Here is a 116,179-nt window from a genome sequence, read left to right on the forward strand (position 1 = left end):
TCCCAAAGAGCTTTTGTTTTTGTGGGCGATATTGATACTTATCATGGACATTAAAACATAAATGTTTAAAACACAATACTCAATCGCATTAGCCATGAGTGATAATGTCAGCACATGCCATGTAACCTCTGGAAAACTTCACTGTCCATTGTGAGAGACTGAAAAAGGCAAATAACATCTTACTATATATTATGAAAGTAATTTGGACCTTGGAGTCTCGGAAAACCCAGTGGTCCCTGCATCTCACTTTGAGAACCGTTGGCACAGGGGGGAAATAACGGGGGTGGGGAGGCACTACATGATAAATTATTCTCTCTCTGTGATGGGATTATAACATTTTAATTTGCTTCTTTGTGGTCTTCAGTTTAAAAAATGGAAAATATGACCACCATGGGTTGTTTCTGCAAACAAAAAAAACGAGACAATACACCTATCTCCGTAAGATTGTTGAAAAGCTCAAACAGTAATAACATATTTGGCTGTATGGAAAAAGTAAACCGAGTCCTAACCTGAAAGTAAGGGTCCGTTTTCCCGTGTCAATTTCTGGCCTGTAAATGGAGTTCCACTGTCCAGCTTTAGGGAGAGAATATATAAGTGCATACATAACTGTACTGTAATATAACAGAAAGTAAATGTCCCTGCGGGCCCCACATGCAGCAGCTGCACCCTACACAGTATTGCAAATTTCGGCGTGGAGCAATAAATACCCATCACAGCCACAAACCGCTCCAACGCTGAATCGAGCTCAGATCCTACCAAACCAGCGTGGGACTCCGCACTACGCTTGCGCTCAGCAAACGCAAACGGAGGCGGAGCTTGAAGACGACTGACACTGGGCTCGGCCTCTCAACATTATAGCTCCACCTTCCTATCCTGCATCCGTCTCTGAGTGGCTGCAAAACTGCGGAGGCTAACTTCCCATTGGCCACCAGCGGGAACACAGACACCCAGTTTGCGCGTCAGGAAGCCAGGAGCGGAGGTCGCCATGGTGCGGTTCAAGCACAGGTAAGCAGCCGATGGCTGGCCCCTCATTGCCCTCCCTGCCGGGTGCCCGCGGCCCTGGCCCCGTGCTCAAGTCCCTCTCGCCCGTCCCAGGTACCTGCTCTGCGAAGTGGTGTCTGACGACCCCCGCTGCCGCCTGAGTCTGGATGACCGAGTGCTGGGCGGCCTTGTACGGGACACAATTGCCCGCATGCACGGAACTTTCGGCGCGGCCGCCTGCTCCATCGGCTTCGCGGGTGCGAAGGTGCTGGGGAACCGGGCCGTCAGCGAGACTTTGAGGGATTGGGGACCGGGGGAGGGAGAAAGGGCACAAGCGTCCCACGGAGCTGCCAAGCCTGGTGCACCATCCACAATATGGTCCTATTTAGGCGTCTGGGATCCTGAGCCCCAGGTGTGGACTAGTCTAGGTAGGCGGAGAGGTAAAAGCGGAAGGCAGTGGGACTTTGGGCAGGAATCCCCTGTACCTATTTGACCCGTGCATATTGGGGATTGTTACTGAATTTAATAGGATGGTTAGAATTAAATGAGGGAGACGTATGGTTCCTATTAAGTGACTGCTTACATTGATATCACATGGAAAAAGTCAGAACCCTGAAAAGCCCTTAACAGGGCCTGTAAAGTACAGAACACACATTGTGTGTAGGCAAATGAGGAAGAAGAGGGCCCTCCGAACAGCCATACAAATCTAAATTCGTTCCCTTTTTCCATATGCTTGAAATGGAAGGGGAAATATATGCACATAGGCACAACTCTACATCAGGTGTGATAGAGTTGGCTGCCACAAGAACCTGCAGAACCTTTTTTTCAGTCAAGGGTTTTCTTCTGAGGAAGATGGATCTCCACCTCCCCACCCCCAATTTATTGAGTTAACCCCAGTGAATTAGAACATTTAAAATTCTAAATTCAGCACCAGCCGGTATGGCTCAGTGGTAAAAACGTTGCCTGCTGACCAAGGAGTCCCAGGTTCGATTCTAGCCAAGGGCAGGTACCTCGGTTGTGGTTCAGCCCCAGCCCTGCTAGGGGTTGTGCAGGTGGCAACCAACAGGTGTCTCTTCCTGCAGCTCTATCAGAAGATTAATGTAAAAATATCCTTAGGTGAGGATTAAAAAAAAATTAAAATTCTAAATTCATTTATCAGTTCTGAGTGGTATGCAAGGGACTGGATATTATCACCCTCCCTCCCCCCCAAATGAAAGCCTGTCCTAAATTTTTTTTTTCCCTTCAGAAATAGTTTTACTCACTGAAGCATCCCAAGTGCCACTGCCTTAAACAGTCTGTGGCACAAAATAATAGGTTCTAAGTTATCCTGAGACCTTTAACCTGCTGTTGAAAATCCAAATTTTCCCAAAATGATTTCTTCTTTCCTACTGTAGTACGATACCTCAATGCCTATACTGGAATAGTGCTACTTCGATGCCGAAAGGAATTCTACCAGCTAGTGTGGTCAGCTCTTCCCTTCATCACGTACTTAGAGAACAAAGGACACCGGTACCCGTGTTTTCTAAACACCTTGCATGTGGGAGGTAGGTGTGCATGTGGTACAGCTGATTTCCAATAGATAACAGGTTCAGAGCTCAGTCATGACTGGTGGGTAGGTCTTCCTATCCTGCACAGAACAAGATACTTTCCCCTAGTTCTGAAAGTCTTTGAGGTATACACCTTTCACAAACTGTTGACCACGAAGCTCTTTCATGTGCCAGGTACAATTAGAACATGTCAGAAGTTCCTGATTCAGTACAACAGGAGACAGCTATTGATCTTGTTGCAGAACTGCACTGATGAGGGTAAGCAACACTAACCCAGTATCCACTGAGCAGTGATTGACCTCATTCGGCTATAAAAAACATCTTTCACCCGTGCTGTCTGCCTTTCTCCAGGAGAGCGGGAAGCTATCCAGAAGTCTGTCACAAGCTGTTTACTAGAGGAGGAGCCAGGTGAGGAGGATCTTTCAGATGGTGGTGATGAGGAGGCTGCTGAAGCAATGGAGTGAACCTCAGCATACTGCACTGTGCCCAAGCCTCCGGGCTCACTTGTTGGAACAGAGCATTCTAGAAGGCACCAGGATCTTCTACATTTCTAGGATCTGCTTTCTCCATGATAAAATGATGTCACTCAAAGGCACTGACACATTTGATCTATCTGTGACTTTTGTTTCAACATGCCCTCTCATCTCAGGCTGGAACACCTTCATCCCCCAGCCCCCGAGTTCCCAACCCAGGACTTCTCTGAACACTTCCTGTTAAGAATGACATGTTAGCTTGGCCAGTGTGGCTCAGTGGACTGAGCATCGTCCCATGGACTGAGAGGTCCTGGTTCAATTCCCAGTTGGGGCACATGCCTGGGTTGCGGACTCAATTCTCCAGTGAGGGGTATGAGGGAGACAGCCGATCAATGTTTCTCTCTCCATCAATGTTCCTATCTCTCTCTTCCTTCCTCTCTCTAAAAAAATTAACAAAAAACATTTAAAATAAAACAATGACAGGTTAAAGCTAAGCCCAGCTCATGCTCATAGTAGCTGATACTTTATCCTATTTAATAAGTATGGCTAGCCCAGCCAGTGTGGCTCACTGGTTGAGCGTTGTCCCATGTACCAAGAGGTTGCCGGTTTGATTCCCTGTCAGGGCACATGCCCAGGTTATGGGCCAAATCCCCAGCGGAGGGGCAGGGGGGGCATGCAGGAGGCAGCCAATCGATGTTCTCTCTTAGATATCCACCCCCCACTTCCTCTCTCTCTAAAATCAATAAATAATAAATAAAAATAAATATGTCTAGCTGACCTGAATTGAACTTTTAAAAAAACCCAGCTATCCTGGCTGGGCAGTCAGTTGGTTAGAGCGTTGTCCTGATACACCAAGGTTGTAGGTTCGATCCCCAGTCAGGGCATATACAAGAATCAACCAATGAATGCATAAATAAGTGGAACAAAAATTGATGTTTCTCTTTCTACCTCTCTCAAATAATTTTTTAAAATAAGATAAAAAATAATAAAACAGGAAGTTCACATTGCTTGTGCAGGTAATTTATTGCAACTGTTTGCCTTCACATTCTATTACACCTAGAGGTTACTTTAAGCAGCAAAATAATTCACATCACTCAAATTTAGCTCAAACCAAGGCATAAGACTACTCTAGACAATAGGGAGGCCATGGGCAACCCCACTGCTTTCAACCCTGTCTGGCTCTGCCTCCAGGTGTGCTGGACTCTGCTCCTACAACTCAGGCCACTGCCACTTGAAACAAGTTTGTGTAAAAGGTTGGCAGGTCCCAAGGCTTCCTTAGTGACAGTTACAGCTTTTCTTGCCAAACAGAAGCCATGTGCAAGAGGCAAAACTCCATCACACATGCAAGTGCAACCCTAGGTCTGGCCCAAGAGCCTGGCCATGTCAGACGAAAAACTGCAATTCAAGCTGGGTATCCTAAATCCATTTTATTCCCATCCCTCTGTTTCTTTAAGAGAACTGAACAGATAGAAAAGATTCAACTGTTTTTAAGACTTATTGATAGGTGTGCTGAAACCATGATGCCCTGACACATGATGTCAGAGCAGTGCTATTTAACATTCTGGTTTGGGCTGCTTGTCCAAGGGATGTTGAAGGGACTCAAACTTATTAGGGGTTGAGGAAAAACTAGTTACACATGGGTCAAAAACACTAACCTGGCAACAAACTAAAAATCTTGGCAGGAAGAGATCTCTTGTGAGTGTCAATACTTTATTTTGGTGTAAAGACGGGAAGCTGGAAAATACACTGTATTTAAAATCATCTTGGTTCCCCCTCACGTTGTGGAAACCCCCCCCTCCCCCCGGAGCTAATCTGTTCAAACTCAAATACTTAAAAATTACAGCAGCAAAACAAAAGCACAGAAAAAAAAGAAAACCAGATGGAGAAGGTAGCGTGGGCCAGTAGTGTCACTTGGTGTGGACAACTGAGGTGCTGAACAGGAGCTTCTGTTTCTGTTTTTTTCTCTTCTTTCCTCCTTTCTCTTCTAAATGGAAACAGAGAGAGCTTAGCTTAGAATGCCATCCCCCTTGTCCCCGCCAGTGTTCTTTACTGAGAGAGAGAACAGCAGTGAAGAGTGCAGGCTCTGGAATCGGAATACCTGTGTTCAAATACCAGTCCTTACACACAGGTGTTTGTCTTTGGACAAGTCACTTTATCTCCCTAGACCTCTGTTTCCTCAACTGTAATGTGAGAGTTCTACCCATTTAGTATGGTTAATGGGAGAATTCCTCAGAACTTCACACCCAGGCCTCGAGAATTAATCTGAGGTGGCAAAAAGGTCCTATATGACATACCAAATGGAATGTTCACTGACACCAGAAGGTGAGCCTAAGGCTCGGGGGAAGTGCCCGACCGATTAGTGCTATCTGCCACTGAGTCCAGATGGGAAGCCCAGCCCCGTGCAGTTCTTTGCCTTTACCAGAGAGGGCATCTGAAGCAGCTGGCGTGTCCAGTTTCAGGAAGGCTGCTTCAATAGCTTGGCTGAAGGAATTTTGGAAACTGGGCACAGGAACACGGTCCGAGTTATCACTCTCCCCATCACTGTCCATGGTGGCAGGAGGGACTAAGCTGTTTTCATCTGAAAAACAAGTGTTACCATTCTAGAAACAACTCTAGAGACTTATATCTTCCGAAAGGGGCCAAACTCCTCCCACCCCCCACCCCCTTCACCAGAAGGGCCATCCTCACCTTTCTTTGGAGCAGTTTTGGGCCACACTTCTGCTTTTGCTTTTCCAACTCTCAGCATCTGCCAAAGTGGTGGTGGTGGTGGTGGGAGGGAGAGATCCAATGATTTGTTAAATAATGAGAACTCTGATTCTACTCAACAGTAATATCTGAGACTAAATCTATGAGCTTCCCTCTTAAGAAAGCCTCTGTGCCTGGCCGGTGTGGCTCAGTGGTTGAGCATCGACCCATGTACCAAGAGGTTGTGGGTTCGATTCCCAGTCAGGGCACATGCCTGGGTTGCAGGCTCCATTCCCAGCAGGAGGTGTGTAAAAGGCAGTTGACTGATGATGTCTCTCTTTCATCAATGTTTCTCTCCCTTTCCCTTCCTCTCTCTAAAATTACTTTTTTTTGTAATCCTCAACCAAGGACATTTTTCCATTTTTTGTTCAGATACAGTGGGAGGGAGAGAAAGAGAATCATCGACGTGAAAGGGACACATTGAGTGGCTGCCACCCGCACGACCAACCAGGGCGCCCTTGCAACCAAGTACGCGCCCTTAGCGGGAACTGAACCCAGGCCTCTCTGGACCACAGATGCTCTAACCGCTGAGCCAAACCGGCCAGGGCTAAAATCAATTTTTAAAAAAGAAAGAAAGCTTTCTGTGATTATTAGAAAGTGCAACATTAATTAGCCTATAAGCCTCCCATTCTCCAACGGATTTCCAGAAAGAACAAGCAGTAGAGTTTGTGTTAATACCCTTGGGCAGCTTCAAAAGCAAAGGACTTACCTGGGCAAAAGAAGGAAAGGGAGAATCTTCTTCCAGACTCCCAATGCAGAATGAAGGACTTCCCTGACTCATAGTGGGTGACACAGGAGTCTGCAGAAAGTCTAAAAGTGAACCAGAGATTATGAGTCAAGTTCCAAAGAGCTAGTTTCCTCTTAACAAGAGTAAACCCTGATGAACCCTGAATCAGATGTGGATAATTATAAATCTCACCTAAAAAAGTAAACCTTGACCCAAATTCAACTTCGCCATGTTCTCAAAAAGCCAAGAACATGGACTATTATTCATACCATGATCACTATATAGAGAAAAGTTTAGTGTTTACAATAACACTAAAAGCTATGGCAGAATCTGTTCCCACAGTAAGTAAGAAAAGCACTTTCCATATCAGCCAGCTCTCATGGCCTAGGTTTCGACTGTCATGAACTGGTTTTATATAGATGAAAAAGCTCCAAGCAATAGACAAAAATTTAATCTGGTCAACCTATATATTATTCCAGCAAGCAGATATCTATGACTTGGGAATATTCGGTTAAAATCCAAAACACATACATCAACAAAATCCAAAATGAAGATGCAAGCATCTTCCTGATTCTCTCTAGGGAACAGTCTTCTCAATTCTTTCTGACCTTATGTTGAACATTTCCCACAGATCTACCCGTTGTCCTGGTCACTATTGGGAGGAGGAAGCCTATTCACTCTCCCACTAGCAGGCCCTTCCATAGCCAGCTAGGGGTGTTTAGTACTTCTATTCTTAGGACCATCCAACTACTCTTGCTTAAATACAGTAAAGCTGCCCTGGCCGGTTTGGCTCCGCGGTTAGAAGATTGGCCTGTGGACTGGAGAGACCCGGGTTCAGTTCCCTCTAAGGGCATGTACTTTGGTTGCAGTTTGTCCCCAGCCCCGGTTGGGGTCATGTGGGTGGCAGCCAGTCGATGTGTCTCTCTCACATCAATGTTTCTCTCTCTCTCCCTCCCTCTCTCTTCCACTCTATCTGAAAATAAATGTGAAAATGTCCTCAGGTGAGGATTTAAAAAAAAAGATAAATACACTAAACCCCATACCTTCAGAAAAACTAACATGTGAAAACACAATCTTTATATCATAAATAATGTAGTTGATGTTCTGCCGTATTCCTTTGTATAGCAGCTCTCTTCTTAAACATGCTCTTCAGAGCATCATGGTCATGCAGCCCTCAAGATCCATGTTCTAGTCCCAGTACCTGCCACTAACTAAGGTCCTGCCTTAGCCTCAGGCCCCAAATCAGTGATAGGCACATGATCACAAGGGTAACCAAGAGTTTTAAATATTATGATCCTGGACATTTTATTTAAAATATATGACAGAGAGCCCGGCCGGTGTGGCTCAGTGGCTGAGCATCGACCCGTGCACCAAGAGGTTGCCGGTTCAATCCCCAGTCAGAACACATGCCCAGGTTGTAGGCCTGATCCCCAGTGGGGAACATGCAGGAGGTGGTCAATACATGTTCTCTCTCCCTCTCCCTTCCCTCTCTCTCTAAAAATCAATAACGGGAAAAAAAATAAAAAACATTTTTTTAAATAATAAAATACATGACAGAGAAATAAAATTTTAAGTATCACAGTATCCATCAGGTGAACACAGACCAGAAACGATCGCTCTCTGAAATTATAGCAACTCTTTCTTAAGTGTTTAATTTCATAACACAGTCTTACATTCTCTCTATATGAGACAAAAATATTGTTTAAAAAGGCTAGCCCTGGCCAGTTTAGCTCAGCGGTTAGAATGTCGGCCTGCACTCCAAAGAGACCCAGATTTGGTTTCCACTAACAGCACGTACCTCGATTGCAGTTTATTCCCAGCCCTGGTTGGGTCGTGAGGGTGGCAGCCACTAGATGTGTCCCTTTCACGTCAATGTTTCTCTCCCTTTCTCTCTCTTCCTCCTACTCTATCTGAACAAAAAACAGAAAAATGTTCTCGGGTGAGAATAAAAAAAAAAGGCTAAAGGCCTCTTTGAACAACCTCTCAATCCTGGTCTTACTCCCTAGAGTGGAAAACCATTATCAGTTTGAAACATAACCATCGCAGCATTTTTCTATTTTCTATATGCAGTGTATTTTCTATAAGCAGCATTTAGATATACAAACTTATAATAAAATGTTTTGGCCCTGGCCGGTTTGGCTCAGCGGTTGGAGCGTCAGCCTGCGGTACAGAGAGAATCGGGTTTGGTTCCCGCTAAGAGCACGTAACTTGGTTGCAGTTTGTCCCCGGCCCTGGTTGGTGGTGCGGGTGGCAGCCACTCGATGTGTCCCTTTCACATCGATGTCTCTCTCTCTCTCTCTCTCTCCCTCCCTCCCTCCCGCTCTATCTGAACAAAAAATGGAAAAATGTCCTCGGATGAGGATAAAAAAAAAAAAAGTTTTGTTTTGTGTGGTTTTTCTTTTAAACCCACAAATGGTATAATATTTTGTTTTGCTCTACAACTTCCTTTTATCTTAAGTCTACCCATTAATTCATGAAGAAAGCTATTTCCTTCTTCAATAGGTGTAAAGTACATCAAAGTATAAACGCCATAATTTAGCCATTCACCTATCAGTAGACTTTGTAGACCATTTCTTTTCTTCTTCACCTACTATGTATTATAAGCAATGCTACAACAAGGGGACATGTACACACGTGTTTAAGGATACAGGGGGATTGTCTCAAAGGCAGAAACTAGAAATAAAGCAACAGGGTAGCAGGGAAAAATCTATATTCATCTACCCTGCCATATGAGCTGCTTCGAGGTTTTTATTTATTTATTTATTTTGGTACGTGCCCCTAGTGGGAACCAAACCCGGGACTCTCTGGTCCGCAGGCCGACGCTCCAACTGCTGAGCCAAAAAGTAGCCAATAAGAAAGGTGAATCAAATGGCAAGAATTTGATGTAACTCAGAAATATACTAACTACTCAAAGTAAGGTTAGTCACCTAAAGACCCCACTATGCCGAATAGGTCAGTATTGTAAATTCACACACTAGGGTTTTGCTTTAAGGTCTGCGGCTAGTGGTCAACTTCATTCTTTACATCCCAATTTCATTTACCTGCTTGGGAACCTGGACTTCTGCTAAGAGGAGAAATGGAGACAGCCCCATGGACCTCAGTGCTGGTGGGACCCAAAGCAGAATCAGAGGAGCAAGTATAGGAATTGAAGGCAGGAAACTGCTGTAGATTCTCTAGGGGAATGTGGACTTCTGGGTCTGCAAAGGAAAAGATGAGATGGTACGCCCATTTATGGACTTCCTCAAATCTTTTTCAATAGTTAAGGACAGTCAATACGACTCCCCCAGGAGAGGAGGATGTAGACAGAAGCTTTAATACCCAAATTTATAACTGTCACCTTAGAGACTCAAAGGTGAGGTCAATGGTCCACCCATAGAGCACATGTGACAATTATCCCTATCACTCAGCAGATCTCCAATTCTCTCCCCAACCAGGTTTTTTCACCCACTATGCCAAGGATGAATTTACTCTTATTCCTTACTATGTGCTTTGCACTTTGACCCAAATTAACTCATTTAATTCTCAAGCCTATTAAGGAGGTACTATCATGATTCATACTTAAGAACTGAAAAGAACAAGTGGCAAAGCTGGGATATGAACTCAAGCAGTCTGGCCCCTGGGCTCGGGCACTGAGCCTCTGTACAATGACGCACAACTGTACGAGTCAAAGATGAGAGTTTCTGAACTTACACTTGCCCTGTTTCTTGTTCTCTTCCATCTCAATCCTGCGCTCTCGACGGCGCTCCTCCCGAGCCTTCTTCTGGCGCTGACGCTTCCTCTTCTCAATGTCATCTGTGAGTTGATCAGGTTATGAGGAGGCAGACTCAGGACAACCTAGTCATTCCCTCCTCCTGGCTAACTAGTAACTGAGGCAAGTGGCCTCAGTTGGACTGGATGAACAGATGGAGTGTATCAGGAGGTTCTGAAACTCATGACACCGTTCCTTAACTCCTTCCACACTGGATATCTAGTCACAAGAATCCCTGAACTCCTCTATAAAAAGAAGCAAAGTCAGGGCATTCTTACCTGAGAATATCTCTAGAGTTTCCTTAGAGACCACAGGAGGCTGCAGAGCCAATTCACAGATGCTGAACTCGCAGGTGAGAGGCAAGTGAGAGAGATATCTATGACGCTGTCGAACATCCTACAGTGGAAAAGGGACCAACACTCAACTAAGACCAGGGCTTACTGTGCAGCCAGAGAATCCCACCACAGACATCCAACAGTCTGCACACACTGACAGCACGAAAGCTCCAAGAATAGTGCTCAAGTTATCACCATTTTGAAAAGTCAAACAGAAAGTGTCAATTAAGCTACAGTAAGGTAGACTAAGCAACCAGAAGCAGTTTTTTGGTTTGTGCTCCAAATGAATGAACTGAGCCTGGCAATAAATAATCTAAAGCTGATCAGCTGTTTCTGATTTTCTGGGGTCCATAACTGAGGGGAGAGAATAAAAAAAAAGAGTTACTTATCAAAAATCTGGGAACCACTGACAATTAATGATAACTGGGTAGACACATAAAACAGATTTCCCTATTGCACGAAGCTTGACCTAAAACAGTAAGAAATCAAGCCCATAAATTCAGATTTAATTTTGTTTTCTTTTTCTGCAAAAGTTTTATGGAAAGTTTGTAGTATTCAAAAAAAAAGTGTAGGCTTGTAACAAACTTCAGATCAATACAAGAATAACTCTCAAAGGGCAAAAATTCACATTGTAAATGATCAGGCAATTAAGTCATAGGTATCTAACCCAAAATTTCATTTCAAGCTTGCATAAACTAGCTTTGAAAAAGTCCTCCAATTTGCCTGGCTGGTTTGCTTCAGTGGTTAGAGCGTCGGCCCTTGGACCAATGAGTCCTAAGTTCAATTCTGGTCAAGGGCGTGTGCATACCATGGTTGTAGTTCGGTCCCAGCCCTGGTCAGGGTCTTGCGGGAGGGCAACCAATCGATGCGTCTCTCTCACATCAATGTTTCTCTCTCTTTCTCTCTCTCCCCCCTCCCTCTCACTCTATCTGAAGATAAATAGAAAAATATCCTCAGGTGAGGATTTAAAAAAACAAAGAAAACATCCTCCAAGGACTTTTCATTTTCTTGGCCATTTCTCCCAAGCAATAAGGAGAGAGAAACAAAAACATCTTGAATGAAAGCAAAAGACAACTACATTCCCAAGACACAGTAAATAACCTGGTGAAACAGAGAACAGTGGTGCCTGACTTAACAAAATCCAGCATTTAACTTTTATTATTTATTTAGTTTTATTTATTGATTTAGAGAGAGAGGAAGGGAGAGGGAAAGAGAGAGAGAAACATCGATGAGAGAGAACTTTTATTGGCTGCCACTTGCATGATCCCCACTGGGGATTTGGCCCACAACGTGGGCATGTGCCCTGACCGGGAATTGAACCAGGGACCTCTGGGTGCACGAGTCAACGCTCAACTACTGAGCCACTACTGGGCCCAGCATTTTATTTTTAAAAGATAGCACCACTGTCCTGGCTGCATAGCTCAGTTAGTTAGAGCATCAACCTGACACGCCAAGGTTGCAGGTTTGATCCCTGGTCAGGGCACATACTAGAATCAACCAATGAAGGAATAAGTAAGTGGAACAACAAATATATGTCTCTCTCTGAAGAAGAAGAAGAAAAAAAAGCACGATTTAACTTTTTAAAAAATTCATGGGTACCATCACTAACAAAAACAAACTTATAGTCCAGCCGGTGTGGCTCAGTGGTTGAGCATCAACCCATGCACCAAGAGGTCACCAGTTCAATTCCCGGTCAGGACACATGCCCAGGTTGTGGGCCAAATCCCCAGTGGGGGCATGCAGGAGGCGGCCAGTAGATGTTCTCTTTCATCGATGTTTCTCTCTCCCTCTCACTTCCTCTCTCTAAAATCAATAAAGAAAAAAAATTTTTTTTATCCTCACCCGAGGACATTTTTCTGTTTTTTGTTCAGATAGAGTGGGAGGGAGAGAGAGAAAAAGAGAGAGAAAGAAACATCGACGTGAAAGGTACACATCAAGTGGCTGCCACCCGCACGACCCAACCAGGGCCAGGGACAAACTGCAACCGAGATACGTGCCCTTAGCGGGAACTGAACCCGGGTCTCTCTGGATTGCAAGCCGACGCTCTAACCGCTGAGCCAAACCGGCCAGGGCAAAAAAAATTTTTTTTTAAAAAAGAGTAACTTAAAATAAAAAATAAAATAACTAACTAACTAAATAAATAAAAGAGTAACTTGAAACTTTATATCTCTAACTTTAAAAAAAAATAAAATAAACTTATAAAGCCCTGGCCAGTGTGGCTGTGGCTCATCATCCCATGCACTGAAAGGTTGCCGGTTCAATTCCAGGTCAGAACACATGCCCAGGTTGTGGGCTTGATCCCCAGTAGGGGGCATGCAGGAGGCGGCTGATGGTTTCTGCTCTCATATCAATGTTTCTCTCTCCCTCTTATAAAAAAATCTTTGAAAAGAAAAAAACATAAAAACTAAAGGCCTTCAAGGTTTGTGAACTTGGGATGGCTAGGCCCACCTCAAAGACATTAGGTTAATGCTGCTCCCCGACCCTCCACCTCTAAAGGAAGGCCTTACCTCAGACATGGAATACCCAGCGATCTCCACCACCATTGCTGAGATCTTCTCAGGGCTCTGCTCCAGGCTGCCATACTCCCGCACCAGGCAGCGCACATTCACAGGATGCAGGAACATGTACTGCCCGTCCTCCGCTGAAGACAAGTGGTTCTATCACACAATAGTCTTGGCCAGTCCTCAAGACAGGGCCCTCTTTATAGGTAGGCCTGCCTCTCCCTCCCCAAGATGAAAGGCACAAAAGACCTAAACACCCAGGACCTAGTAGCAATATGTTCTTCTGCTTAGAGTCAGGTCATCTCTCTCAAACACCTCTATGGCAACCCAACCCTCCTCCCTCAGGGACCCTCACCTTGGTAAAAGTAGTAACAAGGAGAGCTGCTGGGGTGTGTGAAGCCTGAACTGGTGATGGGTTCCTGCTGGCTGGACTCAGTACAAGTGGTCCCCTGTACAAGATTGTCATCTACTAACTCCGAGTCATCACAAGCCTCTGGACAATCCCTCAGGTCCGGCTCCGGTTCAGATACTGCTTCCTCTTCTTCTACCAGAGGGAGACCAAGAGGACGAGAAGAGCCCAGAGAACAAACTTCTGTGGTTTCTTCATCAAAAGCAGACAGATACTCCAGCACTCCCTGTTGGGACAAATTCTAGGTCAACAAAAAGTACACGTGGCAAAGGTAGGCATAGCTCTCTGGATGTTTTTCTTAGTTAAACACATTCACTGATGTAACACCCCTGGGGAAAGAACTAATAAGCACTCAGGAAATACTCACATCTCCTCTTCTTCCAAGAAAGTTCAGATCTCACACAGCGCCTACCAGCTCAACAGCAGTATTTGAGGAATGGCAGCCATTTAGTCTAGAACAGGAACACACTAACCTTCCTGGGTTGAAAAATGGACTCCTTTGCCAAGGGAGCCATCAGCACCAGTTGTTCCAGAGCAGCCACGACACCAGTGACCTCCCCTCTGCTTTCAGCCAATCCTGACAGAGCCTCTTCCCGAGTCTAGACCACCAGAGAGAAGACAGGAGAAAGCTCAGTTCCCATAAACACACTTAAGCGTGAAGGGCAAGGGCTTTCAATGGCCTCTCTCAACAAGAACAAAAGTTAAAAGGCATCAAGAAATGCTCTAGCCAGGTAGCTCAGCTGGTTAGAGTGCAGTCCCCATATGCCAAGGTTGCAGGTAATCCTCGGTCAGGGCACATGCAAGCAACCAATGAAAGGATAAATAAGTGGAACAACAAATCGATAAACGTTTCTCTCTCTTTCTCTCCCTCCTCTTCTCTCTAAAAACTATTGTAAAAAAATTTATTTTTGGTTAATTCTCACCTGAGAATATTTATAATTTTTTTTCTTTACTGAGTTTAGAGAGGAAGGACGTGAGAGAGAGATAGAAACATCAATGAGAGAGAACATCAACTGGCCGCCTCCTGCATGCCCCCCACTTAGGATCAGGCCCAGAACCTGGGCATGTGCCCTGACCTGGAAGTGAACTGGCAACATCTAGGTGCGTGGGGCGATGCTCAACCACTGAACCACACCAACCAGGCTTTCCATTGATTTTTATTTTATTTATCATCACCCGAGGATATCTTTGCACAGAGCAAGAGGGAGAGAGCGAGAGGGAGAGAGTGAGGAAGAGAGAGAAAGACAAACATCGATGTGAGAGAGATACATTGACTGGTTGCCACCCACACAATCCCAACCAGGGTAGGGACAAACTGCAACCAAGGTATGTGCCCTTAGCGGGAACCGAACTCAGGTCTCTCTGGTCTGCAGGCTGACTCTCTAAGAGCTGAGTCAAACTGGCCAGGGCTCCATTGATTTTTAGATAGAATGAAAGAGAGAGGAGAAAGGAAGAGCAAGAGAGAGATACATCCAGTGGATGCCTCCTGCACGACCCTGTCTGGGATGGAACCTGCAAACCCAGGTATGTGCCTTTGACTGGAAATCAAACCTGCGACCCTTTGGTCCATGAGCTGTCACTCTAACAGCTGAGCCAGACCAGCCAAGGCAATAAAAGAGTTTTTTAAAAAGGGAATAAGAACAGCCCTGGCTGGTTTGGCTCAGCAATTACAATGTTGGCCCACAGACCAATGAGTCTCAGGTTCGCCCCCGGCCTCTCTCTCTCTCTCCCCTCTCCCTCTCTCTGATGATAAAAAGAAAAAATATCTTTGGGTGAGGATTTAAAAAAAAAAACAACGAAATAAAACCCAATGGGAAGAGTTTAAGCACTTAAAATCCTCAGTTTTAAGGGAAACTAGAAGCCAAAGCATCTGGTTCTCAAATAGGATGGTATTCTGCTTAGAGTCTCTGACAATGAAAACACAACCCAAAACTTCCTAAACAGAAGTCCAAGAGCACAGTACTAGTTTTCACAAACACTGCAGCGAGAAAGAGCCCAGCACAGGAAGCAGGCGGGGTTTGGCCAATCTCTACCTCAACGTGAACAGTTCTATTTCTACGTAGTTGTTCTACTACCTGAAATACATTTGAACAAATGCTCTGCACTGTAGAAAGAAAATAAAAATTAAAGACACAGGATCCTGCCCAAGGAGGACTTAGAAGTGAGGGAGATAGAGGAATTCAAATACCAGATTCACCTCTTATTAGTCAGGTATCTTCAAATACCTAACCCATAATTCCATTTCTTCATCTGTGAAAGGGGAGAGTTTTATCTATCACACCAGGATATAAAATTTAAGTGAGATAAATTATTTTTTATCCTCACCTGAGAATATGTCCATTCATTTTGTTGAAAGAGAGAGAGAGAGAAGCATCAATCAGTTGCCTCCCGTATGCACCCTGACCAAGAATCAAACCCACAATCTAGGTATGTGCCCTGACTGGGAATCGAACCCATAACCTTTGGTGCACGGGATGAGGATCCAACCAACTGAGCCACTGGGCCACGGCTAAATGAGATACATTTAACTACAGTACCTACTGAATCAATCTCAGGGTGAAGCCCAACAACCAGTGATTCTGATGCATGTCAAAGCTTAAGAATCCCTGTTGTAGAGGATACGAGACATAAAAGAAATTCTTTATTTGGGTAATTTTCTTACTGCTCCAAAAATCCTCAGCAGATATTGGTTGGGCCTGCTGGATAGGCCATAACACTTTCTCCACAATGTCCCTCTAATAAAACATCTCTAAAAATAAATCCATATCTGGCCTGTGTGGTTCAGTGGTTGCACGTTGACCAACGCACCAAGAGGTCGCCAGTTCGATTCCCGGTTAGCGCACATGCCCAGATTATGGGGCCAATCCCCAGTGGGGGCATGCAGGAGGCGGCCAATCAATGTTTCTCTCTCTGTCTCCCTTCCTCTCTCTTTAAAAATCAATAAAGAAAAGAATTTTAAATAAATAACAATAAAAATAAATCCAAGTGTTCTCCTAGAATACAGAAAGTATGCCTTACCTTGCTTAACTAAGAACATAGGTAACCTAAGAAACTCCAGTGTCTCAGCTCCAGAAAGTACTTAAAACTCACTAGGTCAGCCCTTCCCTTCCAGAGCAAATCAGCCTTTTTTAGTCACCCCCTGGTTATTATCTTAAACGTGGGGCTGAAGTAATTTAGGCCCACCATGCCATCCCATTTCCAGGGCACATCTCACCTTGAGTTCCTGGATGGCTGCCTCAATAAAGCAGGACTCGGGACTGTGCTTCTCCTCTGCCAGCTGCTGCTCCAGTGCTACTTTTTCTTCCTGAACTACGCGGTGCAGCACCTGCTCCTTAGAGGCCAGCAGTAACTTGGAGTACTGGCTGTGCTGTTCATCTACAAGAGAGCCAGCAAGATCACAAAAATGCAACACACAAAGCTCACAACAATGTGGCTAAACAGAAACTTTCACATACAGTTTTTCTAAGGTAAAGATGAAGTACTTTGGCATAATTTCCTAAAAACAATTTAAAAATGACCTTAATATAAGGTTTACAACTCTGACCTCACCATATAAGTCTATCCTAAGAAACCAAAGATGCAATGAAAACTTTAGTCAATTGATATTCATTGAGTATACACTGTCTAGAATATCAAAAAAACTGTAATCAGCCAGTCCAATAACAAAGAAACAGTTAATGACATGATGGTTTATTCATTAAAAAGAATTTTGCATACAGCACATGGAAAAAAAGCAGATGCCAAACTAGAGCAAAACTTTTGGGGGTACCTCTGGGTAAAAGGATCACAAATGCTTTATTGTCTTTGCTTCCTTTCCCCATATTTTCAGTACTTTTTAAAAAGTTTAAAACAGCCTGGCCAGTGGTTGAACGTTGACCCATGCACCAAGAGGTCACCAGTTCGATTCCCGGCCATGGCATATGCCCAGGTTGTGGGGCATACAGGAGACGGCTAATTGATGTTCTCTCATCGATGTTTCTGCCTCTCTCTCCCTTCTTCTCTCTCTAAAAAATCAATAAGGAAAAAAAGTGTAGAACAATGTTATCTTTTTTATTTTTTGTTTTATCCTCACCTGAAGACATTCTTTCATTTTTTTGTTCAGATAGAGTGGGAGGGAGACAGAGGAGGGGAGAGAGAGAGAGAAACATCGACGTGAAAGGGACACATCGAGTGGTTGCCACCCACACCACCCAACCAGGGCCGGGGACAAACCGCAACCAAGGTACATGCCCTTAGCAGGAACTGAACCTGGGTCTCTCTGTACCACAGGCCAATGCTCTAACTGCTGAGCCAAACCAGCCAGGGCACAATGTTATCTTTTGAGAAACCCTTGAAACACACTATTTTTTTCCCCTTTCCATCTTAGTAACCCGCCCAAAGCAAACATTTACAAATTTGTATATGTATCCTTCAATTTTTTTTTTTTTATCCTCACCCGAGGACATTTTTTTGCATTTATCTTCAGATAGAGCGGGAGGGAGAGGGGGGAGAGAGAGAGAAACATCGATGAGAGCTACATGGAGATATATCGACTGGTTGCCACCGACACGACCCCAACCAGGGCCAGGGACAAACTGCAACCAAGGTATGTGCCCTTAATGGGAACTGAACCCGGAACTCTCTGGTCCGCAGGCTGACACTCTACCCCCTGGGCCAGCCATGACTATCCTTCAAATCTTTTCTTTTGTTTTATCCTCACCCGAGGATATTTTTCCATTTTTTTGTACAGATAGAGTGGGAGGGAGAGAGAGGAAGGGAGAGAGAGTGAGAAACATCGACGTGAAGGGACACATCGAGTGGCTGCCACCCGCACGACCAACCAGGGCTGGGGACAAACTGCAACCGAAGTACGTGCCCTTAGCGGGAACCGAACCCGGGTCTCTCCGGACCGCAGGCCGACGCTCTAACCACTGAACCAAACTGGCCAGGGCTCTTTTCTTTTTTTTTATCCTCACCCAAGGACATTTTTCCATTTTTTTCTGATCAGATAGAGTGGGAGGAAGAGAGAGAGAGAAACATCGATGTGAAAGGGACACATCAAGTGGCTGCCACCAGCACGACCTAACCAGGGCCAGGGACAAACTGCAACCAAGGTACATGCCCTTAGTGGGAACCGAACCTGGATCTCTCAGGACTGTAGGCCAACGCTCTAACCGCTGAGCCAAACCGGCCAGGGCTATCCTTCAAATATTTTCTACATATTTATATACTCATGTTCAGCCCTAGCCCATGTCGCTTGGTTGGTTGAGTATTGTCCCATGCACCAAGAGGTCACAGGTTGATTCCCAGTCAGGGCACAAGCCCGGGTTTCGGGCTTGATTCCAAGTAGGGGGCATGCCAGAGGCAAGCTATCAATGTTTCTCCCTCTCACTTCCTCTAAAAAAAAGAATCAATATAAACATATTTAAATATACATAAAAAACACATACATACACACACATTCATGTTCATAAAGGTTTTTATAAAAATAATAAGCTTTTAAATTAATAAACTATAAATTTTTCTCTATAGTTTATTTTTCATTGTCTTAAAGTATTTCAAAATATTCTTCCCCAAATTATTAACATAGAGATCTATACCATTTTTACTTTCTGTATAGAGTTCCACAGTATTATATACTCTAACATGTAACTTCCTTGTGGGACATTTAGGTTATTGCCAATTTCATGGTGAAAAAGAATTCTTATACATGCTCCTTGAAAAAAAAAGTTTGATATTAAAGTATAAATGCTGGATTTGCCTAGCCAGTATGGCTCAGTGGATGAGCGTCAATCCATGCACCAAGAGGTCACTGGTTTGATTCCTGGTCAGTGCACATGCCCAGGCTGTGGGCCAAATCCCCAGTGAGGGGCATGCAGGAGGCCGCCAGTCTATGTTCTCTCTCATCGATGTTTCTCTCTCTCTCTCTCTCTCTCAAATCCCTAAAAAATTTAAAAAATTAAATGCTGGATTTAAGGTTGTGCATATTTTAAATACTACTGAATCCCCATCCTCAAAGTCTATTATTAATTTATACTCCTACTGAGAACAAAAGTACCCATTTCCCCACTCCTGCCAATATAATTATTTTTCCCAATGTCTTTTTTTTTAATCAACAGGGATTTTGATTTGCATAACTCTTAGCAAAGTTAAATCTCTATATATGTAGAAGTTATTCAAATCCCCTTTTCTGGGAAAGGTTTGGTCATATGCTTATCCCATTCTTCTACTAGGTTGTTAATCTACTTCACAGAACTCCTGTCTGGTCTGGACGTTAATCTTCAGCTTTTAATGTGTAGTTTCCTCTAGTTGATTTATCACCTGTTGAGTTTGAGGTTATCTTTTTAGATTACAAATTTATCAATCTTCTTTTTTATTAACTTTATTCAGGTAACACTGGTTAATAACATATAAATTTCAGGTACACATTATAATTTGACATCTGTATACTCTATTTAGTGTGCTCACTACCTGAAATCTAGTTTCCTGTCACCATATGTGTGACCCCTTTACCCATTTCACCATCCCCCCATAACTAAATATTTTTTCTTTTTTTTTTATCCTCACCCAAAGACATTTTTGCATTTATCCTCAGATACAGCAGGAGGGAGAGAGGGAGGAAGAGAAAGAGAGAAACATCGAAGTGAGAGAGACACATCGAGTGGTTGCCACCCACACAACCCCAACCAGGGCTGGGGACAAACTGCAACTGAGGTACGTGCCCTTAGCGCAGTGGTTCTCAACCTGTGGGTCGCGACCCCTTTGGGGAGGTCGAACGACCCTCTCACAGGGGTCACCTAAGACCATCAGAAAATACATATTTCCGATGGCGCTTCATAACAGTAGCAAAATTACAGTTATGAAGTAGCAACGAAAATAATTTTATGGCTGGGGGTCACCACACCATGAAGAACTGTATTAAAGGGTCGCGGCATTAGGAAGGCTGAGAACCACTGCCTTAGTGGGAACCGAACTCGGGACTCTCTGGTCCAGGGGCTAACACTCTAACCACTGAGCCAAACCAGCCAGGGCCCTAAATCTTTTCTTTTACAGCATTTACAGTTTCAGCCTATTTCAAAAGTCCATCTATACCTGAGGATTTATAAAGATTTTGTTCTATAATACTATCAACCATAAAAATATTTTTAAAAGACCTATTGTCCTCACCCCGACCGGTCTGGCTCAGCGGTTAGAGTATCGGCCCGCGGATCAATGAGTCACAGGTTTCATTCTGGTCAAAGGCATGTACCTTAGTTGTGATTTGTCCCCGGCCCTGATTGAGGTCTTATAGGAGGCAGCCACTCCATGTGTCCCTTTCATATCAATATTTCTCTTTCTGTCTCTCTTCCTCTCTCTCCCTCCCACTCTATCTGAACAAAAATGGAAAAATGTCCTCAGGTGAGGATAAAAAAACAAAAACAGAAGATATTGTCCTAGCTCGGCTAGTGTGGCTCACTGTCTGAGCGTCGACCCACGCACCAAGAGGTCACTGGTTTGATTCCCGGTCAGGGCACATGCCCAGGTTGTGGGCCAAATTCCCAGTGAAGGGCATGCAGGAGGCTGCCAATCAATCGATGTTCTCTCTCATCGATGTTTCTATCCCTCTCTCCCTCTCCCCCTACCCTCTCTGAAATCAATAAAGTTAAAAAGGACATTGTCCTATATTTTCTTTTAAAGTTTAAAAGTTTTGGACATTTTTACATGTACTTCTTCAGTCCATCAGAAATTGATTTTTATAAATGGTATGAGATAGGGATCTACTTTTCTTTCTTTTTTTTTAATTTGGGGTTACTCTAATTAGAGGATGATTATTTATTTATTTATTTATTTAATTTATTTTTGTGATAGGGATCTACTTTTATCCTTTTTTCCAAAAGAGGAGTCAATTGTTTCAATACCATTTACTGAGAAAGTCCCTTCACCCAGAAATTGAAATGCCACTTTAATGCAATGCTCATTTCTGCAGAGCATACAACCCCTTGAACTACCCCACCATAAGCACTTACCACACTCAATATCCTAATTGCCTGGCTACCAGTCTCTCTTCTATCTGACTACTAAGTTCCTTAATGACAGGTACCATGAATGGCTGACTGGCATCCCCAAAACTGGGCACAGTGTCAGACACTATTCAACAAAGCCTCATAAAATGAAAAATTAAAACATATTGAACTGCCCTGGCTGGTTTGGCTCAGCAGTTAGAGCGTCGTCCTGTGGTCCTGAGAGACCTGGGTTCGATTCTCACTAAGGGCATGTACGTCAGTTGCAGTTTGTCCCCGGCCCTGGCTGGGTCATGCAGGTGGCAGCCACTCGATGTGTCCCTTTCACATCGATGTTTCTCTCTCTCTTCCTCTCTATCTGAACAACAACAAAAAAAGGAAAAATGTCCTCGTGTGAGGATAAAAAAACAAAAACATATAGAACTGAACCAAACTTGAAACCAAGAGTTACACCACGTTCTGCAAACTCCACCCTAATGTACTGAAATCCAATGACTAATTTGGAAATGCTAAAAATTCCATGCCCAAAGGCTAAATTTTGGACAGTAGAAAGATATTCACTAGCCCCCTTATAGGGTGTACCCAGAATTATCTACCCCCAAAATGAATAGAACTCACCTCCTAGATGAATAGGATGGTCTACATTCATCCATTTGGATTTGGGCAAGGCCACCAACACCCCTTTCTCCCTCTTCATCAGCTGCATCGTAATGGTATCACCAACAACATACTGACGAGACTCTGTGGCAACAACGCTGCAATATGGACATTTAGATGTAGCAGGGCAAGGAGTTAGCAAACTGGAGTCTAATCTAGTAAATATCTCCATCTCACCTCTTGAGATCCTTCTTATGGACAGAACTGTAACAGATGGGACATTTACTCCAGGTCTTCTCACTCAGTGAAAGATAGTGCAGGATGCATGCCCAGCAGAAGATGTGTCCACAACGGGTTATCTTGGCTGCAGTAGGTGGATATAGGCATATTGGGCAAGATGGCACTTCATGGCTACAAATACGCTGAAACAAAATGCCACAAGTTATACTGCTTTCAGAATTGACTAGAGTTTGTCACAGTTAAAGCCTCTTCTCTCCCATCCCCATACATCTCTATTCAATACACCTTCATAAAATTGTTCAAAAATGCAAGTTATATGTATGATAGCACTTTAAGCAAATCATTAAGGAAACCATAATGGTTTAATATAATAAAACAACTACATAACAGGTATTTTGAGGGCTCTATAGCAATGGGAAAAAAATAACAGAAATCAATATGATCCCATTTATGAAAAAAAGATGTATATGTACACATACATACATAGAGACATAAAAAGGGTCTAAGAGTAATGTTCCAGTAATTTTCAACAGGAGTCAATGAGATTTTCACTTTATATCAATTTCTGGTTTTTTTTCTTTTAAAGAGGGAGAGGAAGAGAGAAGGAGAGAGAGATAGAAACACTGATGAAAGAGAAACATCGATTAGCTGCCTTCTTCACATTCCCTTACTGGGGATCAAGCCCACAACCTGGAATTGAACCAGTGACCTCTTGGTGCATGGGTCACTGCTCAACCACTGAGCCACACTAGCCAGGCTGGGCTTTCTATTTTTTTTAAATCAATGCATATAAAACTTAAGTTCCACAGGCTTCATATCATTTTCATATGCTTTTATGAATTTTCACAGTAACAGGAATCCAGGCTTTGGGACGTATCATTCTGAAATGTATTTTACATCATATAACCTAGGAGCGGCAAGGGGATACCCAGAACTCATAATCTCAATCAAAAACAAGTATAGCAGTGGCCTGGACAGAAGTACATCTATGTGGCTCATTTACCAGCCACAAGGCTGAGGCCTGATTTGATACTGATTACTACAAATGACCACCAATGAAGCAATGTCCATATAATGAGTCCACTCTGGGTCAGGAGGGTAACCAGAGCCCCTCACATATTGCCTTGATCACTTCTTCCCAGGAGAAAGAAGGTAGTAGATAGGACTGCTTCAGCTCAGGGCCCTCCAACTCCCCAGTCCTGCAAGTCAACACCAATTAGCACAAAATGAACTCCAGGAGAAACCAGGGCTGATCTCTAGACAACATCCACAGTAAGGGCTTACAGAAAAGGGCAATGGCAGTAAATCCAGCCAACAGCTTCTGTGTCATCACAATCACAGTCTCTTTCTTTAGTTCTCTCTCCCACTAACAGCTTATAAACTTAGCTGAGCTACTCACCACTTGTTCCACAAAGTCCCAACTGACTAAGGTATCAGGATCAGCAAAATGAACTGTGTAGTCCTGGTCTTCAGACACCACAAATTGGCAGCTAGAAATAGGGAGGAAGACAAGGAAAAGGCCGACTGTCAGAATCCACCCACAAGCCCTCAAAAGAAATTCATCTCTTCACTTAGAAATCAAATGCAGACCATGAGCAGCTATGGTTTGTCAAGCGCTGAACTCAGTTCTGAGTCCTGGCTCTGAAGGGAACCCAAAGACTCAGCGGGTAGGAGTCTAAATCCATGAACTCTGTTTTTTTCTGCTTCTAAGCCCAGCCAAGCTGTCTATTAGCCTCCTTTGAACTAAAATTAACCCATACTGTGGCTCCCTCAACCAGCAGGAAACCCGACTTGCCCCCTCACACCCAGAAATTCTGGTACATGGCTAATCTTCAAGGCAGTAGAAATGGCTATTCTCACTCAATAATTTGAGTACCAGTTTATATAAAGTACTAAATGGTCACTTTAGTCTAGATCCAAGGTTAAATCTTACATTATAACACCACAAAAGAGAAAGGGAATCAGTATTTGAGCAAATGTATGCCAAGCACTCAAACCTGTCATTCAATTCTCCCTTATGCAATCTCTGCTCCTTTACAGAGAAGCTGAATCTCAAAGTGATTAGGTAAATTACCCAAAGATCAAAAGCCAAAACAAGATTAAAATCTGAGTTCAATTCCAAAGCAAACATTTTTACTACCTCATCATGACTCTAAAGCATTATTTAATTTTAGCATTTATTTATTTATTTACTTTACTTTTAAGCACCAAGAACATTCACTTGGAAAATGGGTGTTCAACACTAGCCAGACGAAAAAGAGAAAGCAGGAAAAAAAACAAAAATAGAAAAAAGAACCAGATCAACTCCCTTTCTGTCTCTCTCCCAGAGTAGTTTAAAAGCAATTTCTTCTCAGCACAACTGCCCAGAGGCTCAATTTCACTTTCTTCCTAAGAGAAGCCATACTCACTTGGCCTGTAAAAACAGCTCCTTATTAAAAGGCTTATGCCCCCACTTGTTCCTTCTTCCCCAGCCACCATGTCCACTGCCTTCAAAGTGACCTGCCTGGCCACGAGGTTCAAAAGTGAAATTCAGCAAGTGGTTCAGGTTGATCTTCTTTGGACCAGAGAACTGGGCAGGGCTAAACTCTGCCCGTTGAGCCTCTGCTACCTAGAGAGAATGAAAACAAATCAGAGTATTTCCATTAGGATGACACTTACTGATTTATAGAAGAAAATAGCACAACTCCTCCTTCTATGACAAAACACAGACTTAAAGTACACAATCTTTCTAAGAGGTGGTAATACAAAAGTCTACCCAAAATGTAGATGGAAGTGGAGAGGGGAAAACAAGCCTTTAACATACAATTACTTAGTTTAGTCTGCCCTGCTAAGTGGTAATTAACCATTAAATGACAAAATGAACTCCTCTATCTTGAAGCACAAACATTTACTTACTGAATTAATCTTTTGACAGGCCCATAGGACTCCTACACCTTCACTCTTGTTAGCTACTTGTTCTCTGGTTTGTTTCTGGCAAAAGCACGTCTTTGGAACTACACTCTAGAGGCGGCATGTAGGCCGCTGCTAACTGCCATAGGCTTTAGGATCCTGCCAGAGACCTCCTATCTAAGACACACACTGCTATTCGTGGTTAATTAAAACTGACAGAATTAGAACATGTAGGCAGACTAGCTGTGTCCAGAAATAAACCCAATCAGCAGACCCAGAAACAGTTTAGAAAGAGGCAACAAACATGAGAAATATCACTGCAAACAAAGATGGGAGAAATCATTTGGGGTCTTTTTCAGTCTTAATATTCCCAAATTGAAGTGGTACATATACTGCTGTAAGTCAGCTACTGCATTTTCGAATCCCACATTCAATGTAATAAGCACTTTACCATAACACTAAATATTAATATACAGTCACTTTTTTCTTTTTTTTTCATCCTCACCCGAGGACATTTTTGCATGTATCTTGAGATAGAGCGGGAGGGAGAGAGGGGGGAAGAGAGAGAGAGAGAAACATCAATGAGAGAGAGACACATCCAGTGGTTGCCACCCACACAACCCCAACAGGGGCTGGGAACAAACTGTAACCAACGTACGTGCCCTTAGCGAGAACCAAACCCAGGACTCTCCGGTCCACGGGCTGACGCTCTAACCGCTGAGCCAAACTGGCCAGGGCTAATAATACACAGTCGCTTTAAATAGCTATACATCATTATACTCTATGGGAATACTATAATCCCCTAGTGTAGGGCAGATTGTATGTAGCTTTTCCATCATGTAACACAATAATGCGATGATAAACACTTTTGGATAGATCTTTGGGCACAAATATGTGGGCACCTATAATTATTTCTTTTGATGTCTGGTAGAAATTAGTGGGTCAAAAAATGCAAATTTAAGGCTTTTTCTGCTTAATTAAATTCAGAGATTAGTAAACAGCACCTGCACATATAATTAAAAAATCTGAAGAGAATAAAAGGGCAAAAGAGACTTTCTTTTTCAGGGGCATTCTATGCATATATTCTATGTATACAGAATCATAGTATACGATCTTTATGATTAAATACAGTGAATACAGTGACATACCATATAATTACACAATTTCCTTCTATTTATTTATTTACTTTATTGATTTATTTTAGAGAGAGTGGGAGAGGGAGAGATAGGAACATCGATGAGAGAAAACATCGATTAGCCAACTCCTTTGGGCATGTTCCCTGACTGGGAATTGAACCAGCGACCTCCTGGTGCATGGGTCAACAGTCAACCACTGAGCCACACCGGCTGGGCACTTTTCCTCAAAATTGTATGGTGGGATCCCTTGCTTCATTCAGTATTCTAATCAAAATTCACCTCCTCAGCCCTGGCCAGTTTGGCTCAGCGGTTAGAGCGTCGGCCTGCGGTCCTGTGAGACAGGGTTCGGTTCCCGCTAAGGGCACGTACCTGGGTTGCAGTTTGTCCCTGGCCCTGGTTGGGTCGTGTGGGTGGCAACCACTCGATGTGTCGCTTTCACGTCGATGTTTCTCTCTCTCTCTCTGTTCCTCTCTCTCCCTCCCACTCTACCTGAACAAAAAAATGGGAAAATGTCCTCGGGTGAGGATTAAAAAAAAATTCACCTCCTCAGAGTAGTTTTCCTCAGTCACCTTCTAAACTACATTCTTTATTACTCTCTACCCCTTTACCTCTCCGTCTACTTTCATTTTTTTAATTCAATAAGCACTTACCATCAGATTTATTATACAATGGTTTATTTAATGTCTCCCCAAACTAGAATATAAGCTCCTGAAAGACAATGTTCCACTTGATGTTGTATTCCAGACTCCTAAATGGTATGTGGTGCACAGCAGGCAAGGAGTAAGTTTCTGGTGAATGAATGAATTCTTCCATGAGTGCATTCATTAAATCTGTCCTAGTCTATAACGGTTACATAGAATGGGAACATTCAAACAGCAGGATAATTTATTTAACCAGTCCCTTGGTGGTAACATTTAGGTTGTTTCCTAAATTTTGCAACTATAAAATAATGCTGCAGTGAAGTCCTTTCTACATAAGTCTTTATGCCCTTACAGAAGGATATCTAAGAAACTCCTAAAATCAGAGTACCTGTGACTAAAAATACGGCATTTTACATTTTGCTAAATACTATAGGGCAAATGTCATTAACTGTCATTTTATTATCTAAATATTCCAAAGATAACCTATAATTCAAGCATGACAATAAAACAACTATATAAATTAAGGTACTACAAATTTGCTATAATTTCTCACATTTCATGATATTTTTTTCTTTCAAGGAAATTTTCATAACCTTCAAGGGAGAAAAGGAGGCAAAGTTCCAAATCTAGTTAAACCTCAACTAGTGAAGAATATTTTGGTTATTTACAATTCCACCTCTTGCTCCACCCCCTCTCCAACTACTAACAAACTGGAGGATCAGAACTCATGCTTAGAACATTTCTGAAATCCCATACCTCATCTCGTCTTCCACCATTAAAAGAAGAGCTAAAGAGTTTGCTGCTGCCGCCACCCCTTTGAGGAGGCATCTTATTAAAAGTTTTGCTTTTCTGTGAATTGGAGCGACGGGACTGGTTGCTAAAATTTTCATTTTTGGGGCAGTAAGGTTCACGTTTGCGATTATAACGCTTGGATCCACTTGAGTTCTTTCCATCTAAAAGCAAGAAACACAAAAGAAAAAAAAAGAAACACAAAAGAATTAGTTGAGAAATGACATATACACTTGGCCAATTGCTCTCCACCTCCCAACAAAATTGTGTTTAAATAAAGGTAAATGGGAGCTACTCTGTCTGTGGAGTAACCACTCTATCGCATCGCTTCACTAATAAACTCTTTTTCACTATAAACTCCTTTAAAAAAAAAAAAAAGGTTAAATGAGCCATTCCATGACCTCCAAGAATTCTGGGTTTGGGCAAGAGCATTAGTGCACTGGGCAAGACATAATATAGTAAGATGTTTTTTTTTTGTTTTTAATGAGGAAACCTAAAGGGTCCCTCCCTCAGGACGAATACTATGCAGATCAAACCACAGTCTCAGTTTTACAGCATTAACCACTACTCGTAAAAGTCGATTCAGAAAAAACTAATAGAAAAAGGAATAGCCTATCCACATTAGGGAAAAGTACTTTATCTGGAGGCAGGATAGAAGAGATTTTCTCCTTAAATTACTACAACATCGCTAGATTCTATACTGCAACAGCTTGGCCTAGGCGCAGGCACGAGAGAGAGAGAGAGAGAGAGAGAGAGAGAGAGAGAGAGAGAGAGAGAGAGAGAGAGATAGATATTCAAGATACATAAAAGCAAAACAATATTTACATATGTTATAGAGGTCAAACTGAGAAGATATTAAATTGACAAGAGAAGTTGAGATCTAAGACCATAGTTAAACCCTTTAATAAAATATTTCTAGCTTTTTTTCTCCAATTGTAAGAATATAAGTCCAATTTTGAAATCCAGCCCTGGCCAGTTTGGCTCAGCTGTTGGAGCATTGGCCTGCGGACCAGAGAGTCCCGGGTCTGGTTCCCACTGAGGGCATATACCAAAAAAAAAAAAAAAAAAAAAAATCCAGAAGAATAATTTACATTTGCCAGTACTCACAGACTACCGACCTATAAACAGTGTTTCATTTCCTTTCACTCTCCACTTTATCTACATGCCACACATCTTCCACAAAATGACAGGTGTACAAAAATACACTGTTTTCTACCTATTACTCCATGAGCATGTTTATGCATCCATACTCTTCAAAAGCATGATTAATGGCTGCACTATCATCTACCAATTTACCTGCAGAATAATATAACCAATCCCCTATTGCAGTACATTTAGGTGGCTTCTCATTTTTTGCTAGTTTAATATAGTATTGGAGCCACTTTATACAGAGGCCTGTGTATATGGTTATGTCAAATTCTCAAAGCGGAATAAGCAGATCAAATATAATCATTAAAGCCTTTCACACATCCACAAGTTGCTTTCTAGAACCATTACACCTATTTTCTTACATTTAACGACACTGTAAGAATGTCTAACTCACTATATTCTTTTTTTTTTAATCCTCACCGGAGGATACTTTTCCATTCTTTGTTCAGATAGAGTGGGAGGGAGGGAGGGAGAGAGGGAGAGAAAAAGAGAGAGAGAGAAACATCGACATGAAAGGGACACATCGAGTGGCTGCCACTCACAACCCAACCAGGGCCGGGGACAAACTGCAACCAAGGTACATGCCCTTAGCGGGAATCAAACCCGGGTCTTTCTGGACCGCAGGCCAACACTCTAACCACTGAGCAAAACCGGCCAGGGCCTATATTCTTGATAATACTGCGTTGAATAAACTTTCTGAAACAAAATGGTTAAAATAATTTCTTGTTCTAAATTTTAATTTCTCTGCCCTGGCCGGTTTAGTTCAGTGGTTAGAGCATCGGCCTGCTGACAGAAGAGTCCCAGGTTCGATTCCTACTAGGGGCATGTACCTTGGTTGTAGTTTGTACCCGGCCCGGGTTGGGGTTATGTGGGTGGCAACCACTGGATGTGTCTCTCCAATATCGATGTTTCTCTCTCTGTTCCTCCATCTCTCCCTCCCACTCTGTCTGAATATAAATGCAAAAAAAAGTCCTCGAGTAAGGATAAAAAAACGTTTTAATTTCTCTGATGATTAGTTACAAACATTTTTTTCAGTCTGTTGGCCATTTGTATTTTGTGTAAAGAACTTGTTTGAGTTCTTTGCCCATTTTTTCCTACTAGGAAGCTGAACTGTGTAGATTATTTTGTCCCAAATTGAACAAAGAACCCTCGCCAGACATATTTAACATGTGCCAAAGTTTACCAGCTTTAAAATTTTAAAAAGCAAAATAAAACCTATCTGAAGAACCATTCACAACTAAATCAAACTGAAAGTAATAGAGGTCTCCAAATTAGTCTTTGGACAAAAAAAGACCAATTTATTAACATTCTTGTCCTTTTGCTCACTCCATGTTGTCTTATTTCAACATGGAAATCTGACCAATCAAGTCTGCACACTAGTTTGATGGCCTTAAAAGCAAAAACTTAGAGTGGAAGTTAAGGGACTTTTAATGAAGTAACCCATTAGGTTTATCCTCAAACTAATAGGGAGTGGTGGTTTACAAAGTCAAGAGGATTCTGCATGAGCCATAAAATATATAGCTTAATCCTCTTTATGTTAAAAACATGTAATTAGCCTGGTCAATGTGGCTCCGTAGATTGAGTGTCAACCCATGGACTGAGAGGTCCTGGTTCTATTCCTCATTAGGGCACATGCCTGAGTTTCAGGCTTGCTCCCCAGTGGAGGACGTGCAGGAGGCAGCTGATCGATGTTTCTCACATCAATGTTTGTAGCTCTCCCTTCCCCCTTCTATCTAAAAAATCAATAAAAACATATTTTAAAACATATATATGTAATTAACAGAAATGTCTAGAAAGGTAACACAGCAGGCTGTTAATGACAGTTAACTTTGAAAAATGGAACTATCCACTTTTACCAGTTCGCAGGAATTATCCAAATGAGCTTCTACGGGATTCCTGTGCTCAGGCCTCACCCTCGAAGAGTCTGACTTCAATATACAGAATTATTGTTCTATATACTTATAATTTGGGTAATTTTAAAAACTATTAAGTACCGCCTAGCTGGTGTGGCTCGGTGGATTGATCACTGGCCCATGGACTGAGAGGTCCTGGTTCGATTTCCAGTCAGGGCACATGCCCAGGCTGCAGTCTCGATCCCCAGTGGGGGGCCTGCAGGAGGCAGCCAATCCATGTTTCTCTCTCACCCGATGTTTCTATCTCTCTCACCCTCTAAAAAATAAAAAATCAGTAAAAACATATTAAAATAAATAAATAAAAACTAGCCTGGCCAGTGTGGCTTAGTGGTTGAGCATCGACCCATGCACCAAGAGGTCACCAGTTCAGTTCCCAGTCAGGGCACATGCCCAGGTTGTGGGTCCAATCCCCAGTTGAGGGCATGCAGGAGGCAGCCAATCAATGTTCTCTGACATCTATGTTTCTATCTCTCTCTCCCTCTCCCTTCCTCTCTCTCTAACATCAATAAAGAAAAAACAAAATGTAACAAAAATAAATAAAAAGACTAAGTACCTAGAAAAATCTATTTCTAGACAAGTAAGATGATCAACTTATTTTACAGCAGACTAAATAAATCCAAGGTAAAGCATATTTTCAGAGAAAAGGAAACGTGAGCTGGTAAACCACACTCCAAATTTTGACAGCAATCATCTCACACTCTGCCAACAACATGGGATAAATGAAGGATATATCATCTTCTCCAAACTTAACCAAGCTAAAACTTAGTAGACAAGCTAATAGTCATGTCAGGTGGTCACAATGCAAACAGAAAACAGATGGTCACAGAAACACTGCCAGGCTAAGTTCACTCCTACCAGTTACCTTTAAATCCTAGTTAGGGAAAGTGACCAGAGTTCAATCTGAAGTTAGAATTTGTGCATTCACTGGTAGATTCTTGTACGTGCCCTAACCAAGGGATTGAACCCACAACCTTGGCGTATCAGGATGATACTCTAACCAACTGAGCTACCCAGCCAGGGCTGAAGTTAGAATTACTGAAACAGACTTTTATCAATTTCTTCAGTTAGCAACAGTTATTGTCAAACATGGCATCAGTGGTAACTATTAGAAAGCCAGGCTTCAGCCAGGCTGGCGTGGCTCAGTGATTGAGCATCGACCCGTGCATCAAGAGGGCACTGGTTGGATTCCCTGTTAGGGCACAATCCCAGATTGAGGCCCAATCCACCAGTGGGGGCATGCAGGAGGCAGCCAATCCATGTCCTTTCTCATTGATGCCCTCCCCCAACATCAATAAAAATTAAAATAAAATAAAAACTCTTTTAAAAAGAGAAGGTGAGGCCCTGGCCGGTTTGGATTAGCAGTTAGAGCATCGACCTGCGGACCTGAGAGTCCCAGGTTCGGTTCCTGATAAGGGCACATACCTCGGTTGCAGTTTGTTCCTGGCCTAGGTTGGGGTGGTGTGGGTGGCAACCACTTGATGTTTCTCTCTCTCTTCCCCCCTCTCTCCCTTCCGCTCTATCTGAAGATAAATGCAAAAATGTCCTTCGGTGAGGATTAAAAAAAAGGAAAGTGAGGATTCAGATCCCATAAGAATTTTGCCTTGCCTTTAACCCATGGAATTCATTTATAAGATCTCAAATACACAGAAAATTCAGAGATACAGAACCCCAGCTAACTTCACCTTGAGAACAAATGAGGTCTTATGAAAAGAAGAGGTATATACAGAAAACACATATTGCCCAAACTTCCTCATTACCCAAGACTGTTTCAGATGATCCTGCATTTGACTCTGATACTTTCAGACAAGCACCTAATAGTTTGCACAGATTTAGGTAAAACCAGATTCTACACTTTGAGGGCTCAAGAAAGTAAGCTGGGACTCACCAAAAGAGTTGTTTTCATTTTAGTCACTTATTACCACACTGGCAAGGAAATAGTTTCATAATGCTTATAGAACTGCTCCCTGAAGGACAGAGAAGTGCTATTTCTAAAACAGCTTGCAACATTGACCACATATGAATTTATGATTTTGGTTGCTAAAATCAACTCCCTCATCTTGTCTTCCACTTACCTAGAGGTATAAAGCCAGACATCTAAAGTGAGAGAAGGGGAAACATCTGTAATACTTTCAATAATAAAGATAAAAAAATAAATTAAAAGAAAAAAAATTAAGAGAGGTTGAGCCCTGGTTGGTCTGGCTCAGTATTGAGCATTGACCCAAGGACCGAAGGGTCGCAGGTTTAATTCTCGGTCAAGGGCACATACTCGGGTTGCAGGTTCTACCCCAATTGGGGTCGTGTGGGAAGCAACCAATTGATGTGTCTCTCTCACATCGATGCTTCTTTCTCTCTCTCTTTCTCCCTCCCTTCCACTCTATCTAAAAATCAATGGAGCCCTGGCCAGTTTGGCTCAGCGGTTAGAGCGTCCGCCTGCGGTCCGGAAAGACCCGGGTTCAGTTCCCGCTAAGGGCATGTACCTCGGTTGCAGTTTGTCCCCGGCCCTGGTTGGTCGTGCGGGTGGCAGCCACTCGATGTGTCCCTTTCACATCGATGTTTCCCTCTCTCTCTCTTCCTCTCTCTCCCTCCCACTCTGTCTGTACAAAAAATGGAAAAAATGTCCTCGGGTGAGGATTAAAAATAAATAAATAAAAATCAATGGAGCCCTGGCCAGTTTGGCTCAGCGGTTAGAGCGTCGGCCTGTGGTCCGGAGAGACCCGGGTTCGGTTCCCGCTAAGGGCACGTACTTCGGTTGCAGTTTGTCCCCGGCCCTGGTTGGTCATGCGGGTGGCAGCCACTCGATGTGTCCCTTCACGTCGATGTTTCTCTCTCTCTCTCCCTTCCTCTCTCTCCCTCCCACTCTCTCTGTACAAAAAATGGAAAAATATCCTCAGGTGAGGATAAAAAAATAAAAAAATAATTAAAAAAAAAAAAATCAATGGAAAAATATCCTTTGGTGAGGATTAACAAAAAATAAAATAAGCCTGGCCAGTGTGGTTCAGTGGGTTGAGTGTTGTCCCATGGACTGAGAGGTCATAGTTCGATTCCTGGTCAGGGCACATACCCAGGTTGTGGGCTCGATACCCAGTAGGGGGCATGCAGGAGGCATTCAATTAATGTTTCTCTCTTACATCAATGTTTCTTTCTCTCTAAAAAATAAATAAAAACAGCCCTGGCAGGTTTGGCTCAGCAGTTAGAGCGTTGGCCTGCGGTCCGGAGAGACCCAGGTTCGGTTCCCGCTAAGGGCATGTACCTCAGTTGCAGTTTGTCCCCGGCCCTGGTTGGGTTATACAGGTGGCACTCACTCAATGTGTCCCTTTCACGTCAATGTTTCTCTCTCTCTCTTCCTCCCACTTTATCTGAATATAAATAAATAAATAAATAATAAAAACATATTAACAACAAAAACTTTCTATTAAAAAAAAATAAAGTGAGAGGTTGGCTCTTATCTCTACTACAAGGCAACAGGCAGCTAAAGATTAAAGGTAGAGTCAGGCCTGGAACCCAGTGATAAAATTCAGAGTACTATTTTTGAAATGTTTTATAGACAACTTGCCAGGATATACATGTGAATAACTTAGGGGTAAAAATTGTCCTCCTTTCTCTTATAGGAGATAGCAATGAAATGATCTGATTTAGATTTTGGAAAGCAGACCAAAATGTCAAGTTAAGTTCCTGGGAGAAACATTTCTCTATTGAAAATTTTAAATTTCAAAGTGGTGGTTCTAAATTCTGGTGGCACAACAGAATCACTTGAAGAGACCTTTAAAGCTGTGGATGTAAGGGCCTAACAGCCCAACCCAGAAGGAAAGAATCACTAGAGAAGGGCCCCACACATCCCTATTTTTTTTTTTTTATCCTCACCCGAGGACATTTTCACATTTATCTTCAGATAGAGCGGGAGGAAGAGAGACAGAGAGAAACAGTGATGTGAGAGAGACACATCGAGTGGTTGCCACCTACATGACCACAAATGGGGCCAGGGACAAACTGCAACCAAGGTACGTGCCCTTAGCAGGAACTGAACCCAGGTCTCTCTGGACCACGAGCTGACACTAACCATTGAGCCAAACCTGCCAGAGCAACACATCCCTATTTTTTAAAAAGGACCTCGGGAGATTCTAATGCACAGCCAGAGGTGAGAATAACTGCCCAGAACTACTGTCAAGACATATTCCAAGGGACAAGACTACTAGTTCATTGGCTCAAATCCAGAACTCAGGATCCCAGAATCAACACGAGACTTGAGAACTTAATCCAGTGTCTCAGTTATTACACATTTCCCTAACAGAAAGTTCTCTAATAACAGAAAGCATTTCTCAGTCTCTTTCTCCATTACCATATTAAAGGCACAAATTTTTCTGTTAAATAATTTGGCATCATCAACATTTCTAGCTCTAGTTCTGACAGGTGGCACAGCCTAGAGGTCAGATCAGCCAGGAAGTTTCTACTGCTGATTCATACTGTAATCACAAACAAGTTGCTTACCCATCACCCAGAGAGATTAACAAGCACCTCTGGAGGAGCAGTATGTGGCCTTACTACAGAATCCACTGACACTGAATCCAGCTGAAATTATTAACTCTAAATGAGAAAACGAGAAATGTGGTATCAGGAATGACGTATGTGCCAGGAAGTTACCTGCTTGCTACGTGGATTTGTACACTGAGGACTTCTTAAGAATTCTCTTGGACAAATCACTCTAACCCCTATAAGCCTCAGTTTTCTCGTCTGGAAAATAGGGCTAATGCTCTACTCTACCCTCCTCACAGAGTCATGATATTAAGAGAAAACCTGTGAAATGCCTACCACAGTGCTTGGCACACAGTTGCTATTATTATTTGAAGGTCTATTATTAATAAATCTAAATCATTCCAGTCAAGAACACCCACTAGACTTCCAACACTAGTAACCGGGCATCTGATACCAGAATAAGAGGAAGAGAGTGTAAGGACAGCGCTTCATATCACCAACCTCAAAATAACTGCTTCATAATACCTGACCTTCCCTTAACCTCTATGGCAGTACCATTTCCCACCCAGGGATATGAAGCAAGGGCCTGGTTCTGGGCTAGGGTCCATTGTTTGCCCATAATCAGCCTAGCTTCTCTCTTGCCTCTCTTCACTTTCTTTACTTTCTTTTTTTTAAACCCTCACCAGAGGATATTTTTCCATTTATCTTCAGGTAGATGGGAGGGAGGGAGGAGGGGAGGGGAAGAGAGAGAGAGAGAGAGAGAGAGAGAAACAAAAACATCAGTTGCCTTCCGCACAACCCCAACCGGGGCCGGGGAACTGAACAGCAACCAAGGTACAACTCAAACCCACGACTCTGGTCCATAAGCCAATGCTCTAACTGCTGAGCCAAACCAGCCAGGGCCTCTTTGCTTTTTCTAAATGACTTTCCCCAAACTATCCCCTGGGATATTCACTGTTAAGGATTCTTAGAATTGCATCTTAACCCTACCAGAAAAAAACTGTTGGGCCCTGGCCAGTTTGGCTCAGCGGTTAGAGAGTCGGCCTGCGGTTCAGAGAGACCCGGGTTCGGTTCCCGCTAAGGGCACGTACCTTGGTTGCAGTTTGTCCCCAGCCCTGGTTGGGATGTGCGGGTGGCAACCACTTGATGTGTCCCTTTCACGTCGATGTTTCTCTCTCTCTCTCCTCCCCAACTCTATCTGGACAAAAAATGGAAAAAAAGTCCTTGGGTGAGGATTAAAAAAACAAACCAAAAAAAAACTGTTGGAATATATCCAAGAAAGGGAATGTTATGTAACATGTTTGAAGCAATTAAACAACAGAAAGAAACTGTGGTATGCCACTCCAACCAGAAAGATCAAATAAATCCCAGTAGCCAAATTTACCTATTTCCTCTGTACATGAAGGGCTAACTTAAGCCAGCCACGGGAACAAAGACTCAAGTATATTAATCATGTAGCTAAAAAGCAAATGACCATTTATGACATACGTTTCAGGGAATAGAAACCTGAGGTTCTTTCTTCACATGATGTAAGGAAAGGGGAGCAGAAAAAAAAATTAAATATTGTCTCAGGTTCAATTTCAGCCAAGGGCACACACCTCTGTTGCGGTTCATCCCCAGCCATGGTCAGGGTCATGAGGGAGGCAACCAATTGATGTGTCGTCTCTCTCACATTAGTGTCTCTCTCTCTCTCTCCCTCCTTCCCTCCCTCCCTCCCTCCCTCCCATTCTATCTGGAGATAAATGGAAAAATATCCTCAGGTGAGGATTTGGGGGGGGGGGGAAGGGCAAGTTATGTCTTTTCAATTTACCCATCCAGTTTTTCAACTCAGTACTCTGAAACTCAAGAGTCCTTACAATTTCCAGCAGAATCAAGTACATCAAAAATTGAGCCAGCTTTTGGGAAACCTCTGTATGGAATTATGCTTAATTTCAGTCTACCCGTTTGTTACAGTAACCATCTAAAAGTCACTGTATAAGAAGTCCTCAATGCTCTGTGTGGCAGTACTGGTCTTAGCTTAATATTCTGAAGGCAGCATATGCTACCCACCCTTTACCAATGAGTCACAGATTCAATTCCAGTCAGGGGCACATACCTGGTTGGGGTCGTGCAGGAGGGGACCAGTCAATGTGTCTCTCTCGCATCGATGCTTCTCTCTCTCTCTCTCTCTCTTCCATCCCTCTCTCCCACTCTATCTGAAGGTAAATAGAAGAAAATATCCTCAGGTGAGGATTTAAAAAAAATAAAAGCCCAGCCAGTGTGGCCCAGTGGTTGAGCGTCAGCCCATGCACCAAGAGGTTGCTGGTTCGGTTCCCAGTCAGGGCACATGCCCAGGTTATGGGCCTGATCCCCAGTGGGAAGCATGCAAGTGGCAACCAATCGATGTTCTCTCTCATCAATGTTTATTTCTCTCTCTCTCCCCTTCTCTCCCCCCCTCTCCCTCTCCCTTTAGTCTAAATGAACCTAATGATTAATATTTATTCTATACAAGTCTGTTTGAAATGTTAACACTGACAAATATTTGCTATGGTCACACTACAACAGAATTCTATATCATCCTGTGGGGTAATCGTAGTTCTACTAATTAACATATTCAAAGTCAGGTACAATATGAGTAAAACGCCTTAAACACCTCAGTTTTGCTGTTGTTTTACTTTGCTTCGGTTGTTGCAAACTTTTACCTACTGCTTCACTAAAGAATAAACTTTAAGGTATTTATTGCTGCTGGCTCACTTATGTTAATGGCTTTAAGAGGAGCTCCAGAAAAATTAGTTGAAAATTCAGATAGCTGGAGAGTCAAAATCTTTAACTTCACATCTGGGAATAGTGTACAAAACCAGATTACTTACACTAAGAAATATTAATTCAGGCCACTCTAATTCCAACACTGGCCAGAAGGACTGGCTACCCTCTCTCTCTAAAGGGATCTGTGATAAAGCTATCTATATATGTGCAAAACCCCAAAATTCGTCTACATAATACTGCATGATGGGGCCTGAAAATCCACACTAATCCCTGCTTAGATATTTAAAGCAGTCCCTTGTTATTTTGACAACTGGTCTCCACTTGAGTTCCCTAAGCAGTCTCTAGAAGTCTTCAGCACCCCAGGTAAACAAGTTTGCTATATCCAGCAGGTAAACTCAGAACTGAAGTCAGTCTTGCAGATGGTTTTTTCTTTTTCAATCTTAAAGTTTTAAACAACTGGACTCCAAAAGTTCCCCTCTGTGACACCTTTTCCCACTGAAAACATCTTCCTAGTGCTACTAATATAATCACAATACAAAAGAGCAGAGATTACAACTCCAGTCTTGCCAACTCCTAAACTCCTGGCCTCCCAACTTTTTTTCTTCTTTAGGTGAAAATCCCACTTTGTTGGAGAGGTTAGTGACCCAAGTTATCCACAACAAAGGTAGCCCAGTACCTAGCACATGGTGAGTCCTCAATAAATGGTATCTATCATCATCATGGTCGTGATTTAATATGGAGGCATAACTACAGAAACGACAAAATCTTCCCTGTAAAAACACGAAACTGGAGCCTAACAAAGGGAAAGAGGCATGATATGTACTTGGTGTCAGGTACGCTCCTGAACCCTTAGTTCATCCGTTTTCTAAGTTAATTTACTTCTCATTGTCTCCACCTTTACAGGTAAGGACATTCAGACACTCACTCAACGTCTGGCGAACCTAAAAAGGCTGAATGAATCCTGAACCTGTGCTCTTAAACACGACTCCAGACTGAACAAAGCCATTCAAGGACGAGTCCTCTTCCAGAGTGGGATGGTTCCGAGGCCAGGTTATTAAACATAAGATTTGAGTTTGAAAAGTCTTCGGGCACCACCCTCCCCTGTTTAAACTTGAACACTATCCAAAGCTAACTCGACGTTAAAGGGTAGAACAACTTCGTGTTTTTTAAGAGCGCGAACTGATGAGTCAGACATCTAGGTATTAAGGCCTGCTGGGAGGCACCTACTGGCTAGGCGACCCTAGCTTTTCTGAACCGCCGTTTCCTCATAAACAAAATGGGAATGAAGAGCAGCAGCACCTACTCCACGAGCCGTTTCGAGGATTAAGGCAAGGATTCAGGTAACGCCCGCAGTTCAGGGCTCATTAAGAGTTCACGTAATGGGAACCACGGGCAAGGGGAGAAAGGTAGGAACTCGAGCAGAAAGCGGAGCTCGTCGCTGGGTGTGACCCCGCAGGGGAGAGCGGGAGGACCCGCCCCCCGCGTCCCGAGCCCCCAGCACCGCGGCCCGCGCTTACCGCTCTTGGGTTTAGACTCGCCGGCCGGCCCGGCTGAGGCGGAGCGGGGCGGCTGTTGCCCTTTGCTGCTGCCCGAAGAGGCAGAGTTGCTGCTGGAACCGCTGTTCTTGTCCATGTCGGAGGCGGTGGCGGCGGCGCTGGGGGAGCTCTGCGGCATCAACGGGGGCCTCGGCGGCGGCGGCGGTCGGAGCAGAGCGGGCGCGGCAGGGACCCAGGCTCATGGCGTTCGGGGCCGGCGGGGGTCGGCGGCGGCAGTGGTTCTCGGCCTTCATGGCGACATTTTTCCCTGTTTCCTTACTCGGCTTCTCAAATTAGAAGGAGAAGCGGCGGAGGGGCTGTCGAGCCCGGCGGCGGCAGTGACCGAGACGGAGGAGGAGGCCGGGGCTCGGAGGTCCGGGCCGGGCCTGGCGGGGCGGAGGCTGCGGGGGAAAAGGGAGGCGAGGGAAGGTGCGCGAGCCCCGCCGGCCGGCCGGATACGCTCTCCCGCCGCGGGGCAGGGGAGAGGGCTGGCTGTCTTGGTGCCGGGGACGGGTGTCTCCGACACAGCGACCGACACTCGCCTCTGGGCCGAGGCCGAGCTGCTCCTGGAATGGCGACGAGTCGCCAACAGCACCTCAAAGAACCCGGATGGACTATATATACAGTGGCGATGTGGAAGTGAAGCACTCTGGGAAATGTGGTTCTCGGCCCTCATCCGGGTCCAGTGATTTTTTTTTTTTTCTTCCCAACCTCCTCAGTGTTTGAGGGTGTACAGGATGATGGGACTTGTAGTCCAGATTTTAGTATTAACACGCTATTGTTGTTTGTATAATAAAAATACGCCGTCCACTCCTACTAATAACCCATCCGAACAGAGTACCTGTGGAATTTCTTTTTTGATTCATTATAGTCTTATACTAGAGTTAATATCATTTATTCATGGCTCATTTTAGCTCCTAATAATAGCAATAGTAGCAACAATAATGGTAAAACCTTACATTTAATATCACTTTACAGCACTTCTTCATACAATACTTCATTTCATTAATAATCGTCATTTAGTGCTTATTGTTAGCAGGCACTATGCTGTGCAGTTTATACAGATTATCGCAATCCTCACAATAACTCAAAAAAATTTTTTTTCCTTTATTTATTTTATTTATTTGTGTGTGTGTGTGTGTGTGTGTGAGAGAGAGAGAGAGAGAGAGAGAGAGAGAGAGAGAAGGGCAAAGCCTCTACATCAATCCCTCCTTTTTTTTAAGCTTTATTTTCTTCTTTTATTGATTTTAGAGAGGAAGGAGAGGGAGAGAGAGATAGAAACATCGATGAGAGAGAACATTGATTGGCCACCACCTGCATGCCCCACACTGGGGATCGGGCCCACAACCTGGGCATGTGTCCTGACTGGGAATCGAACCAGTAACCTCTTGGGGCATGGGTCACACTCAACTAATGAGCCACACCAACTGGACAACAATAACTTGAATTTAAAGACAAGGTACTGGGCTTAAAATGCTTAGATCACTGCCCTGGCCGGTGTGGCTCAGTTTGATTCAGGTTAGGGCACATACCCAGGTTGCTCATCCATCCCAAGGAGCACTTATGGGAGGCAACCCATGAATGTTTCTTTCTCACATCAATGTTTCTCTCTCTGTCTCCCTCTTCTTCTCTCTCTAAAATCAACAGGAAACATATCCTCGGGTAAGGATTAAAAGGGGGAAAAGGGGGGGGGAAAGCTTAGATCATTTACCCATAATCACATTATGTTGTTTTTTTTTTATCCTCACCTGAGGACGTTTTTCCATTTTTTGTTCAGATGGAGTGGGAGGGAGGGAGAGAGAGAGAAACATCGACGTGAAAGGGACACATCGAGTGGCTGCCACCCACACAACCCAACCAGGGCCGGGGACAAACTGCAACTGAGGTATGCGCCCTTAGCGGGAACCGAACCTGGGTCTCTCTGGACCACAGGCCGACGCTCCAACCGCTGAGCCAAACTGGCCAGGGCCACATATGTATTTTTGAAAGCACATCACACCCATCTGTACTTGGGAAAATTATAAATGATGTCCTCAAATCACAGCAGTTTGAGATTCAAAGAAACACATAAGAGCTCATCCTCATTAGTATAGTGGTTAGTATCCCTGCCTGTCAAAGGAGCACATAAACACACTATTAAATAAACCAACAAATAACCCAACCAGTGTGTCTCAGAGGTTGAGCGTGGACCCATGCACCAAGAGGTCACTGGTTTGATTTCTGGTCAGGGCACATGCCCAGGTTGTGGGCCTGATCACTAGTGCAGGAGGAGGCCAATCAATGTTCTCTCTCATCAGTGTTTCTTTTTTTTTTCTTTTTTCCTTTATTGATTTTAGAGAGAGGGGAAGAGAGAGGGAGAGAGAGATGGAAACATCGATGAGAGAAAGCATTGATTGGCCGCCTCCTGCATGCCCCCCACTGGGGATTGAGTACACAACCTGGACATGTGCCATGACCGGGAACTGAACTGGCAACCTCTTAGTTCATGGGTCGACACTCAACCATTGAGCTACACCGGCTGGGCCTCTCATCAATGTTTCTATCTCTCTCCCCCTTTCCTTTCCTTTCCTCTCTCTCTAAAATCAATACTGAAAAAAATAAAATAAAAAGAGATCAACAAATAATTATCCTCAGACTAAACTTAGCTAATTAGAAACCTGTTGTATGTCAGGCACTGTGCTGAGCACACAGAATGCCAAACTACATTAAAATTGAGGCATTTAATATATACCTAGTTTCCTAAGTTTGTTAAGCAAATCAACTACATTGGCTAGGCCAGCGCTCAGCAAGGAGAAAGCCATGTTCAGTTGGAGCCCAAAGATCACAAAGCCCAATGGCGAGAAGCTGGATGAGTTGGAGTCTGGCATCTCACAGGCTCTCCTTGAGCTGGAAATGAACTCCCACTTCAAGGCCCAGCTAAGGGAACTGACTATACCAGCTGCCAAAGAAACTGAAGTTGGTGGTGGTTGGAAAGCTATTATAATCTTTGTTCCCATTACTCAACTGAAATCTTTCCAGAAAATCCAAGTCAGGCTACTACATGAATCAGGAAAAGAAAAAAAAAAAAGTGGGAAACAAGTTGTATTATCTTTTTTTTTTTTAATTCTTACCTGAGGATATTTTTCTATTTATCATCAGATAGAGTGGGAAAGAGGGAGAGGGAGAGGGAGAGAAAAACATCCTGTGTCTCTTACATGGACTGGTTGCCTCCTGCACAACCCGACCAGGGCCCAGGACAATCAGCAACAGAGGTTCATGCCCTTGTCTGGGATCAACCCATGACTCATTGGTTCATGGGCTGACACTCTAACCGCAGAGCCTAATTGGCCAAGGCGCACGTTGTCTTTTTTGCTCAGAGATCCCTAAGTTAATTTGAAAAAGCCTACAGAAAATAAGCAAAAGCATCCCAGGAGCTGCATGACAATCCTGGTAAAACTGGATGGCAGCCAGCTCATAAAAGTTCACTTAAATAAAGCACTGCAGAACAATATGGAGCACGAGGTTGAAATTATTTCTGGTGTCTATAAGAAGTTCATGGGCCCTGGCCAGTTTGGCTCAGTGGTTGGAGCATCGGCCTGCGGACCAGAGAGTCCCGGGTTCGGTTCCCACTAGGGGCACACACACACACACACACACACACACACAGTTCATGGATGAGGACCTTAATTTTGAATTCCCAGAGTTGCAGTTGTAAACGAAAATGACTAAATACAGTATCATTCACAAGGGGAAAAAAAAAAAACTACAATGGAAGATTGTGATAAGGGTTATAATAAAGTTAACACAAAATGCTAACCACAGCAGAAACTCCAAGGAGAGAAGTACAAATAGTTGAGAGGAGTAAAAGAAGACTTCCCAGAGGTGGTATCACTTGAGCTGAGCATAGAAGGATGAATGGAATTTTAGCAGTCAAATATTAACAAACAAATAAATAGACAAAATCCTAGAATTTTCGTAATTGGGCTCTTTTTGGCTCCTTATCAATCATCACGTGTTAGACAAAACATTAATAAGAAATATAAGCCAATCAATTTACTGAAATGATCTGTTTTAACGGGGACAAAGGAAATTAGATACTAATCTCATATTTTTTAATTTCTTTAAAATGCCCTCCACCTATCCTCATCTTGGTTCACCTTATCCAGTCACCAGCCCTGCCCACAGGTCATATTGAAATGAGAAAATAGCTACATAATGTTGGTCTGGAAACTTAATTTGATATTTAGAAGAAACAGCCTCAAATCCTGAGGTCCATTGTCATGCATGACTAGATTTGGAAGATACACTAAAATTCTTTGATGCATTTGTATTTCCCTTAACAAAGATGTGAGAACTCTAATTACATGGATGAGTCATTCCTTCTATCACACATAAAGACAAAAGAGAGGGAAAGAGAAATTTCAGTGTAGTTCTTCCAAAACAAAGTGGTAAGTGTCCATCTGTCAGTCTACATTAAACCAGAAATAAAATTTTCATTTTCAAAATAGTTTCTTAGGGTCCTTGGCGCTTTCTCCTTGTGAAATATTTACAGGAAACATACATTTAAAAAGAGAATCAAACCACCTCCATCCTCTTGCGCAAGATGGTCAATGTTACCCTTTCCATAAAAAGCAAAGAACAGGAAAATCTGGAAACTTAGCTAGAAATGTAGCTGTGTAACAGCAGGAGGGGAAGTGTGAATGGTGATTTGTTCTGACTTGCTAAATAGATACCAGAGCTTTTGCCCATTTCTTTCCGATATTTACTTTTCAGAATAGTCTAGCATACGTTTCTTACCAATTGTCTGCGAATTCCCTGCATCAGAATTACTGGAAAAGTTTGGTCAAATAAAGATTCCCAGAAACCATATGAGATTTACTGATTCAAAATCTCTAGTATTTGAGGCCTGGTATCTTCATTTTAAAGATCAAACCAGATGATTCTTACGCGCACAAACGTTTGCGAGAATTGACCTGTAATCTTAGCCTTTTAACACCCTGTTCCTCAATTCTCCACCTTCTTTAACAGAAAACAAGACTTATTTATTGGCTATCTTGAGAGTTGGTACTGGTACTCCTGGCTGGCAAGATTCAGAGACGAGGCCACTGAGAGGTGATTGGGGGCTCCCCCTAAGGTCCGATCATTCCTGGTGAATTCTGTGTTCAATTTGGGAAGAAAAAGAAGGGACTTCGGATACTCAAAGACTAGACTCTGGATCCCAGAGATCATGCATAACTGCTTAATATCAGGTTTCAGGACGCGTTCGGCTAATATTGTCTCCGGCCGGCCGCCGTCGGCCGTCTGGTGATGCAACGTGACGTATTGTCTGGCTACTGGCACCCAACTGTCAACATGGCGGCCCCCAGGAGTTGCGCTCTATGGGACTATTACGGCCGTAGGTGGTCGCGGGTGATGCGAGGCTGCTGGCTCCCCCGGCTTCGTAGCTCCTGGCCGGGGAATCCCCTGGGTGCGCGGCTTTTGTCCCAACAGAACCAGGCAACGAAAACGCACTTCGGGTTTGAAACTGTGTCGGAAGAGGAGAAGGGAGGCAAAGGTAAAAGGGGCGAGAGGGCGGAGGGAGGGGTCTGACCGTCTGCGATCTAGTCTCTTCTGCTAAGCGTTGATTTAACGTCCTGTTACATTAGCTCCGTTGCTGTAGCTTGTGCAATCCTGACGGACAAGGAGCTCCCCCGGAGCCTGACCCTGCAGAGCTTGGGCGCCTCCTCTTTTTCAGCAGAGCAATTACCACTAAATCCCATCAATTTGGCGTGTATCGTGTGCCAGGCACCGTGCAGACATTTCCGATTTTTATTTCAGCTGTTTTCCCCATGTTACACGTTTTAAAGTATTTTGAACAATGCCTGAGATTTCGTAATTGTTCATTAAATACGAGCAGTTTCTTTGAGTCCAGCACTGTGCCACAGGCATGGGAAAAGAAGAGAACAGTTTTAAAACTTCATTTATAACGGTGAAGGTATTGTGCCCATTTTACAGATGGATAAGGTGAGGCTCTGAGAGGTTCCTTCACTCAGACTATGGTCACCCAGGAAATAAGGAAAAGAGTCCACAATGGAACTTCCCATCCTCTTAAAGACTACTACAGTGTATTACCTCTCACCTTAACTTTACTAAATGTGTAGCTCTACTGTAACTCTTTGAATATTGAATTTAAATTAACACTTATTTCAGTATGAATCCCCATAAAGCTAGGACAGTGGCCCGTTCATGTCTAAATCCTCAGTGCCTGATGCACATTAGTTTTATAACTGCTTGTGGAGTGAAATAAGTAGAGCCAACTAAAACAATAGTGAACATTTATTGAGAGCCTAAAACCTTTAAAAACACTTTACAGCCCTGGCCGGTTTGGCTCAGCGGTTAGAGCATCGGCCTGCGGTCCAGAGAGACCCGGGTTCGGTTCCCGTTAAGGGCGCGTACCGCGGTTACAGTTTGTCCCTGGCCCCAGTTGGTCGTGCAGGTGGCAGCCACTTGATGTGTCCCTTGCACGTCGATGTTTTTATCTCTCCCCTCCCCCCCACTCTATCTGAACAAAAAATGGAAAAATGTCCTCGGGTGAGGATTAAAAAAATATATACTTTACATAAATTCTTATAAATAGAACCCAAAGAGGAAGGAACTATTAGCCTGGTTTTATAGATGAAGTAACTGTTGAAACAGATATTAAGTCACTTGCCCGAGATTGGCTAGTAAGCAGCAGAGCTGGCATTTGAATCAGGTGGGTTGCTTTCAAAACATTAATAACGTCTAACCTCTGTATTTTGCTTTACAATACATAAACATTTCACTCAATGACAGGAGGGGAAGACTTACCCACTGAGCTAAATACAGCTTCCAGATTTGAGATCCAAGATTGAAATACAGGCAGTCTTCCCTTTACAGAGTATGCAGGATGGTAAAAATGACCATGCAAGTTGAAATCATGCACAATGATCTCTTTTTGTTTTTTGGTACGTGCCCCTAGCGGAAACCGAACCTGAGACTTTCTGGTCCACAGGCCGAGGCTCCAACCGCTGAGCCAAACCGGCCAGAGCAATGATCTTGATAATCAATGGGGAAAATTATAATTATTTCAGGACCTTTAAAAATTATTGAACAGCCCAGCTGGGGTGGTTCAGTGGTTGAGCATTGACCCATGCACCAAGAGGTCGCCTTATGGCAGGGAGGTAGGGCACTGGTACTGATTTTTTTATCTTATGGGCAAAGAAACTGAGGTGCAAAGAAATTAAATGTAGCCTGTGTGCCTTAAAGTGTCTTAGATAGTAAACACCTTCTCTTTCCAGCTAGCCCAGATTCCACATTCTGCCTTGATCCTATGGAGATGATTAATAGGACCCTCAATAGCGGTGGTTCTCAACCTTCCTAATGCCGTGACCCTTTAATACAGTTTCTCATGTTGTGGTGACCCCCAACCGTAAAGTTATTTTTGTTGCTACTCCATAACTGTAATTTTGCTACTGTTATGTTTTAGGCGACCCCTGCGAAAGGGTTGTTCGACCCCCAAGGGGGTCGTGACCTACAGGTTGAGAACCGCTGCTCTACAGTGTAACTTGAGCTTCATTCACATCTTGCCATCCATCTGTTCACCAAATTGTACCTGAGGTTTCTCTCAGTGATACAGGCAGAGATGACCTGAGGTTTTCCCATCCCTTAGTCATGTATCTCTCTAATGGATTTTGTTGTCTTTTATTATAATAACCAGTAGAAAAAACTCTACCACCACCCTCGTCCTTTAAGAAACAGGAACCTATTTAGTACCAAGTATGTGCATGGTATGATTACAAAGTAATGGTCTAAAGATAACTAAGACCATAGAAAAGAGGCGGTGGCTTTTTCATATGAAGTAATACGAACCTTTTTTTTCCTCATTAAACTCTGTTTTAATGTGTCTCAAAATTCTGTGACAGATTTTTGGTCAAGTTGTTTCCATTAAAAAAATACTGATTTTAAAAACTAATAACTTAAAAACTGCTACACACACACAAAACCAAATGGTCCACAAAACATTTTCCTTTCCATCTAAGGCAACAGTTCTCAACCTGTGGGTTGCGACCCCTTTGCAGGTCGAATGACCCTTTCACAGGGGTCGCCTAAGACCATCAGAAAACACCGCTCCCCTATTCGTCTCCAGGCTGGTCTGCCCGCATGCAGATATGCCCACAGACAACATGAGGAACTGTATTAAAGGGCTGCGGCATTAGAAAGGTTGAGAACCACTGATCTAAAGGTTTTACGGTGCATTGTAATCATTAACCAGTCTTTTACTATTAAACTTAAATGGCTAATTGAGACAAACAGTTCTGAGACCATTCTTCCACCACTGATTAAGACTGGGGTGGTGGTCTGGCCAGTGTGGTTCAGTGGTTGAGCGTCAACCCATGCACCAAGAAGTCACCGGTTTGATTCCTGGTCAGGGCAAATGCCCAGATTGTGGGCCTGATCCCCAGTGCGGGGCATGCAGGAGGAGGCCAATTGATGTTCTCTCTTACCCATGTTTCTCTCTCTCTCTTCTTTCCTCTCTCTCTAAAAAAAAAAAAAAATCAAAAGAATTTTAAAAAAAAGACTGGGGTGGCAGGCATTGGGGATAACATTCATTTAGCCATCTGAGCTTTCTGGGCAGACTTGGTGACTTTGCCAGCTCCAGCTGCCTTCTTGTCCACTGCTTTGATGACACCCACAGCAACTGTCTGTTTCATGTTATAAACAGCAAAGTAGCCCAGAGGAGGATTGTCAGAGAAGCTCACAACACACATGGGCTTGCCAAGAACCATATTGATGATGGCAGCATTCACAGGTTTCCAAAACTTAGGGCCATCTTCCAGCTTTTCCCCAGAACGCCAGTCAATCTTCTTCAGCTCAGCAAATTTGCAAGCAGTATGAGCTGGCTATGCGCCTGTGCTGGATTGTCACACAGCTCATACTGCTTGCAGATTTGCTGAGCTGAAGAAGAAGATTGATTGTCAGCTGCTTCCACTGGTGGGTCATTTTTGCTGTCACCAGCCACATTGCCACGACAAACATCTTTGACAGACATATTCTTGACATTGAAGCCCACATTGTCCTCAAGAAGAGCTTCACTCAAAACTTCGTGGTGCATTTCATCAGACTTTACTTCAGTTGTAACATTGGAGCAAAGGTTACCACCATGCTGAGTTTGAGAACATGAGCCTCCACTCCACCCGCAGGGACAGTACTGATGCCACCAATTTTGTAGACATCCTGGAGGGGCAGACGCAGGGGTTTGTCAGTTGGACAAGTTGGTGGCAGGATGCAATCCAGAGTTTCAAGCAGTGTGGTTCCACTGGCATTGGCATCTTTACGGGTGACTTTCCATCCCTTGAACCAAGACATATTAGTACTTGGCTCTAGCATACTGTCACCTTTCCAACCAAAAATTGGCACAAATGCTACTGTGTCAGGGTGTAGCCAATTTCTTAATGTGGGTGCTGACTTTAACGATTTCCTCATGTCTCTCCTGGCTGTAGGGCGGCTCAGTGGAATCCATTTTGTTAACACCAACAATCAGTTGTTGCATACTCAGTGTGTAAGCCAGAAGGGCATGCTCACGGTCTGCCCATTCTTGGAGATGCCTGCTTCAAATTCACCAATACCAGCAGCAACTATCGGGACAGCACAGTCAGCCTGAGATGTGCCTGTAATCATGTTTTTGATGAAGTCTCTGTCCTGGGGTATCAATGATGGTCACATAATATTTGCTGGTCTCGAATTTCCACAGGGCAATATCAATGGTGATACCTCGTTCACGGTCAGTTTTCAGTTTATCCAAGACTCAGGCATACCCGAAGGAGCCCCTCCCCATCTCGGCATCCTCCTTCTCAAATTTTTTGATGGTTCTTTTGTCGATCCCACCACATTTGTAGGTCAGATAACCAGTAGTGGTAGACTTGCCGGAATCTACATGTCTAGTTACAACGATGTTGATAGGAATCTTTTCTTTTTCCATTTTGGGTTTGATTTAGAGGTGGTTTTCATGACACCTGTGTTCTGGTGGCAAACCCATTGCAAAAAAAAACTAATATAAACCTTTTTAAAAGAGATCATGTTAGCCCTGGCCGGTTTGGCTCAGCAGTTAGAGCGTCCGCCTGCAGTCCAGAGAGACCCGGGTTCGGTTCCCGCTAAGGGCATGTACCTCGGTTGCAGTTTGTCCCCGGCCCTGGTTGGTCGTGCGGGAGGCAGCCACTCGATGTGTCCCTTTCACATCGATGTTTCCCTCTCTCTCTCTTCCTCTCTCTCCCTCCCTCCCACTCTATCTGTACAAAAAATGGAAAAAATGTCCTTGGGTGAGGATAAAAAAAAAAAAGAGATCATGTTAAGTTGTATATTTGGGCATTAAGCATTATGCCTCAGGTTCACCTTGGAAAGAGGCAATTTCAGGAAGAAAAAGCAAGCTTCCTTCCCTTTCACTTAGGATTTTTCCAAGTTAATTTTGTCAGTAACACAGTCATGTTGTGTTTCTCCCATGTCAGTCTATCAGGTGTTTGAAAGTGTGGCCAAGAATTATGATGTGATGAATGATATGATGAGTCTTGGTATCCATCGTATTTGGAAGGATCTGCTGCTCTGGAAAATGCACCCATTTCCTGGGACCCAGCTACTTGATGTTGCTGGCGGCACAGGTAATATCCATGCTGGTATCCTCAGGTACCACTGACCACCTTTTACAGAAATTAGTGTCTCTTGTTAGAATGAGCTGCCTTACCTACCATTAGCCTGAAGATGGTAGTTGAAAATCAGTATACTTCTAAGAAAGGTTTTCTCTTTTCCTTTTAACTGAATGTCAATCAAAAACATAGAACATCAGCTTTGTGCCTGTCACTTTTCTAAAATGCACAGGATTACAAAGTAAAAAGACCAGTTTTTTACTCCAGGACATTTCACCATCTAAATGACTTTTACCTTTTGTTTAACCTTTGACCCACTTTCCCTCTTTCTGGGTGGCGGGGGGATGCCTTCTCTCATAGTACATAGTTTTCCAGGCAGTCTTTTCTGCTTAATCCATTGTCACATCAGATATCAAGAGCTCAATTGTTTATGCGTGCTCCTTTGTTACTCAGTGCACACTAGACATTTGGGGAAAAAATATAGGGTTTCTAACATGCATCTTGGTGATATCATTACATGGTTAATGTACAAGTTTAATTACATCACAGTGAAATATAATATAATGCAATAATGTTATTATGTATACCAACAGAATAATGTATAGTAAATTATAGTAGAATAATTTCCACGATTGAAATCAGTGTGGCTTGCCATGATCATATAGTGGTTAGTACTCTGCATTGTGAATTCAGTGTGGCTTTATTGGTAGGGTCCTCTCCCCAAATGGAATCTTAGAAGCCAGTAAAAAAAAAAATCCTGCTCAGTGGAGGACAAACACTTTAGCAGAATCAATCAAAATCTAAAATGTTTATAGTAGGATCCCACAATTCTAGTTCTAGATCTCAAGTCTATTATTTATTTATTTTTTCATCCTCACCCGAGGACATTTTTCCATTTTTTGTTCAGATATAGCAGGAGGGAGAGAGAGGAAGAGAGAGAGAAACATCGACGTGAAAGGGACACATCGAGTGGCTGCCACCCGCACGACCCAGCCAGGGCCGGGGACAAACTGCAACCAAGGTACGTGCCCTTAGCGGGAACCGAACCCGGGTCTCTCTGGACCGCAGGCCAAACTGGCCAGGGCTAGATCTCAAGTCTAAAAAAAAAAAGAAAACAAAACTGGCAAGAAAAAGCTACAAGGAGGGGTCCAGTCACAGCTGCCTACATCTCCAGTGTACCATAACCAGTAGCATTACTTCATGCTGACAATGCCCATTTAGAAAAGGTAATGAGCTGGGCTGGTGTGACTCATTGGATTGAATGTCGTCTCATGGACTGAGAGGTCCCGGTTCTATTCCCGGTCAGGGCACATGCCCGGGTTGCGGGCTTTCTGGTTTGGGGCATGCAGGAGGCAGCTGATCGATGTTTCTCTTTCACATTGATGTTTCTACCTCTCTTTCCCTTCCTCTCTCTCTAAAAAATTAATTAAAAAAAATAATTAAAAATTATTGCCCAGCCAGTATGGCTTAGTGGTTGAGCATTGACCCATGCACCAAGAGATCACCGGTTCGATTCCCGGTCAGGGCACATGCCCAGGTTGTGGGCCAAATCCCCAGTGGGGGTCATGCAGGAGGTGGCCATTCGATGTTCTCTCTCATCAGTGTTTCTGTCTCTCTCCCTTTCCCTTTCTCTCTGTCTAAAAATCAATAAAGAAAAAAAGATTTTTTTTGAATACTTAAAAATTACTAGAAAAAGACTAGAAGGCTGTACAGTAAATTCTTTTTATTTTTTATCCTCACCCGAGGACATTTTCCCATTTTTTGTTCAGCTAGAGGGGGAGGGGGAGAGAGGAAGAGAGAGAGAGAAACATCGACGTGAAAGGGACACATCGAGTGGCTGCCACCCACACAACCAACCAGGGCCGGGGACAAACTGCAATTGAGGTACGTGCCCTTAGTGGGAACCGAACCTGGGTCCCTCTGGACCGTAGGCCAATGCTCTAACTGCTGAGCCAAACCGGCCAGGGCTATACTAAATTCTTAATACTTGTTATGTCTGGGGAAGGTATGGACAGAGAAGGCAACTTTCATGTTTTATTCTATATATTGAGATGTTGAATCTTTTATAAAGTTTTCTAAAGAATCTTAGAGGTTAAAAATAACCATTACTGTTTTTATGTTTCCATCTTTTCTCCTGTTGGCTTCCCACAGGTGACATTGCATTCCGGTTCCTTAATTATGTTCAGGGCCAGCATCAGATAAAGCAGAAGAGGCAGCTAAGGGCCCAGCAAAATTTATCCTGGGAAGAAATTGCCCAGAAGTATCAGAATGAAGAGGATTCCTTGGGCGGTTCGCAAGTCATGGTCTGTGACATCAATAAGGAAATGCTGAAGATTGGAAGGCAGAAAGCCTGTGCTCGAGGATACAAAACTGGCAAGTCTTGTAGGAAGTAGACACAGAGGAAATGTTTATATGTTTACAAAATAAGATAGAACATGGGAAATGTTGAAGTGCTTTATTTTCCTGCTTTCAAAAACTTATAGCTAGGTAGGAGTTGAAAATAATTTGTGCGGGTGAATCCAGTTTGTGTTGTTTCATGTATATTATTTCAGCAACCCAGGGAGTTAGATAATCAGCCCTATGTGACAGGGGAGATGACCAAAGCCCAAAAAGGATATGTATCTTTTTCAAGTAACACAACTTAAATGGCAGATCTCGAGTTGGAGCTGAATCTTTGGATCTCAGCTCCTGGACAGAACTTTTACTTTCAATTCCCAGTGCCTCCCTGATGACCCTAAATATCCTATTCTTGAGCCACTCCATTCTCCTGGAAGTGCTAGGATGGTTTGATTGCTGTGGAGGCCGAGAAGGTGCACTGCGCTTACAGAAGAGACTTGCCTTCAGCCACAGCAGTGTAGTTAGCTGCCAGCCTCTGCCTCTTAGCACCTGCAGGCACTGCCTCAGCTCTCCAGCCGGGCTCTTTCCTGGCAGCACCCAGCTGATGGCTGAGCAAGGGGGTGGCTGCTAGGGTCTGGACAGTTCCCACGTGGGACTCTTTTTTTTTATCCTCACCCGAGGATATTTTTTTCTATTTATCTTCAGATAGAGTGGGAAGCATAGCGAGAGGGGGAGAGAGAGAAACATTGACATGAGAGGGACACACTGACTGGTTGCCTCCTGCACGACCCTGACCAGGGCTGGGGACTGAACTGCAGTCGAGGTACGTGCCCTTGGCCAGAATCGAACCTGTGACTCAGTGGTCCATGGCGCAACCCTCTACCACTGAGCCAAACCGGCCAGGGTCCAGACAGGACTCTTAACAGGTAGTCTTTGCTCCAGTGCCCCCTGGATCTGATCTGCATCAAGGTCTAACAGGTTTCCCTACCCATTCTTGTTTCCTCTTTTAACTTTCCCAGGTGCCCTGCCCACCCCCCGAAAAAAACAAAAAACAGAACCCTTTGCAGTCCATCTCAGCATCAGTTTCTCAGAAGGCCCAACTGGTACAGTTGAAGAAACACCTGCAAACAGTACAGCAGGTCCTAGAATGACGTTATTTTCTGTTCAATGTCGTTTTGTTATAACGTGGCTGAGAAAAACATTTTTTATTCCTGGCTATGGCCGCTGTCTGTGTACAGTTGGCATGTTCTCCCTATGTCTGTGTGGGTTTTCTGCGGGTACTCCGTTCCTCCCACATCTCAAAGCTGTGCACGTGAGGTGAATAGGCCTGTATAAATTGTTCCGACCTGAGTGGGTGTGGGGGTGTGTGAGTGCGCCCTGGGACGGAAGGGTGTCCTGTCCAGGCTTAGTTTTCCCTTTCAACCTGAGCTGCTGGGGGAGGCTCCGGCCACCTGCAACCTGAATTGGAATGATTGGGTGGAAAATTATCAGATTTGTTTTTATTATCTTCCTTAAATGTATCTCTAGCTCACATTTATTTCAGTGTTTAATATTAGAAAGGTATTGAGTCTTTTTTTAGAAGTTGGGTGATGCTTTTGTGACCAGAAAGAAAGATGCTGTAGGAACTTAACTCTTGTTTATATCGATTAGCCTATGGTTAAATTGGTTTCGTTATCCATCATTTCACTTAAAGTTGTAGTTTCCTAGAACCTATTGACGATGTTAAGTGAGCACTTACTGTATTCCTAAACCACAGTACTCTCGACAACAGATAGGAGAGTGACTGCGTATCTCCAGGAAGCCACTGCAACCACCAAACAAACAATTTGTGGCCTAACTTAAAGATGTACTTTTTTTTTTTAAATCCTCACCCGAGGACATTTTTGCATTTATCTTATCTTCAGATACAGTGGGGGGGGGGGGGGGGAAGGGAGGAAGAGAGAGAGAAAAACATCAATATGAGGGAGACACACATTGACTGGTTGCCATCTGCATGAACCCAACCAGGGCCAGGGACAAACTGCAACCGAGGTATGTGCCCTTAATGGGAACTGAACCTGGGACTCTCCCGTCCGCAGGCTGACGCTCTAACCACTGACCCAAACTGGCAAGGGCAAGATGTACATTTTTTTTTTTTTGGTATGTGCCCCTAGCAGGAACTGAACCCGGGACTCTCTGGTCTGCAGGCCGATGCTCCAACCGCCGAGCCAAACTGGCCAGGGCAAGATGTACATTTTAAAAGCATCTATCTCAGTCTGTTGAGGAAAAAAAAAAAATGTACATTTTAAATTTGGTTTTCAAGTAGAAGTAATGACCCTAGCAGCCGTACCATGTTCCCCAGCCTTTCGGAGCCGCTGCTCTGCCCTCTCCCTTGCGGGCCACGCACTGCAGGCCGCCACTGTGGAAGGCAGTGGTGTACAACAAAGAAAACCAAGTCCCTCAGGTCCGCATCAGCACTTCTCTCCTTCCCTCCCCCACCAGGAGTGTCTGTGGTTATTTTAGCTCAGTTCTTCCTCCTCCTCCTCCCACCCTCAGAACAGCTGCCTATACCCAGGCAGCCCACTTGGCCCCCAAGATGAAGGGCTCTTTTGTTAACCATCAACACTGACCAGAAGGCAGACAGTCACTAGTGTTTTTAGACAAAGGCACTATGTTTCCTTACTCCTACTGAAAAACGTGTTTCCCTTCTCTCTGGTACTCAGCCATAAAGAAGGGTGAACAAATGCCTTGGCCAATTTGGCTCAGAAGTTAGAGCGTAGGCCCACGGACCAAAGAGTCGCGGGTTCAATTCTGGTGAAGGGCACGTACCTCGGTTGCGGTTCAGCCCGCAGCCCTGGTCGGGGTCGTGCAAGAGGCAGCCAATTAATGTGTCTCCCTCACATTGATGTTTCTCTCTCTCTCTCTCTATCTCTCCCTCCCACTCTGTCTGAAAATAAATGGAAAAATATCCTCGGGTGAGGATTAAAAAAAAAGAGAGAGAGAGAATGGTGAACAAAGATAGAAATGATAAGTCATGTTCCATTTCTGGAATCATCTCTTCATAGCACAGCTTACCCTTCAGGCTCTCCTCACTGCCATGACAAATCCACCTGCACAGAAATCATTAAATTGCAGGTAATACAATTTAGACAAACATAAAGACAATTGTCTTTATCTTCCTCCTCGCTTTATCAGTCTCCACTAATAATGCCTTTGCAAAATAATACCAGGCAAAAATAGTTGAAACTAAGTAGGAGGATCCTAGAAACTATTTGATAAATGTAACAGTTAATGAATAAAGGCATGTTTATGTGTGGCATGGGTTTTTTTTACGTTTCATTGTAGCACTTTCTCCCCAAAGGAAACTCGGAGGGCAGCAGCCTTAGATTATTTGTTGGATTCTAAAAGTGATATTCTTGAGAGAAATTTTGGATTTATAAATTCAAAATTATGGAAAAATATTAAGAAGAAAGTAAATGTTACCCATAATTCCAAAATCCAGAGATACTCTTCAATATTTTTTTTCTTTATTGATTTTTTAGAGAGAGAGGAAGGGAGAGGGAGAGATAGAAACATTAATGAGAGAGAACATCGATTGGCCGCCTCCTGCATGCCCCCCACTGGGGATCAGGCCCACAACCTGGGCATGTGCCCTGACCTCAAATCAAACCAACAACCTCTTGGTGCATGGGTCCACACTCAACTGCTGAGCCACGCTGGCTAGGCACTCTTCAGTATTTTAAAAATTTTCCTTCCTATCTTTTTCCTAATCATTTCCTTTTTATAAAATTGAGAACATCTTGTATTCTGCCTTAATTCATCATTATGAGATTTTTTCCATATCATTAAAATATTTTTAAAATCAGCCCGACCAGTGTGGCTCAGTGGTTGAGCATCAACCCATGCACCAAGAGGTCGCAGGTTCGATTCCTGGTCAAGGCATATGCCCAGGTTGTGGGCTCAATCCCCAGCGGGGGGCATGCAGGAGGTAGTCAATTGATGTTTCTTTCATCGATGTTTCTGTCTCTCTTTCCCTCTCCCTTCCTCTCTCTCTAAAATCAATAAAGAAAAAATTTTTTTATTTCTTTTTATTTATTTTATTATTTTTTTATCCTCACCCTAGGACATTTTTGCACTTATCTTCAGATAGAGCGAGAGAGAGAGGAGGAAGAGAGAAGAGAAACATCGATGAGAGAGACACATCAACTGGTCGCCACCCACATGGCCCCAACCAGGGCCAGGGACAAACTGCAACCAAGGTACGTGCCCTTAGCGGGAACTGAACCCGGGCCTCTCTGGACCGCGGGCCAACGTTCTCACCACTGAACAAAACCGGCCAGAGCTTTTTTTAATTTCTTAAAATCATTATTTTTATGATATTTTCCCAGATGGATGTTTCATGATTCATAAAACCAATTTACATAACCAACAGCCAATTGATCTTTCATTTTTTTCTAATGGTTTTGCAAAAAACACAAAATTACAACATTCTTTATAAAATTTTACATGCATTCATTACTTTTTTTATTGACTATGTAACCTTGGACAAGTGTTTAAACTCTCTAGATCTCAACCTATGAAAAAGAATAACCACCTCATAGTAGATGGTATGCTATAGAATAGCTGTTAGAAACACAGGCTCTGAGATAAAACTACCTGAGTTCTAAACCATCTGTGTGATCTTGGACAAGCCACTTTACCTTTCTGATACTAAACTTTGCTCACCTGATGCCTGACCAGTGTGGCTCAGTGGTTGAGCGTCGACCCATGCACCAAGAGGTCACTGGTTCGATTCCCAGTCAGGGCACATGCCCAGGTTGTGGGCCAAATCCCTAGTATGGGGCATGCAGGAAGCAGCCAGTCAATATTCTCTCTCATTGATGTTTCTGTCTCTCCCTCTTCCTTCCTCTCTATCTAAAAATCAATAAAAATATTTTTAAAAACTTAAAATTAAAAATTAACTTTGCTCACTTGAAAGACAGTAACAGCTATCTCATGGAGTTGGCATGAGGATATGATAATATATGTACACTCCTATATGTCCCCTTTTATCTGTGGGGGGATATGTACTAAGACCCTCAGTGAAAACCTCAGAAACCACCAAACCCTATATATACATACCATGTTTTTTCTATATATACGTACCTATGATAAAATTTAATTTACAATTAGGCACAGTAAGAGATTAACAATAACTGATAATAAAATAATTATAATAATATATTGTAATATATGGCCCCCTCCTCAGGTTTGACAGTTCGCTGGGTGCAGAAGAGACAGCTACCCAGACTGAGACAAGAACTAACTTTCTCTTTCAGGACTTGCTTGGATTTTAGGAGATGCTGAAGAACTACCCTTTGACGATGACAAGTTTGATGTTTACACCATTGCCTTTGGGATCCGGAATGTCACACACATTGATCAGGTACGAATGGCTGCCTCCTCAGCTTGGTACAAATGGCTGCATCTCAGGGTATCAGTTCTCCTGGAGTTGGCTCCACAGTAATGAAGAAAGGTGGAGAGATTCTGTTCTGGATTCAGCACTTGAGTGGAACGACTGTTTCAGAGTCAGGGGCCTCAATCCTTTAAGTTACCAATATACCCACTCACAAAATTGATAAGGACCAAAACCATAGAGCAGATCCCCATGGAAGCCTTTGTTGCTTGGGCTGGTATTTACATCTTTGAGACTGTCAGTCTTGCTCTGATATTTCATCTGTTTCCTCTCACTTGTGAAGCCATCTGACCCTGTGAGTTTACAGAAGCACAGAGGCATTTCTGAGTTTGATGCAGAAAAAAGCACTCAGACACTTTTGGCAGAAGGTAGCTAGTAGACTCATGGTGCCTCTATAGAGAGAAAGCAATATTCAGTTCTTAATCTGATGCAGCTCTTCTTTATTTCTACTTTAACATTCTGTCCAAAGCACTTGAAGACAATGTGTAAGACTAGTTTTCTTTCTGTAATATGGGCTCCAGTTATCTGATTCTTCTGCTCTGGTTGGGACATCCTTCATGGTGGTCTTTAGCTTGTTTTTTGTGACCTGTCCTGTGTCTGTAGCCAGTTTATTTCTTTTCATTAAAAAGAAGGAGCCCGGCTGGTATGGCCCAGTGGTTGAGTATCGACTCATGCACCAAGAGGCTGCCGGTTCAATTCCCGGTCAGGGCACATGCCCAGGTTGTGGGCCCGATCCCCAGTGGGAGGCATACCGGAGGCGGCCAGTCAATGTTCTCTCTCATTGATGTTTCTATCTCCCTCTCCCTCTCCCTAGCATTAATAAAGGGAAAAAAAAAAAAAGAAAGAAATGGAGCCCTGGCTGGTATGGCTCAGTTGGTTGGACATCACCCTGTGCACCGAAAGGTTGTCAGTTCTATTGCCAGTCAGGGCACATGCCTGGGTTGCAGGCTCGATCCCTGGGGGGGCGGAGGGGGGTGCATGAGGCAGCTAATGGATGTTTTTATCTCATGTTGATGTTTCTCTCTCTCTCTCTCTCCCTTTCCCTTGCTCACTCTCTAAAACACTATTTTAAGAATCTTAAAAAAAAAAAAAAAAGTGGAATAGATTTAAAGTTCAAAAGGTACAAAAGTGTCTATCAGTGAAAGTCTTCCTCCCAACCCTTGTATCCCAACCTTCAGTGACTCCTCGCCCTTCAATCACCATTTCTTGTGTATCTTTGCAAAGACGTTTTGTGCATATTAAATGTATTTATATATTTTTATATAAATATTAATACATAAAACTTTTTTTTTTTTAATCCTCATCCGAGGACACTTTTCCATTTTTTGTACAGAGTGGGAGGGAGAGAGAGGAAGAGAGAGAGAGGGAAACATCGATGCGAAAGGGGCACATCGAGTGGCTGCCACCCGCATGACCAACCAGGGCCGGGGACAAACTGAAACCGAGGTACATGCCCCTAGCGGGAACCGAACCCGGGTCTCTGGACCGCAGGCGGACGCTCTAACCGCTGAGCCAAACCAGCCAGGGCCATAAAACATTTTATCCATTGTTTTTTTGTTTTGTTTTGTTTTGTTTTTAATTTTTATTTATTTATTTATTTTTATCCTCACCCGAGGACATTTTTCGATATTTTGTTCAGATAGAGTGGGAGGGAGAGAGAGAGAGAGAAACATCGACGTGAAAGCGACACATCGAGTGGTTGCCACCCACACGACCCAACCAGGGCCGGGGACAAACTGCAACCAAGGTACGTGCCCTTAGCGGAACCGAACCCGGGTCTCTCCGGACCGCAGGCCAACGCTCTAACCGCTGAGCCAAACCGTCCAGGGCTCCATTGGTTTTTTTCCTCAAAAATATATCTTTGGATATTTTTCCATATCAGTAACATAAGGAACATAGCTCTTCCTTTTTTCAATAGCTGCCCAGATTCCCTTTATATAGAGAGAGGTTCCATAATGTAACCACTTTCTCATTAATGGTTAAGATACTTCTAATCTTGTGCTGCATGTCATTTCCATAGCAGAAGCATTTCTGTAAGATAGATTACTTAACATAAAATTGCTTGATCAGCCCTGGCCGGTTTGGCTCAGCGGTTAGATCGTCGGCCTGCGGTCCGGAGAGACCCGGGTTCGGTTTCCGCTAAGGGCATGTACCTCGGTTGCAGTTTATCCCCAGCCCTGGTCGGTCATGTGGGTGGCAGCCACTCGATGTGTCCCTTTCATATCGATGTTTCTCTCTCTCTCTGTTCCTCTCTCTCCCTCCCACTCTACCTGAACAAAAAAATAGAAAAATGTCCTCAGTGAGGATAAAAAAAAAAAGAAAAAAAAATTGCTTGATCAAGGAGGCTATGCATTGTGATTTTGATCATTCAAAAGCTGCCCTTCGTGGGGGTTGTACCAACCTGAGTCAGTTTAGATTATTCCAAGTAACGTCCTCTTCATGAGAGCAGAAGGCCTTTAACATTTAGGATGTTGTAGGATTATTTCTGCTGATACAGCTCCCCAACTGAAAATGAACAAAGGATCGGTGGGAAATGATAACTTTTATAATGTCCACAGTAGCTAACGCTGTGTCGGCCTCACGGAAATGAGCGAGCCTGCTGAGGAGTGTGTTCTCTTGTTCCTTTTCTCGCGCAGGCGCTCCAGGAAGCCCATCGGGTCCTGAAACCAGGAGGACGGTTTCTCTGCCTGGAATTTAGCCAAGTGAACAATCCCCTTGTATCCAGGTTGGCATCGTTAGCAGGGCTTGATTCTCATTGTTCGGCCAATGGTTTCCATCCCAAAATGGATAGAAAGTAGCCAGTAAACGCTAAGCATGAACCTCATTGGCTGACTCCCCGAGGGATAGTGCCACCCCACAGGTCAGACACTCCAATGACAACATCTAGACCAGAAGAGTCTCAAACCAGCAACCAGAGGCTTCAGTCTTTCCACAGATTTTGTTTGAGTCCTGGCATTTGGAGAAGTTGACTTAGATGTCCATATTTAAAAATCAGAAAAGTTGCCCTAGCCAGTTTGGCTCAGCGGTTAGAGTGTCGGCCTGCGGTCCAGAGAGACCTGGGTTCGGTTCCCGCTAAGGGCACGTACCTCAGTTGCAGTTTGTCCCCAGCCCTAGCTGGGTCATGTGGGTGGCAACCACTCGATGTGTCCCTTTCATGTCGATGTTTCTCTCTTTCTCTCCCTCCCACTCTATGTTAACAAAAAATGGAAAAAATAAATAAAATAAAATCAGAAAAGTTTACATAAAAGTCTGGATTTCCAGCTTCACTTGAGAAATCAGATAATACGGCAACCCTGGGTAAGCTGTATTCCCACAGGGCTATAGTCAGAACTGAGTAGTAACTACCCCTTCTCCACTTCTATGGTACTTCCTACCTACCTGTCACCACATCCTCACTACTCCCTACTGACCTCGCACCTGGCCCTCTTCCCTGAGATGCTTGCTTGAGCCCTATAGGCATTTGAGTTTATGACACCAGGCTTAGAACCTCCTTGCTTCTTACCAAGGGGTGTGTGCTAACCTTAATCTTTTGCCTTTTCGTTTAGGCTCTATGATCTCTATAGCTTCCAGGTCATTCCTGTCCTAGGAGAGGTCATTGCAGGAGACTGGAAGTCCTACCAATACCTTGTAGAGAGTATTCGCCAGTTCCCATCTCAGGTACAAAATTTCTGTTGCTTATGACAAAGGCCCAAAAGGTGACATCCAGGGGATCCTTGCCATATCTCCCCTTTGTGTTGCAGGAGGAGTTCAAGGAGATGATAGAAGATGCAGGCTTTCAGAAAGTGACTTATGAAAATCTAACATCAGGCATTGTGGCCATTCACTCTGGCTTCAAACTATAACTCCTTCACCATCCTGGAGCACGAACCTCTCACATCCTGTCAAGGGCCTGCAACTGAAGGCTGTCAGGCCAGTGAGACCAGCAACAGAACATCTCTTAAGGATGTGTGCCTCAGACTCATGTCTGATCCGACCAATCGCTAAGTGGAAGGAACAAGTTCCTGTCACATTATTTCAACTTTCACTGGGAACTGCTTCAGGCCTTCTCCCTGAGGTATTATGTCTGTATTTTTTGCTCAATTCCTGCTCTTTTTTCCTCAGTTGTACAGTGTGTGGTTAAGGTAAAACCAGCACAAAAGCTTGGTTTTGAAGCATGTTTGTAGTTTCTCTGCTGGTGCTGACTTCCCAGAGACAATGAATCATTTGAATCTGGTGATGATTTGAACCAGAAAATTTCCTAACTGTACCTGAGTCAACCTGTCAGCCTAGGACTGGGTGAGGGCCAGAAGCCAAGGCCCATCAGAGGGCTAACAATCACAACTAGAATTGTGTACTGAACCAGTAAATGAGTTTACAATTTGTATGGTATTTGTGATTATTTTTCTTGAGGGTAATGCATTTGTTATCATTCAGTGCTCTTCTTCCAAAAGCCACTGCTGCCCTCCGTGCCTGTCCTGAAAACAACACATCTTGGAAAGAATAAATGTACCAGCAAACTCCTCCTTTTATGTCTTCTGTAGAGAGCTTCTTTGTCAGAATATATTTTGGGAAAGGGTTTTATAGCAAATACAGTTTGAAAACTATTTATCTAGCCTAACCATCTCCAATTCTCGGGGACAGAGTCGGGCAGAGCTCTTGTATCCTTAATATAGTAATTGATGTTAAAATGAGGCCGTAGCCCGGCAAGTGTGCTCAGTGGATTGGATGTCGTCCCATGGACTGAGAGGTCCCAGTTAGATTCCCAGTCAGGCCACATGCCCAGGTTTCAGGCTCAGTCCCCAGTTGGGGGCATGCAAGAGGCAGCCGATTGATGTTTCTCTCTCTCTCTCTGCCTTCCTCTCTCTCTAAAAAAATCAATAAAAACATATTTAAAAATAAAAATGAGGCCCTATTTTTTATGTGGATAAAGCTTAAGGTGTTTGTGGGGCCTTGCTAAGAAACTACAGAAACCAACCTGGGAGTTGGTTGGCAATTTTGTTCATTGTGGGTAACTTGGTTCAGGGCTATTTGAAAAGGCTTCAGATGTGCTGCCTCTTCTTGTGCCAGCACAGTAGGGATCATTTGTGTCCCTTCACTCATAAGACCTTGCCATGTCACTGAAAAGCTTCCAGATACAGCTGTCTATATGCAACTATTTCAAAGACAGCAACTAAGAGCACTTAATAAAATGCTAAACCTTAGAAAAACTTTAGCTTACATTTTTCCCCCCAGCCAGCTGGAGCCTATGGGCCTTTGAAATTAATAAGGAGCAGGTACTGAAGGGAATTTCATAAACCATCATCCCAGTCCTATCTCCACAGCAATGTGGTTTCCTCACATCTGAATAAAAGAAGTAAGTTAAGCCCTGGGTCTCCGGTTTAATTCCCAGACAAGGGCACATGCTTTGGTTTCAGGCTCCATCCCCCAGCCCTGGTTGGGGTGTGTGTGGGAGGCAACCCATCAATGTGAGAGACATATGGATGTTTCTCTCTCTTCCTTGCCATTCTCTCTAAAACCCAATGGGGAAAAATATCCTCAGGTGAGGATTAACGAAAAAAATAAAATAGGTGAGGATTAATGAAAAAAATAAAATAAAAAATACAAATAAGCAGCCCAGCCAGTATGGCGTAGTAGATTGTGCACTGTCCCATGCACCAAGAGGTTGCTGGTTTGATTCCCGGTCAGGGAACATGCTTAGGTTGCAGGCTCAATCCCCAGTATGGGGTGTGCAGGAGGCAGCTGATTGATGTTTCTCTCTCATTGATGTTTCTCTCTTCTCCCTCTTCCTTCCTATTTAAAAAAAAAAAAAAAAAATCGAATAAATAAGTTAAAAACATCCATTCCCTGGCAGTAAGTAAGGGCCTAATCAAGCCAGAACCCCTGATGTCCAGCTGCTTGTATTTGTATGAACAGACTGAAAATGTTCCCAGTCCTAACACAGCTCAACTTCACTAGGACTCCTAAAACAGCAAGTTCTGGTAAAGAAAAACAATCTTCCACAGATGTTACAGACCTAATGCTGCTCCTAAGATGAAGTCATCACCTACCAATTAAAATCACTCTTCTGTGTAGCCATAGCCTGGCTGTTCAGAAATCGTACTTGTATCTCACAGACACAAGATTTAAAACTAAAAGCCTTACCTCATGTGAACACTGAGCATAGGGTAACTAAAAAGCCAGGACCTTCCTTGCAACCCCAAGATGGGTGTCAATTGTTTCAGCTTCTGGAGTATGTCCTTTCTTTTTTTTATCCTCACCTGAAGACATTTTTTTTTGGCATTTATCTTCAGATAGATTGGGAAGGAGAGAGGGAGAGAGAAACATCGATGTGAGAGACACCAAGTGGTTGCCACCCACACGACCCCAATGGGGTGAGGGACAAACTGCAACCAAGGTATGTGCCCTTAGCGGAAATTGAACCTGGGACTCTGGTCTTCGGGCTGACGCTCTAACCGCTGAGCCAAACCGGCCAGGGCTGGAGTATTTTCTTTCTACCTACAAGATAAATCTGCCATATTTGCTTAAAAACTTAAGTCTTCCTAAAATTGGTAGCAGGAAAACTTTAATGAAGGCTTATTCAGCTTTTTTTTTTTTAATGAAAAACAAATTCACATTTGTCAATTGAGTTTCTGACCACAGCTAAAGCACAGCACAACAGGCTTACACATTTTCTTTTGAATCCTCACCCGAGGACATTTTTTTCCATTTTTTGTTCAGATAGAGTGGGAGGGAAGGAGAGGGAGAGAGAGAAACATCGAGCAAAAAGGACACAAGTGGCTGCCACCCACACGACCAACCAGGGCCAGGGACAAACTGTAAGCGAAGCACACACCCTTAGCAGGAACTGAGCCTGGGTCTCTATGGACTGCAGGCTGACGCTCCAACTGCTGAGCCAAACTGGCCAGGGCGGCTTACACCTTTCAATTCCTGAAAAGACTTGTAAGAATCACATGGAGGGCTGCTGCTCAAAAAACTTTTTCCTTTTAAAATCATCATTAATCTTTACAGTATCCTTTTGGGGCCTGGCAGAGAGGGAATAGCCCAGAGAACAAATTTCTCATTAGCACATTTAGTTACCATCTTGTTTCTATTTTATAACCACAGAAAGCTTATATAAAGTTCTACTACACATTCATCACCTCCACCTAGGCCAAAGGCCCATAACATTTTTTTCTTTGATTTTAGAGACAGAAACATTGATGAGAGAGTACATCAATTGGCTGCCTCCTGCATGCCCCTCACCGGGGATCGGGCCCATAACCTGGGCATGTGCCCTGACCAGGAATTGGGGACTTGAACCAGCGACCTCTTGGTGCATGGGTCAACACTCAACCACTGAGCCACACTGGCCAGGCAAGGCCCAAAACATTCTATAGCAACATCTTTCAACAAAATGAGCACTTACTAAAAACAGTATTTATCAGGTTAGGAATAGAAACAAAAGTTTCTCTGACATGCACTTCTGAGTATTCTTCCAACATGCATAACAGTCGTAGATGTCTGAGAATTATACTCCAAGTAAGTACCGAATAGGCTAGTCTACTATATCCCACAGAACCTTACTTCAGGGACTCACCCCCACTAACCTAGATGGTTATGGGCCATCTTTATCCCTAGATTAATTAAACAAATTGTAACTAACACAGAGTTCTCCAACAAATTTTATTTCGGAAGGAAAGGAATGGATTTTGAGGAGGAAAAACATAGGGCAGAGAGGTATGGAATAGAAAATAAATACAAATGTTAAGCTGTTTGCTAATTGTTTTATAACCACAACAAATGAGTACAGAGAATGCCCTGTACAAAACAACACAATAAAGGTTCAAGATCAAGGTGTTCCTTTAGGCAAGGCTGAAGATTTCAGTCTCTGGTATTTGGAATTTAGGCTGCAATCCTTATTTTTGGATGGATCACTGGGTGTGTGGTACAGTCCATGCTTTTAACCAGATTTGAACAGAAGAATGGCCACTTGGCCCAGGTAGAAGTAGATGAAGTGTTTGGTTTCATGTGTCACGTAACTACCGAAGTTCCTCCCCACGATGCAGTGCCAGGTGGGGTTGTACTTCTTGTCAAACTCCTGGGGGGATGGAGGAGAGAGAAAAAGAACACTTGAATTTTAGTTCTAAACCAGAGGTCAGAGCCTGCCCAGGCAGAAAGGAGGAACGTTAGCATCTGCAAATTCTTAGAATGAAAGAATGTTCCCCAGTTCCAAGTCGCCTACATGGTGCATTAATGCAAACATACTTGCAGTCTGAGCTAAGCTGGGAAAGGGGGCTGGGATGTAAAAAGCAGAAAGGGCAGCCTCAAAGACACTGCACTTTGTTATGGTAATTCCACCTTCATAACTTTTATAATAGCAGGTGACATCAACAGATCTAGTTTATCTTGCTCTTATGTATAAACAGGACTAAACAATCCTCCTACTCTATGTCATGTACCCCCAAATCCAAGAAAACGGTAAATATTTAGTCCTAAATACCCCACTCATTCCTTAACTGCACTCCAGCATCATTGATAACTAACGACTTCCAAAAGGACAAAATCTCAATTAGCATCTAAACCAATGTGGATCAAAATTTTAATTTAAAGAGACAAGACACTTAGTACTCCATGCTCCTATAAAAAGAATCCTGGAAGCAGAATCTAACAGCCACCTGGTCAAATTTTACCATTGTAATTTCAATAGCCCTCCTTTTCACATCTTATCTTGATGTTGACATACCACTTGGTCCACAAGGGTAGCAAGTCGCAGAGACACTTTCCCCCTATTTTCTCCACCCCAAGAGGCTTGGGAACTAACTAGAAAGCCCGTGTTAATTTCTTCCCTAGGTGACTGCAGACAGGGGCCAAAGCTAATCCTTATCCATAAAATTATTACAAGTCTGTGGTCTGGCTACCCTTACTGTATGCAGCATGAACATCTTTTAGATTAAGGAGAATAACATTCTTACTACATTTGTCAAAAAAAAAGGTATTTATTTATATTCCACCCGAAGTCTTTCATCTTCCCATTCTGCACTGGAACCCTCTCAGGGCTTAGGCTCCCAGTTTCCTACAGACTGTCATTTACCAAGCCCCTACCCTAGCCCCCCAACCACCAAACTACCACCCACTGTCAACTGCCGACTAAACTCCCCACTGGAAGGCTGGCAAGATCTCCCTCTGGGCTGGCTGGATACACCCACGCAGCTCCCCCCTCCCGAACACCCAGATGGATCTTCCACGCAGGAATCGTGCAGAAGGGGGGGAACCGCTGCTCCCAGATCCTAGAAACCGTTGCTAGGTGGCGCTTTCCCCTGCGGAGCTGGGTAATAAAAAAACTTGGGGCGCCGACGTTCTGGTCTTCCCAAGAGGAGCGCAAAATTCACTTGCGTTCTTTCTGGAAACCTCTACACCCGAGCTACCTTGCGTGCCCTCAAGGATCTCTACCAGGCGCTCTGGGGATGCATGATCCGGGAGAAGTAACTAAGTTGCGACTCGCCCCAGCTACGCGCAATCAGCCCGCGCCCCCGCCAGAGCCCCTTCCTTACCTTCTTAATATGGGCCGCAATATCCTTCTCTATGTTATATTTCTCCAACGCCTGAGTAGCACATTCCACGGAGTCCTGTTGCATCTCCTCCGACATATCGGCATTTTTGATCACCGCCTTTCGGTCGCACATGGTTACCTGAGGAACGAGGCCCGAGAAAGGGATGAGGAGTTGGGGTGTGAGCTGCGCCGGCGATGCGCCAGCTTCCCCAGCCCGCTCCGCCCACCCCACCCCATCCCATCCCATCCCATCCCATCCCGGGATGACGCCCCCACCCTACTTCTCAGGAAGGACGGCCCGCGTGGACCCAACGGCGGGAGAAATCTGGCGGGGAACAAAACCAGGTAGCGAAACCCCCCCCCGGAGCTCCCGAGTCTCTCACAGTGGAGGAGGAGCGGGCCGACTGCAACGGTCTCCTGGGGGAGGGGCTGGCGAGGCTCAGACCCAGCGAGGAAAGCCGTCGCTACCGAAGCCGTGGCGCATCTAAGGAGCCCCACAGCAGCCGCCGCCGCCTAGCGCCTAGGCTCCGCCCTGTTCCCACCGGCCCCGCCCCCACCAAACAGTCCTATTGGCTTAACGCAGCTCCTAGGGCTCTCCCATTGGTCAATGAGCTCAATGGTTCCCTCAGGATCTTTCTCCCGCATTTTGTTGCAGACCACAATGCACTACTTGTGGCGTCGGTTGCCCCGGCAATGGACTGCACGCGGTGAGGCCCACACACCCCGAAGGTGGAGCTGGGGCGCGCCATCGAGAACCACCCAGCGGCTAGAAGGGTACTAGGGGAGCTTCTGCCCAAGCCAAGAGAAGTGATGCAGAATTTACTGAGGTTGTCCCAAGATTTGTCTCAAATAAGGATAGTCGGGTCCACCCCTGGTCAGAAGTATTTACGGATTCTGACTGAGGTGGCCAATCCCTTCACTGAAAGGGTATCTCAGAAGCAGGGCCGGCTACCTGGGCAAATGGCCAGTGCGGTGAAAGAAGATTGTTTGATTTAATGCCCTACTGTCTCATTCTTGAAAAATAATTTTTTTTTTATCCTCACCCAAGGGCATTTTTTCATTTTTTGTTCAGATAGAGCAGGAGGGAGAGCGAGGAAGAGAGAGAGAAACATCGATGTGAGAGGGACACATCGAGTGGCTGCCACCCGCACAACCCAGCCAGGGCCAGGGACAAACTGCAACCGAAGTACATGCCCTTAGCAGGAACTGAACCCGGGTCCCTGTGGACCGCAGGCCAACACTCTAACGGCTGAGCCAAACCAGCCAGGGCTTGAAAAACAAATTTTAAACAACGAACCCCACATTTTCCTTTTTTGTTTGTTTGTTAATCCTCACCAGAGGATATTATTGTTCCATTGTTTTTTTTTTTAATTTATTTTTGTTGCAGGTGTTTCTCCTTTTCCCCCAACTAGATCCTCCCTCCCCACCCTGTCCCCAGTTTGGCTCAGTGGTTGGAGCGGTTGGAGCGTGGGCCTGCGGACCAGAGAGTCCCAGTAGGGGCATATACCAAAAAAAAAAAAAAAGATCCCATTGATTTTTTTTTTTTAGAGTGGAAGTTAGGGAGAGAAACATAGATTGGTTGCCTCCCCCACAACCCAACTAAGCTGGGAATCGAACCTGCAACCCAAGTACTTGCCCTTGACCAGAATCAAATGGTGACCCGTGGGTCAGAGGGCCAACTCCCTAACTGCTGTGTCAAACTGGCCAAGGCCCCCACATTTTCTTTTTGCATTGGGTCCTGCAAATTGTGTAGCCTGTCCTTTGAAGTTGGGAGAGATTCCTTAGGAGTGGGAGAGGGTTTCCTTATTAATTAAGGGATTATCCACAAGACTGGGGTCTCCCTGCTGGGCAATGCAGACCTCCTTTAAGGGGGTGGGGGACTCTCTGGGTGGATTTGTGTGTGTGTGCCCAGGGCGGGGCTTCTTGTTCCAACAAGGCCATCTCTTCTGTGTGGGAGTTTCTTGGTTGAGGATTTATCTTTAGGGCGGAGGTACCCTAATGATGAGAAAGGCATCCCTCAGAAATTATTTCCTCTGGTTTAGGGAGGCTAACCTAACCACTAAGTGGTTTTAAAAGCAAGGTCTTGAGAGGTTAGGGAGCAGAGTTAGTTCTGGATTTAAATCCCAGCACTGTCATTTATTAGGTGTTTGAACCTCAGTTTTCTTATATGTAAAGGGGGATAAATATAAAAGGAAAACACGTCATAGGCATGTTGGGAATATTAAATGAACTAATACCTTTGAAGTTCTCAGCATAATGAGTGGCATATAGTAAGTGCTCAGTGATTCTCATGAATAACTATCAGTTTATGGAACTGTCCCAAAAGTCACAGCAAGGTTTTTTTATTTGTTTTTTTAATCCTCACCCGAGGACGTTTTTCCATTTTTTCTTCAGATAGAGTGGGAGGAAGAGAGAGAGAGAGAAACATCAATGTGAAAGGGACACATCGAGTGGTTGCCACCTGCACGACCCAACCAGGGCCGGGGACAAACTGCAACCGAGGTACGTGCCCTTAGTGGGAACCGAACCCGGGTCTCTCTGGACCTCAGGTCGACACTCTAACTGCTGAGCCAAACCAGCCAGGGCACAGCAAGGTTTTGAACCAACCCTTAAATGCCTATATGTTGTTGAACTACCATAAATAAGTCATCAAGTTAATCACGTAACCAGAGCTTTCTGTTTACATTTCTGCACTTTTCTTTTTTTTAAATTTTTTTTCTTTATTGATTTTTAGAGAGAGAGGAAGGGAGAGGGAGAGACAGATAGAAACATCGATGAGACAGAACACTGACTGGCTGCCTTCTGCATGCTCCCAACTAGGGATTTGGCCCACAACCTGGGTATGTGCCCCGACCAGGCAACCTCTTGGTGCATGAGTCGATGCTCAACCACTGAGCCACATCAGCCAGGCTGCATTTTTCTTCTTGACCACCTACTCTCATAAACCCAAAGCCTCTTACACTTGGACCAAACAGAGGCACACAACTCCAAAAAGAAAGAAGTGGAAATAGCCCAGTTGGTGTGGCTCAGTGGTTGAGTGTCAACCCATGCACCAAGAGGTCACTGGTTCGATTCCCAGTCAGGGCACATGCCCAGGTTGTGGGCCAAATCCTCAGTGGGGGGCATGCAGGAAGTGACCAATTGATGTTCTCTCTCAACGGTGTTTCTATCTCTCTCCCTCTCTCTCTCAAATCACTAAAGAAAAATAAATTCTTTTAATAAAAAATTTTTTAAAAAAAGAAGTGGGAATAATGAGAACCTCAGGTACAACATATGCATATCAATTAAATTAAGAGAGACTTTTCCCAGCTACAATTTTTCAATACTCAGATTATGAGTTTAAGGAGTTTAAATAGTTCTATATGGTGTCACTCCTGAGGAGGAAATTGGGAGTGAGGCTGAGTTAGTGCTTCTACCTGACTTGGGTGTATGATTCAGTGCTGTGGAATCTACTGATGACACCAGAACCTGAGTATCTCTTGGGGACTTTTACTTTCCACACATACACACACAAAAATTATATATATCCCTCTGATCTACAGCTTGGCCAGCTTCTTGTTTGAACAGAACTTGCTGAGAGTAAAGTGGACAAGGTAATAAGAATAGCAGCTGTTTATTGAGTGGTTACTCACCACTAAGTGCTTTGCATTTACTCAGTTATTCCTCACAACAGCTGTGCCTCTGGCTCTTCCTCCTATCTCCCTCCTAGCATAGCTGTCTGCTTATTTAGATTTCAGCTCAAACGCCACCTTCCCTGAACTCCCACCTCTACTTGCCCTCTATCACCACCCTTCAGTTACTCTCTACAACACTTTCAATTCCTCCATTGTACTTGCCTCATTTATTCCTTCAAAGGAATTATCTCATGTATTTATTTGCTTGGTTATTGTCTATCTGCCCCTGCCTGTCTTGTTCACTACTGCATCTTCAGCATCTAATTCTGTGTCTGCCACATAGTATGCATTGAATTAAAAATATCAGGTCTCCTCGAATCACTATGTTGTTCACCTGAAACTAATATTATGTACCTATACTGTAATAAAATAAATAAATACATTTTAAGTTATTAACATCTTTAAAATAATTTTTAAAATGAGCTGTTTGCATAAAAAAAAAAATACCAGGTCTTATATGCCCAATTTTACATATTAGGAAATTGACTTTCACTAGGTTTTGTTGTTAATAAATGAATAACTTCAGGTCTAGATGAACCTAATATCCATCCTCTTAACTTCAGTAAAGTACTACCTTAATACATTTAGCTGAGTAGACAGTGTGCCTTATTCTAATTCTTAACTTTCTAGAAAAGGAATTTGAAATGGGGTAATGTTAAGGTTTTCCAACAAATAATAAGATTTGGGGGTTGGGTAAAAAAGGTGAAGAGATTAAGAAGAAAAAAAGCCAACTCAGACACAGACAGCGCGTTGCATGGTGATAACCAAAGGGAAAGGGGGGTAGGGGGGAGGAAGAAAGAGGAGGGATAAACAGTGATGGAAGGAGACTTGACTTGCTTGGGGTGTGAACACACAATACAATACACAGATAATGTATTATAGAATTGTACATCTAAAATATATGTCATTTTATTAACCAATGTCATCCCAGTAAATGCAATAAAAAAGAAAAATAAGATTTTGATTGCTTATAGGTTTTTCTCCATTTGTAGTACCTGCCTTCCCTAGTATTGTCTGTGTTTGAATTGCTCATCTAAACTAGCTCTTGCCCTGAATATTTTCTTTAAATGTGACAGAAGGGCACTATCAGAAACCCGTGTCTTTCAGGCCTGTGTTTAACCCCCAAGACCATGTGAGGATATTGTTTCTAGGAACCAAAAATCTTTCAGGCTTTTTCATTCCTTTATCCCTATCTCTGCAGAATAATTTCTCATTTCCTATCTATTCATCCAACAGGGAAGCAGGCAATAAATATCCCCTAATTACTAAATATAGTAAATGTACTATTCAGCATTTGGATGCTTAAAATATATAGCTAGAATCAGTTACAGTCCATCCTTTAAGAACTTGTAGTCAACAGTAACCTAATCCTTCCAGTATCATAGGTTTTGGGGGGTTTGAAAGGACTTTAGAAATACAGGGGCCCAGCCCTGGCTGGTTTGGCTCAGCGGTTAGAGCATCAGCCTGCAGTCCAGAGAGACCCGGGTTCGGTTCCCACTAAGGGCATGTACCTCGGTTGCAGTTTGTCCCTGGCCCTGGTTGGTTGTGCGGGTCGCAGCCACTCGATGTCCATTTTACGTCGATGTTTCTCTCTCTCTCCCTCCCACTCTATCTGAACAAAAAATGGAAAAATGTCCTCGGGTGAGGATTAAAAAAAAAGAAATACAGGGACCCAGCAGGTAACATTAATGAGTAAGGTGAGGTAGGTGGCAATAGGGAGTGGTGGGGACTGTAGTAAACAGAAAAGCCCTTTTATTTAATTATTTATTTATCCTCAAGGATATTTTTTCCATTGATTTTTAGAGAGAGGGAGTGGAGGGAGAGAGGGAGGGAGAGAGAGACAAAGAGAGAGAAACATCGATATAAAAGAGACACATTGATAGGTTGCCTCCTGCACACACCCCAATCGGGGCTGGGGACTGAACCTGCAGCCCAGGTACATGCCTTTGACCGGGAATCAAACCCTTGATCCTTTGGTGCAAGGATCAAGCTCTAATGACTGAGTTACAGCGGCCAGGGCAAAAATAGGTGTAGTTCTAAAGGCAAATTTATATCATCACCATAAATGGAAACCCAGTCTCATTTGTCCTAAACAAAGGGCAACTATAAAATATAAACAAATAATAAAATATAAAGCATTTTGAGGTCCTAGCTGGGTAGCTCAGTTGGTTAGAGCGTTGTCCTGATACTCCAAGGTTGCTAGTTTGATCCCCTATCAGGGCACATACAAGAAGCAATCAGTGAATGCATAAATAAGTGGAACAACAAATTGATTTTTCTCTCTCTCTCTCATCAATAAGTAAAATTAAAAAAAAAAAATTTTGTTTTTATATTGCTAAACTGATCTTGGACACCACTAGTGATATGTGTTCCATATTTGGGAAATGCTGCCCTATAGGAGGGCTTTTAATGGGAGTCCACAGATGGATTTCAAAGGTTTCACAAGGCCCCTGGAATTATGCACAAAGAGTGTGTTGTACCTACAGGTATTTTTCCAGGAGGATCTATAGCTTCCACCAGCATGCACTAAGGGATTCATAACCGAAGGAAGATAAAGAATAATTGCTCCAGAGTAAGTCAAACTCCTGGAATGAATGTAAGACTCCCTCACCAGGTCCCACTGAATTGGCCCATCTGGGGTCCAAAGCATCACATATGTGGGCAACTCCCTCTCTTTCACTCCTAGTTGCAAAATTTGCTAGAACACCCTTCTAAGCCTGAAAACATGCACTTTCTATTCTTATCACAGGAAATCAAAATTAGAGGGAGGTAAAATTTCTAAGAGCATAGGCTTTAGAATCAGACAGACCTGGGAAAAGCCTAAGTGTGACCTCCTGCAAGTTAGTTAACCTCTCAGATTTTTAAATGCAGCTAATACCTTCATTATAGGCTGGTGGCCAGTATATTAAATAATGCATCTAAAGACCCAGCCAACGTCCAAAAAAATGGTAGCTCTTGCTATTATGTACTGACACCGTACTATGTGCCAGGCTTTTAGGAAACATTCACTCATTGACGTCTCACAAGTCTATGAGTTGTATTTCAAGAACTGGTGGTTTCTCTATTACACAGATGAGGAAAATGAAATTCAGAGAGGTGAAGTCCCTTGCCTAAAGTCACTGCTAGGAGATAATAGAGCTGGGATTTAATTCTGGTCTCACTCCACAGTCCCACATGGTAGACGGAACCTTTGAGTTCCCCTACCTCCCCAGACAAAGAGAGCTGATATCCTGGCCCCTGGCAGGAGCTCCCTAAATATACATGGAGTAGATGGATGGATAGGTGGAAGAAAAGGTGGGCATTTCAAACTAACTCAGTATTACTGTTTCCTCTCACACTTGACCCTGGGATTGGTCTTTGACTATCTTGAACTTCCCTGGACAAATTACCTTTGTACTTTAGCCATCAGATTTTCCCACGGCCTTAAGAATGTCCTTTGAGATTGTTCATAAGCAGGCTAAGGGATTCCTTGTGGAACTTGGAGCTGTCCGCTCCCGCAAACAGGCTAGAGAGGACCACAGCCTGCTCCACCTCACCCCTGCCACTAGCCCAGGATTGCACTGTGCCCAGCAATCACTTTTCAAGTTTTTCTGAGACCCCAAGCCCTTTCTTAGGCCATGAGTTCTGTCACCAACCTAGCAGCTCCAGCCCTCCCTCACCTGAAAGGAAATTTGAGATGTGACCTCGCAGCCCCTAGAGTTGACTCAAAGGCCCTGCCCAGAAAGGAGGGCCGCCATGGGAGAGTGCTCCTAGGTCTGAATTCAGAAGCTTTCTCCCAGTGGAGAGGGACTGGCACTAACCTGGGGCTGGCAGGAGAACTGAGCTTTGGAGCCAAGTACCGTACTGCAGTGCAGGGACAGTGAGGTCAGACAGGCAGGGACCACTCAGGGAAGAAAAATCTCCCTTCTGGCCAATAGCCACGCCTCACCTGAGTGGACAGATACCTTTGAAGGCTTGGTGCTCAGCCTCCTGTCCATGGGGGCAGTGGGTAAATTCAGGCATATCCAGAGAGGCTAGTAGGCCTCCCTCAGCTCCCAATCAGTGGACAGACCAAACCAGAGCAGAGACCAAAAGTATAGACTTTGAGGTCAGGTAGACCTGGATCTGCATCTTGATTCTACCCTACTAAGGTGTGTGACCTTAGGTAAGTGAGTCCACCTCTCTGAGCCTGTTTCCTCATTTGTACAATGGGTATTGCAATAGTCCTTGTTTTTCAGTGACAATTTAGAGATTGAGATGGTGCAGTTTTGTTTTCTTTTTAATCCTCACCTGAGGACATTTTTCCATATTTTGTTCAGATAGAGTGGGAGTGGGAGGGAGAGAGAGAGAGAGAGAGAGAGAGAGAGAGAGAGAAAGAAACATCGACGTGAAAGGGACACATCGAGTGGTCGCCACCCACACGACCCAATCAGGGCCGGGGACAAACTGCAACCGAGGTACATGCCCTTAGCGGGAACTGAACCTGGGTTTCTCCATACCGCAGGCCAACACTCTAACCGCTGAGCCAAACCGGCCAGGGTGAGATGGTGCAGTTTGTTCAGTGGTTAGAGCATCGGCCCTTGGACCAGAGTCCCAGGTTCAATTCTGGCCAAGGGCATGTACCTCGGTTGTGGTGTGTCCCTGGCCCTGGTCGGGGTTGTGCGGGAGGCAACCAGTTGGTATGTCTCTCACATCGATGTTTCTCTCTCTCTCTCTCTCTCTCTCTCTCTTTACCTCCCTTTCCCCCTCCCACTCTATCTGAAGATAAATGGAAAAATATCCTTGGGTAAGGATTTTCAAAAAATGTCAGTGATGCTAGAATGTTAAGCTACATAAGATTTTTTTCAATCTTGGCACTAACATTTTGAACCAGAAATTTTTTGTGTTGGGGCCGGGGAGGGGCATCCTGTGCATTGGAGAACGTTTAACAGCATCCCTAGCTTCTACTCACCAGATGCTAATTGCACCTCATGCCCAGTTGTCAACTAAAAATGTCTGCAGACAGCACCAAATGTCCCCTGGAGGGTGAAATCACCCAGAGGTGAGAACCCCTGCCCTAGATCATCTGTACTGAGTCTGAGTGTCATGGTTCCCAAACTCACAGCCCCATATAACGACCACAAAGCAGGAAGACCTACTTACAAAAGAGGTCCAACAATTACAGAACAAGCTCCCTTGGGTGTGGACCAAGTGGCAGGACCTGAGTCTGCTCCAGCAGCCAATGAGCCCCCTCTGACTCACTAGGTGACCTCTGTGTCACTCTTTAATTATATGAAAAGTAGCCCTGAGTTAAATCTCAATTATTGTAGGGCCCCAGACAAAGGGACAGGGAGTTGGTATCTGATTTCTGGCATTCCCATTCTTATTCACTGACTAGGAGAAAACCTGACTCTCCAGAACTTAAGACTTCACTCCGACCTTCATTCATGATTGCTGAGAGATTTCTCAGAGAACTGTTCTGGGTGTTGGGACTGTGATATTGTGATTTACAATAATAAATATATATTTGGTCTTCATCCCAGTTCCTGGCTCACAGCTCCCCAAACTATTGGAATTTCCTGAGCAATATGAACAATGAGAACATCTTTTGTCATAATATTAGGTCTCTTGTCCTCAGTCCCTGAAATCTCTTCAAAGTCATAAGGTGACATGGGTGTCTTACTATTTATAACAAGCCCTTTTCCACCACAACTGGGTTTGTGTTAATAAGAGACTTTAGGAAAGCATCTAAGAATGGGGGCTGGTCTTCAGTAAGGGGAGAGGGGCTAGAGGTTGAGTTCAATTACCAATGCCAATGATTTAATCAATTGTGCTGGTGTAATGAAGCCTTCACAAAAACCCAAAAAGACAGAGTTCAGAGAGCTTCTGGGTTAGTGAACACAGGGATGGTGGGGAGGGACTGGGAAAGTGGCGTATCTGGGGAGGGCATGGAAGCTTTGGGCCCTTTCCCCATACCTTGTCCTGTGCATCTCTTCCATCTGGCTATTCCTGAGTTATATCTTTTCATAATAAATCAGTAATCTAGCAAGTAAAATGTTTCTCTGAGTTATGTGAGCTGCTCTAGCAAATTAATCAATCCCAAGGAAGGGGTCATGGGAACCTCTGATTTATATAGGTATCTGAAGGGGGGTAGGTGGGGTAGTCTCATAGGACTGAACCCTTAACCTGAGGAATCTGATGCTATCTCTGGGTGTCAGAATTGAGCTGAAATTGTAGGACACCCAGCTGGTGAATTGCTTATTGCTGTGAGAGAAACCCTGCCCCTCTCCACACATAGTCATTGGTGACCAGAACCCTATTAGGGATGCACAAAAGAACAAAACAGGCAAAGTACCTTCTTCATGGAACTCATTCTATCAAGAAAATAAAGATAACAAGCAAAAATGTCAAACCCTGATTAAGTACAACGGATAAAAATAAAGTAGATAAGAGAGTAAGTGTAACAGCCAAGGGGTTTTGTTTCAAATTGAGGTTTCTAGGCAGGACTCTCTGAGAAGGTGCCATTTGAGCCAAGATTTGATGTCCTGGCTACTGGGCAGAGGAGAGAATGTAGGGAAGCCAGTGGTAGCAGAGGGGCCAGGTAGAGGCTATTGCAACAGTCTAGGCAAAAGGTGATGGAGGCTTGGACCAGACAGAGGTAGCATGAGAGGTGGTTTTATTCTGGATATATTCTAAAGGTGAAGTTGACAGATTTGCTGATTAATTTAATATAATATATGATGGAAAGAGAGGAGTCAAATATGACTCCAAGGCTTGTAGCTTGCACAATGAGAATAGATTGGTTTGGAGAATGCTTGCCAAAACAGAAACAAAATGTTGTTTTGGCTATGCTAAGTTCAAGATGCCTATTAAGCATCCCAAGTGGAGGTGTCAAATATGCAGTTGGGTATATGAGTTCTGGGAAGAGGTCCAGGCTAGAGCTATAATCTGGGGAGTCATCAGCTTATAGATGACATTTAAAGCCATGAAACTGAATGAGATCACCACCAAGGGAGGAGTACATACAGATAAAAGAGGTAATGCTTATTCAGCTAGCAATGTTCTCTGAACTTTTATCTTTTGCCAGATCCTGAGCTAGGTGCTAGATACAGAAATGTACATCCCTCAGCACCTACCCAAGAGACACTCCATTACTTATTTAATTTTTCCTGCCTAAGTGCTTTGGCCACTTAGAGGATAAACATTGAGAGTTCCTGCCCTGCCTCTTACTTGCCTATTCATTTTCTTTCAACAAATATTGAGCACCTATTTGGTATAAGGCCCCATCTAGGCACTAGGGACATGAAAGGGAGAAAGTCAGATATAGCTCCTGTCCTAATAAGTTTACATTTTGCATGTGGAGGAGGTGGGCATTGAACAAGATGCACATAATGATGTGATTACAGTTGTGACAAATACAATGACAGGGAAGGTAGGCTGGTATAAGAACTGTTAATGGGGCTCTGCCCCAGCCTGGGAGGCAAGGAGGCTTTCCTGGGAAGTCACATTAGAGCAGCAATCTAATGGAGCAGAAACCTAGGCTAAGGAAAAGTGTATGGAGCTTCTCAGATGAAAGGAATACCATGTTCAAAGGCCTGAAGGCTGGAAGGAGGTTGACCACTGAAGGAAGGCCAACTTGGCTACAGAGAAGTGATTTGGGGGAATGGGAGAGATGAGGCTGGAAGGGTGGGCAGTAGCCAGACCGCCGGGCCCTGTAAACCTGATTAAGACACATGGATTCCATCCTGAGGCCACAACTGGCCCTGAAAGACTACAGGTGGGGGTTAACATGATCAAAAGGAGAGTGGACCAGTGTGGCAGCTGGGACAACATATGAATTTTGGGAAATACATAAACATGCAGTCTATAGGAACCTCCAAATCTGTAGTCAGCCAGGAAGAGGTATGGGAAGACTAAGAACCTCATTTACAGCCAGTGTCTGAAGTGATGGTAAGTCTTGAAGAGGTTTGCACTAACTATGGGCAGTGTCAGAATCAAACTGTTGGACACTGAGTTGGTTTTAGAAAATTGGTGTAAAAAAATGACATATTCGCTCTCAGAGGTGATGTCAAAAAAGACATCACAGGAAGTCACTGAGTATTAGCATAGTACTAGATATATAGACTTCAATAAATATAAAAATTGTAAGTCACAAATAGAAAAAAAATATGTGACTAAATGGAAAGTGATACCAAGCTGCTGGATGGGAAGGCCAAATATAGCAAGAATGGAAAAAATTTTCCCCATGTAAATTTATAGGTTTAACACCATTCCAATTAAAATACCGACAAGATGCCATACAGAAGTTGATGAAAGATTCTAGAATGTGCTTAGACAAATCAACCAACAAACATACTGAGGGGATGAAAGAAGCACTAGGAGACAACTGGGCCTTACAGAGGTACAAACTGAGAGGAAAGTTCTAGACTTGGATTACGCAGGTCATGGCACCACTGAGCACCAACTCACTAAATCAGGGACCTGAAGGCCAAGGAGGGTATGAATAGGCAAAAGCCTAAAGAGGCAGAGATGGAGACATCAGTGTTCCAAGGAGAGGTAGCCCCTGCAAAGACACAGTACAGCCTTCAGACACAGTGGGTCCTAGTGAAGCTTACAGAGAAGTAGAGGGAGATGAGGAGAAGCTGGTGGAGGCAAATTATGAAGGGCCAAGATTAGTGGGTAGAGATGGTGCTCTCTCCAGGGAGCAAACACTTTGTCTCTTCCCCTGCTCTGTCCCAAGCATCTAGCACAGCGCACACGGGAGGCCATCCAGAAGTAGCTTGGAGATCTTTTCATACCTGCATATATATGGCCTTGGTCTTTTTAACATCTGCAAGGTATTCAGAACTGCACATTTTCCCATGTAGCAAGATCCCTCTGGATGGACCTTGAGGTCCTTTCCAGTTTTAGGGGGAAATCATAGTTATTAATAAACATCCTAGCAGTTTGAATACAGTGCCCCCTGTGGCCCTTCTTTCTCAGGCCTGGGAGGGATCATTGAATTTTTGCTTAGCCCTGTTCTGCTTTCCTTCTGGCTTCCAAACAAGCACCCTTTTGCTATTCACAGCTTCCCTAGGAGACTATGAGACTGTACTCACCTCAGGCTCTCCCCTCCCTCCGGCCTGAACATCTCATCCCCTTTACAATCATACTATTCAGGGACATACAATAAATATTTGCATGGTAAAGGCAACTCACACTGATTTCCATTGAGCAACTGAAATACTTAGGACTTACATGTATAATCTAACCCAGCCAGACTCTGATCTACTTGAGGACATCTCACCCTAAGTCACTTGTGGCTATAGAGTGAGCAAGAGTGCCCCTCACTCCCACCCCATGTCCTAACTGTGCTGAGCTATTTAGCTTCCCCAAAGCACCAAGCTTTTCTCTGTCCTCCCAGCTTCCTTTGCACATGCTTTTTCTTCTGCCTCGAACACTTTTATTTTCCTTTCCTCATTTACCTAGCTAAAACCAGTTGCTTTTTCAGATCTCGGCTTAGAAGCCACTCCCTCCAAGAAGTCTTCCCTGAACACCCCACTCCAGTCTGGGTTAAGAGACTCAGGAGCACCCTGTATTTCTCATAGCACATATCTCACTTCGTTGTAATTCTCTCTCCTTCTCCCTCCCTCCCTCTGTTTTTCTCTCTCTCTCTCTTTGTAATTGTCTTTTGAGTTGTCTGTGAATGGTGCGAGGGCAGAGTTTGGGTCTTGTTCACTGTTGTACCTGGCACCCAGCACAGAGTAAGGCATCCTGCAGCTCAATAAAATTCGAATGAAAGAACAAATGTTGAGTGGACAATAGTGGGGAAGCCACCAAAGTCCCAGATGTCAGGTAAGACACACTGGTTTCTTAGAGCTGAGGTTGAAACATTTAATGAGGGGGAAATACCTGGGATGCTGCAGGCCCCGTCATGGAGTATGCCATGACAAGACAAACTAGCAGCCCACGAGAAGGAGGGAATAACAAAAGAAACTGGTCCCCAGCTGCCTCGCTGCAGGGAACGTTTGTCAATGTGACATTCACAGAAGCCCTGACATGTGCAGCTGAGGGGGAGAGCCAGCCTCAGCCAGACAGAAGGAACTTCAGTCACTGTGCATGTGTTAACACTGAGGGATGTGTGGCTTACAAGCTTCTTGATCCCTGTTCTTTTTTAAAAAATTGATTTGAGAGAGAGAGAGAGAGAGAGAGAGAGAGAGAGAAAGGGAAATAGAGAACGGGGGTGGGATTGCTTTGTTGTTCCGCTTACTTATGCATTCATTGGTTGATTCTTGTATGTGCCCTGACCCAGGGTTGAACCCCAAACCTTGGTGTACTGGGACAATGCTCTAACCAACTGAGCTACCTGGCCAGAGCTTTCTTCCTTCCTTGCTTCCTTGTTTTCTTCCTTTTTTCCTTCCTTCCTTCCTTCCTTCCTTCCTTCCTTCCTTCCTTCCTTCCTTCCTTCCTTCCTTCCTTCCTTCCTCTTTCTTTCATCTTTCTTTCTTTGTCTCTTTCTCTCTCCTTCCTTCCTCCTTCCTTCCTTTATTTCCTTTATTTCTTTATTTATTTTTAACATTTTAAAAATCTCCAGATAGTTCCCTAGTTCCCATATTTGTTTTTGTTTTTTTTATCTTTAACAAATGTGTTTATTTTAAAAGTGCCATTGCCAAATTAAATTGACATGGTTCATTAAAAATCTTAGTACAAAATTAGTTTTAATTCAAAAACATTAGGATTCTATTAAGGCCTCCTCTTTCCAAAAAAAACCAAAAAAACATAATTAGCACTGTCATTATTCTTTTCATACCCCTTAAAGCCTTTGCTTGTGTTTCTGGTTTATTCTGCTGTAAAGTAAGTTTCCAAGGTATATGACAGAGTGGAAAATATTTAGGGAAAAGATATGGGTTGAGGGTAAAGAATTTGGGGCTTAGAAAATAAAACTTGGTGAACTTAAAGAGCCCACTTGTCCTTTTCTACCTCAGTTCCCTCTTTCTGGAGCTAGAGTACTAGTTATAAAAATCAACAGGTGTTGCCCAGCCAGTGTGGCTCAGTGGTTGAGTGTCGACCCATACACCAGGAGGTCACTGGTTCAATTCCCAGTCAGGGCACATGCTCAGGTTGTGGGCCCGATCCACAATGGGGGGCATGGAGGAGGCGGCCAATCGATGTTCTCTCATCGATGTTTCTCTCTCTCCCTCTTCCTCTCTCTCTAAAAATCAATAAAAAATTTTAAAAAGTTTTTAAAAAATCAACAGGCGTTGCCCTGGCCAGTTTGGCTCAGTGGTTAGAGTATTGGCCTGCTGACCAAAGAGACTCAGGTTCGATTCCAGTCAAGGGCACATATCTCGGTTGTGGTTTGGTCCCTGGCCCTGGTCGGGGTCATGTGGGAGGCAACCAATCAATGTGTCTTTCTCACATCAATGTTTCTCTCTCTCCCTACCCCTACCACTCTATCAGAAGATAAATGGAAAGATATTCTTGGGTGAGGACTTAAGAAAAAAATCAACAAGAGTTTTTTTGTTTGTTTTTTTGTTTTGTTTTTTAGCAGATAGAGCAGGAGGAAGAAAGAGAGAGAAACATTGATGTGAGAGAGACACATCGACTAGTTGCCTCCCACACAACCCCAATCAGGGCTGGAACAAACTGCAACTGAGGTACATGCCCTTAGCGGGAACCGAACCCAGGCCTCTCTGGTCTACAGGCCTACGCTCTAACCGCTGAGCCAAACCAGCCAGGGCAACAGATTATTTTTTTATTTATTTTTTTATCCTCACCAGAGGACATTTTTCCATTTTTTGTTCAGATATAGTGGGAGGGAGGGAGAAGAAGAGAGAGAGAGACAAACATCGACGTTAAAGGGACACATCGAGTGGCTGCCATCCGCACAACCAACCAGGGCCAAGTCACTTACTATGTGACAACACAAAAGGGCTGTGAAGGGAAGTGACTGATCCCAGAACAGGAGTTGGGGAGTGGGGGTGTGGTTCACACACCTTTGAGAATGATGAACTGCGCTGTCCTATAGGGTAGCCGATAGCCACATTTGGCTATTAAAATTAAAATTAATTGATTATAATGAATAGTTCAGTTTCTCAGTTGCAGGAGGCACATTTCGAGTGTTTCATATCTACGTGCAGCAAATGGCTATCATATAGAATTCAGAAATAGAATGTTTCTATCATTACCCAAAGTTCTACTGGTTGCACTGCATGGATACTCCCAGAATAAAGACTTTCCTGCTCACATGCAATATTTTGGATCCAACTTTACAACTTGTACAACTTGCAGGGTTGGGATGGGGATTGGCTGTTCAGGCAGTGGTTCACTGATCCTTGAAACTCATGAATCCAAGGCAAAGGAGCCCTGATACGACAAGCTATATTCCATTTCAGAATATAGTAAGTTGGCAAAAATCAAGCAGTGGAGCTGCTACAAACTCAGTATGCTCACAGCTTTACATGCGCCTCATATAAAACCAGGCCCTTGTGTTACTACCTGTCTGGCCATATTAAAAAAAAAATTCACTATCCAAAAATACTTTGAAAAACAATGTTAAAGATTTTCTGCAGTCTCTGAAGAAAACACCAAAGGGGTATAATATTCACAACACACTGTACCTCTTCTTGCATTATCTTTCCCATCTTTCTCCTCTTTCATCCTCCCACACGTGGCACTTGCTTCCCTAAAGCTCTCTGCACCCCCATTCCAAACTCTCTCCAAACCTCCTAGCTCTGCTGCTGCTGCTCCCCTTCCTCCCCTGCATGGCAAGTTCTTTATTATGTAGTTCTCCAGAAGATGTTTTATTTTACCCCATCACACAATTATAGTGGCAAAGAAGGACAGAGAGAAAGCTCCCACAAAGCTCCCACGGTGCTGTGCCCAGGAACACATTCCACAACGACCCAGCCCACAGATCTCCCTGCCAGCCTGGACTAGTTTCTCCGAGGTGATTCATTTTCCCACTGATGGTCCACTCCCCATCACTTCCTCTTCTGCCCACTGCTCCCAAGAACCAGGGTCATGAATGAGCCTGACAGAGAAGAAATCATTTTGCTGGGATGTCAGAGGAGACTGAAGTCATAGGGAAAGGAAGAAAACCAGATGGGCAGGTTCAGAGAATGTTTTATCTCCACTGTTAATTGTTTTATTATTATTATTTTTATAGGGCACTGCCCAATTCCCTACTACATTTAACTCTTAATAGTCTGCCAAAGTCAAAGGCTTCTTTTCCAATCTAAAGATAAGCCCATTGGTGCCATTCTTTATTTTATTTTTTTATCCTCACCTGAGGATATTTTCCATTTATCTTCAGATAGAGTGGGAGGGGGGTACAGAGAGAGAGAAACATCGATGTGAGAGAGAAATATTGATTGGTTACCTCCTGCACAACCCTGACCAGGGCCAGGGACCGAACTGCAACTCAGGTACATGCCCTTGACCAGAATCGAACCCACAACTCTTTGATAAGAGGGCTGACGCTCTAACCGCTAAACCAAACCAGCCAGGGCCCATTGGTGTCATTCTTATCATATTAGAAATGATAAATTTCACTGAACTCCTTTCTATATTAAAAAATTTTTTTTTTCTTTATTCATTTTAGAGAGAGAAGGGACAGGGAGAGATAGAAACATCCATGAGAGAGAACATCACCTCCTGCATGTTCCCCCACTGGGGATTTTGCCCACAACCTTGGCATGTGCCCTGACTGGGAATTGAACCGGCGACCTCTTGGTGCATGGATTGACGCTCAAGCACTGGGCACGCTGGCCAGGCACCCTTATATATTTTTAAATTTTATTTATTGATTTTAGAGAAAGAAGGGAAGGAGGGAGAGAGAGCAAGAGAGAGATTACTTGTTCCATTTATTTATGCATTCATTGGTTGATTCTTTTTTTTTTTTATCCTCACCCGAGGACTTTTTTTTTTTTTTTGGTACATGCCCCTAGTGGGAACCGAACCCGAGACTCTCTGGCCCGCAGGCCGACGCTCCAACCGCTGAGCCAAACCAGCTAGGGCTTCAAGGACATTTTTTGCATTTATCTTCAGATAGAGCGGGAGGGAGAGGGGGGAAGAGAGAGAGAGAAACACCGATGTGAGAGAGACACATCAACTGGCTGCCACCCACAGGAACCTAACCGGGGCGGGACAAACTGCAACTGAGGTACGTGCCCTTAACAGAAACCGAACCCGGGACTCTCTGGTCCGTGGGCCAACACTCTAACCGCTGAGTCATTGGTTGATTCTTGTATATGCTCTGACAAAGGGAGGGAGGGATTAAACCCACAACCTTGGTATATAGGGACGAAGCTCTAACTGACTGAGCTACCCTGCCAAGGCTGAATTCCCTCATATTTTAAGTGAAAGCTTATCCCTGCAGGAAGGACACTCGGATCCCATTTATCTGACTCCAATGCCTCTCCACCATCATTAGGTCATGCACCTGGAGTGCTGTTTTCCGTGGAGGACACATCAAACCTAGAGCCATCACACTTCTTATCCTTTCTTCTTATGTCCTCCACACATACCTGAACTCATCATCATCCATCTCCTGCAGATCATTTCCATCTGCTTTACTCCCCATCTCAGAATGCTACCACTGTTTATCCAGGTCCCCATGCCAGGAACCTGGAAATCAACCTGGACTCTACCTTCTTCCTCAGCCCTCATGTCCAATCTATGTCCAAGTCCTATGACTTCATCTCCTTGGGAAATCTAATCTCATTAGTATCTCTGTCTCTTATCACCTTACATCAGGTCACTGGCATCTCTTGCTTGGGTAATTGCAGTGGTCTCCTAGCTAGTCTCCCGGCACCCACTCCTTTGTTACTTTCCTGTGTAACCTGCTTGTCAGTGGGCCATCTAGGGACTCTCCCTGTTCTTACCTATATTCACCTTTAGGCTAATCTAAACATGATGTATATCTTCCCAGAACAATAAGAATCCAACTCCAGTTATTAATGGATAATGTAGTTTTTAACAAAGGAATCTATGAGGTCACAGGAGGGGTCTTACACTGCAATTAAACAGAAATACTTCCTACCATTGACCCCCTAATTATCTCTCCTTCTTCCCTAAGTTCCCCTATAAAGCCCATAATGGCAGCTACTGCCACATTCTCTCTCATTTCTTTCCCCTACTATCCTACAGCTGCCCTCTAGTCAAATTAGCTCTTGGTCTCCTCCCCAACGGAGGAGACCCTTCTACGGAGGTCTCATCCCAACACAATTCCTTAAAATCCTCCAATGGTTATTACTACCCTCAACAGAGTCCAAACTCTATAATATGGTCCACTAGGCCTTGAAGCCCCAGCCCCAGTTCTCCCCTCCCCCGCCTAAACTTGCCCTAGCCATACTGTAGGGCAGTGGAGATTGCCCCTGGTCTGCCACACTCTCTTCTATCCAGGCAGTCACTCATGAAGGCATTTTTGCCTGAAAAGCTCTTCCCTTCTTCCCTATGGTTAACTCCCACTGGTCTTTCAGAGCTCAACTTAAACACCTACTTCCTGGAGGCCTTCCTTATAATCTCTAAAACTGCATTAGATGGTCTCACAGCAGTTGACCCTTATCACAATTGTGCTTTAAATGACTGTTTGAATAGCAATTTGAATATACACCTTGAGGACAGAATTATATTACTGCATGCCATGGGCCTCATACAGGGCCTAAATTATAGCATGCACTTGATGATGCTGAATAACTAGATGAGCAAAACCTCAAAGGGCCTCCCTGCCTAGGGCTTCTGGCCTTAGCAGAGAAAGGAGCCCATGGGCCCCTTGAGCATGAAGCTATAATTTTGGCCTTGTTTGTGTGTTAACCTGCAAAGGTTAGTACCTGTGCTCATAGGAACAAAACCCACCTTTGGGGTTCCATGGATTATCATAAATGCCTCCTAGTAATTTAGTCGTGTTCCTTCTAATTCAGGAAGGCTGTACTTGCCACATTCCCATATTTGGGCACAACATGTTCTAGGCTAGGTATGAACCCCTTTGGTGACTACACGCTGCAAGATTTTGCACAATACAAGCTGAATCATTACTATTCATAAGCAGTCTTCCACCTAGAGTCCTCTTAGGTCACTTAGCTGATTCCATTTATCTCTCTCCCTAGGAGACTACCCAATTGTCTCCAATGCTTTTTTTTTTTTTTCTTTCCTGGCATGTAGAAGTGGTAGAACTCAGAAGGTGCTGTTAATACACCCCCAAAATGAGGAGGCATCTGGACTTTAGGATGCCTTTACGGTATGTAAGCTCCTATAAGGCTATGTACTTAGACTCAAGATCACATTTGACCTGGGCTCTTTCCTGCTTGTCTTCTAACAGCAAAGAACAACTAGAAGCTTTATACAATCAGAATATAACAGACAGCTCTGATTGTTTTTAGAGAAAAATTTATTGTGTTTTATTCCAATTATAAAAGTAGTACTGCTAATCACAGACAATTCAATAAATTCAGAAAAACATAAATAAAAATAAATAAAACTTTGGAAGGTTATTATCTACCATGCTTTTTTGTTATACACAATGAATATGTGTGTGTGTGTGTGTGTATAAATATATATAGAGAAAGAGAGAACTGGATAATAAAAATGTTATTCCTTTTTTTGTTTTTTAAACATAAAAATGAAACATAGGCCCGGCCAATGTAGCTCAATGATTGAGCATCGACACATGCACCAAGAGGTCGCTGGTTCAACTCTCAGTCAGGGTACATGTCCAGGTTATGGGTCCAATCCCCAGTGAGGAGCATGCAGGAGGCAGCCAACTGATGTTCTCTCTCACTGATGGTTCTTTTTATTTTATTTTTTTATCCTCACCTGAGGACATTTTTTGCATTTATCTTCAGATAGAGCAGAAGGGAGAGAGGGAAGAAGAGAGAGAGAAATATTGATGGGAGAGAGACACATCGACAGGTTGCCACCCACACAACCCCAACCGGGGCTGGGGACAAACTGCAACCAAGGTACATGCCCTTAGTGGGAACTGAACCCGGGACTCTCCGGTCCATGGGCCAAGGCTCTAACAGCTGAGACAAACCGGCCAGGGCTCTTGTTGATGTTTCTATTGCACTCTGGCTCTCCTTTCCTCCCTGTCTAAAATCAGTAAAGAAAAAATATTTTTTAAAAAATGAAACAGCTCGGCCGGTGTGGCTCAGTGGTTGAGCGTAGACCCATGCACCAAGAGGTTGCCAGTTCGATTCCCAGTCAGGACACATGCCCATGTTGTGGACCCAATCCCCAGTGGGGGGCATGCAGGAGGCGACCGACGATCCATGTTCTCTCTCATCGATGTTTCTATCTCTCTCTCCCTCTCCCTTCCTCTCTCTCTAAAATCAATAAAGAAAAAAAATTCTTTTTAAATGAAACCGTTGTAATAACATAGTTATAATAACAATCTTCAACTTTACAGAAATATATGACATCTAAAGTGAAATTTCCCACAATTGCATTTTTTTAAAAAATCCTCATCTGAGGATATTTATCTTCAAAGAGAGAGGGAGAGAAAGGGAGAGAGAAACATCAACATGAGAGGACCACACTGACTGGCTGCCTCCCACAGGACCCCGACCACAAATTTGCCCTTGGCTGGAATCAAACCCACAATTGGTCCTCCGGCCACGCTCTACCTTAGAGCAAAACGGGCCAGGGTCACAATTGCATTCTTTAGGAACAACTGATGTCAACCAGTTTAATAGACGCCTCCAGAATATATACTTGTGTGTGTGTGTATATATACATATTAAACAGCATTTTAAATTTAGTTTAATTATAACTAAATTAGTATGATCTTATTATCTTTCAAAACATCATTTAGTAAGTATGTAACATTCATCCTCATTGTGTTGAACCACTCCCTTATATGGATTTTAATTTTTTTTAATTTCACAGAATTTGGGGCCCAGGGCAGGCTGCCCCCAAATATGCCACAATGTGAATTACTTTAAAATAGTTACTTGACAAGCAACGAGTGCAACAAGGGCACGTTGATCCTTCCTTGTCCCCTTGAATGGTGGAATAAATCTCCGAGCAAGGTGCCCTCCTTGCTGCAGCAGGGCTAAGAGAAACACTGTCTCTAGAGTTAAGGAATTCAGAGCCCAAAGCTTGCATAAACAAACCTTGTTACTCCTTTGCTAATTTACTACCCAAGCCCAAACTTTCCTTAGATTCCTCAGTAATAACCATCCAAACCTAAGTGTCTTTGTCCTGTCATTTCTTCATAAGTTTAATGTTTGTCCAAAAAGTACACAAAGTTGGCTGGCTCATCATTTTGGGGAGCATCATCATTATTTATAATCTCCCATGTGCACATATTTGTATTTATTTATTTCTCACCAGAGGATATTTTTCCATTGATTTTTTTCAGATAGAGTGGGAGGGAGAGGGAGAGAAACATTCATGGACTGGTTGCCTCCCACAGGACCCCCACCAGGGCCTGGGTGGAACCCGCAACCAAGGAACGTGCCCTTGGCTGGGAATGGAACCCGCCACTCCTGCGTTCGCGAAAGGACGTTCTAACCGCTTAGTCAAACTGTCCAGGGTTAATATGACAAATCTTTTTTTAGATCAAAACAATTTTTTTTTTTTTTTTTTTTGTACGTGCCCCTAGCGGGAACCGACCAGGGACTCTGGTCCGCAGGCCGACACTCCAACCGCTGAGCCAAACCGGCCAGGGCGACCAAGACTCTTGATACAAGGCTTCGGTTTTGTAACGTCCCCAGAGCCAGTGCCCTGCGCTATGAAATGGACCCTGGCCGGTCTGGCTCAGCGGCTAGAGCGTCCCCCTGCGGAACAAAGAGTCGGGGTTTGATTCCGGTCAAGGGCACGTACCTCAGTTGCGGGTTCAATCCAGGCCCCGGTGGGGGTCGTGTGAGAAAAAAAAAAAGGAAATGTAAACGTGAAAAAGTGCCAAGGTAGGAGCCTACCCGAGCTCCTGAAGAACTCAGCACATAGGCTGCTAACCCAGCTCTGGGTCCTAACCCTGATCCCACTATAGGACCTCAGTTTGCTCACCTGTAACATGGGAATCCCTCCCTCCTCGGTGAGGATTAAAAGCACAAATCCCGGGAAGCACTCTATAATGATAGTTGCCATCGTTATGATTCTTTTATTCCCTCCCTGTCTCCAATGAACCTCAAGTCCAAGCTGCAGAGTCCACCTCGGGCTTCTTACATCCATCTTAGCCCACCTTACACCCTCAGTTCTAAGCAATTGTAAAATGGGGTCTGGATGGCCCCGAGGTCTACTGACCTGAGGCAGAGGGCTGCGATGGCCCCGCCCAGCCCAGCCGTCAGGGACTCGTTCCGGCGCTGCGGGGTCAGCCTGCGGCCTGACTCCCTCCCTCCCTTGCGGCCCCGCACGCAGTGACAGTCCGCGGGGTACACTCTGGGGAGAGCTCACAATCGTCTGTGAGGTAGGCGGCGCGACAGAGGCAGAAAACTGAGGCTCACGGGGCCTGAGTAACTTGCCCACGTCCACGTAGCTAGGGAGTGAATTGCCTTCCGGAACTGAACCCAATTAGCTGGACTCCACTACCTTCCTTTTGGCGCCCTGGGGCCCGCCAGCCCCCTAGGGGCCGCCGGCTTGCGCGCACGCGCAACCTTCGCAGCCGCGTCCCCTTTAAGGGATTCCTTTTGCTTCCTCCGACCCCTTTGCTTCCGCTCCGCGTTCCCATAATGCTGTGCGGCTGAGCGCCTCCGAGCCCGCGGGGACGCTGCGGGGGGACCCCGGCTAAGGAAGCGGCAGCAGCGGCGACGTGGGCTGCGGCGGGCCCGCGGCGTCGGGCGGTGCGGATGTCGGGCTGGGCGGACGAGCGCGGCGGCGAGGGCGACGGGCGCATCTACGTGGGGAACCTTCCTACCGACGTGCGCGAGAAGGACCTGGAGGACTTGTTCTACAAGTACGGCCGTATCCGCGAGATCGAGCTCAAGAACCGGCAGGGCCTCGTGCCCTTTGCCTTCGTGCGCTTCGAGGATCCCCGGTGAGGCCCCGCTCCGCCCGCCGGCCTGAGGCCCTGGGCCCCCGCCTTTCCCCTCCCCCTTCCAGGCCTTCCCTCCGCCCCTCCCAAAGCCTCCCCTCCCCCCTTCCCAAGACCTCCCCTCCCCCCTCCGCGCAGACCCCTCACGGCGCCCCCGGGTGGAGGCTGTGGCCACCTCTCACCGTAAGCTCCGGGCAGTCCTTTGCGCCGTCGTCACTTCCTCTATTATTATTATTTTTTTTTACTTTACTTTAAAACCCAAAAGCTGGGCCTTTGGAGGGCCCAAGTGCGCCTAAACCGGCCTCACGGATGGTATAAATGGTTCTTCTCGGCCTCGCGGCTGGAGAGGCACCCCGAAGGGGAAGCGGCCCGAGGCTTGGGAACCTTGTCCCTTGAACCAGCCCGGGGAGGGCTCGGTGAGGAGCAGGAGTGACCAGTCGCCCTCCCTGCCCGCCGAGCTCGCAGTTGAGGGGGACACAGACTGCGGAGCTGTGGATGCCTTTGGAGGTCTCAGTGATGGAACGAATCTCAGTCCGCGCGCGCCCGCCCCACGCGGCCCGGGCCTCGTCCTTGTAAAAGCATCAGGGACTTGGAAAAACTCCCAAAACAAATGGGGGGGGGGTCTCTGATTTCACCCTCCTTCTCTGATGAGGGAGGCACCACTAGATGCTGAGGGACCCAAGGATTTGAAAGTTCTGGATCCCTAAACCGGCTCGAAGGGGTCTTGGTGATTTTGCAAACATTTCCGGGCCAAGGGCCAGGGAAAGACTTAGGAACTTTAAAAACCGGGCTGGTGGTTCTTAGAGGCCACCCCCCTGTGCTGGTTACTGAGCTCAGGGTAAATAAGAGCTCACTCTCTTTTCCAGCGTTGTCTCGGAATGCTTTACCCAGTTTGTGCCCTGTAGGCTTCACTATAAGGACTGACTGTAGGTGTCTTGCCCATCTGGTGTGGTGGTATGGGGCAAGGAGAGCATTTGAGGATGGGAAGGCAGGAAGCACCCTGAGGCTTTGATTGCCATTTGCCCCAAAAATGGAACTAGGCATTTTCACACCTAAACCAGAGAAGGTTGCACCTCTATTAACTAGTAACAGTTCCTGTGTGGTTTTTGAGCAGTCCCTGTGCCCCGTACCATGCTGTGTATTATTTAGCATTTTCAACCCATGAGGTAGGTATTGTTAATCACATTTGACATTTGAGGAAACTGAGAATTTAGAGAATTGATAAAAGAATGTAGTCAGGGATCAAGGTAGGACTTGAACCCCCTCTTCTGCCCTTTTAGAATACAAACTTATTGCATAATATGCTACATCATCATCTCTTCCCTCAGTTCTTTAATAATAGAAAAGCTATCATTTGATATCACTACATGCAAGTTTCAAGCAAAGCACTGCACACATAGCACCTTATTTAATCCTAAGAGTAACCTTGTGAGAAAACTTGACTACTTACCCAGAGACAGCTACCAGTAAAGAGCAGAAGAATGATTTGAATGCAAGTCAGTATGTATTCAAAGTGTGCTTTAAACCCTAGTTCTGCTTCTCTTCCACTGCATTATAAATAGACCCAGGGTTGCATTAGATGTAGACCTCCTTTTAATCCTCTGGCTAAAATCTTGATAAGTGATTATGTGCCTGTGACAACTGAGTGATGCTTTCATTAGTATATCCTCAGCTCTGCTTGTCCACTCAAGCAGAGGCCATTCTTTCTCCCATCCAATACTGGAGAATCAACTTGGCATTCCTAGCTCTCCTAGAGCCCTAGGAAAGACTAAAAGTAACTTTCTTTTTTGGTGAGATTGTACCCAGATAGTGGTTTTGACAACTTCTCCAAACCATGCTGAAAACATACGCTTATTATATTCCTCACAAAACACTAAGTTTCCTTTGTCCTTTGAGCCTTCTTTTTAAATGGATTTTTCTTGCTATAGACTTGATGGTACTAGGCCTTATCGAAGAATATTAAAGGACTAATGAATGTGTGGTATGCATTTTGAGAAACTGTCCACCAAGTTTAGAGAAACACTTTTATTGGCATAATCAGTCATCTGTTAATTTATTCCTTCTTTTTATCTGAATTAGTCCTCCTATAAGTAATCTGTTTACCCTCTCATTATCATTTCATACCTAGAAAGACCCATGTGTGACATGTAAAGTTTAATTCCAATATCATGAAAGGTCTTCAAACCAAGGCAGTATTGTGGCAAGATCCTGTTTTTTGTTTTTGTTTTTGTTTTATTTTTTTCTCCCTCTAGGTTTTCCTTTGATACTCATACCCCTCACTGGGAGTCATTCAGCCTCCTGAACAGCACTAACACCAAACTCTTCTTTGCAGAGATGCTGAAGATGCAATTTATGGAAGGAATGGTTATGATTATGGCCAGTGTCGGCTTCGTGTGGAGTTCCCCAGAACTTATGGAGGTCGGGGTGGGTGGCCCCGTGGTGGGAGGAATGGACCTCCTACAAGAAGATCTGATTTCCGAGTTCTTGTTTCAGGTATGTTCCTTTCAGACTGAATGAGATGATGCATGTAAGATACTTAGCACAGTCTGGCCTCCAAGAAATGTTAGCTGTTATTCTTCAGTGCATGGCATAGATGGAGCTTTCTTTTCCATAACCTATGCACATTGACAATCTGAAGTCCTGCCTGTCTTGCCAGTGAGGCAGTATCTTGCAAATGAAATTGCACTGGTAGTGCAGCCTTGTTGGAACATAAACTTGGTTTCTTATAAAGGAGTGTTCTAGTGTTGAAAGGGAAGACGATGGCAAAACCCCTTGAGCTGGAATTCTGAAGATGTTTTCTTCTGGAATGTACTATGGTATTGGACTTGATAGAAAAGACATTCCAGCCCAGCCGGTGTGGCTCAGTGGTGGAGTATCGACCCATGCACCAAAAGGTTGCCAGTTCAATTCCTGGTCAGGGCACATGCCCAGGTTGTGGGCCCAATCCCCAGTGGGAGGCATGCAGGAGGCAGCCAGTCAATGTTCTCTCTCATCGATGTTTCTATCTCCCTCTCCCTTTTTCTCTTTCTAAAATCAATAAAGAAAAAAAAATATTAAAAAAAAAAAAGAAAAGAAAAGAAAGGAGGGTTCTATTTCTCTTTTAACAAAAAAAAAAGAAAAGACATTCCAGAAACCAGATTTAAACAATTTACTCAGCCATGGATCCTAAAAAAGGGAAGGTTTTTTTGTTTGTTTGTTTTGATTTTTAGAGAAAGTGGAAGGGAGGAGGAGAGAGAAAGAGAGAAACATTTATGTAAGAGAGAGACATCAATTGGTTGCCTCCTGCCTGCACAGAGACCTATGCAGGGGTTGAACCTGCAACCAGGTATGTGCCCATGACCAGAAATCAAACCCGAAACCCTCTGGTGCACGGTTCAGCGCTGTAACCACTACGTCACACTAGCCAGGGCAAAAGACCCGTTTTTTTGGTGGTTTTGGACTTATGTTAAAAAAAAAAAGCAAGCCTGGTGTCTTACGGATTGTATTACAAAGTATAGAACAAAGTATGTAGTGTCAACAAATGATGAAAGCTCTGAGGTTTATGCATCTTTTGAAATACTAACACACTGGTAAAGACCTGGGGCTTTTGCACATTTCAGGGTGTTTAGGGCTATGGTGGAGTGAAATGACTTGAGGAGCCTGGAACCTTTTCAATGTGAATATCACAGCTGACTCCTATGGGTCCTTAAGAGTGATACTGTCAGTATCTGCCTATCTTGTGTCCCTTCGTAATTTTTTTTAACCCCAGGACTCTACTGCCTCCTTCAAGACGTCATACTTATCTTTTTCTCTCTCCATGCTGCTCTGAAATCCTGCTTAGAAAACTGTTAGGAAATGGCTGCAGTCCTGAGCTGTGAGCGGTAAACACAGCCTTTGAGAGCAGGAGCACATTTCCCTTTCATGACATCAGGTAGGGTTGTATGACTCCCGACTAGATTTAGCCTCTGAGTCTTACCTTTTCCTCCACTCTATTGAAGAGTATTGGTGATTTTTAAAGAGGTACTTTGTCTAGTTTGTCAGTTAATTGCACCTGTAAAAAAATCCTTTAGAGTTTTGTTGTGTTATCTTCTGCTACGCTTTATTTCATTGGATAGCTTCAGATTCCCATGTCCTGGGAACCCAGTCAGGCAAGAAATCATTGGTACTGATAAACTTCATGTGGAATAAAAAACTCAAATTATTGGGAGTTTAGTATTAATTATGAAGGACAATGAAAGAGGGGCTATGAATTCTCAAGAGATACTAAACCTATAACGAGATGGATTTTTTGCCATGTTTGGGGAAGCTTGTTCTGGAAGATTAGCCTAGGAATAGCTTCTTAAGGTGGTTTACCACACATACTTTAGTGTTCTTCTCTAGTTTCGTGTCCCTTACAAAGATTTGTGATTTGGGGACCCTCAGGATTTAAAAGCAGTGATTGATGGAGAAGGGATCATAGGTATGGCCCTGGCTGTTAACAGGGCTGAAGGATGTGGCTTCTTCTTTTATGTTCTCCATTCCTAGGACTTCCTCCCTCAGGAAGCTGGCAGGACCTGAAGGATCACATGAGAGAAGCTGGAGATGTCTGTTACGCAGATGTGCAGAAGGATGGAATGGGGATGGTTGAGTATCTCAGAAAAGAAGACATGGAATATGCCCTGCGTAAACTGGATGACACCAAATTCCGCTCTCATGAGGTGGGTCCCCACCTTCTGTTGAGGACCTTATACCCAGTCCACTCCACCTGAAGCTGACCTAGCAGAAGTAGCAACAGGCCATGCATTTGCCATTTGATGACCTCACAGTACCATTAAAGATCTATCTTAAGTGGACAAAGCCAAGGAACTCATCATGCCTAAGCCCTGCAGGGTCATAACAGAGAGGAGTCTGCAGTCATAGTATTTTTAACCTGGAGAGAATACTGGTGCAGTCTGTCATAATGTGGTGAGCTATTGTGATAACATCCCTTTCATAACTGGCTTAATCTACAATGTCTGTGAACCTAAATATTATGGCTGTCCCTTCTTTGGGTCTAGTCTGAGCTCTGCCAGCCAACCTCATCATCTCAGCCCTTCTAGGTACTGCTATTGGGGCTAAGTTGTCACTTCACTTTTCTTTCCCAAAGTAATACAGGATCCTTTTTGAAACCTGAGCCACCTTGTTATTTTCTTGTGGTTGATCACCTCACCCTTGAGGCTTAGTTCTCAATGTCCTCCTTGGATGTCCTTCCTTTCAAGAAGGCAGCTGCTGCTTTGGATATCCTAGTCTGATTTGGAGTGACTATACCTTTGATACCATTGAGACCATATACTAGACTACCAATTGGATGATGTTGTTGTTGTTGTTGTTGTCTGATTATCCTGTCTGACTTGCTATGGGGTTTAGGGATGTCTGGGGACATGAATATCTAGGCCCATTTTTTTTTCTAAGGATTCATATAATTCCCTAATTTTATGGCTTGGAGGCTGTATGGTTTAACAATGCTTTTGCTCAGAGTAATCCCTAGGACTTGAATTTGGAGCAGAAACAAAATGGCACCTAGTTAGATACACTGCAAAGCAGAGTCTGAGGGTAAATCCAATTACTGACTTCACTAGGGAAACAGCATCTGGCTTCTTTCACTTCAGCATCTTTAGATCTGAGAATGCTGGCTGATGGCAAAAGGCTTAGAAAAAGGCCAGCCTGAACGTGACTCTTGCTGCTTGTTGAGCTACACTCAACCCTGGTTCCTCATATGCAAAATCGTCACAATAGCACACTGTCTTATAAGACTTGCTATGAAGCTAAATTATGAAAATAACTAGAACATCTAGCCCAGGTCCTGACACCTGGGAGATGCTGAATACAGGTTAGCTCCTTTGATAGGTGCCCTTCGAAAGATGCATACAAGGAGGCGGGATTGAACTATACAGGGTAGGACAAAAGTAGGTTTACAATTGTGAGTATGTGAAAGTTTATTTTTGTATTATTAATTACTGTGTTTTCCATACCAACAACTGTAACCCTCTACTTTTGCCCCACCCTATATATAAAAAACTCTGAGATCCTTTCCAGTTCTTAGATTCTAGGGGTTAGTGGCAGTTATTAAGATTTGTTAACAGTAGTGGCTAGTATTTGAGCATTTACCATATATTAAGTTGCCATTTATTATTTGTGTCACCTTGGGCAGATGATACCATTCTTGATATGGGCTAGTAAGAATACCTACCTCATAGAACTGTGAGGGTTTGAAAAGATAACATTGTGCCAGGCAAATAGTTAGTGCTCAATACTTAACCATTATTGGTAGGCAGCTATGCCAGATGTTGGTAGGCTTTATTCTTCTGGGTCTCATTTTACCCTTATTGTTTGAATTTCAGGGTGAAACTTCTTACATCCGAGTCTATCCGGAGAGAAGCACCAGCTATGGCTACTCACGGTCTCGGTCTGGGTCAAGAGGCCGTGACTCTCCATACCAAAGCAGGGGTTCCCCACACTACTTCTCTCCTTTCAGGCCCTACTGAAACAGGTGATGGGAATTTTTTCTTTATTTTTTAGGCAAACTGAGCTGCTTTGTGCTCAGAATTTACATTCCAGATTGATGATTTAGTGTCTTAGGAAATTTTTTTAAATTTTTTTTAAGGAAATAAAATCACATAATTTCTACCAGGGCCATATTAGCAGTGAAGCATTTTCAACTGCAGAAGTTGTGGTTTTGGTTCAGAAACAAGTTGTATATTTTTCACCCCTGATTAAGGGGGGAAAAATCAGTGCTGTGTCTTTGTGGGTTGCTCTGCTATGGAGATCAGCAGTTACTATGACTGAGTGGACCCATTCTGTTTAGAAATATATTTTAAACGTTTCATAATTGACATGTGTGGTTGTCCTTGATTAAATTCATAGATTTCACCAAACAGGCACACTGATAAAAAAATTTTAAAAATCACTGTGTTGTGACAGCTTGCACTCAGTTGGTAAGGAGTAGGGGTGGATGAGGTTATTTAGGGTAAAGCTAGTTGCTCTGATGGTGGTTTAAGAACTTCCATCCCAAGGGCAAGTTCAGGGTTCTCCTATAGCTCAAAACCAAGCTTATAAATTTTTTTTTTTTTAAGTGAGCATTGTAGATAGGGGAAAGGAATGGGATAAGACAGACTTTTATAAATGGGCATCATCATCAAGATCATTGGGAAACTCTTAGCCAAAACCAACTTTGGCAGTTTGATTAGGGGGGAAAAAAAAGATCTCTGAGTTCTGGTTCTATACTTTTACTTCTAAATCTAATTTATCCTTGCTATCTGAGCTTTTTGTATTTTTTATTTCTCAATTACAATTTACTTTTGGTATTATTTTTATTGGTTTTGAGTGTACAGCATAGTGGTTAGACAGTCATATATTTACAAAGTGTTACACCCAAACCCCCGATATTTCCAGTACATACCTGGCGCCATACACAGTTATGGCAATATTAATTCACTGTGGTGTACTTTACATCCCCATGACTGTTTTGTAACTACCAACTAGTACTTCTCAGCCCCTTTACCTTCTTCACTTAGTTCCCCAACCCTTATCCCCTCTGGCAACCACCAATCCACTCTCTGTATCTATGGAGCTATGTGAGCTTTAAAAACAAACAAAAAATCTGGAAAACAAAACCCCCACCATCTTGGATTCTGCTTAATTCAATAATCATAGGGTTTGACTATGTCCCAGGCCTGGGGCTATATTAAAAAACAAAACAAAAACAAAACACTTTATTGAAGTATGATTGACATGTATAAAATATATTTAATGTGTATAATGAGTTTGGGGTTAAGTATATATCCATGAAACTACCACCATCAAGGCTATGAACATATCCATTCCACATGTGGTAAGACCATTTAACATAAGATCTACCCTCTCTGCAAATTTTTAATATACAATAAGTATTGTTAGCTATCTCAGAACTTTTTTCTCACCTGAGGACTGATTTTTAGAGTGGAAGGGAAGGAGTTGGGGGGGGGGGCATTGATGTGAGAGACACACACATTAACTGGCCACCTCCTGTCCCATCCCAACAAGGGTCAGGGATGAAACCTGCAACCCAGGTATGTGCCCTTGACTGGGATTTGAATTTGTGACCCTTTTGTCTACAGGCTGACGCTTTAACCACTGAGCCAAACTGGTCAGGGCTCAGGGATATTTTTATAAGTTCTTTTCAGAAAGAGAAACTGTAGGTGTGGCTAATATCCCTTTTGTATATACTCACTTTGTGAGATGGTGGCTGGTTCTAGGTCAGGAGTTCCAAAGCTATAGTCTACTTTGAGCACCCTTCAGACCTTAGCATAAAGTAAGCCCTCTGTTCGGAACAGGGTAGGTACCCAGGAACAAATTCAAATGTGTTTGGTAAGGATAAAATGTTGTTCAGGTCGATGGGAACAGCAACTAAAAAGAACAACTCAGGTTGTTACACGGTGATCAGATGCAATGTCTAGTTACATAAATAGAAAAATTCACTGAAGTGCAGTTGGGTAGACAGTCTTTGGGGGAGGAGATAAAGGGGATAATGTCTTCCAAACTGAACATTTCCTTGGAAGCTGACAATACCTGTACTTCCATTAGCATCAGGAACACATTGCCCTGTTTTTGCTAGATCTTTCCCTATTCTGTCTTCAAAAAAGTTAGTTACTAAAAAAAAAAAAAACCTGCCCTGGCCGGTTTGGCTCAGCAGTTGGAGCATTGGCCTTCAGACCAGAGTCCCGGGCACTAGGAGCACATACCAAAAAAAAAAATCCATCCAGTTTTTTTCAGGTTACTGAGGGAAGTGGGAACTTTAGTGTTCATAATAAAATACTATCATGCTTCCATGTGTTCACAGGGTACTCCTTCCCAGAATAGCTACTCAGTTCGGTGAGAAGGGCTCTTGTTCATCCAGTTTTGGCAAAGAGATATTACCTGTTTGAAAACAATAATAAAAATGAATGTTATAGCCAAACCTGCGTCCCAGCTGGCTCTCCTGAGCTAACTTATCAATTGGTTGTCATGGAAAATAAGCAAAGAAAGTAAATGTAACTACTATCCTGTTTTTCTAACTATGAGTATCTGAAAGAATTAGTTATAAGTGAGGCCTTACTAATGCACTTTTCAATAAGGAGCAGAGACAGGTTAATTAGCCATCTTATATGCATATAGGAGTGGAAGGAAGACTATGCCTGTAAACTCACTTTGTCCCAAGAAGCATAGTGTGACACAAGGTTCTGTTTAAAAATAGCATGTGATCAATGGATATTTCTGCTGAAACTGACAACTATCAGGCTCTGAGATAGATTAGTAAATATTTCTCTCCACAATTAACTGAGGTGGTTTAGTGAATCAGAGGCATGGTTTAGACTGGTTGGTCTTGATCACAGAAGTAACCTTGAGCTGGAGGGCTGATGTTTGTCTCGACACTGCTCAGAAAGGTTCTCTGCTGAGGGGATCTCCTGAACTTGAAGTTGGCATTGGGAAGCTATCTACCTGAATGTTTAGGCTAGGCCCATCCCCAAATATCTAGAGGTGTGCAGAAGCTCTGAGGACCTATTTATCTGCAAAGGAGATAAAAACAACTCAACCCACCCAAGGTTCTGGATTTATTTTTGGCCCAAAGTTATTTTAAAACTTCCACTTAAAATAGTTACAGTAAGGTTTAAAGATGCAAATCTTTATACCAGGGGTTGCAAACTGATGGCTCGAAGGCTGCATCTGGCTTGCAGGTATGTTTTATTTGCATGGTCTTTTATTCTTTTAAATTTTGAATTAGTTGCCTGTATTTAAAATTTGGGAAGTATCACACACAATGCCAGGTTCTCTGGGAAAATGGGCTCACATTCCTGCCTGGCACTGAATGAGAAGCAGCAAATGCCAGTTGCCCCTTTAGGCAGAGTTTGAGCTCCAGATTTGCTACTATACACGTTTCTCCCACCCTAATTCCATTTTGTTTTTTAAAAATCCTTACCTAAAGATAAGTTTACTGATTTGAGAGAGAGAGAAACATCAATGTACAAGAGAAACATTGATCAGTTGCCTCCCATAAGTGTCCTGACCGGGGAACAAACCCACAACCTAGGTATGTTGCCCTGACTGGGAATTGAACCTGCGACCTTTTTTGGTGTACAGGACGATGCTCCAACCAACTCAGCCACCCAACCAGGGCTATTTTGCTCATTCTTGTTATCCACTGGCTCCTAGAGATGAGCATGACCCTCAGACTCTACTGCTACATTAATGCAACACCTATATACACTTTACACTTTTTAAAATTGTTAATCTTTTAAATTATTTTCGGTTTTATTGAGATAATTGAAATAAAACACTGTATAAATTTAAGATGTACAACGTAATGATTTGATATATGTATATATTGCAAAACAGTTACCACAATAAGATTAGTTAACCCTGGCCACCAGGTAGCACAATTGGTTAGAGCATCATCCCCCCATACGCCAAGGTTGTGGGTTTGATTCTCAGCCAGGACACATACAAGAATCAACCAATAAATGCATAAATAAGCGGGACAACAAATTGATGTTTCTCTCTAAAATCAATAAATTAGTCGTGCCCAATGTGCCTCAGCGATGAGAGAATTGACCCATGGACCAAAAGGGTATTAGGTTTGATTCCTAATCAAGGGCACATACCTGGATTGCAGGTCCAATCCCTGGCCCCAGTTGGGGTTGTGCAGGAGGCAGCCAGTCGATGTCTCTCACCAATGTTTCTCCCGCTCCCCATCCCTCCCTTCTACTCTATCTAAAAATTAATGGAAAAATATCCTCGTCTGAGGATTAACCAAAAAAAACTAACAAATTTTTTGAAAGATATAAAAAATTTAAAAAGATTAGTTAATATCAGTCATATCTCACATAGTTACAGGTTTGTGTGTTTTTAAGACATTATCTATTTGTTTAATATATATATTTTTTTTCTTTATTAATTTTAGAGGGAGAGGGAGAGAGAAATATTGATGAGATAGAACATCGATTGGCTGCCTCCTGCATGCCCTGCACTGGGGATCGGGCCCACAGCCTGGGCATTTGTCCTGACCAGGAATCAAATCAGCGACCTCTTGGTGCATGGGTTGATACTCAACCACTGGAGCCACACCGGCCAGGCTAGTTACAGGTTTTTTTTCCTTGTGAGAATTTTAAGATCTCTCTCAGCAACTTTCAGATACACAGTACAATATTGCGCTTTTTGTTTTGTTTTGAATTGATTTTAAGAAGGGAAAGAAAAACATTGATATGTTGCTCCACCCATTTATGCATTGTTTTGTTTTGTTTTGTTATGTTAATCCTCACCCAAGGATATTTTTTTTCATTGATTTTTTTTTGAAGAGTGGGAGGGAGGGAGGGGGAGAGACATTGATTGGTTGCCTCCGGCACAACCCCGACTGAAGCCAGGGATAGAAGCTGCAACCCAGGTACATCCCTTGATCGGAAATTAAAACCCATAACCCTTTGGTCTGAGGGCAGACACATGAACTACTGAACAAAATTGGCCAGGGCCATTGATTGATCTTATATGTGCCCTGACTGGGGGTTGAACCTGCAACCTTGGCTTGTTGGGACGACACTCTAACCAACTGAGTTTCTAGCCAGGGCCACAGTACTGTTAACTGTAGTCATCATGTTGTACATAACATCCCCAGGACTTATCTTAAAACTGGAAATTTGCACCTTTTGACTACCTTCATCTAATTCACAGTTTATACTTTTCCGACTGCTTTTACATAGCAAATTTGGGCCTCACAATTCCTATTATGTTCTTAGTCTACTGTGGGACAAGCTTGTTAAACCACTTTGGGAAACATACCTGGCGGGGCCACGAAATACTCCTCCACAACCCGATGGGAGATTTGTAGTAGTTCTTCAGCACAGTTGCCTTCTACCACATTGTCGGATCTCAAGTACAGACATCTACAAAACCAAAAGCTTAAGATTACCTTGTCAGTGAACAGGGCTTCTAAGGCATGGGTGGGGGGTCAAGAATGGGAGAAGGGTGCAGCATATTCTTGAGTTCTGGGCACTGCTCAAAAGTGGAGGAACTATGGTCAACATTGTATCAAATGACATTCTACAGTTTATAGATTCTCCCAACAGCCCTGTGTGGTAAGTGGTTGTTATTCCTTGGGATTGATGTGTTTAAATGTTCTCGGATAATTACTGTGGGTAAGTTGTTTTTGGTGGAGATAAGTAGTTAAAATACAATGTGTTAAATCTAACAGGTAAGCACAGCTTGTCAAGGGAGTAGAAAGGGACACCTGACCCTGCCTGGGTAAAGAACAAGTACTTAGACTAGGTGATGTCATTGCTAAAGGATGGGCAAAAAATAGCTGGATTGGGAGGATGGGAAATGGATTTCCTGGTAGGTAACTTGCTCAAGAGTGGTTATAAGCGACTTAAGGATACTAGCTCCTCAGTGATAGGACTGGGACCTGCACCCAGTTCTGGTACTCCTAAGACAAGTACTTTTTTCACTGTAGCCACCTTTGTGGAGATAAAAGTGCCTTCCTTTGCAAGATGTACTACAAACATAGCTCAGGAACCTCCCACTGTTCTCTGGGCCTAGTAGCTTCATTCAAGTATCCAGATGACAAACTAGTGAAACCAAACAGGAGTTGAATACCTATGGGCTTCCTACTGTTTCAAGGTTGAAGACTGCATGACAGGAGGTCTGAGCCTGCTTGCAGATACTTGGGGTTTGAGCTAGGCATACATCTAGGGCTAAACCTAATGGGACAGAGGGGCAAGGATGTGACATGAACATCTGGACAGAGGCTGCCTAGAGGGTGAAGTTGTAAAGTTCTGTTAGGAAAGGGCTAGTTCTTTTTGTGACACCCAGCCTAAGGTTAGACAGAGTAAACACTTCATTCATACTATGAGGAGTGCACAGCTGGAGTCTATTCCAGGATTTGGCACTACTTAACCGGTCTTAAACAAATGTGATCTTTCCAGACCTTAAGTTTCTTGCTAAAAAAGTGGAGGTTGCATTAGTGATTCGGATTTTTTTGTTTTGTTTTGTTTTGTTACTCATAGAATTATGTGTTTGTTTAAGAAAACTTGGAGAACAAAAATAAAAATCATCCATAAAGGTGACCATTGGACTGTCTGGAGTTTATATTTCTGTTGGGCAGTAGAACAAAATGGCTAAGAGCTTGAGCTCCTGAATCACAGCTGAATTCAAATCCCAGCGATGAGTGTTTTTTCCACCACAGCCACCTTCATGAGGCGTGTGTGCAAATTACTTATCCTCTCCATGTATCAGTTTCCTTATTTGTAGAATGCTTCAAAGAGTTGCTGGGGAGATGAAATTATGTTTAAAAAAAAATCTGATAATGCTGGACTGTATTCTCATGTCAATAAGAGATGGATACTGAATAGCACCTGTTTCTTTTAAAAAGAGTAGCCCCAAGTACACCTCAGTCCCCACCACTCATTCAGAGTATAACTGTTCGCTTAACCTGCCTAATCCCTACCAACTGGAGGGGTGCTAATTGTTCCTGGGCACTTGGAGGTTTTGATGAAGACTGCTACCACTAACAGGTTAAAAGCTACTGCTTCCCAATAGTTGATCTAATAGCAATTGATTTATTCATTCATTTGGTAACCAGGTTTTCTGTGTGACATTTCCAGAAAAACAAAATTCACCCCTTTTATTATTTATTTATGTGTTTATTAATTTATTTTAGAGGAAGGGAGAGAGAGATAAATCTATCAGCTGCCTCCTGCACGCCCACCACTGGGGATCAAGTCTGCAACCCAGGCATGTGCCCTGACCTGGAATTGAACCGGGACCTCTCAGTTCATCAGAGGATGCTCAATCCACTGAGCTACACCAGCCAGGCCGAAAATTCACCCCTTTAAATATCACATATTTCTACCTGATTCCTCTTTATTATGAAGTAGTTTCTAGAATAAACCCACACCTCCCTGTTTTCTTTGTAGGCTACTGAGCCCAGGGTATCTATGAGAATGGCATTCCAAGCAGACCCTTCACTTGGCAAGTCTCGTAACTTTTCTTAACCTCGGAACAGGAACTGATGAGCTCTTTAGGTGCCTGTGAATCAATGATTGACTAAATATCAGTCCATGTTCTACAAGAGAATTAGCCCAGGTACTATAGGATTAGCCCCCCCCCCCCTGCTTTAGTTAATCCTTACCCAAGGATATTTTTTTTCTTTACTGATTTTAGAGAGAGAGGAAGGGAGAGAAAAATAGAAACATCGATGAGAGAGAACATTGGCCTCCTCCTGCATGCCCCTCACTGGGGATTGGGCCCACAACCTGGGCCTGTGCCCTAACTGGGAATCAAACCAGCAATCTCTTGGTGCATGGGTGGATGGTCAACCACTGAGCTACACCAGCTGGACACCCAAGAATATTTTTTTTCCATTGATTGGGGCGGGGGGCAGAGAGGCATTGATTGGTTGCCTCCCATACAACTCCATCCAGGGCCGGGGTTCAAACCTGCAACCCAGGTATGTGCCCTTGACCTAGAATCAAACCTGAGACTCTTCAGTCTACAGGCCAACACTCTAACCACTGAGCCAAACCAGCTAGAGCTGGTATGGCCATTTTGATAACCAACTTCTATATATCTGGGCTAATAGTATGAACCATCCTTGGGAGAACTGAAAAGAGTCACTTGGATCTGTGTTCTGGTTCAGATGAAAAACCCAGATTAAGAAAGGCTTCAACTGTGAACTTGAAACTCCTGCCTTCTAAAGCTCATAGACAGATATTTAAACCAGTAACTGGAAAATGCAAATAAAAAGCATTTAACTTAATGGAAATCAGTATAGCAGCATGGAGGAAGGAGAAGTGGCTCTGCGGGCCCTTGGACTGACAATAGGACAGTTCTGCTGTTTCAGTTTCTGCCCTTCCCTGGAATCAGGCTGCCAGGAGTCATTTCTCTGGGTATCAATCACCCTACTTCCATTATTTTCAAGCCTCTTCCTCCCTCCTAAATTATTCCCAGTTTGGTGCAGACTGGAATGAAAGCTAATCATATTGGCTAAGTTTTTGGTTCAAATAAGGCTCAGGGAGATCCTAAACATTAAAGTATTTGGCTGCAGTCAGAGGAGTCATCTGAGTCCGTCTCTGAATTTGAGATAAGAGAATCAAGTTTTTAGGGGTTGACTTTAAATGGCATATCTAAAGCAGTAAGGCTGAGTTCCAAACCCTGACATCTCTTCTTATTTCCCACGAAACTTTGGGACATGTTACATAATCTTTATGAGCATCAGTTTCTTTTTTTTTTTTTTTTATTCCTCACCTGAGGATATTTTTCCATTGACTTTTAGGTAGAGTAGAAGGGAGGGAGGGGGAGAGAGAGAAACATCCATGTGAGAGAGATTGGTTGCCTCCTGCACAACCCCTACCAGGGCTGGGGATCAAACCTGCGATCCTTCGGTCCGCAGGCCAATGCTCTAATCTCTGAGCCAAACTGGGCAGGGCCTGAGCCTCCGTTTCTTAATCTATAAAAGAGATACTAGTATTTTCCTTCAGGGTTGTATGTAATAACTGAGTTAATGCATACAAATATCAGTACCTGTCATGTAAGCATGCTAGTGCTTTTTAGCTCAAACCAAATGATAGATTATTATATTAATGTGCTAATAAGATTTCTATTAGCCAGTTAGGGCTTTTATAGCGAGTATGGCTATCACTTAAAACCCTTCAACAGTTGTCTTCACTTAACTCTGGGTTCCGTTTCAAGGGTCAGGCAGCATGTTCAAAACATTAAAGTCCTATAAATGTCACATCTGTAAAATGGAATCATTAACCCAAACTGATCTCCAAATTTATGGCAAGATTATAGCACTGAATACCAAGTCACTATTCCAGCTACTATTCCAAATCCCTCTTCATCTTTTTCACAAACTCTTCTTTGAGTAATAGTTGCTTTTTTTTTTTTAGCTACCCTCTAGATGACATGGGAAATTCTGACTCTTCTTTGTGCTTCTAGTCCCTACTTTCCCAAAAATATTAATAAAGAACAGTCAACCAACATTTACTGTCTGCTCAGTGCCAGATACTGAGAACATCACGAGCAGTAACAAACATGCTCCCTGGAATGCAGATGAGCAGGAGAGAGGCAGAGAATCCAGTATCACTCAAGTAGATGTACAAAATACACATAAAGCCCTGGCCGGTTTGGCTCAGTGGTTAGAGCGTCGGCCTGCGGTCCAGAGAGACCCGGGTTTCGTTCCCGCCAAGGGTACGTACCTTGGTTGCAGTTTGTCCCCGGCCCTGGTTGGCTCGTGTGGGTAGCAACCACTCGATGTGTCCCTTTCACATCAATGTTTCTCTCTCTCTCTCCCTCCCACTCTATCTGAACAAAATATCGAAAAATGTCCTCGGGTGAGGATAAAAATAATAATAATAAAATAAAATACACATAAAATCCCAGCACTATTTAATACCATGAGAGAGCCATAGGTCCTGAGGAGGTGTCAGTGGAAATCTGAAGAAAATTAGGAAAAAAGAGGAGTCGGTGTGATGAAGTGGTAAAACAAGGGCATTGAAGGGAAAGAATAGAGAGCTAGAGGAATTGAAAGTTATGGCGTTTTATTGGAGAGGTGGTCAAGGCCTAGTTTATTTTTTTTAATCTTCACCTGAGGACATTTTTCCTTTTTTTGTTCAGATAGAGTGGGAGGGAGAGAGAGGAAGAGAGAGAAACATCGACGTGAAAGGAGTACATCGAGTGGCTGCCTCCCACAGGATCAACCAGGGCCGGGGATGAACTGCAAACGAGGTACGCACCCTTAGCAGGAATTGAAGGGTCTCTCTGGACTGCAGGCCGACGCTCTAACTGCTGAGTCAAACTGGCCAGGGCTATATCAGGTTTCTGTTTTGAAACGCTGTGTATATTTGGGCAAATTTGTTAAACCCTCTAGACTTGAGCATCAGAATACAAGAGAGAGAAAGGATTTGAAGGAATCAAAGACTGGAGGCTAACAAGCAGTTTACACAAAGTCTATGGTTATAGGTGGATCTGGCTACCCCTACTGGTATTGATTAATGGCACTAATCTTTCTTGCTCTCACCTGTACTAGTTTATTATTTTTTAAAATTTCATCAGGAAGCCCGGCCAGTGTGGCTCAGTGGATTGAGCGTTGTCCCATGGACTGAGATGAGAGGTCCTGGTACGATTTCTGAGCAGGGCAGGTGCCTGGGTTGCAGGCTTGATCCCTAGTAGCGGGGTGTGCAGGAGGCAGCCAGTTGATGTTTTTTATGAGCTATATACCCATCTTTAAAAACTTTTTCTTTACTGATTTGAGAGAGAGGAAGGGAGAGGGGGAGAGAGAGAAACATCAAGTGGCTGCCACCCACACAACCCCATCCGGGGCCAGGGACAAACTGCAACCTAGGTACATGCCCTTAGCAGGAACCAAATCCCAGACTCTCCAGTCCACAGGCCAATTCTCTAACCACTGTGCCAAACCGGCCAGAGCAACAAGCATTTTCTTTAAAAAATGTGTTAAGCCCTGGCCAGTTTGGCTCAGCGGTTGAGCGTCGGCCTGTGGATTAGAGAGTTCCGGGTTTGATTCCTGCTAGGGGCATGTACCACCCAAAAAAACAAATGTGTTAAGATTTGGCAACAATTGGTAGAGGTGGGTAGAGGCTGTGTCCTTTTAGTATTCACAAGCTAATTTGTCAAAGACCCCACCCCTCCCTATTGCACTACACTACACTTCACTACTTATATTATTACTCTGCCCCCCTTTGCATGTGTGTTTTTGGCCCTTAGTATAAAATGAAAAGTTAAACTTTCCTTTTCATTCCCACTTTCTTTAAAACTTATTAACAGTTCTTTTTGCATGCCTTTTCAGGGAACAAAAGGAAACTCAATGCATACATCAGAATATGTAAAATAGATTACACATAAAGTATCCACAATACCATACACAGTGTTCTGAATTTTTTAAATTAAATATGTTAGAGATTCTTCCATATCAGCATATATAGTTATTTGTTTCATTCTTAACTGCTGAATAGTCAATTGTATAATGATGTATCTAGTCATGAAGGACACTGAGATGATCTGTTTCTGGGGTGTTTGATACTTGTGCACACATCTCGGTGCACTTTCATAGATATTTCCATAGGGAACCACTAGGTGAGAAAATATGTACATTTAAAATTTAGAAAAAGGAATCCAATAGTAAGCAAGTCAGACATTAACTCATTTTGTCAAGAGACGTAACAAAACAAAAATAAGATTGTCAAAAAAAAAAAATCAAGTGGAGGAGGGATGGGTGGAGGTGGGAGAGGGCATAGAGGGTATAAATGGTGTTGGAAAAAATTAGATAAAAAAATATATATCTGAAGAAAACAACAGAATAAGGAAGGGGAGATGGGATTTGGCCTGGTCAGGCCTTTCGGAGGAGATAAACTAAGACTTGGCAGAGATACAGAATGTCAAAAAAAAAAAAAAAAGGAATAGCAAGTGCAAAGATCTAGAGAAAGAATTGATTTGGCATGTTGGAGCACAGCAATGAAGCCCATGTGGCTGGACTGGAAAGAGTGGGATGTCGGGTGGTAGGAAGGAGGGGCTCGGTGAAGGGGAGCCTCGAAGACGATTAGCAGGTTCGGATTGTCCTCGGTACACTGGGAGGCCCTGAGGAATTTAAACGAGAGCGATAGGACCCGCGAGGCGATCGCGGGCAGGTTCCCGCATCTCGCCTAAGACTCTTTCTTCCTCTGTGAAACAAGACACTCATCGCCGCCCTAAACGGCTGCGGAGGCTCCACAGCAGGCAAGGCTTCGTGGCCGCAGCCGCGGGTTTACCTGTCCTCCAGGACTGACTCCATGGGCTCCACCCCGTCTGTGTCCACAGCGCGGAGCCGATCGGCAAAGGCGACGGCTTTCTCCAGACGTGCCACGGCCTCTTGGCTGCCGAAGTCCACAAGCGCCAGACGTTCCAGGTGCTCGATCACATCGGCGGTGACTCGCCCACTTCCCTGGGGAGGGGTGTGGGGGAGGGACGGTGTGGGTCACGGCTGCGGCCTGCTCCGCCTCCCAACCCGCGCGGACAGCCCTCACCTGCCGGCCTGTACCTGAGGGTCTGCCTTGGAAGTGAAGCCCCGGCGCCCGCCCACCGGGGTTCGGAGGAGCAGCAACACAGCCCGCGCCCACATTTCTCCTCTTCTCGGCCTCCGTACTACGCTCTTACGTAAAGCGGAGCGACGTGCCTAAAAGTGATGACATCAGAGTGCGCCGCCACCGCCGCCGCCATGAACAGCGTCGGGGAGGGGTGCACCGACATGAAGCGCGAGTACGACCAGTGCTTTAATCGCTGGTTTGCCGAGAAGTTCCTCAAGGGGGACAGCTCTGGCGACCCATGCACTGACCTTTTCAAGCGCTACCAGCAGTGTGTTCAGGTGAGCAGCGGCCCTCGCCTCTACCCACAGGCCCTGTGTTCTCTGGGGTGTCCCCGACCTCAAGCCTCTTATTTGCGGGGTTAGGACCGGGAGGGTGGAGAAAAGCCTTGTTATTGAGGCCAGTGACGGTTCTCTCTCCTTCCGTCACCATCAGAGGCTGCCTGCTCTCTCTCCAGATGACGAAGGTAAATATTTTCGTAGTGCTTTACATTTGATGGAGCACAGTAACATTCTTTGGTTCACTTGTTTATCTTAAACTTGCAAAGTGGGCGTAGTTCTTCGTATTTGAAAAATGGAACAGTCACGCCCAGAAATAAGTGATTGGGCCAAGTTCTCTAGATTCAAGTTGCCTTGATTTTCGCGGTGGTGCACTTTTGCACTACTTTTGTTTGGGGGGCAAGGCTGGGTGTTAGCCTCTCTCTGGCCTGTTAAGACATTGTAGAGTGTTTTATTTTTTATTATAACCCCTTCATTGGCCCGTTTTCTCTCCCTCCCTCCAGTCGTTACTGTCTTTATCCCATTTGCAGACAAGAAAAGTGAGGCTTGCTCAAAGCCAGTAAGCTTCATATTGACATTTATGTGTTTTCTCTTCCCATCAGAAAGCAATAAAGGAGAAGGAGATTCCCATTGAAGGACTGGAGTTCATGGGCCATGGCAGAGAAAAGCCTGAAAGCTCTTCTTGACCTTGACAATCACCTTGAGAATAGACTCCTCAAATCAGGAAATTGAGCACTCTGGATTTTGTCAATTAAGGCTGTGAAGATAGCCATCGATTTAATGAGGAGTTTAAGGGGGAGTTTTCCCCCTCCCTCTAGATGTTTTCCTCTCACTTGTAACAGATGAATCATCACTTTTTACTTCGGGATGATTTCTCACTTGCTCTGGCATTTTACAGGAACTCGCTGTGCTAAAACTGATTTCTTGGGATTATGGTTGCAATACTTCATCTGGAATCAGCTTTAAATATATCTTGTATGTAAATACTGATAAACTTGTCAGGATGATCATGGTCACCTGACCTCTTGAGTTATGTTTCAGTGGACATTCGGTATACTGTACTGGGGTCATTGGTCATGGAAGCAATTGGTTAGGACCTCTTTTCTCTCAGGGAGCTAGTGCTCTGAAAAGGGATCCCAGCACAACTGTTTTAGCCAATGCTTGGGAGCCGCTTTATTTTTACATAGTAACTTAACTGTTAAGATTGCTGGTGGACTGAGCCAAGAGGAAGCTTTTAATAGTTCCCTGCCTTAACAAGGTGTCAGATGTCAGTTTAAGATGTGAGAGCTTCGAGAATGTTAGATTGAACACCATTTCAGAGCTCACAGTGTAGTTCAATCATTAAGACCCTTGGGTATGCTATGGGGGAAGATCCTGAATTGCAGAGATTTGCTGTTGTCAGCTTTCAACCTAAGTCAATGAATTAAGTCAACTTGTGTATCATGAAAATGCCAAAATACTGTATCTGGTTAAATAGGGGGAGAAAGGAGTTTGCTTTATTTGCCTTGTTTACCCACGCTGCCATGTCTGTAATCATGAAGATGGAATAAACTGTAACATTTAGTTTCTATCATTATTTGCCCCTTGGAACTCTGTGCACTTTATAAAACAGTTATTATCCTGTTACCCCACATATCCCATATATACACTGGGGAGGGTATGTTTTATAATTTATTTTTTAATCCTCACTTGATATTTTTCCATATTTTGTTTCGATGGAGGGGGAGAGAAAGAGAGAAACATCGACATGAAAGGGACACATCGAGTGGTTGCCACACGCAAGACCCAACCAGGGCCGGGGACAAACTGCAACCAATGTACGTACCCTTAGTGGGAACCGAACCCGGGTCTCTCTGGATCACAGGCCGACACTAACTGCTGAGCCATACTGGCCAGGGCTATGTTTTATAATTTAAAGGTGAGGAAAGTGAAGATTTTTACCTACAGTAGTATGACATAGCAATTAGAAACCTCACTGACTTTTAAAATTTATTTCCACAGTAGGCTACACAAGTATCTTAAAATGTTTACATAATGGCACGATAAGACAGGATCAGGTGAGCACTTACATACTTTAGAATGTCGTGTGGTTCACATAATTGCTTATCTTGAGTAATTTGGTTCAATAGTTTGGAACTTGATTTAAAGGCCTAAATTCTGTTCTCTTCCACTTTACAAATTACTACTTCATATTTAATGTGACCAGTCCTTAATGTCATTTTGAACCATTCTGCATTTATGTTCTGACTGTTTAAGGTCCATTCTACAAGGATGGTAAGAGATACTTGGAGGCCAGCTGAGGGAGGCAAGTCCAGATAGCAAGTTGAAGATAAGTACATCTGTCCTGAGCTCAGACTGGCCACAAACACAGCAGCTCTACAGGGAAGCACAAGCTATGGCTAGATCACGAAATGGCAAAAATAACAGGGATTCTTTTTTCTTAAATGTAAATGGTTTTCACACCCCATGTTTCTATGTGCCTCACCTTTGCATTGTACCAGTTTACTGTATGTGCTAACACCAAAACCTTGTAGCTTCTTGAATCTTACCACAAAACTGTCTGGTTGAGCCTTGAGAATAAAATCAGCTCCAAGCTAACCATGTTCTTTATTGTAATTGCCACTGACAGAATAATTTTTTTTATTGTTCCTCATGCTATTTTGACTTCATCCTCCAACTATCTCAGCTACTTCAAAGATACTACCTTTATTTCTCCAAAGATTTTTGGCCCTAACAACCTTCAAGGTGCTGAGAGATGACCCCATGGTAAGAATTTGACACCTCCAGAGAAAGTACCTGTAGGGAGTATTCTGCAGCAAATGCTGATGGAATGGGATAGGAGAAAGCTGAGACACAGAGGAAGCACTTCCTCTCAAGAATCACAGAAACCTCTTTTCAATGAAACTGCAGCCACTCTGCTGGCCATTTGATGTCTGTCAAGACCCAATCTCGATACTTAGCTCCATTCTCTTTACATACCCCAGCACAAGGAACCAAGGATAGGCCTGTTATAAACCCTGTTCTTCACTGCAGAAACAGAAATAACATTAATGCTCGTTTCTGAAGGAAAAACACCACTAAAGAATGCAACTCTCAGCTCGTGACCAATGTAAGTTATTTATTTAAGCCATCTCCTGCCATAAGCAAAGAGACGGAAGATCAGTATGTTCTAGTCATCATTTTATACTAGGAAAGAAGGTCAGCTTAAGGTCCCGTACACTTTTCTGGTCCATGTGCAGAGTAATGGTCCAAACCAGTGCTGTGGTCCCCATGGGTAGTGGTCCAGATTTTCTTTATTCATCTTCATAGCCAGTTGGAAGCGGATTCAGATGAGGATTATGGAATAGAGTATGGTTACCATCTCCCCAGGGAAAGGGCTGTGGAGTGAAGATGTCAATTAGGACATTCCAGATAGTTCAGAAACAGCACTTGCCATGAACTGTTTAAAACAGACAGGGTGATATATAATACATAAAACAAAATGGAAATTAGCCCTTTAACTACTGGCATATTTCAGCCTTCCCATAATTTAAGGGAGCTCTTAAAACTTCCAGGAGAACTCTTAAAGTAGATAACGGGAAAAGCAAGCTCACATTTGTAATTCATAAGCCTCTCCCTGGTAACCTGTATTCAGTGGTGTGTTTATGAAAGTGTAATCCTCAAATCACCTGTATCAGAACCTCAGAGGTGGGTATGGGGGAGAAGATATTCGCAAGCTACCTTTGCAAAGCATTGCTCTTGGGCAGTGGCTTCCAACTCAGGATGACTTTGCCCCTCCAGGAACACTGGGCAATCAATATCTGGAGGCACCTGGGGCAGGGTAGGGTACTACTGGCATCTAGTGGATAGAGGTCAAGGTTGCTACTAAACATCCTACAACTGACAGGATAGCAACCCCCACAAGAATTATCCAGCTCCAAATGTCAACAGTACTGAGGTCGAGAAACCTTGCTGTATGGCTTTTAATTCTACTGCACAAGGGTGGGAGTGGGGCTCAAAGACTCACAAATTCTGAATCTAAGAATCTAGCTTAAATTTCTAAGAGGCCAGTCCTACCTGGACTAAGTGATGCAACAGTTAATAAACAACCAGAAGAGGCTCTTGTTAAGAATACAGTAAACAATGGGAAACAATTATTATAGCATCTACATCAACAGCCAAAGGACAAAAGAGTTGGGAAGATATACAGCCTAGAAAAGAACAGAAAGTGTCAGTCTCTTCATTAGGCAGCTAGTCCCTGCCAGGTGCCCAGGTCCTAGAAAGGCGAACCACGTCCCGTCTTTGCCAGTCTAAGAAAGTTTCCCAAACCTCAAGTTTTATATAACCGACAACTGTTTCAGAACAGTACCAGAGAGCAGAAGATGGGCTGAATTAGAAAAGGAAAACTGAAGGGCACTTATTGTATGACTTTAAAGAAGAATGTGGGAAGTGACACCCCCTTTCCCCTCCCCGTCTCAGGTTCCCGTCCGTAAAACCGGAAAAATAAAAACTGGTGATTATTCAATGAGAAACTGTACACGCTTCTGGAGAATTAAGAACTTGGAGGAGAGCATCTGGAATGAAGGGAGAACGGACACTCCAAGAGAACGCAGGGGCGTACCTTGGACCTGATGCGGAGATGGGGGTAGGCGATGAACTCGGGCCTCTCGTGCTCTTCGTGGCGCGACTTCAGAAAGACGTTCAGCATGCTCACTCCCACCCCGGGGAGCGCCACGAAGTAGGTGAGGGCCTTCCACATGCGAGCTGCGGAGGGGCACGACGACTCAGGCCTGCGGAGAGGGCCCCGCCCGGGTCTCATCCCCCTCCCCGCAGGCCTCAAGGCAAGGTCACGGTGCCGCGCAGCGTCGCGGGAGCCGGGCGGAGGCCCGCCTACCGGCCGCAGCCCCAGTACCTGAGCCCTCCTCGCCGTGGGCACCACCCGACATTAGCCGCGCCAGCTGTGGCTGGAACCGACGTAGGAGCCTAGAAGCCGGGGAAGCCGCCGCCGCCGCCATTTTTGACCAGGACTCCGCAGCGCCGGAAACGGAAGCAGAAGGATGGGCTGCGGAGGCGGGACCCCCACCTCAAAGGACGTTTCTATTGGGCCGTGCTTTTTAACCGAGGAGCCTGCGCACTCCTCCTTGGAAGACTGTCCTTGTCAAAAAGCTCGGAGCCACGGAGCAGGAAGGAGCATGCGTTCTGCACCTCCCGAGTGCGCTCCCCCCTCCCTACAGTCCCCATCCTGGCGAAGCTTAGCGCAAAAGCAAGGTTTATGGAGGGCACCCTGGCATCCGTGATCGCTCCCTTCGTTGGAGTCCATGGACAGCACAGACCACCTATTTAAAATGCCATTCCCGCCCTGGCCGGTTTGGCTCAGCGGTTAGAGCGTCAGCCTGTGGTCCAGAGAGACCCGGGTTCGGTTCCCGCTAAGGGCATGTACCTGGGTTGCAGTTTGTCCCCGGTCCTGGTTGGGTCGTGCTGGTGGCAGCCACTCAATGTGTTCCTTTCACGTCGATGTTTCTCTCTCTCTCTCCCCCTCCCACTCTATCTGAACAAAATATGGAAAAATATCCTCGGGTGAGGATAAAAAATAATAATAAAAAATAAAATGCCATTCCTCCTCCTCCTCGTTCTCTGACCCTGCATTATTTTTTTATGGCATCTGACGGGATCGTCGTCGTCATTATTTTGTCTGTTTCCCTTCATAGAATATAAACTCTGATGCTAAGAGTTTGCCCACTTAAGCATTCCCAGGCCTAGAATGGTGCGCGGAACGTAGCAGGTGCTCAACAAAAATTTGCTGAATGAGTGAGTGAAGA

General features: G+C 44.0%; 8 protein-coding genes across 18 annotated transcripts; 4 read left to right on the plus strand and 4 right to left on the minus strand.

The window, feature by feature from the left end:
- Positions 1-944: 944 nt before the first annotated feature.
- Positions 945-3,642, plus strand: POP5 (POP5 homolog, ribonuclease P/MRP subunit). Its single transcript, XM_036276825.1, has 5 exons — positions 945-1,005; positions 1,096-1,238; positions 2,376-2,525; positions 2,703-2,786; positions 2,880-3,642. Exons 1-5 carry the CDS (start codon positions 986-988, stop codon positions 2,990-2,992), a joined length of 510 nt encoding a protein of 169 aa, XP_036132718.1. The 5' UTR covers positions 945-985; the 3' UTR covers positions 2,993-3,642.
- Positions 3,643-4,004: 362 nt separating this feature from the next.
- RNF10 (ring finger protein 10) lies at positions 4,005-40,142 on the minus strand. Of its 4 annotated transcripts, none has more exons than XM_036277225.1 (17): positions 35,285-35,303; positions 27,705-27,901; positions 24,691-24,890; positions 23,682-23,772; positions 22,280-22,464; positions 22,064-22,200; positions 16,681-16,841; positions 13,940-14,065; positions 13,413-13,692; positions 13,064-13,197; positions 10,500-10,617; positions 10,164-10,265; positions 9,515-9,670; positions 6,456-6,556; positions 5,690-5,747; positions 5,421-5,579; positions 4,005-4,985 (listed from the first exon to the last, which is right to left on the minus strand). In XM_036277225.1, the coding sequence occupies exons 1-17, from the start codon at positions 35,286-35,288 to the stop codon at positions 4,909-4,911; spliced, it is 2,286 nt and encodes a 761-aa protein (XP_036133118.1). In that variant the 5' UTR covers positions 35,289-35,303; the 3' UTR covers positions 4,005-4,908. The 4 variants fall into 4 exon arrangements, with proteins under 4 accessions (XP_036133118.1, XP_036133117.1, XP_036133119.1 ...); XM_036277224.1 differs by lacking the exon at positions 35,285-35,303 and adding an exon at positions 32,872-32,933; XM_036277226.1 differs by lacking the exon at positions 35,285-35,303 and adding an exon at positions 26,958-27,095 and having other exon boundaries at positions 27,705-27,804.
- COQ5 (coenzyme Q5, methyltransferase) lies at positions 39,144-63,232 on the plus strand. 5 transcript variants are annotated; one of them, XR_004961347.1, is made up of 10 exons: positions 39,153-39,354; positions 44,557-45,082; positions 50,031-50,180; positions 52,317-52,538; positions 53,522-53,641; positions 57,800-57,906; positions 60,573-60,661; positions 61,482-61,593; positions 61,677-61,990; positions 63,152-63,232. XR_004961347.1 is itself a non-coding variant. In XM_036277227.1 (9 exons), exons 2-9 carry the CDS (start codon positions 44,836-44,838, stop codon positions 61,776-61,778), a joined length of 1,149 nt encoding a protein of 382 aa, XP_036133120.1. In that variant the 5' UTR covers positions 39,153-39,354; positions 44,557-44,835; the 3' UTR covers positions 61,779-62,666. The 5 variants fall into 5 exon arrangements, 4 of the variants coding, with proteins under 4 accessions (XP_036133124.1, XP_036133120.1, XP_036133123.1 ...); XM_036277227.1 differs by lacking the exon at positions 63,152-63,232 and having other exon boundaries at positions 61,677-62,666; XM_036277230.1 differs by lacking the exons at positions 44,557-45,082; positions 63,152-63,232 and having other exon boundaries at positions 39,158-39,354; positions 61,677-62,664.
- A 2,330-nt stretch (positions 63,233-65,562) lies between these two features.
- DYNLL1 (dynein light chain LC8-type 1) lies at positions 65,563-90,562 on the minus strand. Of its 3 annotated transcripts, none has more exons than XM_036276317.1 (3): positions 90,301-90,562; positions 67,446-67,583; positions 65,563-65,992 (listed from the first exon to the last, which is right to left on the minus strand). In XM_036276317.1, exons 2-3 carry the CDS (start codon positions 67,575-67,577, stop codon positions 65,855-65,857), a joined length of 270 nt encoding a protein of 89 aa, XP_036132210.1. In that variant the 5' UTR covers positions 67,578-67,583; positions 90,301-90,562; the 3' UTR covers positions 65,563-65,854. The 3 variants fall into 3 exon arrangements, with proteins under 3 accessions (XP_036132210.1, XP_036132209.1, XP_036132208.1); XM_036276316.1 differs by lacking the exon at positions 90,301-90,562 and adding an exon at positions 67,828-67,941; XM_036276315.1 differs by lacking the exon at positions 90,301-90,562 and adding an exon at positions 67,726-67,940.
- A 280-nt stretch (positions 90,563-90,842) lies between these two features.
- SRSF9 (serine and arginine rich splicing factor 9) lies at positions 90,843-100,702 on the plus strand. 2 transcript variants are annotated; one of them, XM_036276319.1, is made up of 5 exons: positions 90,843-91,030; positions 93,360-93,520; positions 95,531-95,703; positions 97,366-97,514; positions 100,675-100,702. In XM_036276319.1, the coding sequence occupies exons 1-4, from the start codon at positions 90,843-90,845 to the stop codon at positions 97,507-97,509; spliced, it is 666 nt and encodes a 221-aa protein (XP_036132212.1). In that variant the 3' UTR covers positions 97,510-97,514; positions 100,675-100,702. The 2 variants fall into 2 exon arrangements, with proteins under 2 accessions (XP_036132212.1, XP_036132211.1); XM_036276318.1 differs by lacking the exon at positions 100,675-100,702 and adding an exon at positions 99,843-99,952.
- Positions 99,108-110,599, minus strand: GATC (glutamyl-tRNA amidotransferase subunit C). Its single transcript, XM_036276320.1, has 5 exons — positions 110,355-110,599; positions 110,061-110,195; positions 109,792-109,964; positions 102,812-102,915; positions 99,108-99,919 (listed from the first exon to the last, which is right to left on the minus strand). Exons 2-5 carry the CDS (start codon positions 110,139-110,141, stop codon positions 99,867-99,869), a joined length of 411 nt encoding a protein of 136 aa, XP_036132213.1. The 5' UTR covers positions 110,142-110,195; positions 110,355-110,599; the 3' UTR covers positions 99,108-99,866.
- TRIAP1 (TP53 regulated inhibitor of apoptosis 1) lies at positions 110,205-112,131 on the plus strand. The gene is made up of 2 exons (XM_036276321.1): positions 110,205-110,384; positions 110,984-112,131. The coding sequence occupies exons 1-2, from the start codon at positions 110,205-110,207 to the stop codon at positions 111,065-111,067; spliced, it is 264 nt and encodes an 87-aa protein (XP_036132214.1). The 3' UTR covers positions 111,068-112,131.
- Positions 112,132-113,479: 1,348 nt separating this feature from the next.
- On the minus strand, positions 113,480-115,404 carry LOC118640293 (cytochrome c oxidase subunit 6A1, mitochondrial). The gene is made up of 3 exons (XM_036277245.1): positions 115,273-115,404; positions 114,982-115,124; positions 113,480-113,758 (listed from the first exon to the last, which is right to left on the minus strand). Exons 1-3 carry the CDS (start codon positions 115,373-115,375, stop codon positions 113,675-113,677), a joined length of 330 nt encoding a protein of 109 aa, XP_036133138.1. The 5' UTR covers positions 115,376-115,404; the 3' UTR covers positions 113,480-113,674.
- Positions 115,405-116,179: the final 775 nt, after the last annotated feature.

The sequence above is a fragment of the Molossus molossus genome, unplaced genomic scaffold (assembly GCF_014108415.1).
Source record: "Molossus molossus isolate mMolMol1 unplaced genomic scaffold, mMolMol1.p scaffold_m16_p_22, whole genome shotgun sequence".
NCBI classification, from domain to species: Eukaryota; Metazoa; Chordata; class Mammalia; order Chiroptera; family Molossidae; genus Molossus; species Molossus molossus.

Coding starts and splice junctions, on each gene's coding strand:
- TRIAP1 (XM_036276321.1), top strand. CDS start 110,205: ATGACATCAGAGTGCGCCGCCACCGCCGCCGCCATGAACAGCGTCGGG. Junction 110,385..110,983: donor GCTACCAGCAGTGTGTTCAG/GTGAGCAGCGGC, acceptor TCTTCCCATCAG/AAAGCAATAAAGGAGAAGGA.
- GATC (XM_036276320.1), bottom strand. CDS start 110,141: ATGTGGGCGCGGGCTGTGTTGCTGCTCCTCCGAACCCCGGTGGGCGGG. Junction 102,916..109,791: donor GAGTCAGTCCTGGAGGACAG/GTAAACCCGCGG, acceptor TTGGTTTTGTAG/ATGTCTGTACTTGAGATCCG. Junction 99,920..102,811: donor GTATTTCGTGGCCCCGCCAG/GTATGTTTCCCA, acceptor GTTTTCAAACAG/GTAATATCTCTTTGCCAAAA.
- COQ5 (XM_036277227.1), top strand. CDS start 44,836: ATGCAACGTGACGTATTGTCTGGCTACTGGCACCCAACTGTCAACATG. Junction 45,083..50,030: donor AGAGGAGAAGGGAGGCAAAG/GTAAAAGGGGCG, acceptor CTCCCATGTCAG/TCTATCAGGTGTTTGAAAGT. Junction 61,594..61,676: donor TTCGCCAGTTCCCATCTCAG/GTACAAAATTTC, acceptor TTTGTGTTGCAG/GAGGAGTTCAAGGAGATGAT.
- DYNLL1 (XM_036276317.1), bottom strand. CDS start 67,577: ATGTGCGACCGAAAGGCGGTGATCAAAAATGCCGATATGTCGGAGGAG. Junction 65,993..67,445: donor TTGCGGCCCATATTAAGAAG/GTAAGGAAGGGG, acceptor CCATCCCCCCAG/GAGTTTGACAAGAAGTACAA.
- SRSF9 (XM_036276319.1), top strand. CDS start 90,843: ATGTCGGGCTGGGCGGACGAGCGCGGCGGCGAGGGCGACGGGCGCATC. Junction 93,521..95,530: donor TTTCCGAGTTCTTGTTTCAG/GTATGTTCCTTT, acceptor CTCCATTCCTAG/GACTTCCTCCCTCAGGAAGC. Junction 95,704..97,365: donor CCAAATTCCGCTCTCATGAG/GTGGGTCCCCAC, acceptor TTTGAATTTCAG/GGTGAAACTTCTTACATCCG.
- POP5 (XM_036276825.1), top strand. CDS start 986: ATGGTGCGGTTCAAGCACAG. Junction 1,006..1,095: donor ATGGTGCGGTTCAAGCACAG/GTAAGCAGCCGA, acceptor CGCCCGTCCCAG/GTACCTGCTCTGCGAAGTGG. Junction 2,787..2,879: donor GCAGAACTGCACTGATGAGG/GTAAGCAACACT, acceptor GCCTTTCTCCAG/GAGAGCGGGAAGCTATCCAG.
- LOC118640293 (XM_036277245.1), bottom strand. CDS start 115,375: ATGGCGGCGGCGGCGGCTTCCCCGGCTTCTAGGCTCCTACGTCGGTTC. Junction 115,125..115,272: donor CCACGGCGAGGAGGGCTCAG/GTACTGGGGCTG, acceptor GCCCCTCCGCAG/CTCGCATGTGGAAGGCCCTC. Junction 113,759..114,981: donor ATCTCCGCATCAGGTCCAAG/GTACGCCCCTGC, acceptor TTCACTCCACAG/CCCTTTCCCTGGGGAGATGG.
- RNF10 (XM_036277223.1), bottom strand. CDS start 39,688: ATGCCGCAGAGCTCCCCCAGCGCCGCCGCCACCGCCTCCGACATGGAC. Junction 13,693..13,939: donor CCATTTTTCAACCCAGGAAG/GTTAGTGTGTTC, acceptor TTGTCCCAACAG/GGAGTGCTGGAGTATCTGTC. Junction 6,557..9,514: donor AAGTCCAGGTTCCCAAGCAG/GTAAATGAAATT, acceptor GTTCACTTTTAG/ACTTTCTGCAGACTCCTGTG.